At 43.4% G+C, this 143,202-nt stretch overlaps 1 protein-coding gene and 1 long non-coding RNA gene across 5 annotated transcripts in view; one reads left to right on the forward strand and one right to left on the reverse strand.

Moving 5' to 3' along the window:
• The window catches only part of CNR1 (cannabinoid receptor 1), an 18,481-nt gene extending 10,525 nt beyond the window's left edge, over positions 1-7,956 (reverse strand). The window contains exons 1-2 of one of the 4 annotated variants that reach the window (XM_062608367.1): positions 7,764-7,899; positions 6,804-6,930 (exon numbers count right to left, since the gene is read on the reverse strand). In XM_062608367.1, the coding sequence (XP_062464351.1) occupies positions 6,804-6,808 (5 nt within the window). In that variant the 5' untranslated portion in view covers positions 6,809-6,930; positions 7,764-7,899. Of the gene's footprint in view, positions 549-4,333; positions 6,778-6,803; positions 6,931-7,763 lie in introns of those variants that run through there. The other 3 variants (XM_062608370.1, XM_062608369.1, XM_062608368.1) reach the window with 3 other exon arrangements.
• Positions 7,957-39,004: 31,048 nt separating this feature from the next.
• LOC134158337 (uncharacterized) lies at positions 39,005-121,337 on the forward strand. The gene is made up of 2 exons (XR_009962726.1): positions 39,005-39,220; positions 120,001-121,337. It is a non-coding gene; the product is annotated as an uncharacterized LOC134158337 (long non-coding RNA).
• The last annotated feature ends 21,865 nt before the right edge of the window (positions 121,338-143,202 follow it).

Consider the following 143,202-nt stretch of genomic DNA (forward strand, 5'->3'; position numbering starts at 1 on the left):
CACTGCTTCGAGGACAGAACAAGGTTTCTAAGCCTTGGATAAAGAAACGCACAGTCTGAGAAATGACACTTTCAGACTCAGTGACACCAAGCAAGGAAAAAACATGTGTTGACAATGATGTGAAAGCAATGTTACCCCTATCCTATTTACTGATGGTTTACTGTTCCATCTCAAACGCTGTGGTACTCCTAGGCTATAAATGGCAAATATGCCGTTTACTCCTAAATCAGGAAAACCTGCATTCACTTCAGTGGGAATTTTCTCTGTGTGAGGGATTGGGAAGGAGCACAGATACTAGGAAAGAAGCAAATGACGGATGCTATCTTCAAGTTACAAGGCACTACCAGCTGCGGGGTAAACTAGGGCATGCAAGTACTGACCCAAACGCTGTTCTTATGTATCATGATGGTATCTTTGGGAAGTTGAACCCTAATTAGCAATAAACCACAGCTACATAGTTATTTATGTTAATTAACATACCATTTGCACATTAGCAGGATAGGGGCTGGACAGTTCTAAACTGGGGACAAAATTACCCCTGCGTGACACCCCCCCGCATCCAGCAGCTGAAGATCTGGATGACAAAAACAGAACAAAGAGTTAATCAGCAGCCAACAATGTTTTTTTAAAAGCAGTATCATTATTTCCTCCCCCGCAGAGTTTCGTTGGGGAAGTGGATGTGTGCACCGGTTTTAGCACAGGTGACTTGCAGGCACAGGTCAAAAGGAGCTGTGCCTTACCTCCCGGACAGGCAGGGCATATATGTGTGTTTAACATCAGAGAGGTTCAAAGGTGAGGTTGAATTCCTGCTCTGTTTGGCACAGGTGAAGGACCCAAACTTTGCTCTCCCGTGAGCCAGGCAAGCATTCTGGCAGCCCCTCCATTCTGCTTCCAGCCTCTAAATTGCTCAAGCTGTTCCATGTTGGATCGGGAGTTAAACATCCAGAAATAAAGGCACTAACTAATACTCCAGCAAGCAGGGTGCACACCTAGCAAGTGAGAGGCTTAGTTTGAAGCCCTGTCTCTGAATCAAGCAAATGAAGGATGTGTCTTTCGCAAGCCACCCAACCGCAGGGGTAAAAGCAGGGACAGCTGCCCCACCTGCCTCTGAACAACCGCCAAAGCTCCCGAATTTACTCAAAAGCTCTCAGCTTGTGAAATACAAGCCCCTACGCACACATTTCCTACCAAGTCGGAGACAAGATGAAGTATTGGAGTCACAAACCAGCAAGGGGAGCGTCAGGGTCACGTTAATGGGAAACTACAGCTACCTGGTCTGCCTGGCTTTTGTGAGAAAGGAGGGAAAGCGGAGGTGGCTATCTTAAAACAATGTGGGATTTTAAGGTCTTTCACAGATTACTTTGTATATCTTAATTTCATCTAAAGACAGACTTTGAAGGGAGAATGAAGAGGCTTTCTTAAGTATGAAAGGCTCAGAGGAAAGCAAGAGTGAGCTTGTATTTGCTTAAAATCAGCTCCAGTTTAGGGACCTATTTCCCAATAAAGCTGAGTAAGCAGGTAGTATGAAAAGTTTGATTCAATGCTTTGGTATTTACATTTTAAAGAAAAATGAAGAGAACTCATTAAACTTTTAACTCTCAAACTTTTTCTTTTTCACAAAAGTAAAAAAGGATTTATCTTGGATTTCAATATTCCAACAGAAACTGCTTCATTTCCAGCCTCTTTATTCTAGACATTCTCTAATGTCAAAAGGTGCAAGCACTTATTACTGCTGAGCAGAACTGACATAAATACTAAATGGAGACAGAGAAGCCCAGCTGGGTGCAAAAGAGATGGGGTCTGAACACTCAGTCTCCTGGAAGTACCTAGAACAGACAGCAGCTTAACACACAACGTGTAGTTGAAGGGAGAGAAGTCATTTGAAAGAGCAGAGCAGGACATGAAAGACCCAGGCTCCACTGGATGCCAAATGCTAAAGGTCCCCAGAAGAATGTATCGCCTAGAGAATGGAAATGGGGGAAAAAATACATTTATTAGGAAAAAAAAATATACAGAGAAAACAGCTTCCATGTAATGGCCAGAGGAGAACAGAAAAGATCAAGAATTTGGTGCAGCAGAAAATATTAGTGAACTTTTTAAGAAGAGTCAGGATTAGAGACAGAAAGGTAGCAAAACCATTAGGCTCCAGGGACAATGCTCGTACACTGCACAGAGTGCATTGTCTGCCGCATCCTAACCTCTGCAATAAACTATGGTCATAACAAGTTTTAATCCAAGACTTTCTGAGGTAACAAGGAGATGCTGAGAGCAAAGGTAATGCTGGTTAAGTCACTGGTGTGATGGGGACTGGCAAGAGAAATAACCACTGTCCTCATACAGGGAACAGCACATCTCCAGGTGAGATGGGAGCAAACAAGGAAAGAGAGGGAGACACAAGTAGACGGAGCCCCTGGGAGGTAGGGATGCAGATTTTAAGGAGAGAGAACTGCCTTTGTGATCAGCTTGGGGAAAGCAGATCAGGTGAAGGAGAAAACTCACAGGAGAAAAACCTCCCTCGTCTTCCAAGCTACGCGAACTTCAGAGACAGCTCTGTAATCTGAAGGATATAGCTAGTGGGATTTTCAGATCTCACCATAAAGACAGAATAGACCCACTGCTCTGCAGGCACCAGTGTGCTCTTTTGAAAGTCCATTTCTGATCTTATTCAAACGGTGAAGGAAAATGCAAAGGGCTCAGAGAAGCCATCCTCAGTAAGGTCAGAGGAAAGGACGGTGCTGTGCATGCTGACACATGGGACCAAGCTGGGGACACTCAGGTGAGATCAGTTGAGCAAATCTGGCCAGGGACATTAATAAAAATGAAACTGCTTAAGCACAAAAGTAGCACACAGACCTCAGAAGTGGAAAGGAAGAGAGAATGCTCAAATACAGCCAGTGACCCATATGGCAGGTAAACACACCAGAACGGAAAAAGGTGCTTACAGGCAATGACAGAAAGTTAGTACACAGAAGGCCAACAACACACTGCAAAGCAACATCCCTTCTACCTCAGTCCTCACGAGTCTGCTTCTCCTGAAAACTGCTATCAGGCCACCAAGTACTGGCCATGTTCATAAGCTAGAAGAGTAAGGCTTATGGCAAATGCAATGTCCCATGCCATCAGCATTAGCGAAGGACAAAAATATGCATTCCAATTAAAAAATGTAAAGCATTTTTTCATTTCTGGAGCTGTCTGGCCTTTCATAAAATTTAAATAAGCTCAGAGATTATAATGATATTCAAATATACTGCCTTCACACACACAAACAACTTGTGAAATTATTTGCCAGCATATTAAGCCACTACACCAGATTGCTTGGCAATGGTGCATGTCTTCGAAATATGCAGATACTTCTTTTTTTTTACAAAATAAAAGGAAAGAGGGAGAGAAGAGGAGAAGTGAGAAAGAATTACAGCAGAATCTGATATCTGAGTAGCCAGAGCAACAAATGGCAGACACTCAAACAAAAAAGTATTACACCAGATTTAGAAAAACAGTTAAAAGATACTGAGCAATGAGTTATGACTTTTTATGTGAGTGCATGTGTATCTTTTCTATGCATAAGCTTACAGACATAGACAAACCCATACACATGCCTAGAAGAACAAGTAAAATCTCACAAATGCTGCAGTAGAGTTTGTCATGCATAAATTCAAATTCCCAGTGCCAGGGGACAAAAAAGCTAGCTAGAAGTGTAAGTACAAAAAATATAGGCAAGATGACCACTTAGTATCTTTCTTATATCCTGTACGCACAGTGTTCCTGGGGAAAAGCAGGAATCTAAACTGAGTACACCTATCACTGAGAACCTGTAAAAAAGACTTTGCATGTATACACACATATAGGTATTTAGATACACACTCCAAACCTATGCTGCCTAATTTGCCAGGTACATGCACAGTTTGGACTCTGGTACTGCATTGCTTAAAACAGAGGCAGAATTGGCTAAACCCAGTGACTTCCAAAAGCACATTTCACATAGTCACCACAATGGGAATGTGGGAGCTCCCCAAGCCCCTAAGCACAAACTTTAAGAGGCTTCCTAAAATTCATTAAGATGAAAATGACTCCTCCAGGGCTGAAAGGGAACTAACAGCATCCCTTGTGAAACTGCTCCTGCTCAGTACTTTGTAGAGAGTTAACACACCTTTTCTGAGAATATACAACTGCCATAAAACAGGTTAACGCAGGATGAGGTATTATTTGATGCCATCTAGCCTCAATCTACACAAACAAGACAACATCTGAAATGTGTTAAAACACCCAGTTTCACAAACAGTTCAGCCAAAGTATGAGGAGTGACGTTATACTAACACACAGAATAGTGAAGTACCTATTTTATCTGTAATTTGGATGTGGGTAGCTTTATGAAATAAGGATGTTTCTACTGCAGAGAGGCAGAACTGGGCTTGGTGTTCATCACCATAATGCCCCTGCATGAGGCACAAATGGCAGAATAAAATGTGCTCCAACCTTATGTTGCAAACCCAATCATTTTTCATGGGCAACAATGGCACCTTCGGGAAAAAGGAAAAAAAAAAAAAAGAAGTTCTAACGAGAAATTGATTTATAAGTCATTATAACCATTTCAAAAGGACAGGTTGTGGCTGGTTTCAGCGATCATTAACAGAGCCATGCACTTTCAAAGAGCCTGAGTTCTGGGGAGGGGGGATTCTCACCCCACCAACAGTGATCGGATGTGCACTTTTTGCAGCAGTACAGTCTAGATATGGAGACATAAAGAGCACTACTGAGAAGATGGGCTGTCACATTTTCAACTTTGCATTAATAACAAATGCCGTTGCTGTCTATTCTGGCACATTTGCAGCTTGCTTTTAAGTACAAGGGTCTGGCATGCATTTCCACTAAAGATAGGAAAATAAGAGCAGCCTTGTTATGATTAAAAGGGTCTATTTCCCTCTGCCTTCTGTGTCCATCTGCACAGCTGCTTTGAACTTGGGCAAATCCCAGCGTTAGGGTCGCCCACAGTACATATTTTAAATCAGCATCAGAGTGTGCAAATTTGCTATTAGAGAAGAGAAAAACCTCCAGATTCTCACTTAAATGGTCGATGAGTGGTTTTGTAGAACACTCATCCTAAAATACTTGTGAAACACGCCTAAAATCATTTACTGTTTCAGGAGGCTCAGATAAAGCCAACAGAGACATCTGCAGAGAAATGAAGAGCAACTGCCACTGAGAAAAATGAATTCTGCAGATGCCTGGGTAGCCAACTGCATGACCAGAGAGGTCACAAAGTTTGCATTGGAGAAGTTACAGTAATTTTTCTTGGAACATGCAGAGAAACTAGGTGAGTGGAAGATAGTGGACAAGACCTACAGAACCATGAATGGCGATGTATTGGTAAAAATCTTGGGCAATACTAAATGAATATCTGGGTTTGGGCTCTTCCTTGCCTCTTAACTTCCTCACTTGCCTCTACTCAGTATAAATGAAAGCCATCCCAGCTCTCACTTGAGCACGTAACACCTTCATTACCAAAACTCCCAATGGGATAAGTCTCCAAGCATTTTGGAATGGCCACACTACAGGCTGAAAGTCAGAAATTACTAAAAAAAAAAAGTTATTTAATTTCTAAACTTCCACTGCCCAATCAGAGACCTGTGAAGGGAGAGAGGAACAGGCAGGCTTGCATTGGCTCAGACCTGCCATTACTTCAGCAGAGCATGAAAGCCTTTAATGGGGTCCTTTATGCCACTGAGCTAACATAATTCACCAAAGAACAACAGCCAGGATCAAAGGCGCCCACCAGCTCATCCTCACCACACTATAACCTGCTTCCACCTTCACCTTGAGTTTTATAGGTATTTTGATTTGATTACTGTGGGTTTAGGTGTTATCAAATGGTCAACGATTTAAATTCACAGCAAACAGCTGATTTCTCTGTGTAGCCAACTTTTTCTTTTTTTCCTCCTGGCAATAGATGCCTGCTGGCTCAGTCAGAGAATAATTGCTTTTATCAATTCTGCTTTAAAATGTTTTTATTCAAATGGTTCTGCCTCTCATTCCAAAGACCAACAGATAATAAAGCAAAGCTGCTCCTGGTTGCTACAAAACTAATTTTAACCTCAAGCAAATCAGGAATTACACATTCATCTTCTAAACTGTTAAAGATGTTGCGTTCATTTCTTTTATGGCTGATTTAATAAACTCTGCCTGCATAATAAATATTCCTACTATAGTCGCACGTTTTTCTTCCTTTCTTGAGAAGGGAAAACCTGTGCTGGCAGCTTGTATGAGGTGTAATTCGAGAGCATTAAGCACACCCAAGTAATTTTTGCAATGTTGCACATATTGTTACTAAATATCATGCTAAATATCAGCCTCTGATCCTTTGCATGATTTTTGGTACATATGAACAGCAAGGCTACCCCAGCAGCAAACGCTATGTTCCTTTAAGAAAAGGTGAACAATAACAATGAAAACAAGATGATACACCTAAGGGAAAAAAAAACCAACCCAGAAAAAAAACATTACTACACCTTTAACAGGTAAAAGAAGCCACACTATGGGTAATTTTAAAAACAGCCAAACTTGTAGATACTCAAGAAGGAGTATTTTGATATCTGGCTTTATGTTATATATACCCCTTTATTTTCTGAAAGAAGAAAACATAACAAACAAAACTGTTCATATGATGAGTTGCTGCCATACAGAAAATAACACTGATGGTAATTTTAGAGAAAGAAGAAAACTATGGACTTCATCTTCTGACACCATTTTACTTAATCAGACTGAAAACGCAGTCAAGAGCTCTCTCCTACCAAAGGCTTGGTACGTACCTCATCCAGGGGTGCTCTCAATGGAGATTTGCAGACGTCTTTGAGACAAAAAGATGCCCATTTAAAATAAGCCCATCTGGTTACTCTTAATTATTTCTCAGCAGCTGAAGATTTCGCATGACAAACACTGAGTTAAGTTTAAAAAGCTCACTCTTTTTCGGCTGTTTTCCCCCCAGACCTCCGAATTTCAGACAAAAAAAAAAAACAAAAAACAACAACAAAAAACAAAACACAAACCCAGCCAACCAACCAGAAACCCTACTGGGGTATTCTGAAGATGCCGGATGCCTAAAGTGACATCTTCTAACAGAACATCACTGCGCACAAAAATCACGAACCGCCTTTTATTCCGGTTCCAGCCTCCACGGCAGAGTTTTGGGAGGAGAAGTGCACAGGAAAACCGGGGTGAATGCCACCCTCTGTACATCACCGGTGGGTGAGGACGACAGGAGAAACTCCCGATGTCAGATGAGGTCCTGTGGGAACCCGGGAGGCCGCCGGCCCCGCACACAGAATAGACGCGCGTTAACCACGGCGGCACTCGCCCCCCGCCCACCGCGGGCTCCCCTCGAGGGGCAGCGGGGTCCCCCCGTCCTCCGCCCGGGATCGCGAACTCAAACAGCGCGCTCCGGGCCACCGGCTTCTCCCGAGCGGCCCCGAGGCACCCGCCAACTCTCCCCAGCTGCCCGGGGCCATGCCCGGGGCACAGCTGAGAGCCGCGCTCCCCCCGGCCCCTCCGCAAGGCGAGAGGCGGCGGCTCCCGGGAGGGATGCGCCCGCAGGCAGACGCCTCTCCTCCGGCCGCTCCGCCGTCGGGGCGGGCGGTGTCGCGGGCAGCGTCACCCCCGGCACCCCACTACCCACGCCGCCAACAAACTTTGAGGGGGACGACGGCTACCTGGCCCCCGGACGGTGGGCACCCGCCGCCTGCTCCCGCCCACCCACCCCGCGCCCTCCTTACCCTCCGCACGGCAGCGGCCGCGTCCCCCGCCTGCTCCGGCCGCGCCGACCCCCGGCAGGGAGCGGGAGCGCCGCCCCGCCCGGGCACCCCGGCACTGGGGAGCGCCGAGGAGGCGGTGCCGGCGAGGGGAAGGAGGAGGTGGGAGACTTCTCGCCGCGGCTGCCTCCCCTCCGCGCCTTCTCTCCGACCACCGCCGCCCTCGCTAGCCCTGCTCAGGCAGCGCGCCGCGCTCCGCCGCCCTGCCGCTCCATGTGCCGCCCGCCCGCCCCCCCCAGGCCGCCGCCCCCGGCCCTCCTCCGCCGCCTCCGCCCGCCGCCGCCTCGGCGCGGGGAGGCAGCGCGGGAGCCACGGGGCGCCCGGCGCGGCTCCGGCACACGCCGCCGCCGCCGCGTACCCCCCCCCCGCCTGCCGCCCCGCTCCGGTCCCATTTATGAAGCCTGTCTCCCATCACGTGTCCGTGTGCCTTTTGTCCCGGCCCTGGCAGCGGCGGAGGCGCCCCGCACGCGCGGGCAGCGCCGGGGGACACGGGCGGCCGCACCGGCTAAACTTCGCTCCGGGGGAGGGACGCGGGGACAGCGCGGGGGCGGGCGGCGGCGGAGAGCGGGACCCGACCGCCCCGTCCTGCCCGGGCCGTGCCCTCGCGCCGCCGCCCGCCCGCCCCCCCCCGCTATCCCGGCGGTGGGGCCGTGGGCGACTAATAGCGATGAGCCCTGTCGTGCCGGCGCCCCACCGAGCGGGGAGCGCGGCCTCCAGCCGGTGTGGCCAGCCGGCAGCACCTCCTCCGCGCCGCGGGACCGGACGGCGCCTCCTTGCCGCGGAGGCAGCGCTGCCCAGTCGCAGGCCCCGGCACGGCACGGCCGCTGCCCGCCGGTGCTAAGGCGAACGGTCCCGGGGCCCCCACGTTGGTGCACCCGGGGGACTGCGAGGGCTGGCGGCTGGTGGCCTCGGTCTGTGATAGCGCCTGGAGGCGACCCTCAAGGCTGAACCCTTTCTCTGTGGAACGCCGGAGTTTTACCGTCGTTCATTTCCCTTTTCCTCACGATTCTTGAGTCCTGCTTTGGGTTATTCTGGGGCTTACGCGACTTCCCTCGGAAGTACTGGGGAATCCCTCTTCTCTGAGGGATGAAATGGCTCCAAAGGCCGTGGGCAATGGGCAAATCCATAAAAGCTGGGCTTTAACCAGCAGCTGATTCTTAAAGGCTGTAATATCCAGCTGGCTTTGCTCTGCATGCTTCTGCCTCTGCAGTGCCATAAATATGTATTTGCCTTCACACATATTAATACAGAATCGTGATAAATATTTACCATTTGATATAGTGTTGAATGAAATCAACTAGTCCATCCACCACATCCAGCCATGGAGGAGGAACAGGCTGTGTTCCTCATTTCTCAGGAAGAAAAGCACCCAACTCTTCATGAGTGAGTGTTAAAGATTTCAGGTGGCTGTATTTTCAGGGGTACCCAACCGAAGGTGTGTCTGCCATCTGACAGCGTGTATTCTTCTTGAAGGTCTCTTGAACTGGGCCCCCAAGGCCTGAGGCACCCAAAATCTCAGGGCTCCATGCAGGGAAGTACATCTGCCAAGGAGCACCGACCCATTCTCACAATCCATTGTTTTCCATGCATCTAGTCCCACAGTGAGCCTGCAAGATCATAATTACTGCCTATATTTTTTCCGCCGCTGGCTCTTTCTGATGGTAATCGTTAAATTAACAGGAAGGAGATTATTTCAAAAGGCATTCCTGTGAGAAAAGTGGAAAAGAAAAAAAGGCTAACTCATTTGTGCCCAGCTCGAGTTTCTGATATTTGTCGGTCTGTCTGGTCATTCGGAAGTGGTTGGTGGTATATAAAAAGAACTTTATTTAACACTGCAGTAAATCAGAACAGATTTCTCTTTGGCTATGTATTTCAGAAAGTACTGGCTTCTCAGAGGGCTAAGGCTACTTAATTCTTTGAAAGAGTCGGGTTCTTTTGCTTTTAGGGTGAACCTACCAGGTTAAACTTCTCTTCCACATGGAGGGGCACATCCCCATGGCAAAGGCAAATCACACCCAGTGGACATCACCGGATTAAAATCAGCTCACAGAGAGAATTTAAGGGCATGTGTTACTGCACATCCCACCTCCACATTCATGTCTTGCTGAAGATCCCCATCCCAAACTGGGCGTTACTCCAATCTTGGGGTAATCCTTCCTTCTTACTCAGATGGTAAAGAGGGAAATTGCAGTGTTGAGCATGTAGCCATGCCCACACACAGAGGCTTTATTTTTTTCCCCCTAAAATCCTCCACAGTTGCTACTGCCAGTTCAGCCCACAAGCATAGCAGTTCCACAGGAGACAAGACGCCTGGGTGGCCAGAGGCGATTCAAGCATCAGGTTCTCAACCTGCTCCATGGCGGAGCACCCTCTGACCCCTCCTGCCTTGCACACCCCAGACACTTCTCCAGGATACTGCTTTTAATTTAGGGATCTGGCAAAGGGAAGGTTGCTGCAATCCTTTGACACCTGTTCCTGGTGGAGCTGGTTGGAAAACCTCTTAAAGAACAGCTTTCCACTGGAAAATGCAACCCTGTCAAAATCGAAGCGCTTTGCAAACTTGTGTCAGTTGCACTGAAAATGTCATTTTAAAAAAGAGTAAGTGGTGGAGGGATGTTCCAACAGTGTGGGAACATCTCATTTTGACATTTCCAAGCTACATGTTTCAATTTCTTCCTTCAAAATGGGTTTTGGTTTCAAAATATTTCCTTTTATATTATATATTATGAAATAATACCAAATTTGAAAAGCTGAATCACATGTTTTCATTGATCTGAAATTAATGTTCTCCAGAGCTTTCTCTAGGTAAAGAATTCTGCTATTCTGATTTGGAGCAAAATTTTAAATGCCAGACACCTAAGGAAACTAGAATATCTGAATTTTGTTGGGCTCTCAGCCCCGTGATGGAATTCCAGCACACATCCACGGCCGCCTTTCTAAGATGCATGATTGCGAAATACTTAAAACAGTGGAGGGCTACTTACAGCCTTGTCTTTACTCACACTTTAAGCCTTGCTACCAGTCAAGAGAAAACTATTTAACAGCAAAGCTGAGGTCTGAAGGAAAAGCTGGGGGCGGACATAGACCCTGAGAGCAGAAGTTCTCCCTTTCCTTTTGATAGCTCTCAGTTAATGTATCTCAAAGTAATGCATCAGTCAGTTGGCCACCCCCAGTACTATTATGTCCTGGTTTCACCTGGGATAGAGTTAATTTTCTTCCTAGTAGCTGGTACAGTGCTGGGGTTTGGATTTAGAATGAGAATAATGCTCATAACACAATGACGCTTTAGCTGTTGCTAAGCAGTGTTTACTCTAAGTTGGGAACTTTTGTGCCTCTCACACCACCTCACCAGTGGGTAGGCTGGGAGTACACAAGAAGCTGGGAGGGAACACAGCCATGACAGCTGACCTCCACTGACCAGAGGGATATTTCATACCATATGGCATCATGCTCAGTATATAAATGGTGGGGAAGGCAGGGGCTGCTGCTCAGGAATGGCGTTGTCTATCACTTGTTCTGTATATTCAAACTCTAATTATTATTATTATTATTACCCTTTTGTTTTCTGTCCTATTAAACTGCCTTCATCTCAACCCACAAATTTTACTTTTATTTGTCCAGTTCTCTCCCATCTCCTTGCAGGGGGAGCATGAGTGAGCGGCTGTGTGGCTGGCTGGGGTTAAATCACAACATAGGGCAACTGGAATTTCCTTTGGTTCTTGTTTCAGGAAGAGAAGGAAAGGGGGTAAGAGATGAGACAATACAGGTGATCCTGTGCTCTTTCTAAATCACAAATTCCGCCAATTCTTGGCCTCTCAGTCAGATATTTTTTTTTCAAATACCTGTGTTTTGTATTTTAATGAAAAATAAATTTAGTGTGTCACTTATCAAAAATCTGTACAACAGAAAGTGTTTCCTTCTGCTGCCTCATATGGGCTTGGAAGTTTTGCTCACTTTTATGCCTTTTTCCATAGGTAGATACAGCTATCAAACAAGACATAATTGATCTCCCAAGAGGCATTTGGAAGCACACTGCCTTCTAATACTCTTACCGTGTGTCCTGTCCACAGGCAGATGGGTTTTCACAATGTTTGTGTGGCAGTTTCTTAAATCATTTTTAAGTGAGAGACACGATTTGGTCTTATATCTAGTTTCTACATCAGAAGACTGCCTGCTTGTCTCAAAGACTGTCCCGTTTAGAAGACTTTGCTGCTAGGATAGCAATGAGCAGCATGGGTGAACACAGCCCTTCCACCATTTCACAGGCATTAAATCTCTGGAAAAAGCTGAAGAGAATCTTCACCGTAAATACAGTTCTGCCCCTGCATATCTTGAGGGCCAGAATAGAAATTCCATTGAACAAAGAAGACAAAAGGTTGAGAACCAAGACCTTAAACCTTGACCTCCTGCACTAGCCTTCTTTTCCTCAGACACAGAACCTGAGGACCTGAAATGTTCTGGTGCCGCTGCAGCACAGACAAGTACTCTTAAGGCAACAAGATTTTTCAGCTTTTCTGTTTTCTCCTCAAGCTATTAAACAAGCAAGATCAGGTTGGGACCCGCTTGTTACGTGATGTTTTCCCTCTTTTTTTCAGTAGTGAAAACTGCAAGTTTCAGTGAGTTCAGCAAGTGCTCCATGAGCGCAGCACCTTAGGACATCATGCTGTTTGCCTTTCTCTGCTGGTGCTCCCCAGCTGTAAAATAAGGATAATAGCATCTTTTTTCTTTCACCCCTCTCAGGCATTTCTGTTTAAACTCTAAGGTCATCAAATCGAGAACTGTCTCTTACTAGGAGTTTGTGAGCACCTATCACAACAAAGTCATAATCCTGTCTGTGACCTCCAGGCACTAACACATTGCAAATAATAACAATAAAAACTCAATCAGAAACGTTATTGTCCAGCAGTAAGTTTACTGCCATCCAGCAAATGGAAAAAAGCACAGCCCAGGGAATGACAGAACCCATGAAAGTGAGAGGGTTACCCGTGGGCTTTGCTAATTATCCAGCTCCATATTTAGTCAAGTGTTGGTCTCTTGTGAAAGGGTTGAGCTGCCAGTGGGCAGCCACTGGTTCATATCGCTGGCGAGGCATGGCAATGTCCTCATTTTGGTCTGTCCCTGCAGCACATTTCAGGCTGTTGCGCAGGTGTTTTTTCCACTGGCTGAGAGTGGGAGATGTGCTGCTCCTGTTATAGTGCGGATGCCCACCAGCTAGGAATGGACTGAGACCACCAACTCATCTCATGCAGGAAAACAGCTCTCATACAGTAATGACTTTTTGTCACTATTGCCCTTGAACCAAATTAAAACCAGTGATCCAGGCATTCAAGTCTCTCTATCTCATCATTAGCTATCCCCTGAAGCTATCCTCTTCCCCAGATATTATTCTGTTCAGCTTCTTGCTTTGTCTTTCCTTTTAAATAGGAGTTGAGCAGTGATGAACCAAGTTAGCCACTGTTCTATGTAATTTAGGTTATGAACTCAATGAATTAAGAAGGGGACATGTATCACAGTTAACAATACATATGTTTTAAAAAAAATCTCAGTCTACTACTGATGATGTTAGCAGCCATACCAGGCAGAATGCGTTTGAGCTTCATCTTCTGCTGTATTGATTTTTGGTAATGTTTTGCCTGTTCTGTTGTGGGTGGCACTGCAGGGTACTAACAAGGTTTCTTTGTTTGCTCTGATGGCAGCAATGCTGTGCTGTATCACGTTCCTTCCACCAACTTCCTGACAAAGATGACAGAAAAGGAGAACCAGAAGACTGGTGAACACTTGCTACAGAGAAACCTACGTTTCAAAAACAAAGGCTTTCCCAGATTCAGAGGCGGGGAATTGCTTATCTGACATCTGTTGCCCGTCACACATTTGCTGATGCCTGGGGAAGGACTATTAGAAATGTTCCTTTGGGCTGAAGTCCACAGTCCCCTCCTCCTTCCGTTCTCAGTCTCCCTCTGATGCTCAGGTCTCAGCTCTGGCACACTGGTAGGAAGCTGCTGTGTTCAGAGTGTGCCCATGACATGGTGCTCCCTTTCAGAGCAGTGCCTTCTGGCTTCAGCAGCTCTAATTGGCTCTGTGCTTTGAACCATTCAGCACTTTGTGCTCTGCTCGGTGTGGCTTGGTATTGACTCACTCTTCATCTCAAGTCTCCAGAGCAAATGGCAGTAATCTCTTGAGCTTAGCGATCATGACTTTGGAGTCTCTTTTTCTGCAGAGTTTGAATCTGTGGCTGCAGAACTAGGTAAGGGTTCATGAGCTGCTCCATTAATGTTATATGCAGCTTCAAGCACCTGCTTTGTCATTTCTGCATGTTCCTTCAGAGCTAAAAGATATCTGAGGCACAGCAGTTTCTTTTCCACCATCGTAAAATCACAAAATGCTGGTCCAGGTGGAAAAAGGTTGTCAGAGAAGAGAGTGAGTAACTGTGTTAGAGAGGATGGGCCTCTTTGACCTTGGGGATGCTGCTTTTGAACCTTATTTTTTATATTTTCTAGCACAAAGGAAATTGCTGCCGCTCCTAAGCGATCTTTCAATACAGAGAAACACCCTCATTAGTTTTTTTTTCACCTTCTCACCTTCTTTCATTAAACCGTACTCTTTACAGTCCCAGTTGAACAGCAGAGAACATTATGAGCTGACTGAAAAGCATTTTCCTTTGTTAACATGTTTTTTCCTCATCAAGCAATAGAGCAGTAATGAGGACACAGATCATCTTTTCATTACAAATATGCATAGCAAGGTATAAAAAAAGTGGGTTCCTCAAATAAATAAATAAGCAAACCAACTGTGTCGTGAAAGGAAGGAATTAAGAAAAACAAGATGACAAAGCTTTTTCCTGATGCTCTACCTTTGCTAATGTTCAGAGGCATCAAAGTCAGGAAAGTCTCCAAGTGATGGGTGCTCTGAATGTTGCATTTAATGGAAATAGGCATAGAATTGTATCCGCAACTTCTGTGGGATGCAAATCGATATCATTCATCAGTATGGCAAAATAAACCAACAAGTAAACAAACAAAACCCAACTGAAAACACAGCCTAAGATGACTCTTAAATAGATTGGTTCTTTCATGGAAATATACAGATTTGTTTTCTCTCTTGACTTTTGTTCGCATTTTCCTTGTTCCTACTAGATAGAAAAACAACCCATCATCTCCATTTTAAAATAGGGGCCGTATATATCAGTCTGTGTGGCGTATATCTTCAGTTCCAGAAAAGAGAAACAGTTATGAGTTTGGATGAGAACTACACATTTTTCTAGCTTAAGTTCATTCGTAGATGCAGCTGTGTGAAGGAGGCACTCTTTCTGTATGTGTGTTTGTATGGCACTTAATAAATGAGGCCATTACTGGAGGGTGAGGGAGAGAGCTCAGCTGCTATTGTAATGACTGTAAAACCCAGCTATGATGAAAAGCACTGAAAGTATCAGTGCGTAAGTGCTATCCCAGGGAAAGGTACACTACTCTCTCACTGCTGCAGAAGGGAAAGGGACTTGGTAGCTCATAATCTACTCTTCTTGTCTCTCCTAACAGGATGCACAGGACTGCAGTGGGTCTTCTCCCTAACAGCACACACTCTGTTTGGAGCACTGGTGCAGCTGTGCTCCTGGGGTGTGCGTACTTAAGGCTCCACTCAGGCTCGCCTTCCTCCCCAGTCTGGATCTTCCCATCAGTTTGCCCAGCAAGGGGAAGCGTAGTGAGTCTGGAGAGCTTGCTTCCCCTTGCATTTTGTGAGAGACAAACAGTGACTCCAAAGTAGAAAGAAACACAAACTTCCCTCTCTTCTTTTGTGCCAGCCCTCAGACTGTATCAGAGTCTGGTCCTCAAGAGACAGTCTGGCTACTTCTTTTGCCTCTGCCAGCTTTTTTATGCCTTTTCCACAATTATTACAGTTATTGTGGCTACATTTGTTCATATGGTCAAAGATTGCTAATGCCATCCCTTCCTGCCCCACAAATTATTCATTATAGTGTCATGCCATACTCAGCAGAAAATGTACGCTTATGTGCTTGTTTTCATTTAATCAAACAATTTGGTCACGGAAGCACTGTCAGCTCAGGTTTTGTTATTTCAGAATACTCACCTTAAATCTTGTGCCACTTGTGTGATGGAGAGGTCACCTGGCGTTTTCTGCTCTGTAAAGCAGAGGGAGTGTGTGGGTGTGCTTTGCAACTGCGGGTTTAAACAACAAAGCAAATCACAAAGCTCAAGCCCACTCAACATTTTCTCTACTAGGGCAAGGGGGAACTGGATGCTAAGAGCTGATCACTTCACAGGCCCACACCAACCCGGAATCCACTGGAAAACAAATCCATAGTAATGGCAGTGAGGTTCTGGACGCGGATCAGCCTGGGATCAGCCCGTCCAGCTCACCTTGCAGAATTAACATAAAGAAGAGAACAGGACAAACAGCTGGTGGGACTGGCATTTAGAAGAAGAAGCCCGCCTGTCATTCTGTTTTGGTATAACCCCCTGCTGAGACGAGTTAGAGTTTCTCACATCATTTTGTGGTTGAGAAGGGGGTTTTGGCATCCAGAATGAATGCACTTTATGAAGAAAACACTAAAAAAAAAAAAAAAAGAAATCAGGGCCAGAAGATGTGTTCTATCTCAAGGAAAATCAACAACATTATGTCTTCCTGAGAGAGCACTGTCTTGGAAGCATCCTCAATGGGGAAAGCTGACTTCTGAACTCCAGCCTTGGAAGGAGATTCAGAAATAAAGTGTGCCTTTTCATAGCTACAGAATATTTAGATTCACAGCTCATTTTGCAGAATATTAAAAAAAAACCAACAGGATCATTTAAGGACTGGAAGATTGACTAGGTTATTTTATTATCTACTTTCCAATGCCCTTTTCCTGTTTCTGAGGCCTGAGCTTATCCTCTGCTCATCTTTATTGGCTCCAGCTCAAAGGGTCATATAACCGGCTGCATCAATAGCAGAGCTTTTAGCACCAGCACCAAGAGCCATCTTGGACAAATGGAATTGTGGATAAAGTCTTCAATTTCCCCCCTCCCCCAGCCATTTATAAAACCTATTTTTATTAGAACCTTCTTGGGTACTTCTCCTGCTGCAGCTGGGAGACCATGTGATGATCATTTTCTATTAAACCATAGAAAAAAGAGGCAGAAGTGCTTTGTTTACTTCAGTGTTGGCTTTCATTTGTTTCTGCAATGCTTGTTTCCTTTAGGGTGACCAAGAATACTAGAATGCAGCAGAAAAGCCCTGACAGATGCTGCAGCAGCAGAATTTCTCTGTTCAGAAGATATTTTTAGATGAAAAGGTGTAAGACGCACTTAGCCTGTTTGCCAGGGAATTGTTACTTGGTTAACTCTTTTTAAGAGCAACACAGAGACACCATCTATTTTAGACCATTAGGTTAGTTAGAAGGCTAGCCTGCCGGACCACCCTTGTCTATTGTACTGAGTAAGAAATGAAATAGCATTGTGAGGTGTACTATTCTGTCACCACAAAATAGAGATATCTTCTCACTTCAGCAGTGGTGCAGTTGTGGTTATTAAAGACAGAAGAGTCACAAAACGCACAAAGCTTTCCCACATATTTACATTGTCTAAAATGTGAAAGCATCTTAGCCTGCATACTTGCCCAAGTCAGTTTTCTGCTGGATCCAGTGCAATAAGTTGACCTTAGAAGAGGAATTTCTATAGCAAGGATCACAGAATCAAATTCTGTTTTGTCTGATTTTTGTCATTTATGCAAGTTGATGTAACTGTGCCTCCCACTTGCTTTGTACTCTCCCCCCAACACACACACCTTCACCCCTTTGGAATGGGTATTACTATGGAAACAATTGTGTCCTTGCTATTGTCAAGGGCAGCTGAGTGACATCCAGAAATCCCATATACCCTCAGAAAATTGTAATAGTAAATCATCTGACCAGCTATTCTTAGCCATTCTCTTTCTCATGTTAGAGAAAGATGATATATAAAGGGAGATTATATGAAGGAGCTTTTTTGCTCGTGGAAATTTATGACCGCTCAGCTGAAGCATAAGAGTAAAGGTAAAAAACCAAAAGCATTTCATGAGCTGTGGAACTAATGAAGCCTAGTTCCCTATGGATTTGTATCCCATGGCTGGATTCTCTGATGACTAATACAACGCTAGCCGTCTGATCACATCTTTCTTTTAGCTGGGGCATTCAGAATGCCTTTGTGCCATGTGGATTCTCAGGTATCTAATAAAAATTGAAGCTTTCTGTCAATGAGGGTACTGACAATGGTCTGTCTCATCTACCCACACAATGGTTTTCATCAAACTTGTAGAAATCTGACATCTGAGATTGCTATACTTCCATCATACTTGGATGAAACAAACTATCAGCTTCAGAAAGTATTAGTGGGGAACAGACAGACACAAAGACATCGAATATGTGATCTTGTGAACTGCTTTTCCTTGGGAAATCAGCCTAAAATTTTGTTTGAATTCTTGTTCCTTGTAATAATGTTCCTTTGCCCAGGTTCTTTAGACTAGCAGGTGGATAATCCTCCTAAGAGATGATGTGAAGACTTTTCGGTCTTTTTTAACGCATGGTTAAAAAAGGCAAAGTTACAGCAAGGGAAATTAAATATTAGGTTTGGATTTTGTTGTTTTTTTTTTCTTTTCACAAAGTCAGGCTGCCCAGAAAGCATATAGAGTCTCTGCCCTTGAAAATACTTGGAAGTCACCTAGGGGAAGCCCGGAGCTACTTTCTGTAACTTCTGCTTTGAATGGGGACTGGAACAGGTGACCTCCAGAGATCCCTTCTGATCTAGAGTTTCCATGCTTCTGTGTTACTTTAGATTTCATTTCTGTAGGCCTCTGTAACCCAAGGAGAACTACAGTCAAGGTCAAATCCTTCAGGAACATGAAGTTCTGGTAAACAGTGTGTGCATGCTGGCATGAGCAAACCCTCTGTGAGAAAAATCATATTTTGACCGTCTGAAACAAACTAGAGCTTTTCTAGTAAGTCTTCAGCATTTTCTGAATATTAATCTCCTCATTGTTTCCTTTAAACTGCGTGTAGTCACTGTGAAGCTTCAAATTCTATAAAATACTCCAGCTTTTGCACCTCCCTCTCTGATAAACCGGAGAATGCAATGCAGGCAGTAAGACCACTGGAGTCAGTGTCTTCTGCAGATACTTGTAAAGTCATTCTTTTTCTTCTATAATTTTGGATAGTATGCTCTGGAAAACTTGGCTGAAGTGGAAGAGAAAATGGGAGTATTATTTTTAGGGAACACAACGTTTTATAATGTCATTGCCTGTTTCAAGTGCAGTCATTGAGCTGGCAGTGTTTAGAAGCAGATGAAAGTCTCTACAGATCTGAAGACCCAAATGTTATAGACTCCCTTATTGGGAATATATGGACACAGGAACTTTAAAAAAAAAAAATCATCATAAATGTATTTTTTCTCATTATTTATTTTAATTTCCATTGACATTAGTGCAGTGAAAGGTGATGAAGTTGTACGTTACTAGTGAGCCCAATGGCCATAATAAAACATGTCCAGTGACAAATCTTTCCACCAGAAATCCACCTTTGCTTAGCATAAACCTTCTTACCAGCTCCTGCAGCACTGTTCCTGAAATAATGTATGCTTCACTATATTTTGCTCACCTTGTGACAGCACATGGCGGTCCATCTTGGAGGGCTGGGGAGAGCACTCTGGGAAGCAACAGACCTTGCTTTCACAACACAGGGTTTAGGAGCTCAGACCAGAGGCAACAGGTGGATACAACAAACAGCCAGAGGCAGTGCAGGGTATCAATGGGGCAATTATGAATGGTGTGATAAGCAGCTGTCACAGCACACCAGCTGCCTAGCACCCCCATGTCTCTCACTGAAGAGAGGAAAGAAAGAAACCAAGCCACCAATAACTGACAACCCTCCCTGAGCCTCACTGACAAAGATGAGTCTGACTGGAGGTGCTATATCGTTGGGGTTTGGTTACTCATGTATTTTTTCACCCCTGCCCACTTCCCAGTGGATGTTGTACCCTTATTGCCTGTCATCTTTCGTACTTAGGGCTAGGCTGTTCCATATGAGGACATGAAACAAAACTTCCCTGACCTCATCAGGAAGAAAGGGCAAATTGTAGATGTTGGCTGGTGGCGGCAGGACATAATGTGTTAAAGACAGGAATAGGGGAGTAATTTTTTCTGTAGTACAGCCTAAAACTAAGTGAGCATTTGCAGAGGTGAGGTTGGTAAAGATCTTGGGCACCTGAGAGGTGAAGGAAGGGAAAAGAGTGAAGGTCCCTTATTTGTGTACTCAGACACTGCTGAGCACCAGAATGGGAAGACACTGTGGTCTGGTCCCTCAGTACAGGCTGAAGCCTACATCTATCCTTTAGGGTCATCACAGCAGCAAACTTGCTCCTCCGTATGATGTACTCCAAAATCACACACCAGGAGTGATAGCCGCCTTCATATTAAGACAGCTAAGCATACATGACTACTTGTAGGTGTCTGCATGTGGGGTGTCTGAGAACCCATGGTAGCCTGTGAAGACCCAGCCAATATAGTCAAGAGATCATGGCAGGTAACTCAGGGGGCGCACTACTGAACATGCATAACAGCACAGCTCAGGTGCAATCCAGTCCTCTTCAGAGCATCGCATTTTGCTTACAGCCAGCCTTTCAGAAGTGCAAGATCTTCTGCAGGTCCTGATCATACCTGCTGCTACAGGGAAAACCTCTCAGATATTGAGCTCACCCAATTTCGGAAACCTGGTCAAGCTCTAGGTTTGCAAGTTTGAGCTAATTGAATTAGTCTACAAATTCCACTGACTGCACTGACTACCTCTCTGCTGACTTACCTTGGGGGTTTGGACAGCTATGGTTAACACCTAAATACGTGTACGCATGTACCAAAATGTGGGTGTCTTAGTCTGGTCATGATTCCACTTTGGCCTCTATTATAGTGAGACTCCAGACAACAAGGGATAAAAGTCATAGCAATTACTGCAAGGACGCAGCTGTTAATTTAGAAGAAACTTAAATTAGCACATGTAGAGAGCTTTGTGCCACTGCACTAAATCAGCTTCCAGTACCTGAGCTAATGTGTTTGAACTTTGATATCCTCATGCTTGCAATGGATGTGCACTTGAAATCTGCTGGTCTTTAGGCTAATGTTGCTATTGAACCACCTTCTCCAGGATCATGAGGTTACTGCACTTTGCAGGAGAATTGCGGGTTAAGTTGGTGATGTAACCTTGCGGTTTTTAAACTGGTACTGACTTACATTAGCCACATAAGTCAGGATTCAAACCCAAATGTTCTGTATTTTTCCTGCAATTTCTCTTGGGAAGAAGGAAGTTAAAAAAGAAAAAAAGGAGAAGTGCCAACTCAGTAATCTTAGCAATCACTGCTATTACCATGGAAGGTGTCGATACCAGCTTTAAGATTAGCTTCAAGCTTAAACTAGCTTCAAAAGTATGCATCAAAAGGAAAGAAAAATGAACACTTGATGATGCTGGGGGAGAGGTTAGTTCAGAACTGAAGAGCTGGGGGAAGGTAGAAACCAAAGTCTTTAGTGTCGTGCTTTTCAATAAGACTTATGGTTCTTTGGCTTTTTTCTTGAAGCAGAAATAAGGTAGCAAATCTTTTAACTGCCTGTAGGTTAATGAAGGACAAGCCTACCCTGCAAAGGAGTGTGGTATGGTCTGCCCGTACTAATATTTGCACTGGATCCAGAAGAAATACAGTATATCAATAAAGCATGGAGCCAGAACCCAGTGCACATGGGCTTTATTAGGCATAGTGATGAACAGTGTGGCTACTTCGTGTTTTTGACCCCAGCTGGTGTCTTTGCTGTGTAGGAAGAACTTTTTCAGGTATTTTCATCACAATTTTGAAGGAGTCTCTGCAGTAGGATCCAATGTAGACATAGCCAAAACTCTTACCTGTGAATAATAATTAATATGTGGCATGAATTCACACCAGCAGCAATATATCATGCTTTCTTGATGTATCTCAAAGTGCATACCCAACACACAATCAATCATACAGAGACCAGAGTAAATGTGGTTTTGCAAGAGGAAAGAGTAGTGATTGCAGGCTATTAGGGCATTTGCAAATTACTTGCAAATGTCAGCCAGCCTTTATTTGCATCAACTAATTTTCAAATCAGAAATAAATGGATTTTTGATGGGATAAATTAAACAAGTCTAGAGAAAAGAATAAAAGAAAGGAGAAACATTTGAAAAATGTAGTTGCGCACTACCAAATCCGTGAACATTATGTAAGGATTTACAAGTCAGCCTTGAATTACTGGATAGCGAAGACAAGCATTTTGAGTTGTTTTGCTGAAACCCTCATAGATCTTGAAAATAATTTAAGAAGGATAAAGGTGGTCTCAACAATGATGTTAGAAATGCGCCTTCATATTTCAGTTTATAAGAAGCCTTTTAAAAATAATTCCCCATCCTTATTATTATTTGAAGTAGGGGGAACAGAAAGAAGTCTCTCTTAGAATTCAGGCAGGTGAAATTAGAAGCAGAACTTTACAGTTTGAAGGTCAGGCTCTCAAAATGGCTCTCTTAGCCACTGAAATTTCATCAACACTCCTACTACCTGCTGAAGGATGTTTAGTTGATTGAAAACAAACCACCCAACTCTGGGAAATTTCTGTTTTGTAGCTAAAGGTCCAGATTACCTTCTGATTGCCTGAAATAGCTGCTGTCTCAAAAATTATACTCTTTTGTTAAGCAGTGGATCTTTTACTTTGAAACACAGGCTCTTTGTATTCAGTTCATAGCTTTCCTTTGGCTGCCTCCTCTGTTCTCTTTTTGTACATATTGCATTGAAATCTCCCTTCTTGTAACTGGATGTAATCCCAGTCCCAGTTCATAATAATAGTGGTCACTGGTGGTGAGCAGTTTTCCAGGGGAACCATTATCTGAGGCATTGATAACTGGGCTGGATTAAACACTTAAAAATGCCTAGGAAGGAGAGAGAACAATTCTGCAGTGTGAGGGTTCACACGGATGACCAAAGGGGTCTATTCTGTCTTGGATTTCTATGCTGATCATGGAAGCGCACAGTCTAATGAGCCAGATATTCAAATATCTTCAGGCAAACCATTTTGGCCAGGAAGAATGTATGTTGGATGCTCAACTTGATGCATCTGAAAGAAAATCAATAGTTTTCCAAAGGCCATAATATGACAGAAATAGTCCTGGCAGTTCTGGATGTTTCACTGTGAAAATTTGTACCATCAGTTATATAAGCAACCAAGTATTTTTGCATTATCAAAGGCTGTAGTGAGCAATTTTAGTTACTCTTCCCTTCGTAACTTAGACTTTCGGTTTTTATGTGGATGTCATTAGCGTATCAGCTAAAGTCAGACGATTTTTCACCCAGTGGATTGCACTATGACTTCCCTGGTTTACAGAATGCCAAACAAAGGACCCCTGGTACTGGATAAAAGCATTGGTGTATATGGGAAATGAGGAATAGTTTGTTTGATGACCCAGCTTCTTTTACGATACCTAGCTTCATACAGCATTAAATATCCTGGCTGAAGAGCAGTCTTGGGGAAAATTCTGCCCTATCTGCAGGGAGACATGATGTTCAGATGATAGTTCAGGAGGGGATGTTTCAAAGCAGGATAACAACACTCATGCCCAGGAGGTGTGCAAGTCGATACTGTTGGGGTTGGGTTTTTAGCAGGACCAGCTCAGTCACAGAGCTGATTCCTTTGCCACGTCAATCTGCATATGCCAAGTCATTTTAATGAGAGGAGACCCCTCACCCATTGCCCCTGTAAACTCACCCTTTGGGGTGACATTCTTCAGAGGCAGCTATTCTGATGCCACTGGGGATGTGAGTGACATAAGTGGATACAAAACTGCCTACATAGGTGTACCTGCAGAGATGCTTCACCTTGCTGTTACCCCACAGAGACAGCAGGCATGTGACAGGCCAGCTCTTTAGCAGGTGTGGGTGTTGATGCCACAGGGTGGTACACTTAAACCCGTCAAAAATCCTCCAAGAGAATACTTATTTAGTGGAAAATAACTATTTGCTGAAATTGAAACTTTGGAAGGATCTTGTTGATGTCCCCAAATTTCCATTTTTAAAGATAAGTCCTGAAAATGAAACATTTTTCTTAAAATTAAGCATTTTAATGTGAGTTTGTTGTTTTTTTTTTTTTGAAACATTTAATTGTCTGTTTGCTAAACTGGCTTTAATTTCAAAATGTATGTATTTTATATTATTAATAAATGAGTCTGTTTGGATCACTTTATTTGTACTCTCCACAATGCTGATTGCTAAATCAATTACCAAACCAATTATCTATTACAAATGACCACTTTGCTCTGTTACCAATGAGGAAACCAAATATGAATTACCAAACCAATTGGAATACCAATTAACAATTTCCATTGTAATTACCAGTCACTAGTAAGAATTACCCCAATGGCCATTTGGAACAGCAATTGCCAATTAAAATACCAATTACCAAAGCAAATACCAGTTACAGTAACACTTAACAATTAGAATACTAATGAATTATTGCATTACCATATCTGATATTGTTTATAATTAAAATAATTATTATGCTCTATTCATATATAAAAAATTACTAAACTGAAAAAGCTTTCCAAATCAAAACAGAAGCAAAAGCTTTCAGCTGACAGCAATTATATTTCCTTGCAATATGGGAAGTATAAACCTGGGGGCTTTTTATGCCAATGATGAATGAAAAATGTTGGAATTCCCTATAGAATGTAAATTTGAGGGTACCATTGGTAGTAGCAAACTCCGTATCCATTGGAAAGCCTGCTTGCTCCTAGGTGCCAGCTATGGCATCAATGCTTGGCCTTTCTAGTCCTGAATCCCTGGGGAAGGAACCAGGGCTACAACCATGGGAGATCTGGACAGTTGGGTCACATCTGTCACAGCCGTCACAGCTACCATTCTGTCCGTGTGTGATGCAGAGGTACGTCTTGTCCTCAGCACGAGCAGTTGCTTGCAGAGAAACCCTCCCCCTCTAGAAAAACAGCTGATGAAGACATTGCTGCTCCCTGCCCCTGCTTTTCTGTACCCACATGGGGCTGCAGACCAGGGTTAGGCCATATACACTTAGTGCTGTGTGTATTTGAGCCCATACATACCCAGTTCCAGAAGAATTCTGTGGCCATAGGGGTGTTAGCAAGGTGAGGCAAAGCTTTCAGTTGTTGGTGCAGTGGGGCTGAGCAGGGAGGCACAGATAGGGATGGAGAAGTTCTAGAGCTGAGCTGGTACTCCCAGCATTGGACCTACATGTGTTGAATGCCAGATGCATAAACTGGAGTAATTAAATCCTTTCTCCTCACGGTGCCCAGCCACGAGAGCACTTTGGCCTGTGGCAGTCACTGGAAGAACACTATTTGATACACATCAAAACCCTTCCAGAGACCGTATTAACCATCTGACAGTGCCAGGAAGAGCGTGCAACTGCTTGTGCCTTTGCCCTGGGCCTGTTTCACTGGAGGGGATATACTCTATGACAGTTTTTGGTTAGGCAGCCTGTAGAGCTGAAGCAATGCACTCAGGGACTTGATGCACATACACCTAAGAGTGGTGGCTTCCTTCACATTTCAGGTGCATTTCTGACCAGTCTTGCATCCAGCAGCATCCCTGCAGGGCTGAGGCTGCTTCCCTGTCTTTGTGGGGACATGTAAGCTGAGGGGCTGCCACATCACACTATATGAATGTATAACCTGCTCCCCAAGATGCACGAGATCCCAGCAGTACACAGGCTATAGCTTGTTAGTTATCTGCAAGTCTGTATGTTCAAATGATGTGTGATGCATTAATCACCTTTGCAGTTACTTTATAATTAAACATATTTGACTTGCTGGGGCATGTAAGAACTCCTAGGCACCAGCCAGTGTGTTGGAGGCTTCTCTGAAAAATCCACAACATTGCAGATTAGTGGGTTTTTATGTAGATGACCTGCTGAACATAAGCCCTGGCAAAAGCCTCTTGGTGCCCCTGTCTCATGGGGACTTGCTTCTTGGCACGTGCCAGAACTGACAGTTGAACTATCTATGGCAGAGCTTAGGAAGTTCCAGACAAGTCTGTCTGTCTGGCTTTAGTATTCAGGCATTCAAAACATGCCCAAGTGTAACATCACTTTGGGTGATCATAGCAAATCACAGCAGGGTGTGTGTGGCAGGTGAGGGGTGGTGTGGAAGGGAAGGGACCAATATGGTTACGGATCATGTTTGTGCCCTCTGGGCCCTTGGCTGCTCCAGAGAGAGTTAAGGTGTTGGCAGTGTTTTAGCACTTCTGAGGTGCAATGTGGGATCTCTTCCAGGCTCTGCTGTGCCCTCGGCCCTGCACTGCATGCCCACAGCATCTCAGCTCAGGCCTTCAGTGCTTGGCATAGGCACCTTCTGGTGGTCTCTACAGTGCTTGAACTGCTCCAAGAGGAGGGTAAGGGACTACTGGAGCCCTGTAGTACCTCTAAAAGGTAGGAGCAGAGCAGACACTTTCCCTCAAAGTATCACAACGTTTGGTGACTCCTGAGACAAAAACACCTGAGAAGGAAAATATTTGGATAAGGAGTGAACATGTGACACCAAAAAAAAAACCCAAATTTTCTGTCTTCTGCTGCAGTTTAAATGATCTTTGTCTCTTCTCAATGTGCAAGTGTTTGTTATTCTCTTTTGGGTTTTTTACATTTCCTCCTAGAAAGTCTGAAGTTTAAGACTAACCACTGGGAGTCCTGAAGTTCAGCAGAACTTTGTTTTCACCTGTGCAAGTTCTATTTGTGGCCAGCAAGGCAGAGAAGGATTTTCTTGTAAGCATTCAACGAGGCAGAAACATACCAACACATTTTGCTCCCACAGCCTAACTTGCATCCAGCACTGATGACTTACAGCACTAAGCTGGCAATATTATCCACCTCTTCATTGCCAAAGACAGATATTAACTGTCTGGTCCAAACTCTCATTAAAGATTAGAATGTATCCCTATGCAATAGCTCTTCAACAGAGCTAAACCAGAATGAACTTACCATGCAGTCCTTGAATTGAGCGATGAATGATCATATTTTACCTTTGCAGTATCAGAGCAGAGTCAATTAATAGAGGTGTTTGCCGTGCTCTATTATTTCCTCTCAAGTTTATGAAAAGATGGATTTGGGAACTACAAAGCCATTGGCCAGCTCAACAAAGTCATTCTACAGGATTCTTTGGTGCCTATTGGTCTGCTTCCACTCTCAGTCCTTTTGGAAATATGTAGGCAAGTATAATGGGTTCGTGCTGCTAATGGGTCCATTCTGGTCTGCTCGCTGTTACTGCCTCTCTAAAAGACTGATCTCTTTGTCACATTTGCAACTATAGTGCTGCCTGAGTTCTTTCTGAGGTCTGTAATTAAGCACCTTTTTTTTCATAGGAGAACCAAAAATGCCCCCTTTGCCCATTTCTTGTTTGAGGAAATACAGGATTGCACTCTATAGACTCCCAGATGAGTTATCAGTGTGAAAAGAAAATGTTCTGCTCTTGGAAGGACCATACACTGTGGTCTTACCAGCTTACAACATAAGTAGTCATTATTCTATAGCGGCTTTGGAGGCAAAATTTAATTTAGCAACTTCATGAGACTTAATAAAATGTGGTGGAACCCCATTACTGTACTATGAATAGGGTAAGGCTCAAGTCTGGAAAAGGATATGGGCAAAATTGTGGTAATCCAGTACAGGAGTAAGAGCCTGTATACCTGTGCTTTCCCTGTAGACCTTTAATCCTCATTCCTGGCCTGTAGCTGTATTTCTGACAGCTATGTTTTCTAGGACCTTTAAGTACCTGGGTCACAGCTTAGCAATGCAGGCCTTATTGCATGCTTAAGCTCAATGATATCCACAGACTGTATTTTCTGGGTGGTCCAGACTGGAAAATGGGTTCTTAGCACAAAGTGGGGACAGACAAAATACGGACATATCAGTGTGGTGAAGGCATTCACCCTAGCTGTGGCAAATACGAGTTCAGTTTACTCTCCTGCCTGGAGAAGTTTAAGTCCACATTTCCCCACCTTTCTGTGGACTACCCTGCTCTTGGCTGTAAAAAGAGCATCTTGAAGCAAGGACTGGCACCCACATGGTCCCCATGTTAGGAGAAAGTAAAATTAAGGAAAAAAAATCATATTTGGTTTTGAAGAATGACAAAATTGAAGAGGAGGGAGTGGAGATTCAGAGAAAAGGGATTTTTGCTTGGCATCTCCACCATCCCAAGTGCTTGTCACAAGGATACTGTGCAAAAGGGGAGGAAGTAGGAAGAAGTGAAGCCCAAATGCATTCAGCTCTGTAAGCATCAATTCCAGATAATCTCTTTCGTGCAGCATGCGTGCATCTGTGTCTTATCAGGGCAAGGGAAGTGGTGCCATTATGTTCTACAGCCAGTATCAGCTTTTCATATGCGGTAACCTACACTGAGCTGCATTCTCAGCCCACTGGCTTTTCTGCCTTTTATTTGGAAATGCAGGGAACTCAGCAGCTCTGGACTCCACCCCAAGGTCCAGGCACCTCAAAATACAGCATCAGGTTTCATAAATCTTTTCAGCTCTAAACCCTTTCCCTATACAGAGTCATAGAATCAGCCAGGTTGGAAAGGACATTTAAGATCATCAAGTCCAACCATTCCCCAGCACTGCCAAGTTCACCATTAACCCATGTCACTGAGGGCCTCTATATCTAGCAGAGCACACAGCCTTTTAATCAGCATCTAGGTTCACGCCTGTCAGGGTCTTTGGCTTGTAAGAGTCACAACAGAAGAGAAACTAAACATGGTACCCAGCCCTAGCACCTCCAGGACCTGAACTGTCCCTTATATTTCTCTCCCCAGCTCCTAGCACCTGGTTCTCCTTCTAGATAATGAATTCTGCTTCCCCAGCTACCCAGGGAGAGGATTTAACAAGCTGAACCTGGAGCAGCTGCTGGCAGGGTTTGAACCTGTGCTAAGAATATGGGTCAGCAGAAAATCATGATTGCACAAATGCTGTTTCAGGGGTTTCACTAAAATGAAAAGGCCATGGAAGAAAGGGAAGGAGTTTGGTGGGTCAGTTCAAGAGTACATGCCATGTGTTCATCCGTGGAACAAAATATTCTGTTAAGGGTTAGCAGCTGGTGTCACTATCCAACAGGTGAGGTGCTGGGTGGCAGTGGTGTGTGTATGGTGCTGGGTGGGTCTGAGCTCTTCCCAGGAGGTGGCAAGAGCTGTCAGCACCTGCGAGCTCCTGCGATGCTTCGCAGGTTTGGGAGTAGGGTGCCTGGTGCTATAAACTCCCACTGATGGCAGCTGCAGTTGTGAAGCTGTGAAGTGCAGGACTGGCTGTGCTGCACATCCACCCCTTCATTTCGCCACTACCCATCAGGCACCCTGCACCCAAATCTGCGGAGCACTGTGGGATTGCAGGCAGGACTGCCAGGATCAGTCCCTGCATCGTCAGGCTGCTTCTCCCTCTGCCTGCTTTTGCCTGCATGGCTGATGGCCTTTCGGAACAACAAATGGCACTAATTTTGTACTGATTTCTTATGGGTACCCTGCCAAGGTCAACAGGCCTAAAATTTCACACATGTGTGCTACCCTAACAACATTTAATTTGCTGTTGGTTCTTTTTTCTCACATCTCTATTATTAAGGAGAAAAAATACCACTTTCCAAAAGGCGGGATGCAGCCGTATTAAAATCCCAGCTGTGTGAACGGCTCACAACAGATTCAGCAGATGCGGGCATGCTGATGGCAGGGTTTTGCATGCCAGCTGTGCCCTCTCTTGCTTCTCTGTGTCAGCTCTGTCGCTGATAGCTGGCAAGGGATGTGGGCCGTTAGGACCCTGTGTGGAGAGTTCAAGAGACTCATCTCCAGGCAAGTTTCTGCTGGCTTGCATTGGGTGCCAGGGAGGAGAGGAGGACTGTACTATCAAGGCTTGTCAGCAGCATAACTGTGCTAAATGAAACCCCCATGTGCTGAGTTAACTCTTCCGCGCCAAGCTGAGGAGCTGGGTTTTTTTTTCCTCTGCAGCCTCAGTCTTGCTTCATCCTTCAGCCAAAAGGGGATTCATTCTCCTGCTGCCTCAGCACACACTTAAAAAAAAACAGCAGGCTGAAGAAAGATTAAATTTTGGTCTTGTCAACCTTGAAAATGTTCCTTTAGCTTCTCACCGCCCACATGTGCTGCATGTATTCAGACACATATGCAAATAGGCAAATATAGTCATATGTGAGTGCATACACACAGAAAGACATACACTTGCACCTACATAGGTTTTGCATAGTAAGCATAACATTAAAGTATAAAGGACCAGAATGATGTATAAAATAAGAAAATCTCTCAGCTCACTGCAGGTTTAAGCCCACCAGACTGCTTTTTTGTCATCTTAATTCTCCAAATCTTGACAGAAACTGTGCTGCCATCTTCATTCTTTTTTTTTTTTTTTCCCCAAAAGTCCTACAGTTACCTGTGGGATGGACAGATAATTACAAATATTGACTGACTTTAAGGCAGAGAACAGTAAAACATTGCCTAGGGGATAAAAAATACCTGCTCCTCAAGTTGTCATGCATTGCCTGAAGGCAAAGAGACAGCAAAAAATACACAATCAAAAGGACCTATTTATATCTAAAGACAATTTCATTTCCCACTCTTATCCTCAGAGGCAGTCACTCTTTGTTGTTATTACCTGTAGGTCTGGTGTGCCCAAAAGGCCCAGTCAGATCAGGGATACTCTGTGCAAGATACTGCACAAAATACAGTAATGCTGTTTATTTTCTTTTTTCCGAAAATTACCTCCTAGAGCAGACTCCAGGGATGAGAGCAAGCCACAAGGTCTTATCCACTGCCAGGAACATCCCAGGAGGAGGAGAGGAATAGCTTCATTTATCTAACGCTGGCCTCTCACTCCTCTCCCATGTGGATGAAGAGTGTTTAAGGGTGCAAGTTTCCCTAAAGAAGATTGGGTCAGAGTTTTTGGATCAGTCTCAGAAGAGGCAGCTCCATCATTCCCACTGCTGTGGATCTGTACTCTGACTCCAGGGTGAAGAGCACTAGGGGAGCTGATGAGATAGCAAAGAAAACATGTCTTCAGTCATCAGCAGCTCTTTCTCTACCCAGTTCTGGTCTCCCCAGACAGCTGATACTTTGCAGTCCCAGAGAGCTGGTATTTCTTAGCAGCATCTTGCTGCTGGCATCTACACTTTATGTTCTGAGTCAGACATCCATGCTATATTGGCACACACAGTACCATTCTCTATGGCCAATAAAAATGTGTTTGTGCCTGTGTTCTTGGAAGTGAGTCCCCGTCTCTTCTCGACAGCATTTTGCTTCTGAGTTAGTGTTCAGATGGGAGGTAATTAGGTCCTACCAGGGGTCTGAATTTACCGCTAGCTCTGAAACCAAACAAATGCATGACACAACTCGTGTTCTCCATTCCTGAAAGTTGTCTCCAGCATTTACCTCTTTGGTCCTGGCTCTTTTCCCCTTGGAGCAGGTACCACCAGCCTTTGTGTCTCAGCAGCTGTAGTTAAGGCACCTGGGAGAGTGAGCGAGGAGGATGTTGGCATAGATGTAACATATGTTGTTAGCACAACACACAAGCATATCCCTCAGGCTACTTCGCTGCCATCTCTAATGCACACAGTGAAGTCTTTTATAACAGAAACATCATGCTTGTTCCCTTAGCCAGACAGAAAGAGTACGGATGCATTAGCAAGGTTTGTGCTTTCATCTCCCTGTACAGATTAAACAGAGACCCCACCATATGCTGTGATCCCAGAGCATGGTAAAATATTATGGTTAACATTCGGGGGCTGTAAACCATACTACTGAGATACCGGTGGATGCCCTCCACGAGTTCCCAGGCAACCTCAATGGTGAGTTTAAATAGTGTGAGTACTTGATAGATAGAGATCACCATCCAGCCAGTGCAACAATTAAAATCAAATGCAGAGTTATTACTGTGAGCATGTAAGAACATTATCAGGAGTATCAGATATAAAAGGGCACTCTGGCGCACTTTAATTCCTCTTACCCTTGTGGTACGTGCCTGTCTTAATTCCTGCAATAAATTCTCATCAGTTGGTGCTCAGGAGGTTGCGCTGCCCCAGCGATGCCCATTAACATTTTTTAACCTTTATGATTCTGCTTTTGTAATTAACCCAGCTTTTTGAAGCCTCATTTGCCAATTCTGTGTGATATGTTGGTTAAGTAGATCTCAGGGCTTCCAGTATGCATCCAGAGAACATGGCAACCAGAACAAAAACAATTTCAGCTCCATATACAGAGATATTGTCTTAAATTGTCATAACGTATAATTACAAATATTCACATCTTTATTTGTACACATTTATGCACACACCCATGTTTACATACATGTGTACATTTCTTACAGTGAATGACAACAGATAGATAGACAGATACTTGGCATGTACAGAACCTGTGAGTCTAAGAAGCCCAACAAGGATATTAGTTTCCTTGCTGGGGGAGACAGCTTATCAAGACCTATGTTTTTTGAAGTACAAAAACTCCTGGCTGCATAACAAGACTATAATCTCCCTGTTTGCCCACTGAAAGAGAAATGCTAGTGCTTTGACATAAATACACAGAAGCAGAAAAATTTGAACTTAAAGCTTCCTTTTGCTGAATGTGTGCTATATATCATACTTTAACCTAAAGATTGCTACAGTACCTGGAGGTGACTAACAGAATTAAGGTCAGAACAGAAGACGAATCCTCAGAGGATTTTTATGCTGGGCTTAAGACAAAGAATATTACTGACTTTCCAAAAGCAGAACTAGTGGGAAGAGATATTTCTATGCAGGTGTCAAAGAGATGCCTTTGGTTCATAGCTGCTTGCATATGTGCACAGACATATACTCACAAATGCAGACATAAGCACACATTTGATTACACACTTCTAAGAGAGAACATATATCTGTATATTTTAGCCTGTTTATATCTGGGGGTCTTAGTACTATTGTGAATGCATTGAAAATTTGCTAGCCTATTTTTTAACCTCTATAGGCTAAAAAAATATTTGTATCTGTAATTTGCATTGCTATTGTGCATGCACTGAAAATGTGTTCTTAGTGGTCATTCATATTCCTCCCATTTCCCCCTACCATTCAAATGCATCTACTTCTGAATTTTTTCCTATGAGGATACTAGTTTCTATCACAAAATTATTACTTGCATGGTATGTTCCAGTATTATACTTTAGTGTTCAGTTTGATGTCAGAATATTTAAGAACAGGGGAGGCATGATGATAAAAGATTGACTCCCTGTACCCGAATTCTCTCATAGAGATTTCATGGGAACAATACAGCCCCATACATTTTTAAATGTAGCATTTCTAATTAATTTTGATCATTTCACCTTTCACCAGTTGATAATGATAGTTAATATCACATTCAAGTCATTAACCAGCTAACCAAGAATGAAGATAAACATCTTGGGCCACATCATTTAGTTTTGGAAAACTGGCCACATTTCAAGAATGAGAGAGAGATTCTCATTTGACTGACTGTTCAGCTAGTACAGTGTTGACAAATTGCATGACTAGTGCTGAAAAAAATTCTCTAGAATCTCCATCTTGCTAAAAATGCAAATATCTTGATGCTTTTTTTTAAACAAACAAACAAAAAAGCAATGAAACAGAAAGTTTCCCCTGGAATATGTTGATTGAGCAATATTAAAGGTTAACCTTCCCATGCTGCAGAAGGTCAAATGTACCCCCTTCCTGGGGATTAGCTCTCTGGTAATTCAAGCTACAACAAAACATATGCCTTTGCCTCGCTTCTCCCCCAACCCTGGCTCTTCTTAGGGTTTCCTGCAGGACTCCCATCTGTTAGACCAGTCATTTTCCTGGTGTGTATATAGCAAGAGCTATAATTATCTAGGTATAGATATGTAAAAGATAGATGATACACATAAATGATACAGATGCGTATATCCATACACACGTACCTACACATTTGTAAATCTGGACTCTCTGAAGCCTCTGCTAGAATTACTGCTGATGTCAACAGAGCCCAGGTGTGTGAGCTTATATGCAGGTGCAGTCGAGTAGTGCATTAACAGTAACATCAATCAGAAACTTCCTAACAGAGTATTTTCCTGTTAGAAAATGCGAGTTTGTCCAGAGGGAAATATTTCATGAAAATGTACTAATTATGCTGACATTTCTTTTGCAGACAGAAATAATAGAAAGCATATCGATTGGGTCGAGATATCACCCATTTTAGACATGTTTGGAATGGAACATACTGGTACTTTTTCCAAACTCTTTTGCGTTCAGGAAAGTTTATCTATTAAATTAAAATTAAATTCAAATAGCAGATGAAAAAAATATTTTATTTTATAAAAATGGAACTCCTTAGTCAACATAATTTTTTTTTTTTTTTTGGTGGAGAAATGGTTTCGCCAGAAATTTGAGAGAGATTTTTGGGTTTTGCTGCAGCTTCAGAGATTTTTCTCTTTTTTTATTTTTTAATGGTGCAATTCCCAGTGAAACTCAGTCCTAAAGAAACTAGTTCAATCACAACCACATTTTGTGCATATTTTCCATGGGGGCAAGCTTAAAAGGTCTGAAATGGAAAGCTGAAGAGAGCACCATGGCCATGTTTTCATTAGTCCAGACCAGGGCTCTATAGAGGCACCCTGGCTTTACACTCTATACAACCTCTGGATGCTCTGGGAGCTATCTCAAGAGGACCGCTGAAACCAAAGGGAGCTCTCTTAGGGTCTCACACCTAAACATATGGGCTCAGAGTTCCTCTCCACCTGTGAATTATAAAACCTCAGCATCTTTTCAGTGCTCAACCAATAACAATATCATATCAACAAGGGAGAAAGAAACTTGCTTGTAGTGCCTTTTAAAAAATGACATAATAAAGCAATGGTCTTCTTATCTGAGACACTTACCAGTAAGAGGCTATTATAATTTTTTCCTCTATCCTTTAGAAACCTTGTGAATAGATTTATTAAATCTCATTTGCTGTTAAATGTGCTACATAGCACTTTGTAAGTGGGTTGTGTTCGGTGTTGAATAAAAGAACAGGATGTCACAAACCCCTCGTTATTTTAATTTTGATATCTATAGTCATCGTTTCAAGTTGATGAAAGACATGTACCGTTCACAGCAAAATGGTATTGTTTTACTTCATTCTGAAACATTTTTGCAATGAGAAAAATGACCATAGCTGAGTCCTCAATTTTCCATCAGAGATAGATAATTTTATCGTCAGGCTGATAGTTACGGGATTATGTCTGTTCTGGAAACGTTGAAAAACCTGTCACACTGTAGATAAATTGCAACCTCAGTAGCACTGGAAATTCCAAAATACAATTCAGGTGATACTATTATGAACATCAGAATCAATCCCGTAGTTCTGAAGGAACCAGGATTAGGGAAAAAGTTAAAAAAAAACCCAACCCAGCACTGTTCACATATCGAAATTAAAACAGTCACTGATGACTCCACAAAGAGACAGCTCAAATTATCCTCACAATTATCAGGTAGAAGACTGCAAATTATACTCCCAGTTCACAAAGAAAAAGCAATCTAGAGGAGAACTGCTGATTTACATAATCAATATAATACAAATTCAGGGAGGCCACTTTTCAGCACACACAAAAAAGAAAGCAGAGCAGGAGATGGGATTTGCACTAGGCAGATAATGGAAGTAGAACCCTGCTGAGAGAAAACTGAGATAAAAGAAAAAGGACTTTAGAGGGAGGAGGCAGGACAGCACCACCTTGCCTGTGTGCCAACCCAAGTGCTGGCTCTAAGAAAGCTGCAGTGGGGGAGATGATTTAAGGTATCTTTTCATAATGTCATCTGAAATGGAGAGTAAGCCGCTGGACTGGCTTCTTGCAGTCTAAAATGTTCTTTGCTGGAAGTCGCAAGTATCTGATGGTTTCCAGGAGACAGAGGCAGATCCTTACTTCTTTTAATTGCAATATTCAAATTCTAAATTACAGTGTTCAATTTTAATTATAACATTCAATTACAATTAAAATATTCCAAGTACCTTTGGACTGTGATGATCCAATGAATCGAACCTGTTCATTCCCCACCCCACCTCTTTTTATGGTGTACATGCTCCAGGAGATGGCTTAACAGCTCAAGAATCTGAGAAGTATGCCACAAAGTCAGTCACACTGAAAGAGTCCTTCCCCTAAGCATCAGATAGCTGTGAAGGACCAAATGTCTTACAGTTATTCTTATATGGGTATTTCTACCTGCAGCATCTCACTGCTGGAGGGAAGCTGCTCATTCCCAGGCATCACTGCAGGAGACATCCATTTTGTAGATGTGGCCTAAAAAGTTGATGAACGTGTTCATTTGGGCTTGTAGCTGAAACTGCAAACTTGTAAATAAGAACAGACTCAATTATAAGAGTCCCAATTACAACTGGCTCGGTCCAAAGGTAGGAGGTGATTCCCATGGGATTGTGAGCACTGATTATCAGGGAGCTGGTCCTGCAAGATTGGTTTTGGTCTCTGGCCACGGTCTAAAAAGGGCTTAGACACATTTGTAACTTTAAGCATATTTCTGTGTGGAGTCACTGGGACTCTGGGAGCTCAACACTGGACCCAGCCCAGATGAACTTGTGGAAAGCAGCAGTGATGAGAACGGGTATGTGTGCGGCTGGCCAGGCTTTAGCCCTTGCGTGGTCCTCCCCAAGAAAATGTCTCAGGACACGAGCTGCAGTGAGTGCAAGTGTGTGCGTGTGTAAACAGGCCACAGCAAATACAGCATGCAAAAGTAAGTGGCCAAGCATGGGTCATCAGGTCTGTGCAACTGCAAAGCCATTATTCTCGTTAGGCTTCTTCCTTTGCTCAAAAGCAGCTGAAATGCAGTGCTGGAGCCAACAGACCGAGCTGTGAAAACATATTTCGGTGCCATGGCAGAAACTCCCTCCTGCTTGTATTGGCAAAACTCCCTCTGACTCCCATCAGGGGGGTCCCAGCCCAAGCGTGGCATGGTTCATCCTCTGGATTGCTGAACCGGGACCAAGGCAGGCCGAAATGAGCTGCCAGAAAGCTGATCGCAGCACTCTGCTGCTCTGGACCATGGCGAGTGATGCAAGATTCAAAACCTTGGAAGGAAACTAAAAATACATTTACTGGGAAATAATACATTCTTTCTAATCTGAGTCAAACCTAAAAATTAAACAGCTATAATTATCAAACCTAATTTAATTAAAACTAGCTACTCACCATCTGGTGTTATTTGTATAAATTTGGAAATCTACTATTTCATATTAAATTCCTCCATTTAACAAATTATGTTAGAGAATATATTTCTCCACTATAATCATTATGTAATTGATAATTTTACAAATTATATTTCCTTCCACTTGATAGAAATATATTTTGTATAATAGCAGGGCAGATGATCTGCTACTTTTTTCATCAAAACTGAATTTAAAATTAGGACTTGCACCATCAATAAAAAATAATTCACTGAAGTAGAAAAATGTATGATGAGGCAGGATTTTTTTATTTCTCAGCTTGGTCATTGAGAGTATAAATGGGAACTCCACGGGATTTTTTCTGCAGATGTAATTGTATATGCAGATATATAGTACTGTATGTCTACTCTGTGTATGCTATGTTCTGTAATAGCAAGTGAAGAACAGGAGTTTGATTTGAAGAGCTCTGTACTTTCTTTCCTGATCAGTGTGGAAAAGTATGGTTTTAGACATTTTAAAATGTATTGTCAAAAATCTATTTCTCTCCAAAGACATATAATGAACATTTATACAGTGATATGTAAAACTAATGCCAAAATAACAGAGAACATCGCAAGAAGACTACGAATTGATTAACAGCTAAATATGAATATTTGACACAGCGAGCATGGGAGTCGTGGGTTTCTCAGTGACTTCTTTAAAGACTTTTTGACACGTAGGTATTTCTACAAGAAAGGAGAGCAACCTGTAAGTATCATTAAATCCATTGCAATGAGCTCAACTGGATGTGTTGACAGAAGGATACACACAGTGGGCATGCACAGGAGGCTGCAGGATGAAGAGAAATCACAGTGAAGTGTTGAGATAGCAGAATGGGTGCAGTTTAGGACACAAGCTACCTAACTCAGGTTTGGAGACATGGAGTTTATCCCAACTTGCCTGCTGATCTGCAACATGAATTTGAATTAATCTGTTCACGTGTTCCCAATTGATGCAGATTGTGAGGACTTCTGGGCAGTGGATGTTCTCCAGCTGTACTTGGGTCAAGACAGAGGAGCTCTTAGTGGTGACCTTAAGGCAGCACTGTAAAAATAAGTAACAGCAAAATGCAACAGACTAAATGCATCATTCAGACCGGATGCTGAGAAAAAGGAAAGGAAACAGGGGAAAGAAAGAGGAGGAAAAAAATGCTTCCTCAATCATAAAAAGACACATTTTCAAAAATATATTTGCACTGAAGGTTTTGTCATGCCATCTCCTGTGACTGCAAAAAACATGAGTTAGTAAGCCACCTATTTGCAATTCCCTAAGAATAAATGCAGGGAATTCCCTAAAATATAAATGCAGGGACACTCCTAAGCCATGCACAGTGACTCGAGATCTTCCTCAGAGTGAAGTATTCATTAGTAACAATAGCATATAGAAATGATAAAGGAAAGAGTGCTCATGTTTAGCTTATTTGATGAACAATTATCTTCTATGTAGGAACCTTGGCTGGTCTGAGTTTCCTGGGTCTCCCCAGCAAGCAAGTTGCTTCCACCCCTTTTTCCCTTATGTGGCACCCAGGCTTTTTCATGGCTTTTCCCTGGCCCTGCCCTGGAGCTCCCTCCTTGCAGTGGGCCACTGCATTATACAATAGCTCTGTTTTACTGATGAACGACTTGCAAAGTTTCACCCCCTTTTTACTCATCAGTATTTATAGCACGCAGCAGCAGCAGCCAGTGCATCATGTTTGGTACTTTGCTATTTAACAGGCAAATGAATCCATCACAGATGAGTTTTGTTGTTCAGCTACTGTTGGACTCTGCCCTTATAGGACCCTAAACCCGATGATGTTTTTTGGGCATGAGCTGCTTTACAGCACAAGGGGCCAAGCAGAAGAGCACGAAGGAGCCCAAACGCAAGATGCTCAGATGTGTGCAGAGAATGCAACATGACAAACTGCTAGGTTTGGTTAAATCGGGACTGTTAATTATAGCAGTTTAAATTGGGTTCTGACTCAGATTTTGAATTCATAGTGGCAAGATGACAGCCTGGAGAAGGTGTTTGCAAATGGCTGACTCAGAGGATGATGATCAGCACAACGGTGCCTTCTGCCTGTGCTAGTACTATGTGTTTATAGGAGCGATGTTATAAGGTGACAGTTGCCAGTTCAGCTCCACCCCTTGATCTGTTCACCAGAGATTATGAAGCCTGGAAAGACAAAATGAGCAAATGGAGGAAGGAGCATATTAATTGGGTGAGTACAAAATGGCAATCCGCCATCTCTTTTAGTGCTCTGTCCTCTTCTTTCCACACGTAATGTCAGGTTTCCAGATTTTTCTGTAGGCATGCAGCTGCTTTTGACTTGAGTTGATGAAGTGGCTTCTGAGAGAAGAATGACTAGTTCCTAAATACTCTCTCTGAGACAGAGCTACAGAATGCCGGTTCTCCAAACCCGGTTCTAAAAATTATGAGGCTGCAGACAAGGGAGGCCACAGCTCCTGGTCCCTACTGAGAGACCCCAGGAATCCAGTGCCCTTGGTGGGGCTGCAGGAGCCAGGGGCTCCCAGGACCCCTCCGGCATCTGGGGGTGCCAGAACCTGGGAGTCCAGCACTTCCCTGCAGGGATAGACCCTGGGGAAAAGCTGCCTGATAGGAGGGCTGCAAAACCTGCCTTAATTTCTGACCAAATTCCACCAGAATTGAGCACTGGTGCTGGAAATACCAGATCTAACAGATCTCCAGTGTTGTCTCTCCTCTCCCAAAAATGATTTTGTTTTTTTTTCTACCAGTTTGCCTTGAAGTCATTTCATTCATGCTTTCATGCAAAATGAAAATATCCAAGATTTCCTTCCATGTGTACTCACGGTACAGATGCTTGACTCTTCAAATGGTTGCTGAAATTCATTTGTAAGCATTGTAGGTGACTAAGTTTTGTAACTGTACTTTGTGAGTTACAAGCAAGGGTCAAAAATCTAATACCACATGAATAATGTAGCTAACCCTCGCTTTGATCTTAGAAATCTTTATATCTGTGCTTGGCTGGGTACACTGTCAGTCAGCCACTGAACGACAAGGGGAAAGGATTTGTTACAAACTACTTGTGACTGAGACAGAAGCCAAGAAGTAACATCACTTATCAGTTGCTTGTAGAAATAATGTATAGCTCCTGAAATTATTGTTTTCAAATCTCTAACTCTGCTCTAATAATTACTAGAATTGAGACACTAATATATTCTATGAATTACTGGTTTTCATCCATTGAATAGCTGAGAACAGATTGTGATTCCCCAGTCTATTTGTTATTCAAATGAATTCAACAGATACCTTTTCTAATATTTAACTCTGTGGATTGAAAGCAAATATCCACAGTATGTAGTTGCTGATGCTTTGATAAATCACATGGATCGTTTCTGTTTCTTGACAGGAACACTGTGCAGATACCTAAGCTGAATCCTTGTTTATGCAAATGTATGCCTGGGTTTTCACAAGAACTTACAGATGTGGCTTTAAAACCTGTTTCTTTGTGCCTTTTTGTTTTGTTTTGTTACCAAAGGTCTGTTTCCCAAATTTTCACAGAAAAATGAACGCAAAGGAAATTTTACTGGGGCTAAAGCAAACTTACTTACTCATTTTTTATTTTATATATTTTTTTTTCATGGAATATCTATGAACAGACTGTGATCGAGGCCGTGATGCAGAAAGGTGATTTATGATAGGCTTAGCTTTAAATGTGCTGTCCTGCTCCCATTGAATTCAATGTGATTGAGCAAGCATAAAATGAAGTATGAGCATTGTCTTGGGAAGATCAGAACCTAAACTAAGATTATCTGAAAACTTTCTGAATTATTCGGCTCTAATAATCACTGTTTGGTCACTGCTCCTCAAAGAACTAGGTCTGCCTTCACTGCTTGCCTGTCCTCTAGATGACTGGAACCGTGGAATATTGATACTGTTCCCCTGTGCAAATAAAAGCAACAAAGATAACAGTGAGCATCCTCAAACGTGCATTCATAAAGGAGCAAACCCTGGACAAATGAACAGTCATTGTGGATTTTCTAGGGGTGGCCAACAATATTTTTCACAATGTAACTTATTTCATCAACAAATTCTTTTTTTTTTTTTCTTTCAGAGTAGATTTTTGGAAGTAAGCAAGAACATTTCTCAAGGGCTTCCAGCAGGATTTCACAGAGTTTAGGCTGCGTGTAGCTGACGGGAGGAGGATGGGCAGAGGCATACCTATCAAAGATCATGTAATCCTATTTATTAATCCACTGCAGAAATCCTGCAGGCAACATCAGGGAGCCTGATCACTGGCAGAGAAGAAACTGATATTCATGTGTTAACTGAACTGTAATTATAATCTCCACAGCAAAACCACACAGTTCCCTGGAAACTACTCTTCTGTTGGGAGGATTCTTCCGGGTAGCTTTTGTGCTACTGCTTTCCAGTTTGGGAGGCCATCCTTACAACTACACTAACAGTACACTGCTTTCAGGTTTGTGTGCCTGTTCTATAGAGGAGCCATATAAATCCATCGCACAAACTGAACCTGATTTGCGGTCCCTGCTGTGCAATAGATGCTCTGAAGGTGGAGAGACATCCTCTAGCAAAAGCATAAAATCAGAGTGGAGCATCTTTCCCCAGCTACAAATTTACGCTTAGCCATATCAGAAATGTTCTAACCTACATTTGTGCCTGAAACAACTCAGTTGGAGGAATGAACAAAGCATAGTTATGGAGATTTTCAGGTTTTTATGTTCTCCAGTGATACATTTACCAGTCAAGAAAAAGGCTGAGAGAGAAGGGAAGACAAAGCATCTCCAGATCAGCTTGCAGTTTGGATGAGCAGCTCTGTTACTGCTTATGACTGTCTCTATTCATCCAGCTATGATATATCCCACTGGTATGTTGTAGGTATGTCACCTCTGCCTTTCCCCTCACTCCTCTGAAAACATTTGTGGCTGTGTTTGCACCACAGATGATTCTCATAAGGTGTTTAAATAGAGGATAGCCAAGCCCTTCCTTTGGCAAGGTACTATCAATGCTGCCAAACTCCAAAATGAGATGCTGCCACCAGTCAGTCATTTGAACTTTGAATGGCCCTGGGAATAGTTTCTCGTACAGGAACCATTCCCAGCAGGACTGCTCCTGCCCAACCACTTACTGCAGTGAAGAGGGCCCACATAGTGGGCCAGTTTCTGACGCCTCATTGTGGAGAGGTGCAGTGGATGAAGGAGGCAGAGTGGCTCCCAGAACCACTGCTGCTCTAATGCTGCTCTAAAGAACACAAAAAGGCAGGTGGGCAGGGAGAAAATTAAAAAATGAATAAAATAAATAAAAAGGCAGGTGGGTAGGAACAAATGGGGAGCAAGTGGTGAGACAGGCTGGCAGGTGCTGGGGATGGTGGGAGGATGCTGGAGGGCACAAGCTCAGCTCTGTGCGTGTTGCCCCTTCTCAGGGCTGATGGCCTGCAGCAAAGCAGTGGTAAAAGCAGGCATTGTTTCAAAGCATTTACCCAGTCATTCTTAAAGGGTTTGTACAGGTTTGTTAGAGGTTGGAAGCAAAAGCGTGAGCAAAAACATAAGGCAAGCCCTCAGGATAGATGTACTCTGTGAGACAGTGTAATCTGGTCCTGCTGCTTACCAGCTTTCACCTGGTTAACTCTAGGTCACAATGAAGCTATATAGTCAGAACTGATTATTCATGACCCCAGACAAGAACGTAACCTTTCTATCTTTAGACTCCATTGAAATGGCAATACCCTGATTATGGAATATTTTTCCGCTAATTAGGAATGCAGGCTCTACAGGTCACTGGGAGTTCATGCTATTCCCTTGGCATAAGCAGATGTCTTCAAGATAAACCTGTACTAAACACATCAACAGCTCTGCGCTATCTTTTATGCGTTGAGGGGGAGGAGAGGGGGAAAGAAAGAAAAGGAAAGAAAAAGAGAGACAGCAGCTTGCTGAAGACTGAAGAGACAGATGACTCCAGGAGCTGAGTATTAATTTATGAACATCAAGCAAATAATTGCCTTTCAGGTACTGGCTCCTGGGCTCTGCAGCACATAGTTACCAATCTGCAAGCAGGCCTCATTGGGCAAGTACAAATCTGAGGCAAGGAGCATGAGCTGCTCAGCCTGCAGGTCCTGCGGGGCTGTGCTGGCTTCATGCAGGGCCATGGCAGGCATCTGTACCGTGCTCACAGCATGGAGATGGTGGGGAGTACAGCACGTAGGCACCTGGGTAACCATCATCACAAGACTCTGTACAAACTTGGTTCAGCAGCATCTTCTCTCCTGTTTCTTTCTGCCCTCTATTTTTCTCCTTTTTCTTTACTTTATCCCCCTGCCCCACCACAGTCTTCTTCTCTGCTTTCTAGCTGCTAGCCACATTCTCCATTCACATTCAGATCTCCTTCACCTTTCCTTGCCCACCTTAAGCAAACCCTCACATCTCTAAACTTTGTTCCTTCCTGATCTGATCTTTTCCTGATTTACTTTCCCATTTCTCATTCAGAGGTATGCCTTATTCCAACTGCAGTCTATCCAGGATCCTCTTCTACTCGTTGTTCTTGCTATGATTTTCTTTTCTACAGCAAAGGTCTCCCTCCCAGAGACAACCGGCCATGTTTCCTGGTGAAGTTACCTCCATCTGCCTTCCCATCAATCTTCTCTGTACCAACTGCTGTGATTCAGCTGGCAAGCACCATGCTCTCCTTGAAGCCCATGACCCTCCTGAAATACTTGCTCACTGGAGGAGGGAGTTGCTGGCATTGCGGTGCCAGCAGAGAAGTGGGGTGACAGGCTCTATTTCTCTGAGCAGGCATGATGGCTGTACCAGTCCAGAACTACACTCATACTTTCCAAACAAATAGCAAGTATTTTATTTTGTTGGCCAAGTGGGAGAGCTGAATTGTTTGCATCCTTGTGGCTTATAAATCTTCATGTGACAGGTCATGATGGTGAAGGCATCTGCCATGCTTTGCTCTTTGGGAAGCAACTGGCTGAATTTCAACTGCTATAAATACAGAGTGCTGTTTAACATGAAGATAGACTCTCTCCTGGTTGTTTTCTGGAAGGGTGATGCACTGCTTAGCTATGTCTAGCCTGTGCAATGAACACTATAAGCATGCCCCTGTATGGTTTATCCTGCAGAATACTCAAGCATTTGCAGTTGATACAGATGCAGGACAGCGTCAGCTATCCCTCAGGTTCTGAGCTAGGATTTTGACTGCACTGCTGCACAGCCATTTTCACATGAAAAGAAGTGATAAATAACAACGCATTATATGTCTCTTCCTGGAGATTCATAGGTGGATCATCCCCAGATGTCTGTGGCATGGGTAAGTCTTAGATACACAGGAGGATACATGAGAAGCCCCCAAAGAGTAAGAGATCTACCCAAAGTCAGCATTAATTGTGTATGGTGGGCAGTGTGCCTGTGAAGGAAAAGGAATTGCCAGAATGTTGGAATTAACATTTTGCTGGAGCCATAAATAAGTCAGGGGCGTATCTTTGTGTGCTATAGGAATGCTAATGCTCCTGGTGGGGCCGCAGGAGCCATCAGCAGAGAGGAGGGGGCTGCAGGGAGCCCCACACTGCTGCTGGAGCCAAGCTCAAGCAGGTTTGTATGGGCTGCTCACCCCAGGATGGATGCACGCACTGTCCTTTCTCTTTTTCATGTAGAAAGGTGGCTCCTATGTCACAGTGCCTATCCCTCAGCCCAGGAGAAACATCTGCACACAGCTCAAGAGGAGACAGGAGGGCCAGACTTGCTGAGCTACCTGTATTTTTCTTTTCATTAACAGAAGCATCATCTCCGGTTCCTCCTTTATCACATCAATTTCTTAGTACCATTTCTTGCATGACTGATAACACTGTAATGCCAGCAGTATTGAAGCACTGCTGTAAATAGGGGCATTTTTAATTCTGAGCCATTTTTTTGTCTTCAGTAGGAGAGTTTATGTATTGTTCACAACAGGAAAAGAAAAAACAAGGCAGGAAACCTATTTCTCAATGGCACCTGTGATGTCTGCTATAAATTGGTGTTATTGAAGGGGAAACTTCTTCTCATCTGCCATGTAAAAGAAATTAAGAGATAACATCTGCTGAGAAATATGACCCAGGCAGTGAACACTCTTATTCCATATCCGCAGACATTTACAGGATACAGTGTACTGGCAGGGCTTTTTTTCACGTGTTATATCTATATTTGCTATCTCTTTAAACACAGACAAATCCCTTTCCACCAAATGTGACTGTGCCTCTCCCTCTTTACTGTTAACAAGCCCAGCTCCCTTAGCACATCGTCATGGGGCTAGAGTCCCCAGTCATCTTGCTGGCCCTCCACTGAATTTGTTCCTATTTACCAGTGCCTTTGCTGTGTATCAGGGAGCTCAAAACTGGACGCAGTATCTTATGTTGTCTACTACCTCCATCAGCTGCCTCCCCCACAGCAGGGAGTCACCCACCACCATTATCCATACAGGGAAATATATTTCCACAATATGTGCAAGCAGCAAGAAGTTAGAAAGTGACATTCCAGTGATTTGTTTGTTCCAGTTGGGCCCTAAATAGATTCCCACTTCTCAGGGCCTCTGTGTATTTTGGTGGAAAGCACAAATCCTAGGATCATAGAATAGTTTGGGTTGGAAGGGACCTTCAAAGTTCATCTAGTCCAATCCCCCTGCAATGAGGAGGGACATCTTCAACTAGATCAGGTTGCCTAGATCCACATCCAGCCTGGCCTTTAATGCTTTTTCCACTGTTACATTGGTCTTCTAAAGGCTGACATCACTGTCTGCTCTTCTTCTGCCACAAAAGGAAACTGCATATAAAATTTCCCTCTTTTTCCCTTTGATACTTAAATAGCCTCTGGTATCACATACTAGAGTAGGTTACAATATTTAATATAATTTAACTTTCATAGTGGTCCTGTGAGACGGGAAACTAATTTCATTCTGAATTTATGAATATGTAAATGAGGCACATAGAAACTAATAGACTCACCCAGAGAAAGATTGTCACAGAACAGGAGCCTGAACTCGTACCTGCTCAGCTAACACGCTCTGTGTTACGGCTATTTGCTCTTTCCCGCTTCTATGGTGGTGTCCTGTAGCATTCAGTGATGAGCTGACTTGTATCACTGCATTCTGTTGAGATGTGCTGCAAGCTGCAATCTGATCCCACACACCTATGGAAGTGGGAAAGGGCTTGGGCTAATCTGTCAGCCCATCAAAACTGACAGCCGCAAGGGATGCTGAACTTTGGCATCTCCTATCTTTCTTACGCTGCATCAAACTGAGCTGATTTCTCATGTTATAACACAACAATACAAAGCATTGAAGAAAGCTAATTCTTCGAATGCTGAACAAGGAATACTAGTGGAATGAACATGAACTTCCTTATGTCTAGTCTGATTTTCTGCTTGGTTTAGGTGTCAAACTTTCTCTGTCCCACTTTGGTTTGTTTCAGTGCATAAATCATGCATGAATATCTCCAGCCTCCACTCCCCATTTCATCAAAAAAACAGAGTATGAAAGGCCTTCAGAAGCCCTGGAGCAAAAAGTGACACAATGCCAGATGTTGTAGGATCTATGTCCCAGCTGCAAGGAACCTGCAGGTGGCAGCTGGTTTTGCAGAGCCATCAACAATAGCAGCTGGAGGGGCTCTGCTGTTAGTAGCTCATCCCCCAGGAAGGAACTAGCATAAGGAAAAGCAGCAAGCATTGTATACAAGGTATCACTGCCACATTTTACATTTCCTTTTGTTATAAGACAAGCAAGAAAGCAGTGAAAAGGAAAGCAAAATCAGACCTGTTCCCTTGCATTCCCCCTGCCCTAGAAGTACCATGAGATAATGCCTCCCCCTCTCCCCAGTCATGCTCTTCCCTTTTTCCCTTTCTGATAGAGTCAATCAATCAGGTTTTTGTTATTGTGTGACCTATTCTAAATACCCTTCTTAAGGTGGGGGAAAATAAAGATGGCCTATAAGCAAAATAAAAACAAGAAAAGAATCACAACCTCTGGAGCCTGTCCAGTGAATGCATGTTCCTAGTGGGCTTTTTCCTCATCACCTGAGAAAAAAGTCATACACTGGGAGAAATAAAACAAAATAGACGTTTACATCCTCACTAGAGAAAAAGCAGTTTCTATGTTCATTGTCACTATGTTTTGATATATGCTTAGCTGTGTTATGTCGCAGCATCATCTAATTTCCATATAAAGTGTAGCTACTTTCAGTTTTACTATATAGTGTTTCAGGGGAGACTTTGATTTGTGTGCCCCAGGGTAGATCTGAGAAATGCATAATTTTCTTTAAGTCCTTTCTGTCATGCACCATCAGTAAATTCCTGTACAGATTACAACATGGATGTTTAGTCAGAGGTCTGCACTCCCACGGAGTGGGAGGCAGTAATAAATGTGTGGACCAAAGTGGAAGAAAAAAAAGAGTAAAAGAAAAGAGAGGAAGAGAAGGAGAAATTCCATTAAGAAAGGTTACTGAATCAAAAAGAATTTATCAAAAGTAGACTGGTGAGAGTGGTTCTTGAATTTTTATGAATCTGTGGGCCATACAAGTCAGTCTGCTTTAGACTGTAATTTTAGGTAATAGCAGAACTGGGACTGCTGGGGCGTACTCTGTCACTGTTTCTAATCTCCAATGCTCTGGAACATCAGTTACACATCAATTCAATTAATCACCTGTGATAACAAAATTTGTTTTTTTCCCACTTCAGAAATGTTGTTGTTTTTTTTGGGGTTATTTTTTTTTTTTAGTGCAGAACTTTATCAGGCACAAATTCTTTTTCCTTTATGAAGAAAAGCTTATGAAATTCATTTATACAGACAGCATAAATCCTATCTCCTACTGTTTCCCCCTGTAACCTAACATGAAATATGGCTTATAGCTCTGCTAATTCTCAACATTTAGTCCAGCTGATGAAAGTAGTTCATCACTCACAAGGATGCACCACGCTCACTGCAGCACATATGGAACAGGAGGCACACGTGTGTCAGACCAGGGAAGATACATGCAGTAGTATCATGACATAAGACATACAATCTCAGATATACCACAGCAGCCAGGTTTCTTAATACTGCTCTTCGGGGATACACTGCATTAAAAAATGTGTACTTCTCATTGTACAGCAAACCCCTCTCTCTTTCTTGTCACTCTTCCCCCTCCACAGATTTATCTCCTGTTAACAACTCCCTTTTTTCAATTTGCGTCTCTCTCTGACTGATAATACTTTGCCTCCCGGTTCTCCTGGCTTGGTGTGCCTCTTGCCTTGTTTGCTGCTCATTATTTGCTGCTCATTATTTGCAGGATGTAGATACAAGGACTTGCCCATAATCAGTTCAATTATTCCACTTCAAATCCAGCCGTTCTGCTGCCACATATAATCCTGACAACTCATTATCCACCAGCTCAGATAGGTCTGGCTCTCGCATATTAGCTATGCTGCCACCTCAACCCCCTTCTCTAGCCTTCTACACTTCAATTCACTATTAAACCCCCCTTGCTGTGTTTTACTCCCAGTTGCATCGATGCAATAGGAAGGAAAGGAGTGCAGCAATGTGGCAGAGATGCCTGACTCTTCCTAACTCCCTGAATGCCACTTTTCCTGGTGGGAACACGTGAAAGTGTATTTCCAGCTTGTGACATATAAGTGATTAGAGCTGACATTTACAACATCTCCCGTCTGAAGCCTTGAAGATAACATTTGCCAGCCTGTAAGGCAGGTAGGTGCAATCATCACCAGAGGAAGTCAGCCCTGGGCTTTAGACCATTATTTGCAGCTCCAAGACCAGGTGGCATTACAGTGAGCCTCACCTCAGTTGAGACAAGGGTGCACCCCCAGAGACAGCTGGCAGGTCTAACAGGGCTGGCAGAGGGTTGTTTTGCACTGTTAGGGCTGTCCTGGAGCACTGGCTGGGAGCAGAGCAGAGCGATGGCTCCAGGAACCCCCAGGCACAAACTAGGTTGGAAAGTTTCCTTGCTGCAGCATGCAGGAGGATCTCGACTTGATAGATGAGACAGGGGATGGTCTCCATGGCAAACAGGATTCTCTTGCCACATTTCTTGGCAAGAGATGGGGAAGTCAGACTTTTAATAAGCTGGGCAAGGACCTAACCACAGCCTTCACAGTGAGGCATGAGCATACCCGTGCAGTTATTGTGTCAGTGTAGAAGGAAATGTTGAATGTGAAGTTTACCAAGCAGCAAATAAGTCTGTCTTGAATCTTACTCTCTCCTTCAGTCAAGAAAGAGCAAGTCTATTTCTAATCGTGAAGACCCTATATATAACTAAGCACAACATTTCTTCTTGTGCAGCAAAGGACAAGCAAAATTTCACAGCCTGATTGTTTTGAGATGGTTTGTGTAAGTCTCAATCATGAGCTTGAAGCTGAGCATTCACATACAGATCAGAAGATAAATCAGGGTTTTGGCTCTAGTTCCTCTTTAGAGACAGCAGCCCTAGTGATGACCAAAGTGGTGGCTCTTACATCAGCTCTTCTAAGTGAGAAATGCCTCTGACTCAGTGTTTGTGCCAGGCCACATAGCACCACCTGGCTCAGGCATTCAAGTATTGTCATGGCACAAATAGTGTAAAGAGGCAGTAAGCTCTGAAGTATCCCTTGGACACTTAGTGGAGTAGTTGGGAAACTCAGCTACCACCACCCTGAGATGGCTGTGGAGGTCACAACCAGGTGTGCACTCCAGCACCATAAACTTTCTGTGCACAGCAAACTGCTCCCTTTTGTAGCACTGATCTACGTCCCCTCCACAACAGTCATTCTCTATCCTGCCCTGTATAAAGGATGAGCTGTTTGACAAACACCATTCCTCTCCATTCCCATAAATGCAGCCCACACAAACAGAAGCAGGGGTTAAGCCATCATTTCCAGTGCCTCACTGATAAGTGACCCCTGCAACATTTCTCAGGATGACATGAAACCTAAATGCTTCTGGACACGTCAGTTCTGTGCAATCCTGGGCAAGGCAGGGCTAAAGCTAGACATGCTCCAGCCCATCCCTTAGCACAGGCATCTCCTGTTGTGTGGAGCCCAGCACAGGCAAGCTGCAGGTCTCTGGGAAAGTAGGAAATAGCTACCCTCTCAGTAAAACTAACCTTTGGTGGGTCACAAGTCTCATCATGAGCTGAACATACACATAATTATGATGCTTTTTTCTAAAAGGGCCCTGCAGGGATTGGCCAAGTCAAGAAGAAGCTGTAGTTATCCAGCTCCAGAGCAGTCACTACATCAACATTTAGTAGTCTGCACGTATCTCCTTGTGCCTTCAAAAGCTCTTCAAGCACTGACAGCCCACATCACGTGGGGCCCGGCTGTTAAAGAGAAGCTGCAAGAGCCTGCTCCAGAAAGTGTCCTGGACAGATGGGTCCCAGGGTTGATATTTGCCCTGCAGCCCTTATTTTTAAGGGCTAGAACTGACAACCACCTTTAGAAGTGAACTACCACACTGGTGATTGAAGCCATTGAGGCAGCAATTATCTTGTGGCTACGTCTCTGCCAGGACAGTGCTGGCTCTTCACTTTGGGAGTGGAGGCAGCTGGCTTTAGGAGACTGGAGGGTAGGAAGGGGCTGTTCACACCTTTTTTTATACCCTAACGTTTTGCTTGCCAGGAACTTTGGGCTGGATTTGGTGTGAATGCTTAAGTCAGAGAAGACCTGCTGTCATGTAGATCCACCCATTCTTGTGCTCCTTCCTTGTATGATGCCCTCAGATTCAAGAGTTTCTCAGCTCTCTTGCAGTGATTCAGTTCCCAGTGATGACCCTATGATAGGAGGGTCTGAGGGTGCAAAACTGGGCATGGCTGTGTGTGCACTCAAAATGCTCTCAGAGGACAGTAATGTGTCTCCATGCTTTGCTGCTTCTTTTCTATCTTAATCTTTTCGTATTGTGGGGCTTTTATTCTTTATTTGGCCACTTTCCTAAGCACATGTACCAAGCTGACTGCAGTTTTCTCTGTGTCTTCCCTCAAATTCATAACCTGTGTTTTCCTGGGTCTTTCTTGTGGTTGGTCTTGCATGATCCTCACAGAAAAATTGTGTAGCAAGAAAGGAAAACACTTTACACAGTAGAAGAGCAGAGCTGCTCACAGCAAAGGGCAGTAAGTCAGAGCAAGCTGCAGCGTGGCCTCGGGAGAAGGCTATGAGCCTGACAACCTCTTTGAGCACCATTCTGACTGGAAAAAAAAAAGAGGTTTCAAATTTGGGGTAAAGGAAATGTTTTCTGTGTTCACAGCACCTGGATGAAAAGGGTTGCTTCAGAGAAATCTCTGGTCATTTGGGTGGATGGTGGCAGTGGGGGCTGCAGCTGTGGCTGAGCATCAGGCAGGCTGAAAGCACCTCTCTGTGAGCAGCCATCAGAGCTTGCTGGCCCAGCATGTCTTCCTCTCCTGTGGGAGCGCTGCTTTGTACCACCCTCCCCTTCTTCTGGGGTGAGCCTGCCTGTGTCCCCACCCTGGAGAGACAGGGTTCAAGGGCTCATCACACCATCAAGATGCATGTCTGACACTGTGGTTAGTACCTGCTGGCACCATGCAGCTCCAAAGCTGACCAGACCTACCTTTCACAAACAGAAGCTCTTTCAACATTTTTGCTCTTGTCAAGCCGAAGAAGTATATGCTAATGGAAGGGTCAGGATAATGCTGATGAACAATGTTTCCCATCCATTTCCTTATGCAGCCTGCTGTATCTCTTGCTGATATGTCCTTTTGTCTCTTCTTTCCTACCTCTGTGAAAGTGGTTTCGCTAACCCATACATCTGATTGCATTACACACTTAACATCTCTGACCTCTTACCATTGCTTACCCTCCTCTGCCTTCCCCACATCCCATCCCCACCTAAGGGCTAGGCTCTCCAGGCATCTCTCAGAGGCCTGGTGTTTCTTAATACATTTTTTAAGAGAAATCTGCAAGAAGGAAGGGGAGAAATATTAATACAGAGATGACCCAACACTTAGGGATAGTAACTAATAAACTAGGAGCTACTGCAGTGACCTGAATGAGTTAGAGGAGCTGTCGGGAAGGAATAGAATGTAATGAGTATAGGCACAGTACAGTTAGGAGAATTACAAATGCAAATACAAAACAAGCTATTGATGACTGGACCAGAGTAGTTCAGGGAAAGAACCTGGGGCAATCATTCATGAAGAAATTAGGATGAGTAGTTAATGAAAAGCCGTAATTAAGAAAAGGCAAATACAGTCTTGGGATATATGAGAGGGAAAATCGTATGAAAAATATCACTCGGAGTGTTTTGCCACAGCAGCTACCATCAACTAAGATGCAGCTACCAGCAGTGCTGTGCTTGTATCTCTGGAAGGTAAGGACAGGAATCCATGGCTGAGAAACTGTACTCAAGAGCTCCCTTCCCTCCCCTCCCTGGGCTAGCGAAGCCTCTGTTAACTTTCCCACACACTGCAAGGCCAATTGATTTTCAGGCTGTTTCAGGAGCTAAAAGATCAGAGAGAGATTAAACCTTCTTTTCCAGATCAGATGGGAGTTTTCACATCTTTATATTTCATGTCCGTTTTTTAAATCTCTTGGTAGTACACAGAGGAGTGAGTCCTAAAGCTATAGCAAACATGTACAGGGACGAAGAGTTTATCTCTTGCTCACAGCCTGCTCTTGTACACACTGTAGAAATTACACATAATGGTGGGCAATGCAAAAAAGAGATGTGACATTGCTGACTCATGGGTGGGAGTCAGCTGAGCTGCAGCCAGGCAATATCTAATGTCTGACTATACCCATGCTGTATGACCAGAAGGTTGAGGAGAGACAAGAGGAAAGCCAGTGTCAGGCAAGGTGATGAGTCTCTGAAGGAAGCTAATGACAGGAGGAATTGCAAGATTAAAAAGTGGGATGCCCAAAGCCTATAGCAGGCTCATTTCAATTGCTTGCCTGCTTCAGCTCTTTTGGAAATCCTTGCCACCCATAAGAAGAGTTACCCAGTTGGGCTACCCAAGCCACCACCCTAGGGATGGGGGGGGGCTGGCCCATAGTGTGCATAAAAAGGTGAGTCAAAGAGGAGACAGCTGCTAAACAAAAAAATAGTGGTTTTCTCGTGAAATACGAATGACTTGAAGTGAAGTAAAAGCAATATGTGTAATGGAGAATGAGTAGCTGTCAACAGAGGCACTGACCAGGTCCCAGACATGAATAGACAATGTAGTTTAAGAATGCAACAGAAATGGAAACGCCAGCAAATGCAATGAATGGAGCAGGAGTTTGCCATTGCTTTTAATAATGTCAATGGAAAGCTCCTGTTGCCATCAGATTCGGAGGTAAGGTGCATATTTCCAAAGCATAACCATTTTCAGCCATGCATCCCACTCTTTTCCATCATGGTGAGAAGATGGACTCTCTCAGCCCTGTTCCCTGGAAACACAACCCTGCTTTGACAGCAGCTTGACCGCATATCCATCATTTGCTCAGAAGCTGTGGGGGCACTGCAACACGGTGATAAAACATGCCCCAGGCCATATCGGATGGGGCTGATTTTGCTTGATTTCTTCCTTCCCCCTGTGTTTGCCGTGTCAATGGACCATCCTCTGAGGCTACTGATAGATGGTGTAATGGGATATGAGCTGAAATTAGGAGAAAAACAGTGCTCAGGGGAAGATGATAATGATGAGGGAGACAAAATGGTTATCTACATACCCAACCTCCTTAATCCTATAGAGGTAAGAAGCTACTTTAAACGTCAATGTTCCCTCTGTTTCCTCACCTACCTGTCTTTGAAGTGAGCTCTTGACTGAGTTCTTTAAATTCTGAAAGGAAGCAGAAGGGAAAAGGTGTTGTCTTACCTCAGGAAAAACATCCATGCTGATAACTGCTCTACCCTTTGATGTAGTGAAACTTGAGTATCTAAGCACCAACACAATAAAACTGAACATGTTGAGCCCTGTGACCGTTTTAATGCCTTGGGAATTCAGCCATGGAGAGACTCCTACAACGAGATCTTACTGCTAATAGACAGGAGGTCAGTCCTGTCCTTCCACTCTCAGCTGGGCTGCAGCAGCTGACATTGCCATCCTAGGAATGGCTTTTTGCTCTTTGGTTGTAGTGAGTCCCTATCCCCTCTAATACACAGGAGAGAAAACTCAGACAAGTGTTTTCCGTCTGCAAAGCAAATGTGATTCATTATTCATACAGCCCTGTTAAGAGTGCATTGCACTTTAGGTACATTAACTGATTGACAGGTCCCTGACCTAAGGAGATTTCTTTCTGTGTTTAAGCATCACAGGACACATAAACATGGCAAACAAAGGAAGGGTTGGATGGAAGAGGTGGAAGGGTTACAAAAATAATACTACATACTAGTGGGGTTTGTTATGCACAAATCTTACACATGCGTAACGTCACTGACACCAAGACCTCTGTAAGGTCCAGGAAAGGATGTGGTATTTTACTGTTATGAGGAAGTCTGAGTGGTTTATAGTGAGCCTGTCTGACCCAAAAATCTCGCTGAAACCACTGCAGAGAGCAATAGCTTTCCTTGAGATCTAAAAGAGGTGGTGGTTAAATGCCTTTTTACTCAATGGTAGCTGACCAAATTGTAGGGTAATTTGATGGTCAAGGCACATAGTGTGGTGGTCTTAATGGTTAACGGCATACTCTAGGGCTGTGAGTTAGAGGGAAAAAGCTGACAAGAAATCCTTCAAGAATCTGGAGTCTGGAAACGACAAATGGAGCAAGCTGCAGCATGGCCTCAGGAGAAGGCTATGAGCCAGACAACCTCTTTGGGCAGAATTCTGGCTGAAAACCAGATTTGGGTAAGGCAAACGTTCCCTGTGTTCATGGCACCTGAATGAAAAGGGTTGCTTCTGAGAAGTATCTGATCATACACAGATAAAAGACACAGTGAGGCAGATCACCTTCAGCAAATACAAGTACAGAAGCTGCAGGAATTAATCATGGGGATATCCAGCTAGCAAGGTAGTAAAGTCTGTCTGAAGTTATCTCCATCCTGCAGCCTCACCTAGGGCTTTTAATTATCCTTTAGCCCCACACTGCTTATTATTCATGTACAAAATCATTAGAAACATGACTTGACCTCTTCGGCTCTCCATGGCTGAAGATATGACTTAAAGCTGTTGGGCTGCCTCAACCCTTTGAAACTGAGGAAACATTGCCTGTCCGTATAACAGACTGTGAAATGATCAGTGGAGAGAAGCAGGTAATATTGACTGTGATTCATCTAAGGTCTCAGACTTCTACATTGGGATGCATGAATCAGCCTCTGGAAGGACTTGTTCCTTTCTCCTCTTCATACCGTTGTCCTCAGATGCTCAGCTCCAGTGTACAACTAACCGTTGCCAACACGCAGACCTCTTGGTCAGCAAAGAAAATCCCACTAGAGCTTGACTGGCAGCAGCCAGGAGACCACTGTCTGCTGGAGAGGGTGCAACACAGAGGGCTGTTCTCTCCTTCTCATGGGCAGCTTTCACCCCCTCCTGTACATGTTCTGCTCTCTGCTTATCTAGTCTTCTGAGACATACACAGGCATGTTTGTTTTCATAAATACAAACCACTTTTATTTCAAAACAAATCTACCTTTTATTTATAGGAATGTGAAGGGAATTGCACTAGATAAATGGGTCTTAACTGCCCTCGTGGGCAGTACAAATGTTTATTCTTTGCTTGTTTTGTTTCATTTTGATGGTTTTTGGTGGTGGTTTGTGTTTTTTTTTTTCATATAGCTATATTAAGGAGGAATATTAAGCCTACACAATGTATGCAAACACATTTTGCTGTTTGAGCAAGGGGAATCAGATTTGGGTGACACACTGCAATTCATCAAAAGGTCTGACACTGTGCTTTGAAAGGATATTTTCCTGTATTTTGAAAAACCTTTTTCCCAGCAAACATTCAAGTGCATTGTTTGATCAAGCAATAACACTTTAATCTACCTTGTGTACTTTCTTCAAAGGAGGAGGTCAGAGAACAATTTCTCTGTTTTTGAAAGGAATCCTTTTAGAAATGCTTTCAGAAGCAAAGATCTGGTGCAAGGTTTTTTCTTACTTGGAGAACTTAGCATTTTGCTGGGATAGAAACCATGTCCTTGAAGTCCAAGATGACAGATAATGGGGCTCATTCTTTTGGTGTCACAGATATGCATCCCACACAAATGTCTTTCCCTAGTCCATCAGCAGAATCAGACAATCTTAGTCCTGAATCAAGGTCTGCTGAAGTTACTCTGAGCTTTCTGCTGTTATCAGTCAGCTCTGGATTAGGCCTCCAGAGGATAAAGGACTATGTATCTGACCCTGACTTTGCATCCTCATCCCCCATATACTCAGTGTCAAGCAAAGGAGACATGGCATATGGTGCCAGGAGCTCAGCACCCTATAAAGAGTGAATGAAATAAGCTGGAAGATTGGAAAGACACAAGTGCAGAGCAGCTCAGGCAGTGTGGAGTTTACCAAATTCTCTTTAGCCTTACTCACAGCTGAAGGACAACACATGTGCATGAGGAGACCTTAATCAAGCTGGTATGGGATTTTCCTATTCCTCACCTACGTGTGCAGCTCCTGAGTATAATTGCCACAGAATATTACTGATCTCAAGCACTGATTTAGAAACATGTAAAAGACCTGAAAACTTTTCTATCAATAGAAAACAACCATGATCCTACATTCCTTTTTTATAAAAATCCAATTAACACTGGGATTAATTTCTCCCAGATTTAGCCACTGAAATGTGCCTGTTCTAACCTAGTTCCCTTGGGCCCCTTCTATTGCTCCTAGGCAACAATGGGTACCTCCACAGGCTAGTCCATCTTTCGTAACTCCCTCCCAGGAATGTAAAATACTAGTTAAAGCTCTTAGATAGGCAACACTGGGTAATATAAATGCCTCCTACAGTGACATGGGTATTGCACTGTGGTTGATCAGGATTTCATTTACTGCAGGCTGTTAGCCTCAAAACTACATAGCATAATTCTTTTTCCCCTTCGCTATTCCTTTAAAATAGATTAGGTGTCTGGCAAGTTTTCATATTCTTTTAAAAATTTAGAATGCAGCCAGATAGCACAGCAGTCAATCATGACTGGTTTTATCAGGACCTCATCTGTTTCAGGATGCCAGTGGATGTCCTGCTTAACCAAGCAGGGCAGAAGTCTCCCTACACGTTTCCCCCCTCCCTCTGGCTATTACTCTTCTTTGTCAAAAGTTCCTGTATTTCATCTATAGTTTTAGGAACAACATTTGCTGGAAGTTAGAAAAGTGAAAGCTGAAATTGGAAAGTTAAATTCAAGAGTAAGTTGATAATTAGGCAATGGTGTAGATAGGACACCATTTGTCTGAATAAAAAGCTCTGTCTATATCTATGTATGGCCATGTTAGATAAGGTACCAGTGGAAATGATATAATAAGGAACTGTGTAAAGGCAAGGGGTCAAAGTAGAGAGCCGAGATGATCTTTTCTACCTGGGATTTTTAAGTATGCCAACAACACAGGATTTTTAAAGGAGATGAGGGAAAAAGGTTCTTTCAAGTTTGCCCATTTGGCAGACATTAATTCAGCTGAGCTAAGCAACCTGTAAATGGAACTGACAAATGCTATTATCCCAGGTGCTAAGTTTTTTCTCTTCTATTTTTAATGAACACAAGAAGGACCCGAGATTTTTTCCACAGAAGACACACCTGGGGATTTGCTGGAGAACTGAGGGTCACTGATTTGATTAAGCCAGAGGAAAAAAATAGATCTACCTTCATTTTTAATAAGAAAGTAAAACCTGCACAGACAGCAGCCCCAGCATACCATGCAGAGCTGCTGCATGCTTCTTGAGGGTCTGCAGCCATGTGTTTAGACGTGTATGAGGCTGCAGGACTCAGAGGTACAGGCACACCAGGATCATCAAACATTGGCCTTGTCTAATCCCAAAACTATTCTCACCCAGAAAGTTGGTCTTTAGAATGAAACCTAACTCTACAAAATTGTTTTTCTCTTTGTATCTTTTAATAGAGATGAGCAGCATCCTTTATTTTTTTTTTTTCAAACAGAAGACCATAATTCTGAATTCTATGAGGCATTTTAGGCAAATTTCCATCCCTTCCTTTCTATGGGATATAGTGGAGATAATATAATTATAAATAAGTACCATAAATAATTTTATGAAGCCAAAGGTGTTTAAAACGCAAGTTCCAGGGCAAAGCACCAATGCACTCAAATGTTTGTGAACCCCAAACTAATTTGGTCCTTGTTGATGCTGATCCTGCACATTGTTGAGATGGCCTCACATGTTTTCTTGGTGTTATTGATTGAAGAAGGTGCAGAGATGAGAACTGGGCTCAGCATTTCATATTTTAAGGTCGCTTTTAACAAGTGAACTCATATCTACCATACCAAGCTAGCCTTGAGCATCTTACTGTAACAAACAAGCACTCTTGAGTGACTTTCAAGCATGGAGCAGTTGACATTTTACTACAGGGTGGGAAGAGTTTGGTTATGCAGGATCTCCAATCTCCCTGCTAGTACATGCTGGCACATCCCCGAGGGTCTGTCATGGCCAGCTCTGCCACCAGCCCTGCTGAGAAACCTGCCTCTTCTCTGCAGATTGTGCTACTTGGAGCTGCAGCCCCTTCTTGCCGGGCATCCCGAGGGTTTCAGGAAAAGGATAGCACTCAGCTTGCATCCAGAGCTGATCTCAGAGCTCATAAAGCTTCTCCACATGTGCAGGGTCTGGGTAATCACACTTAACCCTTTACACAGATAGCACAAAGCAGCAGTTGGTAAAGCTCTGTAGCATTCCAGGAAAAACAGTTTATTTCTATTTCAATTAGTTTAGAAGAGCATTTACATTTTTGAAACTTCATAAATGATGAAGTAATTTGCCTTTAATTCAGTTATTATGCTGTGGGATCTGCAGAGCTCTTCAATTCAGGTTACAAACTGTATTTTCCAAAACAGCCAGGACAGGCTGCATATTAGTCACCAGTCTATCTCAAGGGCTGGACCTGGCCAGAAAAGGAGGGGGATCTGCACAGCAGCCCCAGCTCACAGGCTCCATCAGGCAGCTCCTTGGGACCATCAGGAACTACAAACTCTGTCAAGTCAATGAGGTGAATTGAAGACTGGCGGAACAAGCAGGCCATTTGTGGGGAAGTGACCAGCAGCGTACCCCAAGCACTAGGGCCAGTACTGTTTTACATCTTCATTAGTGACCTGGATGATGACAAAGAGCACGCCCTCAGCAAGTTCACAGAAAATATGGAACTAATAGGAGTGGCTAATACATCCCAGGGGTGCGGTGACATTCAGAGGAACCTGCACAGGCTGCAGAAATGGGCTAACAGGAACTTTATGAAGCTCAAGAAGGGGAAAAGGATGTTCATCTTGGGGACGAACAACCCCAGGCTGGAAAGGAGCTTTTCTGAGAAAGACCTGGGGTTCCTGGTAGACACCAAGCTGAGCATGAGGCAGCGATGTGCCTTATGTCAAAAAAAAACAAACGGTATCCTGGGCTGCATTGCGAAGAGCATTGACTGAGGGAAGTCATCTTTCCCCTCTGCTTAGCCCTCTTGAGATGTCTGGAGTGCTAGGTCCATGTTTGGGTTCCCCAGTACACAAGAGACATGGTCATACTGCAGTGAGTCTGGGAATCATCTTTCGTCCCTTTTCTGGACTCACTCCAGTAAAACCTGGAGAAAGGAAAACGTCTCACCAGCTGGGGAATCCAAGTAGTGCTAGAGGGAGCCGATGACATAACTTGAACTTCTACACAGTTTTCCAGACAGCATGGACCTTTGAAAGTTGTTTAGCATAAAGAACACAGTTCCCACATCCCAGAGAGATGTAAAGAAAGAAAAATGACTGTCACTCAAGGAACTAGATTTTTCAGAGCTGGTGTGCTATTTCTGTTGGGAGAAATCTACCCCACCATGCTCAGCTCCTAGCACTGTCCCAGCTTGCTCAGGAGACCCTGGCTGGCAGCAAGAGCCCAGCTGTCTCTGCATCACCCTGAGATGAGGACCTGCTTCCAGTACTGAGATGTCCCCAGGTTAGCAGGCATTTGGCTGGGCCTTCCCAGCAAAGCATCATCTTTAGGGTATCCCAAAGTTGCAATGGCTGCAGCAAACATTCAGACAAAACCTTCTGGGTGCCAGCAAAGGACAGGGGAATATCCATAAAGTGCTATGACAAATTCAGTTTTTCCACATGATAGTCATTTTCCACTTCCATTAGTAATTTCCATAACCCATAACTGCAGGTATAGTGGGATGACAGAATCACTGTCAGTTCTGGGTAGTACTGTGTAATTTGAACACATGAGGAGACAAATGTTATCGTGTTTTGTCTTTACCTAAAAACTGTGATGATCTCTGTATTTTCTGTACTATGTTGACCGTGTGTCCTAGTTTCCACTTCCACTTAAAAAGATGGTTGTTACCTTGCGGTTACCTACAAGCTGCCAGTCATCTCTAGCTTAAGAAGTTTCACTGCTACAATTACTACTCCCTTGTCTTCTTTTATTAGAGGTTCTGTTATTTATTTATATTTTTTTAAGATTTCATTTTTCTTATCATGGGAATTATTCTAAAAACCTTAAGTGTATTTGGTATTCTCTAGTTTGGTAATATTAGATTATAGTTGTGGAACATATATAACCTCTTTTTATAAACCCAGAATCGTGCTTCAAGGCGATGTATCATCCAACATTTATTTTGTTTTCCAGTGATGAATCACTTTCTTCACACGACTCTACTCTAACCTCATAATGACATTCATTATAACAACATATTCAAAGCCTCTGTTTATGAATGTACTAAGGAGCGGTTGTTATAATAAGGATAACCTGGATGGGAAATCTGATACTTAGGGCTGAGCTGAGTTATGATTGCTTTTCAGAATAAGAGTTCTTCATTCATCTGCCCATTGGAGGGTAATACAGAGCTTGGATTAAAACCAAATGTTAACATCTGGGCTTCCCCAACTCTCTTCTGAAAGGCTGTCATAGAATCTTAGGATCACAGAACCACAGATTAGTTTGAGTTGGAAAGTACCTTTAAAGGTCATCTGGTCCACTAAATGCAATGAGAAGAATCACTTTCCACTAGGCCAGGTTGCTCAAAGCCCCGTCCAACCTGGCCTTGACCACTGCCAGGAATGGGGCAGCCACAGCTTTTCTGGGCAGCTTGTGCCAGGGTCTCACGACCCTCACAGTAAAGAATTTCTTCCTTATATCTAATCTAAATCTACCCTTTCCAAGTTTAAAGCAACTCCCCCTTGTCCTGTCACCACATGCCCTTGTAAAAAGTCACTCTCCAGATTTCTTATAGGCCCCCTTTAGGTACTGGAAACTGCTCTAAGATCTTCTCTGAACCTTCTCTTCTCCAGGCTGAACAAGCCCAAGTCTCTCAGCCTGTCTCCATAGGAGAGGTGCTCCAGCCCTTTGATGATCTTTGCAGCCCTCCTCTGGATTCGCTCCAAGAGGTCCACATCCCTGTTGTGCTGGGGGCCCCAGAGCTGAATGCAGTACTCCAGGTGGGGGATCACCAGAGCGAGGGGCAGGATCACCTCCTTCTACCTGCTGGTCATGCTTTTTTTTGACACAGGCCAGGATACGGTTGGCTTTCTGGGCACAAGTGCTCACTGCTGGCTCATGTTGAGTTTCTTATCAACCAACACCATCAAGTCCTTCTCCCAATCCATTCTTCACCCATCTTGTATTTGTGCTTGGAATTTCCTGACCCACTTGACCCAAGCGCAAGGCCTTGCACTTGGCCTTGTTGGACTTCACAAGGTTAACGCTGGCCCACCTGTCAAGCCTGTCAGTGTCCCTCCAGATCCCTTCCCTCCAGTGTGTTGACTGCACCACACAGCTTTGTGTCACTGGCAAACTTGCTGAAGGTGTACTCAATGCCACTGTCCATGTAGCTGACAAACATATCGAACAGTGCCAGTCCCAACACCAACCCCTGAGGGACACCACTTGCCACTGTCTCCACTTGGACATCTAGCTGTTGACCACAACCCTCTGAGTGTGACCATCTAGCCAAATCCTTATCCTTCTTATTGCAGAGGCTGGCATGTCTTCCCTGCTACAGATATCAACAATCTCATTATTTTATCAATGTAGTAATGCAAATGAAGGCTTCAGAGAGGTTGGTTGAGGTAAGGAACTGGCTTACAGAATCATAGAATCATTTAGAATTGGAAAAGACCTTTAAGATCATCAAGTCCCACTGTTAACCTAGCACTGCCAAGTTCATCATTAAACCATGCACCTAAGTGCCACGTCTACACATCTTTTAAATACCTCCAGGGACAGTGACTCTGGCAAATTCCCTGTTCCAGTGCTTGATAATCCTTTCAGTGAAGGCATTTTTCCTAATATCCAGTCTAAACCTCCCTTGGTGCAACTTGGCGCCATTTCCTCTTGTCCTGTTGCTTGTTATTTAGGAGAAGAGACCAACACCCAGCATGCTACAGCCTCCTTTCAGTAGTCGTAGGTACCAATAAGGTCTCGCCTGAGCCTCCTTTTCTCCAGGATGATCAACCCCAGTTCCCTCAGCTGTTCCTCATAAGGCTTGTGCTTTAAACCATTGACCAGCTTTGTTGCCCTTCTTTGGACATGCTCCATAGTGAAGATAATACATGGAGTAATTTGCTTTCTATCCATAAAGGACCAACATCTTTATATTAGCAGAGATGTTCAAGCCAACTTTGTTTTAACTGGGAAACAGATCATAAAAGATATCAATGTTTAGCAGTTTGGAACATATACAAAATAAGTTGTGGGATCATTTTTCTTCAGGAAATTTTGGTAAGACATCCACAATAGTATTATAGCAACACATACATACTATAATGATGATAACCATGAGTAACCATGGAAATGGTAAAACAGAACTGATTCCAACATACACATGTAAGTCATAGAAGAAAGATCCATGAACATGCACAGTTTAAGAAAGTTAATATGTCAAGTACACATGCTGAGATCTAAAAGACACTTTTAGAAAGGGTAGCTGTCTTCTTGATTCTTTTACTTGATAGACCAGAGAAATGACGGACCTATAGGGGATAATAGACTGTTAGTTAGGCTTATGAGGGTGCTATCTTTATTTTAGCAGTAGTGTGAGTTAATGCTGTGTTTGGCTTCTGAACCAGCCATGCAAATATCACAGTAGTAATTTCCATGTGATTGGAAAGGTAAAGCAAGTACAGGACAAAATGTCTCAGCATTTCTACTTTTATCTGAGAGTAGACCTAAAGTCAGTCTCAGGCTTGCTTTAAAACTTAAGGGCAGTAGTTTGTGCCTAGGAAGCCTGTATTAGTACTAGAAGTTGACCATAAAGCAGCAGGCCTGGGGATGAAGCTGATGGTAGAGATGTGTGCTGTGCTGGCCAAGCTCAGGCACATGCAGAGCTTTCTACTTGCACGGCCACAGGAGTCAGTCAGGCTTTGCAGCTCCATTGCTGAGTCTCAGTCTTTCTCAGTCATACACACTGCAGACCATAATCCAGCTACCACAGTGATCTCAGAAAAATAAAGAAGAGAAGCTGGTGAAGAATAGGAGTACATGAGAGAGGGTCTTTAGGGATGAAGAACCACAGTTCTTTAACCACTAAGCTTGTACACCTAATGTAGACAAAACCTCCCTTGATTTTACCAGGGGTTTTCCCATGTTGGACTTAACAATATTCAGCCCACTGCAGTGTATTTCATAAGCTTTTGACTGCAAAAATAGCCCACATGTCCAACAGGCTTGGATTAGCATTGTTAAAGACACTGATGTTTCTACTCCTCCATGTTTCAGGCTTGCAGCCTCATGGCAGTATCAACTATTGCTGCTTTTTCCCTCTTTGAAATAGAAAGGCAAAATACAAATTTGCAGCATTACAAATCTGGTTTGTCCTTGGGGCAAAGCCATCTCTGATGTAACTCTGTTGCCTTGAGCCATATATATTTTCTTCCTGCATTTCACTCCAGAGATGCAGTCACTGCAGGCAATAAGATGATTTGGTGAGAATGATTGCAGAGATTATCACAAACAGATCCTGATATCTAATCTAATCAAAATCTCTGTCTAATACCCAGCACATTAAGTCCAAATTCAAAGTGCTGTACACTAAATGATGTACTTGGCATCTCTTGGACCAGGCAGCAGAAGCAGGAGATGAATACCTAAGACAGGAAATGGATCGTGGCCAATTAGTGGTACAGAAACCATGGTGGGTCATTGGCAAAATAAGGAATGAGCTTGGCAGGTTGGCATGTTTGTGCAGTGACCTGAGTCAGCCAAATATTGAACACCTTATTCCAGAGCCACTGGTGGCTGTGCAGCCCAGTCTGCAAGGGCTGCTTTTGGTGCTGTAAAACAGTCTTAGGAGGCCGGGCTAGTCTGTAGGCACAGCACAGCTGGGTGAGTGGAAGAACAAGAGAAACTTGAGATATAAGTCAAATTTATCACTGCAAGACATTTACAAATCACCTGAATGGTGGTCCCCATTACTCTGAGCCTGTGTCTCTCTGAGAAGAATATCTATCCAGCACAGAGAAGGGGGGAAAAGGCAAAGCTCAGATTTGGTCCAGTTCCCTCCCCTAATCTTTCTCCTCAGTTATCAAGAGGAAAAAAAAAAGGATATAAGGACCTGGGAACATCTAGCCAGGTCCATGAACCCAGCTGAGCTCAGAGATCACCAGGTCAGGCAAAATGCAAACAAAACATAAAAGATGCTCCCTGCCACAGCAGGACTGCAGCATAAAGCAAAAGGGCAGAAGAGGAACCAGAGGAAGAGCAAGATGATGGAGTTTGCCTTCTTTTGCTCTTGACCACAGTGATGGAGTCCACAGGACGACCTCTCCCAGGAGGAGAATGGTGAAACAACATGACACCTCCAGCTCACGGCTCTCCTTATGGGTACCCACAGGTCCATAAGGGTGGACATCCTGACATACAGAGAGGAGAATCTGTTCTCATGTAAAAAATCCCAGTAACAGTAATACTAGGGTTTTAATGTTTAAAGATGTCACTGTTAAACGAGGATGATCAAATTAGTCCATTGTAACTTTAAGTCAATGTGAAATAAAATAAAAGATGAAGGGACCAGAATCTCATTTTTGTGACACAAGAGGGCACATAGGAGAGACAAAATGTGTAAAAGAGAAAAAGGAATAAAGACACTTGTAAAGCTTTTCCTCACAGCTTTTGTTTAAAAGAGAGCTATGTGTTTGTATTTAATCTCTCTTCTTTTTGAGGCAAGAAACAGGTGGAAACTCAAAAAAACATGGCTATTTAAGTCCCACTGTATTTGTTTTCTATTTTGAAACTTTCCCAGTTTTGTTATGTGCCACAACAGCATTTAAAAACCCTTTCAAGGACTTTTGCATTGGTTGTGCTTTAGATTTCTTTCCATCATCAAGGCCTTCAGCAAATAGTTTCCTCCATGGAAATACCTGGGGGCTGGGAATTCAAAACTTTGCTTTCTAGAAGCTGATGTATGAATTGATGAGCTATAGGTGGAAGTGAAGACTAAGGCAACCTTCTTGCAAAATATGGGGGATGGAACCACAGCCTGGAATTAGGCTGTAAAACATGCATTCCTGACATCAGACCAGTTTTACTCATTCTTCTTTCTGTGCTTGTTATTGAGGTTATTACAGATAAACATGTTGACAGCTCATCTTAGGAAAAGAAACATCTCAGCTTTGCAGAAAACCACCCTCAGAATGGGGTGTGTGGATGCATAATCTATACTAATCCTAGGGCAAAAAACTGCATCTGCTTAGACAGACAGGCAGAAAAATCTTTAATATCATTCCTTATTTCTTTAGGTCTTCAGTAAGAAACCACACCAGGACTTGCTATGGTGGGTTGTGCTGAGCGTTTTTGTGTTAAGATCAAATTGTGCAGAGAATAGAAATTCTGTTTAATGTAAATTTCCAAGGTACTGATGTCAATTTTCACCGTTGGTTATACATGAAACCCTTAAGCTTCAAAATTCTCTAAGAAAAGTTTTTGAAGATTCATTTTACGTTGCTCAAAATACATTTCAGCAATGATGCTTCAGTTTGATTTTATTTCTCAGGAATGTTGTTGCAATATAAAATAGAATATGAAATTAAACAATTCAAAGGAAGACAATGCTTTCAGAACAAGAAAACCTGGTGTTTAATTTCAAAAATGTCAAAACAGGGTAGGCTGATGTCAGAACTACTTTTGCCATTCAGACTGAAATTTGGCAATATCAGCGTGCTTATATAATAGAAAATGGTACCACTAACATTTTCTTGCCCAGCTACTAAAAGGGGTATAAACAATAACTATTTATCAGTATTGACATTTTCCTTGTCTTGGAACAATGTTTATCAAATAAGTAATGTAACAGGCTCAATTCTATACTTTTAAGGGAAAACAGCACCTCTTTTAAACAAAATTTTATCTTGCTTACAAGAGAATTTCTTTTATAGACACACCTTTTAAAAGCTGTGCTAAAAGCCACAAAAGATAGGGGAAGGACACAAAAATATCTGGTTGTATCAAATAATCAAACTATTTCTTTAAAACCCACACATGTTCTATGGGAGATTTTATTATTCTATAATAGGATGATAATGTTATTTGAGCGTATGGCACAATAGCGAAGTGACACTGTAACGTTTAGACTACCATCCTCTGACATGATAGCTGTGTAGATGGGGTGAATGGAAGTTTTAGGAATCAAAAAGTCGTGAAAGTTCAGAAAATGTGTGCACAAGACCAAAATGTTGCCCTAAGTAGACCCAAGATATTGTTGCTTATGACCTGTGAACTTGTAGCTACAAAGGAATTCTGAGATCTGTAGTAAAAGGAGCTGTCTGAATTTGAGATGGTCATGAAGTGGAGCTATACAAAGGCGTTGGACTCCAGAATAATACAAGCACTGGGGAAAACAGGAAATGCAGTAAGTCAAGAGCAACAAGAGGGAAGTTGGGAGGCATCCCCCTAGGAGTGAGGAGTGGGGCAGCGTTACAAAGGAGTGGGTTGAAGGAAGGGCTATGTTAACTCATAGGCTAGATGAACAGAACAAGAAGAGGTTTGATAGTGCAAAATGTGGGGTTTATCACTTAGGAAAAAAAAAACAAACAGATGTGAGTTTAAGCTTCCTAACTGGAAATAAGAGAGAAGAAAGAGCTCAAGGGCTCATTTAACCATAGCTATGATGTTACCACAGGCAATTGCCACAGGATAGGTCAGCTGAGCTACTTCCATTCATGGTGCATGAAAGCATTAATAGCACAGTACAAACCCTGTTGTGGGGACTTCATCTGGACTTTTGCACACAAATGTAATTATTCGTGTTCCAGAAGGCTTAAAACTAGACCAAGCAAAGGAAGGGTTGTTAGGATGATCCAAGCAATGGAAACAGCTATGTAAGTGAAGTCTAAACCAAGATATGTTTATGCTGTAATGAACCATAAACTCAGATACAGTTACGAAAATATGGTGTTTTCCTAAAGAGATTATCCTGCAAGGAAGAGGCATAAATCAGCCCATGCAAAACCCCAGCCCCGGGACAGTTTGCTAAAAGCTAATCCAGCTGGTTTTACACTGCCCTTTGTGTGCCAGTTTATGGAAGAGTTTGGCACGTGTAAGCTCGGAAAGCAAAAGCTGAGATGGGATCTGATTGCCATCCATAAATATACTGAAAGAGATAAAGGGGAAGCAAAAGAGAAAAAACAGCTAACAAAGCTCAAGGACTACGTTGGCACCTGGACAAGTGGTAAAAACTGGCCACGAGCAAATTCAGGCAGAATTCTGAAGAAAGATTTTAACCACTGAAGCACGATAACTGGAGAATAGCATTCTTGTAGACAAAGCAGGAGCAGAAAACTTAATTGATTTTACAGTTTCATCAAATGGGAGCTCAATTAATATTTTAAAGGGATTTCATGGCACAGCTGTTTGAAATAATAGAGATCTGGATTCAGTGATCCAGAAGATTGCTTCTAATTCCATCTTACTAAAATACAGCTGTAAATACTCCCAGAAAACATGACAGTCCAAAAAAAAGGAAAATCCTCTCAAAAAAAGATAATGAGTAAAATAAAATATAGGTGCAAAGGTCAACATCATTGTCCCAGGAGAAAGGGCAATCTGAACTGGAAAACAAAAGGTGCATAAGGAAGGGAGAAAGCATTAGGCAACACACTAGAGTCATATAGTAAAAAAAACCCCATTGTTCATGTCAGAAATGTTGTGATTTAGTATCCTTATTAATAATCTGTAGGAAATGTGATCTGCACGGAAGAGGCTCTCACAGATAACCCTGGCTTGGGAGGAACTGAAAGGTAAATCATGAAAATTACACTAAGTAACCTGCTGAGACTAGGGGTATCGCTAGAGAAAATAATAGGATGAGTTCCCACTTGTAAGCATAAAACCATACCTGAGGCAAAATCCTCTAAAACACTTGTAGTCAGTGGCAAACTGCTAGCAGGAATACTGAAGCACTTTGCAATGAGAGCGGATGACCAATTGAACATAACTGTATATTACAGTTTGGCTGCAAAAATGCTGATGCAATTTTAGGGTGCCGTTCCCTTGATATTTGAATCAAAGGCAATAGAGATGTATTTTCTACATCATTTTAATGCAAATGTACTTGGAATAATACGCTCAGTTGGTGGAGTTGTTGTGCATGGACAATTGGAACAAGGAGGGTGGAAACCAATAAAAATTATCAGGAATCTAGGCAGGTTACTTTGTAAAGTAGATTTAAAAGCTCTCTGTGTATGAAGAGTAAAGGTCCTTTCAGCCCTGTTTTTCTATGACTCCATGCTAAGCAGATAGAGAGTCAGAAGAAGTAAATGCAAAACTGGAGGAAACAATTTAGACTGCTACATAGACACAGAAGTGCTAAATGGTGACATTAGCAATGTGAAACCACAGGCTGACTAGCAAGAAAATCTTTCAAGATGCATCCAGCTGTAGAAGAGCTGCTGGGGACCTGGTGTAAGCCTGGTCACTCGGATTTTTACAACATGGCTGGACAAAACGCTAGAAAATGTACCAGAGGGAACAATTCTCTGCTGGCAAAGAGCGGTGGAGCAGATGATCTAATAGGCTTCTTGCATCTCTAACCTCTATAGTTCCATGATTTCTTACTGTAAAACACAATATTTCAAGAGGAAAAAGGAATAAATTGAAGGTAAAATATTTAATGGGTAAAAAAAACCGCAGAAAAGCTGGAGAATGAATTCTGTCCTGTTGCCTTTCTGTATTTAAAGAAGTTGCTTCTGGCATGTTGTTTTCTTGACAGAGGCACTTCATTTTCTCTTTCTCTCACCATTTTCTCTCTCGCTACAAAAGCAGAAATGGCCACTTGGGACTGATGATGTCTTTCTGAGGAAGGATGTTGCTATCATGCTGTGGAACAGCATCAAGGCTTCGGTCATCCAAAACATAAAAAACCTCATTGTTTTCTTTAGGAATGGAATTCTTTTCAAAGCAAGCCCAAGCAAGTACATGCATCACAATATATGCACTGGCATATTATCCCTGCTCCCTTCCTGCATTGCCTCAGCCCCCATTGCAGCACAGACTCCCATTTTATCCATTTGTTCACCCGCTTCTCACGTAGCCACCCTGCACTTTGGCACATGCTACCTCCTGCAGCCAAAGCATCTTTCCCGCTGGTCAAGTGGCCTTGGACTGTTTCTTGAAAATCTACTTTTTTCCTATCAAGGGACTGATTAACTAAGTAAGGTCAGGCCCCTTGTAGAATTGCAGGGTGCTGTAGATTGGAAGGGACCTTTGTATACCCTCTGGTCCAAACCCTTTACAGACCAATATCAAAGCTGGAGCAGGTTGCTCAGGACCTTGTGAAGCTGGAATAAATTTTTGACCAAAATTTTAGCTGCATCTTAAGGATGGGGATGCACAGTTTCTCCGGGCAGCCTGTTCCAGGGCTTTGCCATTCTTATGAAGAAAATATTTTTCCTCTAATCATATAATAATGTCCCTCACTGTGGTAAGGCCTCCCCATTCTTTTTATTTTCTGCACTAGGCAAACCAGCTCTATCAGACTCTCCTTGTACATCGTGTGCTGCAACCCCTCACCATTGTCATGGTCCTCCACTGGATTCCCACTAGCTTGTCTACATAAAATAATAGAATGAGTTTGAATGCTTGGGAAACAGTTGCCAGCTGATTTCCCTCCCTCCCCCACCCCTCCTTTAACCGTCTGATCGATTATTTATTGTAAGTTCTAGGAAGTTTACTTTGAAAAACAAAATGGGCATTGTGGGACCTCCAGTAACTTTGAAATCTTGATCAGTTTATGTGTCCCGATGACAGGCAAATGCGCTTTCAAAGGGAATAATATACTGCTTTTCACAAGTCACTGCAGCTTTGACATACAAAAATGTCAGATAGATATGTAACATAAGAATATGTGCTGCTGCCGGTTACCTCCTCTGCCCTAGGGTGCTTTTACACAGTACATTGTCCCCTTCAAACACCAGGGCACCATCCTTATAAGATCAACAGGGATAGTGAAACCTTCAGGCATTGTTTCAAAGTGCTGTCTGAGCAAGGGCCTTCTTTGCAGAGGTTTGGTTGTTGTGGCTTTTTGGAGAGGAGCAGGAGGGATGGTAACTATAAGGTAGTGGTTTGTAATCACATATGGCAGAAAAGGTTTCCTGAAGTGGAAGATTTAGCAATATTTCCTGGAGACAGACTAATAATATTACCCCCTCAAAAATCACTTTGAGATACTGATAACCATCTAACTGTGGTTTTAGTCATGACAATATCTTTAAAGTGAGTGGACCTTTTATACAGGAGAATACTTTTCCTTGTGCAAATCACACTTAAAGACATGAACTACTTTATCTGTCAACAAACTGCAGCCAGTTTCATCTGAGTAACTGTGATTTACCATAGAGCAAGGCTGCGCTTGCACAGTGAGAAGTTGCTACTCAGCCTAGCGACATTGTTAGAGCTTCTGCCTTAAATTGCCAAGCACATGCTGGGATAGTTATCCTGTCGCGACCAGCCAGCTCCTGGAAAAATGTCCTCCAGTACATAGCTAATTTGTAGAAGATAAGCAAACCCAGCAGAGATGCTGTTAAGTAGAGGGAGGTCTGAGACTGCCTTGGGCACCAGTTTTGTTCTTCTTCCCTTTGCTGTGGGCCAGTCCTTCCTGACCCATTTCAATCCTTTAACAGCCCAACATCTGGAGCTGATGCCAGAACCGCTTCTGCTCAGTACATGATAAAAAAAAGATTAAAATCCAGCTGAATCTTGAAGTTGTCTACAGAAGCACCGAGCACAGGCTGTGGAAGAGTGAAGTGTCAAGTCTGTGGTCAGAGAGCTAGCTGTCTGTAGTGCCTTAGGGAAGGGGATCTGCCTGAAATGGCTGTTCTCCAAGACGTGAGGGAAAAGAGATTCCTGTTTACCTCACAAAACTACTGGCAGCACATACAGATTTATCGCAGTGTGTGATATTAATGAGAACAATGGGATGTGGGAATTCTAGAATTTACATCTGAGCTTCCCATTAGCACCTTGCTGATTGCTCACTGCTCACAGAGCAACTGGTTCCATTCCAGTTCTGGTTCAGGCAATCTTCTCATCTATTTTTTACCTAAAGGTTTGGTGTATGGTTTGAGCTTGTCATTTGCCTTCCCTTTAGAGTCAGTGGAGAAAGACATGACTGGTGAGTTATTCTAGCCTGTGCTTGGGCTTGGACTCTGGGCTTGACTGGGGGTGTCACACTGGGGACAGCAATGCCTATTGATCTAAAAGCAAAGGTGGCAGATGCTTGAAATGGGCTGTGAAAGTGGCTTTGTTCAGGCAATTTGGGCGTCTGCTTTTGTGCTTAGACAAAGCGCTGTATGTCAGTGAGGAAAGATACGAACCCTGTCTTCACCCTCGGGTTTGCCTACTACCTTTAGAAATTACAACGGGATACCTGGTAATTTTTATCTAGGTATGCCAGTGCATGAATACCCTTGTTTGCACAGAATAGCCACAGGGATATAAAAAATCAATATGAGGTAGGAAGTTAGAATCACTTACTTGGAAGCACCTCTTCGGTCTAAATGAAAAAAAAAGAAATGTACTGAGCTCCATCTGACTTTTAAAAGCTTTGTTCCCCTCAGCAGGTAATTCCTGACAGGTGTGAATAGGGCACTGTCATGTTTAGTCACTATCCTGTAAAGCAAACTATAATGCATGCAGTAAATGAACTCTGATTTTAAGAATTACATGTATGGAAACCATCAGGCTTGCAATGCAGTTCCAGCCTCGCTCTTTACAAAACTAAGGCTCAGCCTTTTTGTGTTCCTCCGCACACCATCCTGTGGTTCTCCACAGACTATGTGACCCTTCCATTCCTACAGACTCTGGATAAAAGTACAAATTTAAAACAAAGGAAAACAGCCCAAAATTCTAATATATCATTCAGGAGATAAAAAGGAATATGCTGGAGACTCATTATTCCACACACAGTGCCCATTACTTTTGTTGACTTCAAGGCTGCAGTCACTCACAGAGAACAGGACGATAGTATTTACATGGGGATTTCAAGGAAGACTGCTCTTATAAATTAGTAAAAGGCATGAGTCATCTCAGTGCAGTGTTTGATCCAAGAGATGCAGTTATCAGCCCAGCATAACACTCCAGCATCTGTCCAAAACACCACACACCCTCATTAGCACGCTATTCCTGGGAGCTAAGCAGGCTGAAGGTTGCAAAGAGGTGCTACTGTAGTAGCAGGAGTAATTCTTATGTTTTGTTGATACCCAATAAATTGTGTGCTAGCCTGAAAGCAGAGAGAGACAGAGGGAGCGGGCTGGTGGAGGTATCTGTTCTATAATACTGGAAAACAGGGAGTGGAATTGGCCAAATCCTGTTCAATTACTTTTTTTTCAATAAGCATCAGGTTTGGGGAGGAGGACCATCTGAGTGATTTAATAATTAATAAGAACTTATTCAACCCGCTGTACAGCTGGACACATCACCTATGAATAAATCCCCCAGATAATATATTTATAGATCTTCATCATAATTTTTTCATTCCACTTTTATCACTGATTTTTTTTTTTTTCATTTCAATCTAGTCCCAATTGCTCTAGGGTTTTCCCAGAAATCAACCAGAGAGATAACCACTTGGGGGACAAGGAATGAGCTCAGACCTTAGGCCCTTGCCTGTAGAGGAGCAGAAGTGGTGTTTGCAATGATTAGAGCTGCTGGCAATGCAGGCAACCTGACTAGTGAGCCACAGAGATTAGGTGATGTTACAGGACTCTGTGAAAGACAGACAAATATGGGTGCTGTGCACAAGCTGGGAATTACTGTGGGTGTCAATTAACCTCACAGATCACAGGGTTTATTAGGCTGAATTATTTATCCCAAAGATAAAACACTGAAAGATAGGAAGGCTTCATTAAACAGCACAGCCTTGCAGAGTTTAGGCAGTGAACCAAGTTTCTGAACAATTTAATTTATTATGGACCTAAATTGTACTAGATTATCAAATCAAGTGGAATAGAGGGAGGCAATGCATTTTATGTTCAGTGCCCAGAATGTAATAAGAGTGTTATTCCATTCATGCCATGTCTCAGCCTGAGTTATGAAGAGAAGGGGATGTTTCCTCTGTAGGGTAATTTTCCATTTTTTATCCATTTTCAAAAGCTGTCAAACAGTTGTCATGAAGGAAAAACGTTGCTAGTTTATCACTGAAGCTTGAAACCTGTTAAATGTGAATGTTTAAGTGGAGCACTATATATAGTCCCAATACAATGGGAAGAAGCTTAACTGTTTGAAGTCTGCCTTTGTGGAGATTACACCCCAGCAGAAAAGGACAATAGGAGAGTTTTGCCTTGGGAAAAGAGAGACTGACAGGTCTGCATGTTTTTATGCAATCAATAGTGTAGACAGAGCTCTTCTTACACAGCGGGGTTCAATTAAAGAAAAAAACACGAGAATTTGGGGGAATTCCCCAAAGAGTTCAAATCCTTCCCAAGAGGAGGGAATGTTTTTTCCAAGATGAGCTTGCATGAAAAATTCATGCAGTAGATGGATACAACCACACAAAAAGAAATTTGATAAATAAGTAATTGTCTTAATTCTTACTGCCTCAGATAGCAATTGCACATCCATATTGGCCACTATAGTCTGCAAAACTAGTCCTTAGTGTAAACATGTGTAGAATTAAATCACCCAGGAAAACAAAATAAGGCAAAAGGTCACACATGCTAACTGAAACAAGTAGCTCATACTGAAGTCTACCACAACATGCAGGAAATAAGAAACTGCCACATGCAGCCAAGAGGCTGGTACAGGGATGAACACAAAGAGACAGACAAAACACAGCATGAAAATGGGTGATAAGCAGAGATTTGCAGCCATCAGGAAGGAGAGAAGAGGAGGCAGCTGCAAAGACAGGAGGCCGGAAAAGATAGAGGAGTTGAGCTGGAAATACATACAGTTATGATAACAGCTATGAAAGCGATTACATGAAGCTGCAATTAGCTAGCTGTACTTGACTGCTATTCAGTCATACTTGCATCTCTCTTCTCCTTTTTCCCAGTATTGACTGCATGGGCAGGACTGCTGCCTTTGTTGGAGAAGAGTTATGATGTATGCAACACTTATGTTGGGCAAATAAAATGTCAGCCTAGTCTATGGTCTCTGCATCTCCAGGTCATGGAGAAATGCAAGAGGACAGAATCTCAGGAGAGTTCATCACTCAGCATAACCTGCCTCTCCACTGCACTCCTCCACTAGGAAAACAAAATCAAAGAGGAATAAATGCAATGCTCCCTATTCTTCAGATTTAATGACATTTTGGGGGGGGCATTTATCTGTCTTTGGTCCAGTCAGTTCCTCTCCCTCACATTTTCCCCTCTTCTGTGTGGTTGTTTTCTGTGTTATCTCACATCATTTTCTTTCTGCAGCCAAGGAAAGCTCAGGAAAGCCCTAAGAAACAAGGTTGAAATGGCCTTTTCAGCATCTGATGAGAACAGTGTCTCTGGTGCTGGCACAATCCGCAGTGGGGTGCCCTAGTGCGGTGCGCAGGGGGTTACTGAATTGGGAGAGCCTCAAGGGGTAGCAGAGAGAGCTGCAGGGGCCATGGCCTCTCCAAGCTCTGCACCCACCACAAGGGACACAGCTGCCAGAACAGAGCTCCGGTGGGAAAACGCTGCCACCCAGGTGTCGGCTGCGGGTTGTGCCCTGCTCTTACACCAGTACTGGAGGGCAGCAGCGAGCAGACCTGTGGGTGGTGCGCCAGGTAGAGGTGTACTTAGCGACAATGCTCTGTGAGGGAGTAGCGTGAGGAGTATCAGGGAGTCAAAGAGAGAGATGGATTACTGGAATCACACCCTACCTTCTCTGAGACAGGACCAGTAGGCAGACAGGATATAGAATCATAGAATAGTTAGGGTTGGAAAGGACCTTAAGATCATTTAATTCCAACCCCCCTGCCATGGGCAGGGACACCTCACACTAGACCATGCCACCCAAGGCTCTGTCCAACCTGGCTTTGAACACTGCCAGGGATGGAGCATTCACAGCTTCCCTGGGAAACCCATTCCAGGGCCTCACCACTCTAACAGGAAAGAATTTCTTCCTTATACTCAATCTAAACTTCCCCTGTTTAAGTTTTAACCCATTACCCCTTGCCCTGTCACTACAGTCCCTAATGAGGAGTCCCTCCCCAGCATCCCTATAGGCCCCCTTCAGATACTGGAAGGCTGCTATGAGGTCTCCATGCAGCCTTCTCTTCTCCAGGCTGAACAGCCCCAACTTCCTCAGCCTATCTTCATACAGGAGGTGTCCTAACCCCCCGATCATCCTCGTGGCCCTTCTCTGGACTTTTTCCAACAGTTCCATGTCCTTTTTGTATTGAGGACACCAGAACTGTACACAATACTCCAAGTGACGTCTCACAAGAATGGCACCTTGTCGCTCCAGGAGGGATGGGGAGGAGAATCAAAAGAATGCAGCTCCCACGGGTTGAGATAAGAACAGTTTAGTAACTAAGGTATAACACAAATGACTACTGCTACCACCAATGATAATAATGATAAAGGAAATAACAAGGGGAGGGAATACGATACCAGCCGCCAAAAACAAGCCCGACCAAGCAGAGAGTGCCCTTCCAGGTAACTCCCAGTTACATCCTGGGCATGACGTGCTGTGGTATGGAATACCTCTTTGGCTAGCTTGGGTCAGGTGTCCTGTCTCTGCTTCTTCCTGGCTTCCCCTCCTCCCTGGCAGAGCATGAGACTCACAAAGTCCTTGGTCAGGGTAAACATCATTGTTATCAGCTCTGTTCCCACGCTGAAAGTCAAAACACAGCGCTGCACCAGCTACTAAGGAGAAAAATGACTGCTACTGCTGAACCCAGGACACACCTTTGCTCTAGTCTCTGGAGAGTTCTGAGAAATTTGTTTACAACATCTCCTAAATGTCACAGGTAACTCCTGGTGCAAAGCATTTTCCTGTAATTTGTTTTTTGGGGTGCACAACAACTGCTCCCTGGTGCAGTGTCCACCCTGAGCGCCTCTCAGTGTGATTCATGTTAGTTAATATAAGTATTTCTAATAAGCCGCTATGAAATGTGTGGCTTTGGCTTTGTCCCTTGAAAACGTAGAAAGCAAACCGTATGGACACTGGAAGTATCATTTTCAAGGGGTAGATACCAGGATCAAAAATTGTATATATGCAGAATATGAGAGAAGGCTTTTGCACCTAGTGCAGCTTCAGTAGCATGATCAGTGGAATAAAAGCTGCTTAACCTGCAGCCAGTGATACCATGAAATGTCAATGTTTGGTGATGCTCAAGTTAGTAAACTTCCATTTATCATCTGAAGTTAAAGAATAGAGGATAATGACTTTTCTTCTACATGAATGGTATGGCAGTTGGAAAACTCTTGATTGTTTGATAAATGTACCTAAATGCTTTCTTTCCTGTTCCTTCACCCTCTTGCAGCAACAGAAACATTTATTCCACACAATGGAGCAGAATATGACCCCACGAAAACTTATCAGTAACTAGACTTAGGTGAAACCACAGCATTACCTTCTAAAAATCTAAAACAATTCTTCCACTTCTCCAAAATATAAGGGCATTTTAAAAACTGATATTTATACTTGTAAACCGTTCAGGGGATAAGGTTTTTCATGATAGAGAGGATTCCCTATTCTTTCTCTGCCTAGCTGAACACAGTGAGTCAGGGGATCGGGAGCAGTGACAACAAGTTCCTGTCCAGGGTGGCAGGCGCATCTCCTGTGTGACTACCCCACCTTCCCGGGTGCCCTCGAGTAATAGGTATGAGGCTCTGCAAGTGGAACTGAACAATAAAGAGAATGATGGTTCATCCAGCATGGAGATAACACTATGCCCTGTGTCAAAAGTGCTACCTTGGACTTTGCAGAGTAGACTTTGGCCTGTTTAGGAGCCCGGTTGACAAAGCCTCTTGGAGGCAGTCCTGAAGGGCAAAGGAGTCCAGGAGGGCTGGGCATTCTTCAGGAAGGAAATCTTAAAAGGACTGGAGCAAGCTGTCCCTGTGTGCCAAAAGGCAAACCAGTGGGGAAGAAGCCTGGCAAACAGAGAGCTTTGGCTGGAACTCAGGAGTAAAAGGAGAGTTTATGATCTCTGGAGGAAGGGGCAGGTAACTCAGGAGGACTACAAGGATTGTAGTGAGCTTGTGAGGTTACACAGGGAGAAAATTAGAAGGGCCAAAGCCCGACTAGAACTTAATCTGGCTACTACTAAAAGACAATAAAAAAAATATTTCTGTAAATACATTAGCAACAAAAGGAGGGCTAAGGAGGATCTCCCATTGTCTAGTGGATGCAGGGGGAAACACAACGACAAAGGATGAGGAAAAGGCTGAGGTACCTTATGCCTCCTTAGCCTCAGGCTTTAATAGTAAGACCAGCTGTTTTCCAGGTACTCAGCCCACTGAGCTGGAAGACAGGGATGGGGAGCAGAATGAAGTCCCCCTAATCCAAGAGGAAATGTTTAGCAACCTGCTACACCCCTTAGACACACACAATCCATGGGAATGGATGGGATCCACCCAAAGGTACTGAGGGAGTTGGTGATAGTGCCTTACCAAGGCACTTCCCATCATTTATCAGCGTTCCCAGCTAACCGGGGAGGTCCCAGTTGACTGGAGGTTAGCAAATGTGATGCCCATCTACAAGAAGGGCTGGAAGAAGGATCTGAAAAACTACAGGCTTGTCAGTCTGTCCTCACTGCCAGGGAAGGCTGTGGAGCAGATGATCTTGAGTACTATCACATGACACATACATGATAACCAGACAATGCAGCCCAGTCAGCATGGGTTCATGAAAGGCAGGTCCTGCTTGACCAACTTGATCACCTTCTATGACAAGGTGACCTGCTTAGTTGGATGAAGGAAAGGCTGTGGGAGTTGTCAACCTAGGCTTTGACACCATTTCCCACAGCATTTTCCTGGAGAAGCTGGCTGCTCATGGCTTGGAAGGGTGTCTTACTGGCTGAGAAACAAACTGGCAGGGTGGCCAGGCCCAAAGAGGGGTGGTGGATGGAGTTAACTCCAGTTGGTGGCCAGTCACCAGTGGTATTCCCCAGGGCTCAGTACTGGGGCCAGTTCTGCTTAGTGTCTTTGTAAGTGATCTGGATGGGGGGGATTGAGCGCACCCTCAGTAAGTTTGCAAAGGACACCAAGTTGGGTAGGAGTGTTGATCTGCTGGAGGGCAGGAAGGCTCTACAGAGCATCCAACAGCACCCTGGCTTGTTGCCAGCAGGACTAGGAAGGTGATTCTCCCCTCGCACTTGGCACTGGTGAGGTCGCACCTCAAATACTGTGTTGAGTTTTGGGCCCCTAACTACAGCAAAGACATTGAGGTGCTGGAGCATGTCCAAAGAAGGGGAATGAAGTTGGTGAGGGGCCTGGAGCACAAGTGTGATGGGGAGCAGCTGAGGGAACTGAGAGTGTTTAGCCTGGAGAAAAGGAGGCTTGGGGGAGATCTTCTCTTTCTCTGCAACTACCTGAAAGAAAGCTGTAGCATGGTGGGTGTTGATCTCTTCTCCAAGTAACAAGTGATAGGACAAGAGAAAATAGCCTCAAGTTGCACCAAGGGAGGTTTAGACTGGATATTAGGAAAAATGTCTTTACTGAAAGGTTATCAAGCACTGGAACAGGCTGCCCAGGGAAGTCACAATCCCTAGAGGTATTTAAAAGATGTGTAGGTATGGCACTTAAGGGCATGGTTTAATGGTGGACTTGTCAGTGTAAAGTTAATGGTTGGACTTCATGATCTTAAAGGTCTTTTCCAACCTAAACAGTTCTATGGTTCTATGATTCTATAATTCATCCTCTATTCCCTTACTCCGAAGAGGTCTCCCAGACACTTGCTGTGAGCATTCCTCTTGAACTGTTTGCCAAGCTTGGCTTCCTAAGCAGACCAAATAGATGTGAGGAAGATCATGCACTCCCTTCCCCCCCCCCCCCCCCCCCCCGGAACAGGAATCATCTTAGGAATGCTTTTCTGTAGGTACTTTTTTAAAGACAAAAAAATAGGTCAACTCCCCTTCAGCCTATGGTGCTACATAAACCCATATTCTGGTTTGGCTCATGACGGGGTTAGTCACCCTCAAGTGAGGTAATATCAATGTGTAGTAGAAAATACTCATTTTTAGACAGTAATCTAAAACCTAGATGCTGATGGTTGTGGTTAGTAAAAGGATACATTCAAACTGCATTGCTTTATCTCAAACCACAGCTCTCACTATACTGCATGTTTCACAACCAGAGAGCCCCTCTTTGAAGAAGTCTGGTGGGTAGGAGAGCTGCATGGTCACTACAGTAGTGAAGACAGGTTTTGACAAGTAGTGCTTGGGCAAACAGGTTTATGTGAAATGTCCTGTGTCTCTGGTTTATAAATTTGTGAAATTCAGGCTTGCAGTAAAAAGGAAACTGAGGTGCCTGTGTGTTTTTTAAAGTCTTGTCCAAAAGACCCTACTACAGAAAACCCATTTAATCTACCTTATAGGGATGAAGGGCTGAGTCAACCCTGCTAGGATTTGAACCTATCACTCCAGGGAGCCTAATTATTGCAAATGTGGTGCTTATATCACTAAAGCCTTCCCTCCTGCTCTAATCACCTCTCAAAGAGTCCTTTTTGATCCTAGAAGGTTATGTAGCACATGTGATAAAGGCAAAGTATTTAACAAAGTCTCTAAGTGGAGTATATCATTATTCATATTACAGCAGGTTTAAAAGAGCTGGGCAAGGATGAGAACATTGTGCTGTAACAAAGATTACAGTAGCAGCACTGTGAATTGCTTCTCAGCTCCAGTCTCTGTTTTCCTTCTGCTACACAAGTGAAAAATGGAGCAAAAGGAGAGCTGAGCTAAACTGTGTTTGCCTCCACCATGTTGTACCCCTAATTGCATGTTTACTTGAAGGACGTTTCATTTCATGTAGCTCAGCCACAGGGTAGTGGGCTGCATGGCTGGAAGGTGATGGCTGAGGGAGGCTTGTCTTCCTCTGTACTCATGCCAAATGTCTCCAGAAGCCACGCAGTTGGAAATGTTCCTGCTATGGGCTTATACTTGCATGTCCATGCTGCAGGATAATGGGGAGGGCATAGGTGCTTGCCCAGCTGCAGGGTAGCAGCTGGAAAAATATCTGTAACAGGGACTGCTAATGGCAGCTCCTTGAGTTTCTTTGCTTATCTCAGGATGTTGCTAGTACTTCTGCACAGTTTAGAGGGCAGAAGCGAAAGCTGATGAGACTCTCTTGTCTTATTCGAACAAGGCTCCTGGTTGGAGGTGGAAGGAAAAGCAGGGCTGAAGAATAAAAACAAGCCTTTTTTTTTTTTTTTTTTCAAACTCTGAGCTTTAAAGAAAACACATCCCATGCTCTTCCCTTGAAATAACATTGCAACTAATAGTTTTGCCTTTTATTCCCTGGGAGAAAAGGGAATTTTTGACCCTCCCTTCCTTCTTCCATTACCTGAAGGGGATGCATGCCTTCTACTGACGTACAGATAGACTAAATCTGAAATGCTAATGGACTGGCAGTGTTTGCAGTGGGGTGAACAGTTTTCTGCTGGAAGGCTGGTTGGCAGGATACCGCCCTGCAGTCATTGAATCATTGCACTGAATCACAGCCATGTTGGCAGGATCCCATTCTGAGGAAGTTCACAGTACTGTCAAACACCTGCTGTTGCCATTGAATGATATTATGCAAGATCTGGAATTCTATTTATCGAGATCCCTATTTGATTTCTTTTTTCTTTTTTTTTTTTTCCCCATCCTCTTCAGTCACTAGAGTCTCAAATGACTGCATTAAAACCTGTTCCCAAGAGCATTATACAATGGTCAGCCTGGTGCCAAAATACCAGTTCTTATAAGGTGAAAATCCTCTCTTCTGAATCTGCACTGATACATAGATGCCAAGGTAGCATAGGATACAAAGACATACAAGCATTTTTGCAGTATGCACCCTGGAGGGTTCCTCAGGTAAGAAGACCAAACAGGCTTTGACTCGCAGAAGCCCAGCCACCTTTTTTTCCCTTGAAAACCTTGATTGTACAGCCTGGTGGAAAAGGGTGCTACTATAAATAGGCTTTATCTCCTAGCCTTCTTGAATAGTGATTGTTTCAAGATAAGAGACTTCTTGAGTCACAACAATGGGAAGCTTATCTTGCACACACCTAAGAAGTGAACAATACAGAGTTATGAGAGTTAAAGAGCAAGTATATTCTTCCCTGTGACCGATAGATAGTAAGTTAAAGTGGAACATCCTTGGCTTGCTCCATACCTTCTGTCTTACCATATAGTCCATGTCACCTTGATTTTTTGGGGGGTTCTTTCTCAAAAGCAGTAGTTCATGTCTTACCATCCTGAGCTCCAGCCTGTCTCTTTGGCTTTACTTCCAACCCAGCTGGTGTCAGGCATCGCTGGCACATCTCTGCCCCAGGGCAGCCACAGCCCTTCTGGCTCTCCAGCCACTTGCATCATGACCAGATCTGCTCATTCTCTTTACTTGGATGTATCTGCCCTCCTCTTTCTTGCAGTCCTCTAACTCTGGATATTCTGCTCTCTGGCTGACCCTTTCCTCAGCTGATGTATCTGCTCTCTGCAACAGGAAAGGTCTATTCCTGTCCAAACTAAAATATCTGTTTGGTTGGCAATTTGGGATGTCAGCAAGTAATACCAGGCTGCAACAGAGCCCTCTGTATCGAAGCCCAGCCTTTCCTACTTATTTTTCTTAATGAATTGGGTTACACTGTTACCTTGCATCAAGCTCACAGTCCAAGTGTGAGCTTCTCTTTGGCTTCTCACCTCCAGCCCCAGCTCAAAATCTCACCTGTTTTTAAAATTAAAGTAAAATATCCAGTTACACAAATCAAATCTCAAAGAGGAGCTCATTATCTTGGGTCACAATTCTTGCATCGTCCTTTTCTTTAGCATGAACACTCTTTTGCCTTGCCATTATTCCTCTAGAACACCACTGCAAAGATCCTTTTTGTAACCTGTCTGTCTGCCCATGCCAGCTCTCATGGTGAAGTCCTCCACTGGCTGCCCTTTGTCTTTTGTTTAAAGACCTTCCTTGCCCCTGTGCTGTCACCTTTTTAGCACTTAAAAGGTGATTTCTGTCTCCTGTTTATCCATGATTCTAGTCTCTGCTGCCCCTTTTGAATCCCAAACAAGTCCATTGTCCTTTCATAGCTTGTTCTCCATGACACCTCTTGGAGTTCCAGACATCTCCCCAAACAGGTATAAAAAAACACCTTATTATTTCCCTTGAAATCTTTCCTCTACCTTGTACAGGAGAGTTGCAAAAGTCTTCCTAATAGTTAGGCTGCGAGCATGTTCTTCATGATGACCAAGTTCCTTTCCAGCTTTTCATTTCCTCTTTCCTTCCTTCTTCTCACAAGAAGCTAGCACTTCTTCAAGCAGACAGTGACACAGTAAGATTTAACAACAAAAAAATATTTCACAGAAATGTCTTTAAAAAAAAATAATCAAACTAACCAACAAAAAAAGCCCTGACCAACCCTATGGAAGACTACAAGCCATATAATATCTTTGCACATGTATTTTTGAACAAAGCCCAGCAAGTAGGAAGAGCTAGTGGTGGCCTTTCAATACTTAAAGGGGGTCTACAAGAAATCTAGAGATGGATTTTTTACAAGGGCATGGGACAAGGGAGAACAGCTTCAAGCTGAAAGAAGGTAGATTTAGGTTATTTATTATGAAAAAAGTTCTTCCTCGTGAGGGTGCTGAGGCACTGACACAGGTTGCCCAGAGAAGCTGTGGCTGCCTCATCCCTGGCAGTGTTCAAGGCCAGGTTGGACGGGGCTTGGCTTTGGGCAACCTGGTCTAGTGGAAGGTGTCCCTGCCGTAGCAGGGGGTTTGGAACTGGAAGATCTTTAAGATCAATTTCAACCAAAACCATTCTGTGATTTGGTGGCTTTATGAATGTGACTGAACCTGCAACCTGGGTATAAGATATCAGTTCCTGGGATATCAGCAACCAGGATATTAGCAATGTTGGACTGTGCCCAAAGCCACTTTCTCTCCTCAGCCATGTGTGAAGCCTGTGGCAGGTCAAGGGCTTGGACCTGTCTCACAGATCTTCAGTTTGTGCCAAGCACTTGGCCATTAATCATCTGCAAACTTGCTATGCTGTCTTCAAGCTAATACAAGCTATTCACGTCTAAGCTAAGAGCTGAGAAACAATGGCTTTTAAAACCAGGAAGCAAGATGGTAATTAACATGACCTGTCTATCACCCAGATTATTAAATTGCATTATAAGTGTTTTGTTGCTGCAGATTAATTATATAAATCTTCACAGGAGTCTTACACAACTGAAGGAAATATTAAGGTTCATCAGCTCTGAGTTCTTCTCTCAGCTACTGCCTAAAGGTTTCTTGAGTTCTAGTCTGCTATCAACGTCACTCAATTGCCTTTAGCAATAGTCACAATGATTTTTGCTGCAAGTACGTAACAACTCTGTGTGCATGTGGTTGACTACAGCTTGTAATGGTGTTTCAGGCAAACAGTCTGGATCTACAGAGTTGGAAGGTCAGGAGCTGCAGCTCTGGCTGAGGTCTCATCAACTATGACCCACTCATCATTCTATGATCATGAGTTGACTGGCGATTAATGGAAAATATTGCTTTGTGAGGAATAAAAGACCTCGAATCTTTAAGGCCACTGGAACCTTGCAATGTTTTTTGAACTACTTTTTCACTGTGTAATATAGATGCTATTTAGAAAACCAACTTTTAACTCTAGCATGTACTTCTTACAGCTTAAAGGATCCGATTTGTCTCTGAAGGCTTTAGGGTGAGATGAAATGTCTACTCCAGACTATTAACCCTAAAGGAAATGGAGGTGTGTAGTTCAGATGTAGATATTTATATTTGGTTAGAGCAGCCAGGCTGTCCCAGTCAGGGACTGTCAGGAGAATGCCAGTGTTCTCAATGACCATAAAGCCTATATTTATACTCGCCTTCCAGCTGAGGCCTCTCTGTCAATAGCAAAGCGCTAACATGAACCCGTGTTTTGGGAACTTGGTGCATTTTAAGTTACAAGAGTGGGTGAGCGTAGCTGGCCACACAGTTTCACAGGTTCAGAATTTCTCTTTGTGTTCCAGACCTCACCATCATATGACAGTCTATCTTTGCTGCAGAATTGAGATTTTTTTCTAAAAATTCAAAAAATCTCTAAAACACAGGAAACAAGTATGAGAAATCTGTGTCTTCTTGATCCCAGATGTCTCAGTACATGAAACATAGAGACAGAAATACACCATTGATTTTCAGCCCTTCCGCAATGATCATGTTAACAGAGAACCCCACCTGCCTTGTTTGCTTTATATAATACCCAAGCACCTCTGTGGTTCCTCAGGTTCCAAACCCGGCACTCATTAACACCCCGTTTCTGCGGGCTCCTTGTGGAACACTTCATTGCTGCTGCTACCGGCTTCAAGCGTAACTGCACAAAAAACAAGCGTGTTAAAAAAAAAACCAAGCATGCAAAATGCAAAATTAACATGTGAACAAACAACAGGGGCCACGATACTGATTATATTTTCACTGTCATGTTGTATTAATTAAAGCTTCCCATCCCTTAATTAAAAGGAAGCAGCCAGAGAATCTCCACCATGGTACACTGAAGGGTGACTGAATCAAAGGATCTCTCTGAGGGGTTTGCAATTGCACTGCCAGGTAACACCCAGGGCTCTGAGTGGAGAGATTATCCTAGTCAATGGTATTCAGAGCTTGGATCCAAATTTCCACAAGGTATAAGCTTGTGACCCAAGGTTTTGGTCTTGCCCCATCTTTAATTAGAACCTGCTTTGGCTTTCCCTAACTCAGCTGCAATACTTGGCATGGACTTCCTGCATATTTAGATGACAACTAATGAGGATTTTTATTAAACCTGAGCCTCTGCTGGCTGGGAGGAGGGAACAGCTTTTTAGCATCAGATGGAAAAGACTTTTGCCTCTGGAATATTTCTCAGCACGGAGCAAAGAACTGGGGGAGGAGAAGGTGATAGGAACACTGTCAGTGCTGCCACTAATGGGGCCTGCCTGGGGCACGCAGTTTGGTATCCCATGGAAGGTGACCTTGACTGCTAACATTTACATTTTAGCAGCCATTTGACATATTTGATTGTGTCTACAGCAAAAAATGCACAGTTCTGGGAGAGACATGTAGCTCAGATCAATGTCTTCAATGTCACTGTCTGCTCTTGTCCTGACATACTCTGATGTTTGCTATTTAGTCTGAAAGCGCATGCTACAAGAACACCAAGGCACTGCCCTTTCTTATTAATGCCAGTAATCAGTCTCATCAGGCACCATCCATATGGGCTAACTCAAGGTACAGTTTGCAAATTAAAGGCCTTCTCAAAGCAATTAAGTCATTCAAATTGGTAAGAATGGTGCTTGTTGTCCAATGAACCAAGCAGCTGGCCATTATTATTTGCCTTTGGTGTAATTTATCAGCCTTGGACATTTGGGAGAGTCTGTAGATGTCTGCCAGAGGTATTACTGGGTCAGATCTCAGAAAGCTTTGCGACTGCAGCTCCTGTCATTTCCTTAACCCACAGGATCTGCCTTGCAGAAGGTGGAGATTTGACAATAGCTCCCAGTCCTTACTGCCACATGTTTCAGAAGCTCAGCAGATGGCTGTGTGCTCCTACCACCTGGCCAAAGGGTGTTGTTGCCCTTCCAAACAAATGGCATTAGCACCTCTGAGGGACAGGCCAGCCCACCGATGCTGATGTGCTTTAGCTCATGGTATAAGGATGGCTAAGGGCACACATGGGGCTACAGATACGATGGCTTACCAGATGGGTGGTAATTTGTTATGCTTCTATAATGGAAAAGCTTTCAATTGAGTATTCATACACTAAAATCTTCAGCCAACATAAGAGTCATTTGATTTGCTTTTTATATAATTGGAAAAGATAGGAAATTAAATTTTTAGGCAATACAGTGTGCCAATCCCTTTATTTGCTTTGACAAAAAAAATTCTCCTTTCCTCTCTGGTACTGAAAGTTCAATCTCTTGTCAAAATAGTGATGCCCTTTGTCTTGACACATCAATACTAAAACATATGTTATATTAAATATTAACCAATCACTAATTGGTGCATCATTTGGCCAAAGAAAGAGGTGGCTTCATATTGTCAGGGGCCTGTTCACTCTTCTGATGTCTCAGCACTTTGTTCTTTCGTTAGCTTAGCTTGTTACTCTGCCTCTGTCAGTCATGAGCTTGAGGAGCATTTTGGCATCTCCTGAAACCAGGTTTGTACTCTTTTTTTCATCCCAGTTTATGTACATCAGGACACTTCATTGTGGGTGATATTGCCTGGGGTGTGAGCTAGTGGATTGAGCTTCGGAGTCTAATTCAGTTGAGCAACTGTCCTCCCAGGTGAACATAGGAAAATAACTTAATCTACCTTGTGCTTCGGTTTCCCAACTGCGGGAGGAGAAACACTGATGTTTAAATTACTAGGGTTGTCCCCTCACTTCAGGACACAGGAAAAAAAAAACAAAGGCTGTAAATCCCATGTTGGAAAATCTTTGTCAAAATAATTGCTCCCAGTTCTACTGTTGGCAAATTCTTATGAGATCAGTTCATTCAATGTACCTAGAGATGATGAGTGGCACACAGGCTACAATTACACTGTGAGATGAGTAACTGGCTGATTAATTGAATGGTAGTGATTTTTCAGAACAAGATGTGTAACACTACCTTCATTTGCATGCCAGAATTCTCAAGCCTTAAAATAGTTTCCAGGCTCCTGAGAAAAACAGGCTTCTCACTGAGGGCTGCAGCTGGGGCAGCTGCAGGAAAGGAGCAGTGGGAGGATCTGCATAGTGTAAGGGATGACAGAAGTCCAGCCTGCTAGGGAAAAGGATGGTGTTTGCTAGAAACTATGACCATACTGAAGCCTGGTCACTCTTTATCCTTCCTGATGCCAACAGGGAAAAGTTCACAGTCGGATTCATAATCAATATTCTGCAAGCTTCTTGACTGGGATCCTGTCCTTGCAGCTCCATATGTACCCAAACTGGGCAATCTCTAGTCTCATGGAGCTGGCCCCATGGCCCATGTTTCCCCAAAATCCTCATAATGCTAGTAAAAGCTCTGAGGCTTCAGAGCAGAAGCCAATCATTGGCAACTCCAAGGGTTGGAAAGAAATCCTCTTAATAAACAGTTTATCCCCAGACTGGGAGCTCACCTTGAAGCACTAGATATCCACCCCACTGAGATAACTGAGCAGGGTGGTGAGGGTTCTGTGTCCCATGGTGTGCAAAGTCTTCTGACCCTGAATTAGAAAGAATGGGAATAAGCTGAGCCTGTTCGTCTTCAGTTCCCTCCATGTTGCTCTAAAGCACGGATGAGAAAAAACACTGAGGCACAAAGCTGGGGGCAGGATCGTGGGCTGACCATCCTGGTCATGCAACTGGCTTGGCTGTTAGGTTCAGAGCCGAGCTAAGGAAAAGTGCTGATGGCTGTAGTCAGGAGCAAGTCAAGCAATATGGTCTGAAGAGACATCCCATAATTAGAGTCTCTGAGGAGCAACCCACCCCACTCCTGGGTGGACAGACCTGCTATAAGTACACCTCTGGATTAGCTAATTTTCATTGGAAGGTGAACTTAAATGGTAGCCTGGACATTTCAATGTCTGGAGGATCTGGGGTTTGTTTCTCCTCCTCCCCCCCCCCCTCCCCCCCCCCCCCATTTTAAAGAACTCGAAAGTCCTAAAAGTCTTGTTCTGTTTCTGCCAAGAGTTAATTCTGTTGAGAAAAATAATGCAGTAAAAACGCCTTTCCATTGTGCAGGCTCCAGACTTTTGAGATGCTTCAATGGGCTACTACAAAATCTCTTTAGGGTAGAGTCTGTCTGAGCTGTCATATTGACTGCTAGAGGTGCAGCTGAGTTTCAAATGGACGTGCAAGATGCAGCCCTAAAAAGGAATATGTTTGACAAGTGAAGTGTTTTTATTTTGTGATGGAAAACGAGCAGGAACATCAGACAGGTAAATCAGCCTGCCAAGCATGAGAGCTCCTGACTGACAGGCTCATGCCTGCCCTGCCTGCTCAAGGGGATCCAGCATTTATTTCTACTGAAAAGCAACTGTTTAAATTGCCAGTTGCTGACTTTTTGGTACTGATGATAATTGCAATGTGCAGGTTAAGAAGAGCAAAGGGAGGCCTTTGCTTTCCAGGTGGAGGAAAATAGGAGGCAACTTTTCTTGAACCAAACAGAGATAAAGGAAGTTGGAAGGAGTAAAAGAAAGCCTGAAAATAATTAGAAATCAAAACCTAACAGCCTGAGGGAGACAAGAAGGGCTAACACTGATATGTATCAAAGTTTAGCAATTAAAATCACAATATACCAACTAGAATATATGTCAGAAATTGACTCCCACTAATATGCTCTAGGGATGAGAGTATCTTACATCAGAAATTTTGAAAACATAATACTGTAATTTGAGGTCATTTACTACCATTCTATGATACAAGCACATCTGATTAAGTATTTTGGCTGAATGCTATGATAAAAAGGTCCAAATAAACAAACAGACTAAAAAAGAGCATAAGGACATCAGATCGTGTGATATGAAGTTATTTACCCAGCTGAACATGAGATGCCTTCTTTAATCGCAAGAGCAAAAGCCACCAGCAAATGTGTCCTTTCATCCCTAAATGAATGAAAAAACCCTGTTATAGTGCAACATCATGTATTTTGTATGTACTGTATTCAGCAAGTGTTTAAACATGTGCTTCAATCTATTACTATTCAGCAGATAAGTCCTTAACTTCTACTAAAATTCAGGAGAAGATAAAGATGCACTGAATCAGAGAATATACACTGCATATTTTACAGCAGAACTATTTTGGCAGTGCTTGAAAAGACTTAAAAATGTTTTGGGGACCATTTTGAGATGTCTGTACTTCTCAAACCTTAGTTACGTTAAGCTGAACTGCACACAACTCAGAAGGAAAGTTTATATTAATCAACACAAAGTGATGCAGAAGTTGTCCAGAATACCTTTGCTGCACATAGGAAAACTCTCAGCTTTGAGGTCCGCTATATGGAGAATACTCAGTGCTAAAGTCTCAATATCTCAGCACAATGCTTTGAAGCTCCCCTTTCCACCACCAATACTAAATTCACATTTCCAGTCAGAAAAATTATAAGGTGTCTGATCCTCAGCCAAGGCTTGGCACAAGACAGAGCCCTGCATGCAGTGGCAGTCAAGACAGAGTAACCCCAGGGGGGAGAGCAGGGAAGATCTTTGGAAAGAAATAAATAGGCAGGATATCCAAAACGGCAGCAGCTGGAAGCTGCTCGCAGGTGGGATGTCAGGATTAACCCCTTGGGAGATGCGATACTGCACACAGGGCAGGGGAGGAGGTCAAATGTGCAAGGCCCTGCAATTTGTCAGACATCTAACACCATCATTACCTGTGTGTGCGTGCATGTGGGCATGCTTGCCTATAAATTACACTCACAAATTTCCAGCTAAATGTTCTCTTATTGGCAGCACAGAACACAGCACCCCCCCATTAGAAGATATTGTTTTATAATGAGCAATAAAAGCTAAGCTCTCATAGTGTGAGGCTGCAGATGAGTCACTGCTGAAATCAGCAGCAATGTCAATAGTTTTGTTTTTTCTGCATATTACACATTTTCTCTTTTTTCTGACATCACTGGATAGAAGAGCAAGGGCTTGAAAAAGGATCTAGAAACAGAGAAGGGAGCTGAGGCTGGGACAAAGGAGAAAGACAGGGAAAAAGAATGTGTCCATCTTACTATTGCTTTCCAATGTCTGGTTCAGAAGTGAGATGTTCAGGAGCCAAATGCTTCTTGAGAGTCCTTGGCAGACAAACTTCTGTACTGCCTGCACTCATGCTGGACCTCTCCACTGTTGTTATACTTGGAGAGAGCCCTGCTACTAGAGAGGAGCAAGCTCTCCATGCATTATGGGCATAGGCACACCAGCCTCAAACAGTGGCATCACTGGCAAGAAAGGAGGTGAGAGGAGATAAAAGAGGGAAAATTAGCGTCTTCCCATTCCCAGTATAGACAGGATCAGGCCCAGACGGAAGGAAAACCAGCAGACACTTCTACAAGGTGGCTGCAGAAAGGTCTCTCCCATTGCCCTGCTGGGTCCGAGAGCAGTGTGTGACTTGTGGCTGCGTTGCCCTGATGCTCCCACAGCCATGCTGGGCTAGGGATGAAGGCACCTTCTGACAGCTGCCATTCTCAATGCCTTAGAGACCTTTCAGGACTGGGAACCAAGGAACTGAGAGCTTCCAGGACTTGGAACCAAGAAACTGCAGTAGATGCCACTTGTCTAATAAAGCCAGAAGCCTTGGCAGAGGCATTGCTCCTTATGCACGCTGTTGTGCCTCAGTCACAGTGAGCCTGCGAGGAGTGGGAATAGGAGAGGGAGGTAAACACAGGAAAAAGTCAACATTGTGAAATGTAAATATCTTTAAAATTTCCTACATAATATGCACCTAGTGCTTTCCTAAGACTCTGGTGTGTCCATTTCTCTGGGCCTCTCCCTTGTTACTCTCAAAATGGCCATTTCTTCATATCCTGTTGAAAACATCAGCTGCTGCACTGGCACCTCCTCTGAAAAACAATGAGAAGAGTTGGCATTGAGAAGGCAGATAACAAATGCAAGGTAATGCACACTGAGAGAAACCATTTGAACTACATGGATGCATTACTGGGTTCTGAATAACTGTAACCACTCAGAAAAAAAAAGGCCCACGCAGCTGACTGAAAACTTCTACTTTATGCTGTTCATTGTCTCAGACTCTATGGGGGAGATTTTTTTGCATTATTTTTGTGCCATTATATAAATTTAAGGCCTTTGTTCCAATCTGGTCGTTTCAAATCCAAAAAGAGATATGGCAAAAATAGCAGGGGCTTGGGGACAGGTGACAAGGAGGATTAGAGAGATGGGAAAGCCAGTGTGTAAAAGAGATTGAGACATAGGATTTGTCACAGTTCCAGGGTTAGCTGCTCCTCTGACCTCTTTGTAGCATAGAGGCAGGCTCCACTTCTTCAGGCCCCTGGTGGGAGTTTGTCTACCTGCCTGTCTCTTCCCTGCAAACAGCTCCCTGACAGCTCTGTGAACCTCTTTCAAGGAACTCACTTTTTAATATCCAGTATCCTTGGGATCTTTTGACTCCTGGCCTTGGCAAAAGAAAACTGCAGCTGGACTCTAGAAATAGCATGCTCCCAGCTCTGGCTGTCTTGTCATGACCCCTGCCATGCCAATTGCTAGTCTGGAGGCACTCTGCAGCCTTCCAGCTAGTTCTCTAATAGCCCTGTTATTAAACTAAAACAACATTTACATAATCTCCACTGCCACCCCATCCCATACCCTATTCCTAGAGACTTACAAAGCAGCCCTGCATCCTCCACAAGGTGGTTCAGTGACCCCCATTTGAAGGCCATAAGAGTTGGTTCCTATTTTCAGCTACATCACTGCCTCCCTGTGTGACCCTGCATTCTTGAAGTGGGATTCACCTCATCTAGCATTGGCCTGAGATCTCTTCAAGGCATTATGCCCCCTAAGGTCACAGAATCACAGACTCATAGAACATTTTAGGTCAGAAGGTACCTTAAATACAATACAGTTTCAGACCCCTGGCATGGGTAGGGACACCTTCCACTAAACCGGGTTTATTGAAGCCTCATCAAACCTGGCCTTGAGCACTGCCAGGGGTGGGGCAGACACAGCTTCTCTGGGCAACCTGTGCCAGTGCCTCACCACCCTCATAGTAAAGAATTTCTTCCTTACCTCTAATCTCAATCTACCCTCTTTCAGGTTTAAGCCTTTCTCCCTTGTCCTGCCACTACAAGTTCTTGTAAAAAGTCCCTCTCCAGCTTTGCTGTAGACAACTGGAAGGCTGCTGTAAGGTCTCCCCTGAGCCTTCTCTTCTCTGGGCTGAACCACCCCAACTGTCTCTGCTTGTCTTCATAGGAGAGGTTCTAGTCTCCTCCTCAGAAGATACCTCTGATCATCTTCATATTATCCCATGCTACTCTACCAAGGAGAACTTGAAGAGGCCAAATTCTGCAATCCTGAAGTCCAGGGTAGTAATATTGCTGTGTGCCCTCCTTGCTGCACTAAGCATAGTCACTGCAGTCAAGGCTACCCTTGAGCTTCACATTCCCCACCAGCCCCTCCTTGTTGGTGAGAACAATGTCCAACACAGTACCTGTCCTTGTTGGCTCCTCTATGACTTGGAGAAGGAAGTTATCATTTGTGCATTCCAGGAACTTTCTGGTTTGCTTATGCCCTGCTGTGTTGTCCTTCCAACAGATATCAGGATATAGTTATGGGGGAGAAATAGCTGCAATGGTTGATTTATCTTCAGCCCATATCTCAGAATTAGACAAACTGCATCTGTCTTTTCATGGGTGCGGGGGGAGGCCAGATGAGTAGTTAAGGTCAGGCACAACGTTTTTATAAAGTAAGGTTTATGTATAGCTGAATTTGTGTACAGGTATCTGCAGGTGACACCAGTTCATTCCCATCTCCTAGAGCCCACAGCAGGGAGAGGGCAAAGTTTTGTACAGCTCACAGCTGCCTAGACATCTGCATTAGCAGGCTGTGGGGTTCCCAGCCAGCCACTTCCACTGTTTTGAGAACTGGACTGTCAAACCTTGAGGGCTAGACTTGAAGATGTAGGAAGTTGCTGACACAACCATGAAAAGCCTGGGTGGGTAACCACATGTTCTCTGCTCCTCCTGTGTAGCAGGACAGGTGTTGGCAAGCAGGCTAGGCAAATTTCTTCACTCTTCCCCACTCAAAGCTGCAGGGCTGAGCAAGGAGGACCAGCAGAAGCACACCTGAGGCTGTTCTGTGCTATAGGAAAGGTGGACTAAGTACTCCAGAGCCACTGAGAGAAAGCCACTAAGCTTATTTCAAGGAATCATAGAATAGTTATGGTTGGAAAGGACCTTAAGATCATCTAGTTCCAGCCCCCCTGCCATGGGCAGGGACACCTCACACTAAATTGTATCACCCAAGGCCTCGTCCAATCTGGTCTTGAACACTGCCAGGGATGGAGCATTCACAACCTCCTTGGGCAACCTATTCCAGTCCTCACCACCCTAACAGGAAAAAAATTTCCTCCTTATAACCAATCTAAACTTCCCCTGTTTAAGTTTTAACCCATTACCCCTTGTCCTGTCACTACAGTCCCTAATGAAGAGTCCTTCCCCAGCATCCCTATAGCTCCCCTTCAGATACTGGAAGGCTGCTATGAGGTCTCCACGCAGCCTTCTCTTCTCCAGGCTGAACAGCCCCAACTTTCTCAGCCTATCTTCATACAGGAGGTGTTCCAGTCCCCTGATCATCCTCGTGGCCCTTCTCTGGACTTATTCCAACAGTTCCATGTCCTTTTTATGTTGAGGACACCAGAACTGCACACAATACTCCAGGTGAGGTCTCACGAGAGCAGAGTAGAGGGGCAGGATCACCTCCTTCGACCTGCTGGTCACGCTCCTTTTGATGCAGCCCAGGATAAGGTTGGCTTTCTGGGCTGCAAGCGCACACTGAAGCCGGCTCATGTTCATTTTCTCATCAGCCAACACCCCCAAGTCCTTCTCTGCAGGGCTACTCTGAATCTCTCGTCCACCCAACCTGTAGCTGTGCCTGGGATTGCTCCGACCCAGGTGTAGGACCTTGCACTTGGCATGGTTAAACCTCATGAAGTTGGCATCAGCCCACCTCACAAGCGTGTTGAGGTCCCTCTGGATGGCATTCCTTCCCTCCAGGGTATCAACCGAACCACACAGCTTGGTGTCATCGGCAAACTTGCTGAGGGCGCACTCAATCCCACTGTCCATGTCAGCGATGGAGATGTTAAACAAGACTGGTCCCAGCACCGATCCCTGAGGGACACTACTCGTTACTGGTCTCCAGAAAGGAAACCTAGAAGCCTGAATCCAGAATCAGCTCTTACTCCTCAGGCTGTTCCAGGTTAGCTTACTGCCATCACAGGAAAAGCAGGCACTGAAGCATGAAGAAATGGTCAGTATTTTTATCACTATATAAACCTTCTGGCTCTAAACACCCTGGTCTGGGAATGATTTTGTACCCTGACTTGATGTCAGTTCATCTTTCAACCAGCCCAAGAGAAAAAGCAAAGTGGCACAGGGCTATTTTTGGCTGCCAATTGCTGACACCTGTCAAACATTAAGCTGATGGCACTGAGGAGTGAGTGGCTCTCTTCCCAGGAAAGCAACCAAGAATAAAATCAGAAGAGATCTTCTCGGAGGGACAGTCAAATCCTTGTGAAGGGTTAATGTGGGAAGGTGTTACTGGAAAAAATAAAGAATGAGTTCTGCTTTCTAGCCTCTTCAACTATGGAAATGTAAAAATCGCCTCATTTTTCATATAAACCTGTTTTGCAGAACTGCCCTTCCTTTATACAAACATTTACCATGGAACCTACCCTTCCTTCCTTCGATGTCATAAATTATCATCTTGAGCATGCTCCCTGTTAAGTTGCTAAATGTACTTTTGTTATTAACCTCAGCTCTACATTTTTCTAGAGTATACCTCCTTGCCAATCCATCCTAGGCAAGAAAGACAGTATTTTGGTCAGGGTTCTGCTCCTCTCAAAGGAGCATCGCTCTTGTTAGCTGTAAAATGTCCATAACAATGCACCTTTTAATGATGCTTCTCTTTGGCTTTTACCTGACTCATTTGTATTCCATTTTCCTGCAATAACTCAGCTGCCATCAGGTTGGTGCTCCTGACAGTTACTTCCTTACCAAGACGTTCCTGACTTGCCGCAGCTGGAGCAGGGAGATGCAAAGTGACTGCCATGCCCTGGGGAAGTGATAAGGGTTCACCTCTTCAGTGACCTGGAGTATTTCCACTGGGGATATGATCAGCAGCAGGCAGCAGAAGAGCACATGAATTAATGCTCCCTGTAACTCCCTGGGGTGGTGTTATTCATCATTTTCCTACCCATCTTTCTGCAGACCTGGGTTCATGGTTTGTGCCATGTTTACCACCTTAACCTCTTCCTCTAGTTGTCTGTGTCAACCTAAAGTGAAAGAAAATTTGTTCCCTATACTAGATGCTAAGATAAATAGGAGAACCCTTCAGCTGAGTGATTTCAGATGGCAAAATAATTGGTGTAACTCTACATGGGATAAACATATTCATGCAGAATGCAGTGAAAACATTTATGCCCTTTACCTCCAAAGCGCACATCTCCACCCAATAATCTACAAGAGCATATTTGCAGGCTCAGCCAGTGGAAAGAATTGATAAACACTTGAGTGGCCCTCATGTATATTTCATCTGGTAGGCAAGGGTGATGGGTGCGTGTGCGCACACACATATGCACTACTTGATACCTAAAAATCTTCCATCGCTACGTAATAACTCTGCTATCTTTTTAAATATTACAGACCATACAAGCACCTCCCTACCTTACATACTAGAAAGGAGAGGGAAGGGCAGTGATGGCAAGGAATTGCAGCATGACAAGGCAAAGACCATGTGTAAAAAGGTAATACATGAGATCCTCCTTTATTTCTACAGGTCAGTACCTGATTTTGGTAAAATATGTTAGGAAGCTGGTGTTCTCACAAACCCAGGTGGACTCAGGCTTGTTTGTTACAAAGATGAAGGTAACGCCTGCAGGGAGCAATGGAATTCAACAGCAGTGACATCAGGAATAGAAACCAGTATTTTGTTAAGAACAGAGCAAAACAAAACTGAACATTCTTCTCTGAACAACAGGGCACAGAAACGTGAGAACACAGGATGTTCCTGGGAACATTCAGGTTTTATGAGTCCAGGACTCTTGTCCTCAGTCTGAAAATTCCTGAATCCGCCAGTCTAAAAAAAGTAATCTTTCTTTCTTCTTTTCCTCTCTGAATTGCTCTGTGCAACAATTAATCACCTATAATGAAGGGCACGTTACACCTGCAAAATGATATTTTATATATTGATAAAGCAGACAAGATCATGTAGGTACTCCACACTTTCCTATTTCCTTAAGCAAGAATACCTTGAATATTAAAGTGGTGTGCTGAGACTGAAGGAGCACCATACCTGGCTTGGAAGTCCTGTGGCTGACCAAATCAAGTCCCTTCCTTTGGACATTGTTGATGGAGGAATGACCCTGATGAGGCCACCTTCACTGGCCTATTCCCTGATGACTTTGTCAACCCATGTTATGCAGGGAACGGCAATAGTATTCATTGAATTGTGAGTGGTTACAATTCTTCTCAAGTTTTATAAACCTTAGGGCAAATTTTTCGACTAATAACAAGTAAGTGCATGCAAAGCTGGTAGCCTTAAAACCTGGGGTTTTATGCCTCCTACAAAGACACAGCTGGCAGGTGCAGATGCAAGGAACGTATTTTAAGGAACTTCTCTCCAGAAAACCTTGGAAAACTGTAGTGCACTTTCTCATGTTTGAAGAGTTGAATCCATTGAAAACAAAATTATTGCTGATAAGGAATATTCTTACTAAAGGGAAGAAAACCTCCACTCTAACAAGGTAGAATAGCAATTCCTAATTGTTAAAATATATTTTATCTTGAAGAATTGCAGTCTTCTGGAGGAGGTTAGTGGGTTGCTTTTCCCATCATGCTGTAATCTTCCCTCTCAGTCTGAGACTATCAATTTTTGACAAGTTGCAAGGCCTGATTTAGACCAATCTGATCTGATGGAGTGACCTATTTCTATTACGTGCTCCCGCACTCCTCCTGCTGCTCACCTCTCTGATGGCCACCCTGGATAACTCCCACAGCTCTGCTAACAGCTTTTGTTATTTCAGCTCTTGGAAGAGTATCCGTAATGGTGAGAACTGAACACAGTTTCTCAGCTCATGGGAATTTTTGAAACCATTTCTCCTGTCTCACATGCCTCACAGGGAACACACAAAATCTTCTCTTTTCCCCTAGGCTCTAGCCTTCACACCCTCAGTGCTGGGCAGTATTGCTGTTGACCTGATGGACCCAGGCACGTTTAGGTAGAGTTATCTGGACTACATTTCTGTATGCTATTTCACATGCTGGTTTTAATCCACTTAAATGTTATCACTCCCATTGCAGCAGAAATGCCCCTCAAGCATATGCAAGACAATCAGACTGCTGGCTAGTCCACCAATTCTCAGCATTTCTCCTCCCTTCCCTCCACCTTGAGACAGCTGAGGGTTGCCTCTGCTGTGGGATTCCTACCCTGGAAACACAGAGGGGCCATGGAAAGCAGAATGGGATGGAGATTGTCTTCACTCTTGACTTGGACTACAGGAGGCTGGACATATCTGAGTAGGGATTTTTCCAGAACAAGTGTGCAGCATCTTTCCAGGCTGTGAGGCTGTCATGATCTGTCCGTTCTTGGACATCTGTTATAGCTCACTGTACGAAACAAACCAAAAGCTCCAGAATTTCAAAGATTGTGCAAGTCCCCCTTCTTTTTTGCCTGGTAGTTAATCTTCTTCTCTTATTGTTCGTTGGGTTTTTGTGTTTGTTTTGTTTTCCTCTACTGCAAGATATTGCCCTTTTCAAACTGCTTGACGGAACACTGCTGTGTTGCAATGGCAACAAGTAAAATACTGAATGGTTAAATCCTATTTTCTAAAACAATATGGGACAGCTCACCACCAGGAAATGAACCATGGCCAGAGATGGTGGGAAAAAGACCATCACCATCTCAAGTCAATGCTGACACTTGGTATAACATTCGGATTAAGTGTCTTAAAACAGGATTCCGAGTCCTAAGAGATATAATGGAAAGGTTCAGATTTTTTTACATCTACCCTTTACACCAGGAGAAGCTGAAAAAACTTTGAGTTTTATTATTGATTCTGACTTTATGTGCTATTGATATGAATTTTAAATGCTGTGTGTAGATAAAAAGGGTGCAATGTTCAGACCAAATACAGTCTATTAATGCTAGTCCATGCAATTTTGTATTGTATAATGTGATAAAAATTGGACAAGACCTTATTTAGTTCCTGTATGTGAAGCTTTAGCTGGTATGTGCTTTTTTATGTTCTCATGTCTAATCAATATATCTTGTTTTTTTTTGTATTGGTCACAGAGTCATTGCCTAAGGACTGATGAAGCTTAAATGCTGGGACTTTACTTCATACTGCTTCTTTCTCCTCCATTTCTGTATAATCGCTGTCATTCTGGAGAGATTAGGTATTGTATATTGAGGAACATATTCACAGGCCTTTTGTGTTTGCCTTCATAATAATAACAATAACAAAAGTACTGGTGATAGCAGTAGTACAAGCAGTAATAAAAAATTAAATACTTGTCCTGAATAGCATCCTGTTGTATCTGCACTCTAATCTCTGTAAATGCTGATCTTCTTTTGTCTTCCTAGAGCTAGAAGATGCTTTACTCTTTCAATTTTTTCTTCACAGAAACTCCTTTCAAGGTTCAGGCATTGTTGCTAGCTAACAACAGTGGCTTTGAAATACATCATTTAATCTAGAGAGTGACAAACACCCTACCCTGCTCCTGGGAGAGTAGCTGTGCATTCACTTAATGAGGTAGCTGAAGACATCTCTGGTCCTTTTCCCACTTTGAGCCCAAATGCCAGAGGCAAAATGGTGAGCTTTCCTTGCATGTGTGTGAAGATTTCTCTCCATGCACAGGCTGTTGTCACCTTTCTGGAAGGGTCAATCTGACTTGCATAGTTATTAAATCCCGTCTCCTTTGTTCTACCCAGATCAATCCTAGGCCAATGCATTGAAGGAGCAATGTCTGCTGAGAAACACTTCTTTGTAAAATGGAGTATGACAGTGAATGCTGTTGGCAGGAAAGGGCAATACAAGCTTGACTATATTCTGCTCCCTTTTGAATGCATGACATCTCTTGGTGAGAGGGTAGCTGGGTCTCTGTGACAATCACTCCTGTTACTACTCTTGCCAGGTGCCAATAAGAGCACAAGTGTACCAAGTACAATAATGGCCTGGTTCAGTGGCACTGAACAGGAACAGTGAGAGAATTATCACTTAGTGATCCTTGCCTGCAAGCTACTGCAGACAAATGTGTGGGAACAGGGAACTCTTCATCTACCCCAAAAGATGCCTTGACCTGAACAGCTCGTTTGCTTCATAACCATGGCTGTGTCTTATGCACTACTTTCTTTACAGTACACACCTCAAATATTTACTCCAAAAAGGTTCCCGGAAAAGAGAACCTATGTAACATGTCTGTATGTTACATTTGAAGCATATGCTCAAAGAGAAATCTTATAAACTCTTCTTCGTGAAGCACTTGGATAATGAGTATGTCTGAAATTCTAAATATAGGGTAAATGTCGCATGCACAGGGGAGAATTCATCCATGACATATGTTACAGATTTATGATGCACAGCTCATTAGATTTTGTTATCTGATTCACCAAAGTTTCAATGAAGACAGATTGCCAAACAGGAAAAGAGGCAAAGAAAATCCAGTCAGTTTATTTTGAAGGATCCATTCTTTTCATATGGCATTGGGCTGGGGCAAGCCTGCTTTAAATCAAGGTGTATGTAATTGGTTTATGCCACAGTTTGCTTTGATGGTGCTTAGCTGTCTTCATCAAATTGTATTTATGTCATCAAAACAAAGGAAACAGAAACTTGTCCAGAAATTGGAAGCCCTACTCATTAATCTAATCAGAGTTGTTCTGTCTTCCCATTTCATTTTCATGCCTGTTGGGGACACGAAAGCTCTTCGTTTTATCATCGTTACCCATACAGCTATCCCAAACTGCAGAATCCATGATGACTGCATTTTTGAAAGAGTATCTCCCCAGGGACTGTAATTATTCATCTTTCAGGAGACACAAGATCCATAATACACAAGTGCTGCAGACAAGAACTAGTTTACAGGTTTATCTCATGACTGAAAGTATAATCCATCTTTTGTGGCATGATTTAGGAGGTGCCACATAAGAAAAGAAAGAAAGTGGGTCAACCCCATTTCAACTTGTAGTCCCTTGTTCATGTAGGTCCTATTCTTAATTTCTCCTTGAAGGGAATTAACACTTGAGTGAGCAGGAGAAATGGGCCCTATTTCATGTATCCTGCAACACACCTTGTAGCCATTAGGATTATGCCTGCACCAGGTTTGAACTCCCTGCGAGATTTCTTTCCGCAGCAGTGACCCAGCCTGACATCACCTCTGCTATGAACAAGCAGAACAAGGAAGCCCTGCTTCTGATGGAGATAGTGGCTTGAGCTCTAAAAATCTTTACACTTCCATGAGTTAAGAATCAAGCTATCATTAGAGAACTTGACTTTATTAATGGGATTTTCCTAAGGATTACATTTCCTAAGCCCCTGAACAGGGATTCCCAAGCTATCCATGCTTCATCTAGTGAGCAATGCCTCAAGACACTTCCTGGTGACTCATCCTTCTTCTATTCCTGACAAGTCAGCCATCACTCACTGTCATCACAGAATAGCCCTGTAGATACCTCTGCAACTCCTTCCCCAGAAAGGTTTATTCTGAAGATGGGACTTTAGGTAGTTTATGCTTCTTGAAGTGTAATTCAGTGCGTAAAGATACTGAAGACATATATTGCCATCTCTCCATGCATCTTGGTTTGAAAGTCCAGGTTGGGTGTTTAAAAGACTATCTGAATGAACATGAGAGAGTTTGTTTGGATAATAATATGACATGTGTGACCATATTGGCTCCTAAGCACTTAATGTTTTTTCACCTTCATCCCCACATATTTCTAATCTTCATGTATGCTAAAAATCCCCATTGTAAACACCCCATTCCTCTGTGTTTGCTCTCCCCACACTCTACAATAACCATCTGTGTTTCCTAAAGTATACATATAGCTTGTCTTTTTCATTATGAGACATAAAATGTTACTCAACAACCCAAAAAGATGTGCATTTTTATACAAACCTTGCTCAAATCTATTTTCTGTGGTCTTACATACAGCCTTGCCTGCTTAAATGACACCAAGTACTATCCAAAAAAAGCTAATAAAGGATTAGTAACATAGAGAGCACAGGGTCTCTAACATCAGCTACATTAGGATGCATGCCTCAGTCCTGGGTACTCACATTGCAAAGTATTGCAAATAACCAGAGTCAGACAGGCAGGAACAGCTAAACTGTACTCTAGACATCTAAATTTAAGGATCTGATGCAGTAGCTGACATTACTGATTCTGAAAGCAACAGAAGGAGCATACCTCTCTGTCTTGCTTTTGCCATGACAGATTAAATCAGCTCTCCTGGGTCTTCACAGGTAAAAGAGACCAAAAAGCTCTTAATATACCAGTTCAAAATTACAAGCAGCAGACTTAAATGGCCTAAATTCAACCACTGCAACTTTAGCTACTGAAGCTGTAGCTTGTAAATACCCCTAAAATATAATAATATGGACGAAACCCCTAAATTTAGGCTTGCTTGAACACGCAAATACATATATCATTGTTGCTCCCTGAGGCAGTCTCTGATTTGGAGCCTGTTCCCCGATTAAAGGCATTTCAGGTACACAGTGGTGGTACATCAAGCCATGAGTCATTTATTAGGCAGAATTACTGATTTTAGTAGGGAAACACCCATTGAAATCAATCTCATGATCTGGCAATTTTTTAGGAAAAATAACCTCATCTCCAATATTTATAACTCATTGCATTTATACCATCTAAAGTGAACTAAGTTCAAAAGAAATCTTATTTCTTTTTCACCATTTCACATAGGTGAGTGAGCTGTGTGATTTATACGATTACCATACTGTATAAATTTATATCACCATAGGGTCTCAGAGAACTTACTCTTTCCTGGCTCTTGTGGACTACCAAGCAATTGGAGCTTACAGACACTGCAAGGAAAAAATAATGGATAAAAATAAATACAAATTAATTAGATAATTTTCCTGAGTCCCAAGTCTTGCAACCCACAAGAAAGATTTTGGGTCTCACCTACTCAGACCACATCCCTTAAATGATACCGTTCTTCCAAAAATCAAACTAAACTCATTTATTTATTCTAAAAGCCTTTCAGGTTTTCAGCTAACCTTCATTTTAATGCAGTTGTAGGATTGTAAATTGTAGGAGGAATTGATCTGTCTGGACTCATACATTGCTAGTTTTCTGTATCTGCCTCCCATGTTACTATAGTTTCTCCCTGACACCTACCCGTCTTTGACATTTCTCTGGGAAGCTGACCACTGTGCTTCAATTTGTGAAGTCCTCCCTATGAAGATATCAATAGCCTCCTGGCAACAGGAACATTATATATCTTTGGGGGACAGGCATTTTCAAGAAAGTTTTCTGAGTGAGATACACTGCTTGCTGTTAGTGCTTTAGAAAGGAGGTCACTATTTACCCTTTCTTTTATCAAAATTATTCAAAGGCAGTAATACTGTCTTTTCTGTCAAAATGGTCACTCACAGAGAGGTGAAGAGCCAGTTTTAGAACAGACATGTACAATAGTTGTGTCCTGGATTTTCAAAGCAAACAAAAAATCTCTTAAAGAGGAAAAATATACATGACCGTGCCTCTGATACTTCACAGTTTTTGTCGTGGTATTTCCTTGAAGCCCTAATGCAGCCAGGAGGCCCAGACACCGGCGTCATGCTCACTGTTTTTTACATACTATCCCCTGTTTGAATGGAGGGAAACAACAAACATAGTCTTGCCAATGATTTCAAAGTACTGAACTGGGGTATTCTGGACATTATTAAAGGATTAGACACTAATTCATAGATGAACGTGTTCTTGATTCGAATCTGTTAGTGACAAGAGATTGCAATCATTGCAGTGCTGAGCATTTGCATTCACATGACTGCGTGAATTTCAAAAATAATTTTTAAAGAATACATATTGGAAAACTGAAACTAACTCAACACCAGGTCATAGAATGAGGAGTTACTGGGCAGAAAGGAAACAGAGATCAGTAACAAGACAAAATGATGTGACACTGCATCTGGAGAAATTGTAAACCAGTTCTGGAGTCATATAAATGCTTAAATGTAAAGAGTGAAAGCCGAGACAGAAAATCCCTTGTCAAACATTAGTTTGTGAAGCCACAAGCCTGTTTGTGCCAACACCACAGGTCCCATTCCTCTATGACCATTTGCACTCAAAACCTACCTCACAGCTGACTCCATCTTCCCCTTACTGCCCTGATCTCTTGTGAGGACATCTCCAGGATGTCTGGCAGAGCAGCTCCTTGCCTGTGCAAGGTGTCACTGAGCTGCAGGTTTCCCTACTCCTGTGCAGCTTGCAGTCTAATTTAAAAAGAAATTGAAGTTGTTACAATGAATGTCAGTGGGGAGAGAGCAAAGGTAAATTGTAATAAACCCAGTGCTTTTAGTGACAGATAAAGCTCTTCTTACCTAAAGAGCATGTTGCTTGATTCTACAGTATTGAGCAGGATGGTTCCCAGATTAAGGACAAGATATTTTGCTAAGGAGTCTGTGACAGTGGACAGCAGCATAAAGGGAGCTGTCAAGTGAGGTGAAACCCCTGGAGAAGCAAGAAAAGGGAGGCACTGCTCCTTCCCAGCAGCAATGTGGCACAGCAGAGCCCCTGGGCTCAGAGTGCGCAGTGCTACAGCGCAGATGAACTGTCCGGGGGGATAATAAGGTCTACCTGTAGCAGGAATCGAAGTCTAAATCAGAGTTATAGGAATCTACGGAGGACCGTAAGGAATTCCTAGATCTTGAGAAGTAACTGAAAGTAGGTGGACAGGAGAGAAGAATGAACACCTTTCTGGCAAGCAGGTTCACTTTCAAGCCTTTTATTTAGAGTCTCAACCATCTGCATCCCGGCTTGCTCTGCTGTACTTTTGTTCCTGTTGTGGTTTAATTTGTTGTAGGTTTGTTGTTTTTTGTTTGTTTGTTTTATTTAGTTGTGCACATTTGTGTAATAAAGAACAGCTTTGGACCTCAGATACCTTTCCTCTCTTTTAATATGCTCACTTCAAAGAAAATGAGAGGTGGATCCTTCTGAAAGTGACAGCTAATTTGTTAGGCCAGCCTAATGATACAACTAATGGAACCAAAAATAAAGCCAAATCAGACAGACTTTGCAAGGCTGTACATCAAAGAGCATATAGCAACTGATGTGTAAGGCTTTTCAGTAGCTTGCCACTGTGAGTTAACCAGGTGATCTACTAAATGTGGAAATACCTTCCATTTCAAAGCACGCTGTTGGATCTGCTTTGAATGGCAGAGAACTGGGAAAAAGTAAGAAAGATAGGATGAGGTGTCCATTAATGAATTCTTGGAAGAGACCGTCTCTGGGTATTAAGTCAAAGGCCCTGTGTGGGGTGATGATACAGTGGAAGTGACTTCTTAAGACAAAATGTGGTCTTAGATACCTTGCTGACCACCCATTTGTGGTTAGGTGAAAGGACATACATCACTGGAAAATATTAATAGCTAGTCTTCAGGGAAAAACAGTGGAATACAGTCAGCATTAATCACATCCCTGACTCTATCTCAGGAGCCAAGAAGAGGTCGTTTTTTTTTCCATCAGGAACATCTTGGTACTTAGGGGAAAAAAATGCATTCACACTTAAAGGTTTCTGTGGTGTAACCATAGAGATGTGTTAATGTAATAATCACACACAGCCATGTAGGGGCTTGTGCTGTTTTGTGCAAAGGGACATACCAAAGTCCAACCTTTCTCTACATAAATGTATCCTTTTAAAAGCAAAGATAAGCAAATATGTAAGTATTACAAACACAGAGTTTTTATTTAAAGGTTAATAAGCTTAGTTCCAATAAGAATTGTTTGCTTTGTGGTCTAACTCTGTGCCAGCATCTCCACATGGTGCAAATCAGTGCACCCAGGGCAGCTCTGGGGATTTGCACCTACTAAAGGAACCAGTCCATCACTTCCTTAGGGCTCTGACATTTTGAGGGCTGTGCTATGACACACGCAGCAATTCTGAAATGCCAGAGCGATCCCACTTTATCACTACCTGAACCTGCTGAGCACAATAACAAAGCTCGGTTTCTCCTTGCACATGCAGCGCACATTTCAGCACACATTTCAGCTTATTTTCCTGTAACAATAGTTTGGCTCCTTCTCTAATTTTGACAGAAATTACAATGGGCCTTGATGCATACTCATGAGGTGATGCTGGCTCAGCAAACTGGTTTGTTACAGCTTCTGGACAGGATCAAAATTTGCTAGACACTAGTCATCTCTTCTGATAATTCTAGAGACTACTGCTCTCAGGCACAATGTGGAACCACAAATACAAATATTCTTAGTGCCCTATAGCTTTACACTGTAGTGAGGTATCTTGATTGACGGTTTCTTTGCTGGTGTGTACATACGTACTGTTAACATTGTACTGAGCCGTACTGAGCAGGCATGGCAAAACCCAGAAGAATGTACTGTTTTCCATATGTATAAGAAGCGAGCCCACCTCTGTGGGAACCCACCCCCAGCACAGCACAGAGACATCTGGTAGTTACCAGCAAAGCCACAAATCATCTCTATACTCACCTAAACAAAGCCACAGCTGATCTAATCTATTGCTGGTGACAGTCGTGATTTGAGTTGATCTAGGTGGCCCCTAGCAGTTCTCCAGCAACCAGCAGGAAAAAGAAATCCTTCTGGATTTGAAATGAACAGGAGGTATCTGGGGAGAAGGGTTGAGAGGGAGTTAAAGATTGGAAAAAAACGACACAAACATTTCCAATTAACCCAGGAATCTGTCCCCTTAAATCTTGAAAGCATTTCATTTTCAGCTCTCTGACATGTTAAAAAGCATTATTTTCCAAAAAGTGAGAGGATAATTACCTGCCTGGGCATGATAAAGTGCTATGATACTTTTGTCTGGTTTCCATTCTGTACATCCACCTAACTGCTGTGAGTTTGTGAATGCTGATAAGTAAGCTGTACAGCAACAGTATGTTAATGTGTTTTTCTGCTCCTAAAATGGTTGTTCAGGTTTTTTTCTTCCTGAACTGTAACACCACAAAATATTTATTGGACTCACTGGCAGGCAGTTCTCTGCTCTTCCACTGCTTCCAGCTTACAGTAGCACCATTGGCTTATATCTATATTTCAACACTGAATATACACTCACGGATGAGTACTGAGCCCTACTGTGTACAAGACTGCACTTCTACAGGGCTCGAACTTCCTTGCCCTGGCTCTGACGTTTTCTTGGGCTGTGCTCAGCCTGTCAGGGATACAGAATAAGAAAAATGTGGACAATTTTTCGAAGACCAAGAACATGCCCTACACAGGGGTCTGCCCGGGTAAGCCTCGCTACCATAGATTAGTATGTCCCCTCCAGGAACATCATTTATCCAGAAGACCTGGCATAAAAGGTTGGGAACAGTCAGATCTGTACATTCCACCAGCAGTTAAAAGCAATAAGGAAAATCCCATTGATTTTCCCTGCACAAGCAGGGAAGTAACTTTTTCCTATCTTTATTTCCACAAAGGTGTTTGGGCTTTTAATAGTGGCACCTGGAGGACTGAAAAGCAGAGAACTTGCTTCGAACATGAACATCTTTGGGAACTTTGTACAGTCACATTATTTCAAGAGAACTGTTTGACAAATGAAGAGTGCGGCGGTTGCTAAACAAAGGTGATCTGTTCAAATAATGTCACAGCCTGAAAGAAAATACCACTATCAGAACTAGTCAAGTGTGCATCCGTCACAACTAATGGCTCGTGTCAATCCTCCCTGAGTGACAAGCCTTGTGCTCTGGGGCCGGTGGAGTGGCGCACCAGCCTCGCAGCAGCTGTGATGCTCTGCACAACTGCAGCATACCAGCTGGGACCCTCCAGCTGGCCATGGGGCAGCCGCAGCCCCAGGGTTGCACACGCAGAGGCATGGGAGCGGGACCAGGCAGTCAGAGAGCTGGTAAGGAGGCTGATAAAGCATCCTTCAAAATACAGGTCAGAAGCCAGCACTAAACTAACATGAGGAACCAGTTCATTTATTACTTGACAGCTGTAATGGGTGGGGTTCAAGAACAGCACATCTAAGGGTCCCTGAAGAACTTGCACTCCTGCTGTCTGCAGTGGCATGGATGATATCAACAAACAAAAGTATTAATGGCGCTGCAACTCTGGCTATTTTCATTAAAAAAAAACCCAACCCAACCAACCAACCAAAACCCCCCAAAACATTAGCTGTAAAAGGTGCAGTGGGAGAACTATGAATTTCCTTCCCTTTCTTGGTTTAATCATGCCCAGTTCAATTTACATGAACACATGCATCTTGGATCTATAAAGGCTTTGTTGCGGTTACCAGGAAAATAGAAAGGAATGACTGCTGGTGATTTTTTTCTGCTTATGAAATAAAGGGTAAATGACTGTAATAGAGGAGTGACTTGTACAGAGAATATGTGATATTTGTTCTCCTTTTCTCCTTTTCCTGACTACTGCCCCTGTAATCATATAAGTAATTGAGCAGAGACTGCAGCAGCCCTTACAATCCCTCTTCAAGGTACTTAGAAGGGATGAGAACTCATTTTGTCTCATTTGCAGACAAACTTTGCAATTCTGAAGGTTCCTATCCCAGAAAATCAGGTTTATGAGATAAAACAACCATAGGGGGAATGTGAGTCTGATGGAGGAAGAAGGGAGTTAAGGCTGATTAGGTTAATGGTGTGTCCACAGCGTTAACCATGTTTAAACAGAGGCCAAGGAACAGGGCAATGTCCTTATCAGGCCTCCTTGATCACTAGCTGTAGAAAGTGGAAGGAAGAGCAAAACATAAATCAAAAGAAGAAACATGGTGGAAATAGTGCAGAGCAAAGTAGAAAGAGAAAGAAATACAGGAGCAGACCAGAGGAATAGAAAATGCTGTACTAAAAAGCAGGCAGTGAACTGCACAGTTTCCCATGTAATTCCATGGTCAGTCCAGCTCATGTTTGTTCTTCTGCCCTTCTTAATTGCACAGGGTAGCTGTTCAGTGCATTAAAAAATAAGATGTGTTTCTTTATTTTAAGTGGTTCCCCCCCCCCCGTTTTTTTTTCAATTCAAACCAGTTACAAAATGGTCCGTTATTAATGTTTTAACACCTGACAAAGAGGAAAGACCATCTATAGTTCTTCCTCCCCAATACAGCCAGTCTTCTGAGCCATACTCTCTGCCCCTAAAAATACATAGTAAGAAAGACACATCGTAATCTCTACGGACCACTGACTTCAATGGGTTTCGAATTGCTTGAGCCATTCACTTTTGTATTCTAAAGAAACCAAGAGAAAGCGCATGAAGATCAGAGGCAGCTGAACGTCTTTATGTGTAAAATAACTTGAAAGGCAGGGCTTAACCCAGCAAAAGGGAGAGAAAATTCACAGTCCACCTACTCTATCCAGCCATAGAGTTGTAATCGCGCCACTTGTGATAAAACTAAAGGAAAAAAGTTAAAATTACATGGGGAGGAGGGTCATGAGTCTGAACTAAAAGCCATGAAAAAATAATTTCAGGAGTTCAACTGTCCCTACTGAATTCCTTTTGAGACTGACAGCATGTGGCGTTATCGTACCCTAATTTTCTCCAAAGGAAAAATATGACACTGTATTAACACTAAATCAGTCAGAGGAGCCAAATATATCTGTATGCACAACATATTTGAATCTCTCTATCTCAGAAAACTTTCTACTGCAACTGAGCACCAGCTGGAAGAGAAATTCTTGCAATGGAGCCCTTTCTGCTTAATCCCTTAATCTTCTCAACATCCTCAAACAGTAGGGTTTCTCTCTTAAACCCGTCTGGAAAGTAACATCTGCACTGTTGAAAGAGAGGAAGCACCAGAAGGCAAGCCACAGAGGTCTCAGCTCCCTCTCTTTGACTCAATAGTTTTCACTTGAAAATGCCTGTTAAGGACTGTTTTTATTTAATGGCAATGACACAGACCTGGCAAAAAACAGGGGCTGAAATATTTTCTATCTCTGATGAGTTATGCTTCCCCATTTTTATGCTATGGGAAAGGCAGGGGAACCCTAAATGCCAACAAAACCACATAAGATGGATTAACTCATAAATGCTATCATGCCCTGAAAGTTACTATCTTTCTTCCCTTCAACCATCCCTTCCTATTATTCATGTTTAGCATTTTATCAGCTTAAACCAAAGTGATGCTCCTCCCTGTTACTTGTCCTAACTGTCCATCCAGAAGCTTTATTAGGGATTGCAGTGCCTCTTCTAGATCTGAGGTTAAGTGACACAGTAGCTGAGATTAGTTGAAGGGGTGCTTCCGAAATTCTAGGCCCCAATTTCGTGAGTGTGCTGGTTAATCCAGACTTACAAAATCCTGTGAGAAGTCAGGCATAGTACTCACAGTCTGACTATGTCTTTTTGCAGTCTAATAGAAAGAGGAAAATATCCTTTTCTTATTAGAATTAGATGCAGCATGTGTATTAATGTGTAGAATTCCTGTGTATTAATGTCTTCTAAATCCCAGATCACCCTAATCTCGGATGACCAGATGGGTCACCAATGTCACTCACTTGACTGTAGTCTCTCTTTGAGTATCTGACTTGTTTCCTCCCTGTCCCTTCCTTTCTCCCCCAGCCCCTGTTCTCAATTCTCATAATGCTGCAATACAAGTATCTGTGGCAAAAGGGGGAGGTGACTGTAGCTAGTCTAACACTGGCCTGTTTCTGAAACAGCACTTACAGCCAAGTAAGGCAAACTTTTTACCAATGCCCAGAAAAATTTCAGAGAAATTCTCCACAATTCCTCCTTTAATAACCCTCCAACTTTAATAACCCTTCAACAGTAATCACTTCCTTCAGAGAACAAAGCCTGACCCATGCAATACCTTAGGGTAAAGCTGGTTTCTGGAAGAAATATGAGATTGGTTGTCAAAATTGGGCATATGCTGAAAAGGGCAAGTGCACAGTGATAAGAATATACCTTTTTGGTTGTTGACACTTTCATTCTTCCATTTGAAGCCTGTAATTTATCACAGGATGTATGGGATGTACTGTGACTTCTGGTGAGGATTAAGCATAAAGAATGTTCTAGTTTACCTTTCTGGGCTCAGAATCTGTGACTTGTTTCATGGTTGCAGTAAAACTGGTGCACAGGAGCAAAGCTCCCTTCAGCCTCCACTGGAAAGCTTCTGGCTCCTCACCAGGGTGAGATCTGGCCAGAAAGCAGGGAGTCACCGAGCTGCAACACCAGAGTAAAGATGCCCAGGTGAGACATTTAGGCAGCACTGCAGAGGTGATCCAGAAGGATATTCAGAGGACTGGGGAGCTAAGTCTACAAACAGCCCTGGAGCCCTGTGAACATATGTAGGACAGAGTGCCTGCGCATATTCTTTTAATTCAAGGGATGCTTGATAATAGCAAACACCTCATCTAGAGAAACACAACCCACTTTCCAGGTTGTGTGTGGCCAAAACAGACCAGAGACTTGAGGCACACCTTCTGATCACCTCTCTTCCAACTGAATCCACTACACAGAAGACACTGGAGTATCTCAGGCTCTCGAATCAGGTCTTAATAAAACATACAAATAAAAACTCAAAGACCGGAAAATAATATCAATGGGTAAAATTCAGGTCAAGTGGGTGAAGTAGATTAATAAGACTAGTAAACAACCTTCCCTTTATCCACTGTGTCCTGGAAAGGTAGTCCTATTTCTCCAGCCCTTGTTCAGTGGCTTCCTGAGTCAAACAAATCCCACTAAGGTTTGGCATTAAGCCTGCTCCCCGTCACAACATGCCTCCTTCTCTCAAGTGTTTCTCAATCTGCTTCCTGCTTGCTGCCCCTTTTTCCCATTGCCTATCCCACCCTTCATTTGGTAAGGCTCTTATACCCACCTCTTCTTAGGGAAAAAGCAGTTGTCTTCCTTTCGTCTCCTCTCCTCATCCTTTTGTCTGGACTTAGAGGGCAGCAGTAAGGGAATTCTTACTCTCATGACCTCTGGAACATAATGTACAATACACAATAGTGGGCAACATATAAATTAGGCAACTAATACTTGTGTTCCAAGCCTGTGTTACGCTCTGCTGTTTTTATGTCTGCAGTGTTTCTAGTGGGGATCTTTAGAAAGCCAGAGTTAATGCAATGGTTCATGAGAAATGGAGTGCAATTAGTGAAGGCTCCTGGAAGCATGCAAGGCAGGAAAATTGATCTTTGTGAACCTTGGCCTTAGCCTGGAAAGGTGTTTTATGATCATGGTGCTTTTTGACCTGTCAGCGTCATGGTAGTATACAATACAGGCTGCTGCTGTTCCTCCCTGGATCCGCATTGGAAACAAGAGAGGGCTAAGGAGCAGAGGGCACTGTATTGCCCCCTCAGCTATCCAAATGCAAGAAGAGATGTACTGCATGGACAAGAAGAGTTTGTACAGTAGCAGCTTAGCACTGTTGTTGACACACCAGCCCAGTTAGAGCCCCTATGCTGTTGCATTCAAAAGGTCACGTGTCTTCCTTCACTGTACCTTAACCAGGAGGCTCTGTGGTGAACTCAGCTTTGTGGTCAGTGCCTTTTCATTTTTGTCCTGACCCAGGTCCTGACTCTTTGCTCCAAACTGGAATGAGATTCGGGCTACACATGAGGAAGAAATTCTTTACAATGAGGGTGGTATAATACTCTGGCATAGGCTGCGCAGAGAGGTGGTGGATGCACAACCCCTGGAGACATTCAAGGCCAGTCTGAACATGGTCACGGGCAACCTGATCTGGTTGAACACATCCCTGCTCATTGGAGGGAGGTGGATTAGATGACCCTTGAAAGTCCCTTCCAACCCAAACTATTCTATGATTCTCAATTCTACGAGATTGGAGGGATCAGAGGGCACTTTACCCTATTATTGACAGCTGGGTGGAAGACTGCCCAGGGAGAGGTGGGCTGTAGGTGTTGCAAAAAAGGTTGGACTCAAACATTTATGCATTTAATCGGGAAATCATAAAATGCCACTGTATAATCTGCCGCTGCGTAAGGTGCCAGGGACATGGAATACATTGCGCTTGGGAGCCTTCAGCTCTGCTCTGCTGAGAGCTTTAGGGGAATAACAGTTAGGCAATGGAGTAAACACAAGCACCTCTTGCTTCCATCAAGAGAAGCACAAGCTTCTCTTGACACCATTCTCTCTTTGATTTTCAGGTTCAGTATTTTGAGGCTGAGGATAGAAAAGAACAAGTTGTGAGAATATGTTTATCTTTCTTTGTTTCTTTCTCTCACTTTTTCTCTCTTTCTCTCTTTCATTCTCAAAATATCTGCAAGTGTGCTGAGAGTGGGGTTCTGCTGTAACATTATTACAGAGACCACTTTCTCATTAGCCTGTGTAATGGGAAGCCAATCTGCTGCTCGGGAAGCAGAGCTGCAAATGATTTTCAGCTACAGATGATGCAGCCTGGCTTTGAACTGCTTAGGCCTTGTTGTAACAGAAGCACCAGCAGTATTCATCTAATGTCATTGACCTTTCCCTGACCTGGGAGACAGAGACTGCTCCTGCTCTACGTTATCACCATGCCTTTTTCTGTAAAAGTTTCTGCTTGGCAGGAGAAAAATACTGAATTTTGTCTGCAAAAGATGCAAAGTTTGTTTGGCTTCAGCACGGCTGCGGGAGACAAGCAAACCTGTTTATTTTCCCCTTCCTGTATCCATGCTGAGGACACACATCAGCTTCTGAACAGTGATAGGAGCTGAAGGCAAACGAATAATCTGGACAATGGGTGCCCCTAGGGCATTCAAAATAACTAGTCCCCTGCCTTCTGTTGCTGCAGCAGGCTCACACCACTTGTCACTCACCAGGAGAACTCTGTTAGCCAGGATGAACCTGGGGATGACAGGAAGTTCCTGAATGCAGAGAAATCCATCAGATCTTACCCTTCGGGCGTGAAACTCTGAACCACCTCCTGCTCCTAAGCTGCTATCACTTGTATGTGCGGTTACAGAGCCACAAGTTTTAACTTCCATGTCTCATCACAGCAGAAGAGATACTGGAGAATGTGCCATGATATGGATTCCCTGACCCCAAAGAAGCCTGACATACCATATAGTAGTAGGCCAGCACTGTCATGGGACCCAGCACACCAAAATTTGAGCACCCACAACAAAGTCATAAATGAGGAGAAGGGAAAACATGAAACAGATATGAAGGGGCATAAAGAAAACATGTATTCCTTGCAAACCAACCAGAACTCAAGGGAAGAGATCATAAAGAAGCAGAACACAAGATAAAAAGTTACTGTTTGGCCAAAAGTGTAAGGCTTCTTACTTGGATAAGCCTTTGCTGATAATACTACACAGCCATCACAGTGCCTAGCTGGACCAACCACGTCTCAAGACCTGATGGTGTAGTTTTATCTCATTTGCTATTAGACAGTCATTTTTTCTCATTTCCTTCTTGGTTTCTTGCTTCTCTGGTTGATTAATTGCTGATGTACTCATTTGGATCTCTGCACTACATGTCAGGGCTTGAGAGAACTCATCTAAGGAGAAAATGTGTGGTTGTCAGAAATATCTATGCAAAGACAGAAGAAGGTAAAGCCAGTGATGTCTCGGAGAGCCTGCCCTGGATGAGGAAAGGTTGCATCACACTGAATTTCTCTGACATCAGTTTTCACCTTGGCTGATCATGCAAGAAACTGGTGCCAACTGCAGAGGAGCTGTCAAGAAAGGTTTCACTTTTCTAAAGTGCTGGCCGATTAGCTGCAGGACTGTGAACTCTTCCTCAAACATAATTGCCCAAACTGTGAGATTTAGAAGGGGTAAGGTTTTCATTCCAGCTATTTATCCTACGTACAATCAGAAATGTGTTTCTGGCAATAAATCAGTTTAAAGAGATTGCAGTCACAGGAAAAAGCCTTGCTGCACAAGAGGGCACAATACTAGAGTCAACTGCACCTACCTCCTAACCCTGGCATTTCTAAATCTCACCTTTCTGTGCTACTGCCGCCTGCTGGTTTTGACAGCAAGCTTGAATGTTTCTATAAAATTAATAAAAAACAAGTGTTAGTGCAATTAATTTCTGGTCTTGTTATTTCTGTCATTTCTGGGATTTCTTATCCAGCATGCAGAAAAGCCCCACTCTCAGTTCTGTAAAGGCTCCAAGTTTGATCAGCCCCATATAATCCCTGCCCTCTGTTCTGAGATCCCCTCATGGGTCCTTGCCCCAGATTGAGATCTGTCTGAACATATCCTCCGACAAAATGACTCTATCCAATCTCAGCATGCTCCTGCTCCACATTCTGCTAAGTTGATTACAGAGCTAATTGGACACAGGGAACAAAGCAATTTAACTTCCCTAGAAGATGACAGCACTGAAATGCCCAGAGCCATTGAGAGTAGTTCTATGCAGGAGCTACTTTTCCAGCTCACTTATCACAGGCAGCTTTCATGCACTGGAAGTTTTAGGGCAATACTTTTCATCAGAAGAAAAAAAAACCCCAAAGTGTTTGGAAGCACGCTGCACCAGCCCAGGACATTAATTTGCTCATTCTCTAATATATGTTGAGGTCTGCCCCAAACAGCCTTTTTCACCACTGGGAAACATAAGAGCCAGCAGCATTACAGAACAGTTACAGAGGATGCAGAGGATGGAGTGAGCCTACTGTTGTTCTCTAAAGACAACCGAGGTAAATGGAATGAGAATGGAAAAAAAATGAAAGACTGAGCATTTGGAGAAAACTAAGCAGACAAACAGAGGTAGAAAGATAGACAAGAGGAGAGTCCTCTCCTTCACTAGGTTATTCCTTCCTGAACACATACAGAAATGGCACTGAACAACTTTGGGAAGGGCTTTCTGCTCACCTGGCAAGAGGCTGCTGGGCATGGGGACAACTGAAAGCTGTTCCTGAAGTATATCCCCATAGTTTCTGAAGGCTTTCAAAGAACTTGTTTCCTCCTGCTACTCAACCATGTGTATTCCTCATGGGTGGGACAGGGAGGGGACCTCTCTTAAAAAAGTTTTAGACTCTTGAAGGTCACCTCAAACACTGAAGGCAATGACACAAGTAAATGTGGTTTTGGCCTCATCCAAAGGAACCAGCAGAGAGAGCAGCAAACCTCACTGCTTCCTGTGGTACCAAGGAAGTACTCCCTTGTGAAAACAGGAGACTCTGTATACCCAGAACATCTCAGCCCATAGTGTGACTTGAGCCCCACCGGATGCCTAAGTCCTTTTCATAGCTATCCTCCTGCAATGGATGCAGGGCTCTGGGGTGGGGGCAGGGGAAAGGCCACTCTTCCCAAGCACTGTCCTAGGAAATGCAACCTGTTGTGCATGAGCACGTCACCCCCTATCCCAAACAAAGAGCAGCTGGGAGAAAATCTCTACCCCTAAATGTAGATTTATTAACACTCAGCACCAGGAAAGTCAAGGTCAAGGGTTAAAGCTCGCCTTTATCCATCACCTCCTGATATGACCTTGGTGGGGCTTTTTGCAAAGGGCAGGGACAGTTGACGCCGTAATGAGCTGCTCTTCCCAGGAGACCCAGCATGATGAAAAAATACAGAACATCCACTTTCATGTACCAGTGCAAGAATACAGGTTTGATGGGTAATAAGTTTCCCATTAAAAATACATGGGAACTTACCTCAGAGACAGAGAGTAGACACCACAGGATAAAGTCTGCTCAGCCAGCTTTTAATGTAAGCAATTACATCCATGTATTTGAGGCTTTCCTTCCTCATTCTTCTCCAAAGAAAACAGGTTCATTTCATGGAGGAAAACTAGAATGAAAAATAAATTCACAACTGCTGTTCTTTAATATTGAGTCAATTACATTTTGATATTTGAATGACAGCATTTTTAATACCATATTAATACTAGCTTACGTGCAGGTATAGGAGCTACTTTTGGGAATGCAATGTTTTCTAAATTCTGAGGAAATTAAGAGTTTCTAAAAAAACAAGGAAAATGCAATTTGGGTGGTCACTGAGGCCATTAATTTTAATGAATTAGCCAATATATTGAATCATACAAGGAAGAAACGAATGCTGTTTTATCCTGAGGAACTACTGAGGTATTTATTCATCTCTCAATCAAGAGCAGATGTCACCAGTTTTGTTGTTTGTCTGAACTTAAGTTCAAAACACAGTAAACAATCTACTCTTCAGTGCTCTCCTCTTTTTCCTGTCCCCTCTCACTCCCTCAAACATACATGGAGAACCTGTAGCAGTTTTCTCAGTGGAGCTATGGAGTTTACTCAGGATCTGTAGTTCCGCACTTGAATGCCAATCCCATATTCATAACCGATGCAATATGAATCATGGATATTTGCAGCAGACAAAATGTTCTCTTCTGCTCCACTGTTGGTCCTCTGTTACTACTGATACTGACACAGAGCCTTTATATTTATGCAGGTAAGGACTGGGATGAGGCCAAGTCGGGGAACACTTCAAGCTGGAACACCGCCACGAGGGATGAGGGCACAAAGACTGCATGTATAAACCAGTTTACACCCCTGTTTCCTAACAGACTTCATCCAGCAGGATTACATTTTTCTCACGTGTGAACATCGCACATTTTACCTTCTGCACAGTGCAGCATCTTCTGAGGTGAAGTTAGGGATGCAGATAGAGTTCAAGGAAAGAGAGCTGCTTTGGAGTACCCAGCTCATCATATCTTTAAAGGTGCCCAACAAGTTCAAAGCAGACACTGTAAAAACCAGCTCTTTTAAAATTGTCTCCAGCTGGGGACCAAAAGACAAAGGAACCATAGTCACCACCATTTGTTAAAACTTTGCCCTTGGTTTAAAGAGCTGAACTGAGAACATGGTATTGTGTGAACCATAACAGCCTCAAACATGGAGCAGACCTGGACCTGCAGTACACCAAGCAAATGGACAGAGATGCAGGGCCAGACACTTCCCCACCTTCTTCCAGCAGCAGCACTGGTGAAAGCAAAGGCTCAAAACATCTGCCACAAGACGCACTCACTCCCATCCCAGGGACTACCACACCAGTTAGTATAAAAGAACATTAGACAACCTAGTCAAGAGCCCTGGGTCAACAGGGACTAAATCTCAGCTAGATCTAAAGCTGGGTAGATTTGGACAAACTGCTCTTTAGCTTTTGAGCCTTTTTGCTCACTCTGCCTTTCACTCTGTCCTTCTGGGAGGTAGCCACGGCAGGCTACTGTCATGGCACTGGGCTGTGTTCCCCACCACTCACAGAAGCTGCAGGGAACTGACACAGGGGTGCTCTTTTGGTAGCACTCACCAGTGCCGAGCCCTGCTAGGATAGGCTTTGGATTCAAATGACATTAGACTGCAAAATCCTTTGATGTCTCTCTGGGCACCTTCTGTATTGTTTAGGCAAAGTGCTTCCCTCAGAGCACTCTGTTCTTTCCCAATGTTGCATTTGTAAGAAGACTTTCTTTACCCAGAAGCAGCAGACACTCCCTCTGCTCCACCCTTCCCTGTCCTCCTCCCTGCCCCCATAAAACTCTTATTTAAAACCAGGAAAAATTACTCTGGCAAACAATCTTCCTCCACCCTCCCTGCTATCTGTTTAAATATCCTGGACTGCAAGACATTCAGTACAGTCATCAATTTTTAATTCATTTAATCTCTTGGTAGCAGTGTCCTCGTGAACTGAAGGGCCCCTAAGGAAGCTTCAGAGAAACCTCAGACTAGCATCTTTGCCTGGATCAGGGATGAGATTTTGTGGATAGACTGGGCTCCTTGTAACCTTATGGGTTAATGGGGTAAAAAATACTGAAACCTGGGTATCTTTCAACCCCAGCCAAATCAAAACACACTGTAAACCAGAGCTCTGTACCCTGATACAGCACACAGTGAAACAAGCACCAGGGAGAGAATTCCCTGCATCAGAGTTGTTCATGATTCAGCAAACTTGGGAAGGAGCCCTCTGAGTAAACATGTGGGTTGTCTGCACTCCTGGTCCCTCTACTGCTTCATTCTTGTTCCAAGAAGATCAGAGAACAACCTAATACACTGTCAGTAATTAAATTCTGCCTGCTTAAATGCCCTGGAAGTCTCAAGAGGGAATAGTTTTTCTTTTCAAGCCTGTAAGTGTGTGGGAAGATAATACTGTGTATATCGGCATTGCTTTCCAAAAGGGAGTGAGCAAAATGGTACCTGCATACAATGTGAATGTTAATGGGTTCTGCAGGAGCTTTAGGGCAGGGAGCAAGAGGATTCTTGGTTATATTCAATCATGTCATATAATGGTAGCACCCAAAGGCCCCTGTTGTACTGGAGTGTTGCATGAAAGAGCAAATCCCTGTCCCCAGCACCTTATAATCTAATGAAACAGGTTAAAAAAATGACCTATTGCTCCACTTCTGTGACAGCAAGAAATGATGCAATTTATCCGAACCTGAGCTTTCTCATCATTGGATGTGTAAGGACTACAGTTCTATGAAGAGGCTTTAGGAAGGGGAAACAGGTTTGATCACATTAGGTATGACAACGAACTTAATGCATAGGTACTGCCACATCACCTCTGTATCATTCAAGCAACACAAAGGGTGCATGCATGCATAGCTCTGGATATCCAAAGTGAGTGCTGTGTGCTGCTGGCTATCACAGACAAATGCAGTGCTAACAAGGGTGGCAAGAGAAAGAAGCCTAAAACCTTCAGCCTCTCTTCACACCCCTCTCATTCCTTCTGCCTAATAGAGATCCCTGTCCAGTATTTTGTTGCCTATAACACCTGGCAGGCTGCTCTTATGGATGTGCATGGCCCAGTCCTGCTTGGCTTCTGGAGGTCAACAATGAATAGTTAATACAAGCAGACTCAGTTCTAAAGAGACTGTGACTTGTTACACTAAATCACACAACATAACTTTCTGTCTTTCCACGTGTGCCTCAAGGTAACAGGCAGGCTCCTACTGTAATGACAGACAGCACAAGAAGAGGAGGCACTACGGCACAGAGCTGCTCAGTAAATGAATGTTTTTCTCAGACTCCTTAAGATCATGCAATACTTAGAACATTTAGGGGCCTATTTTTCCAAAAACAATGACTAGAAAGTCGTGATGCAGGACATGGCCTCAGTGTTTAGCACTAAAGCCCTTGTCATGACCCCCTCTGGTAGAGCTGCAGCTCAGAGAGACACATGGATGCTGGGACAATTTGCATAGTTACTATTTCTTGCAGAGACTTCCCCTAATTTTTGATGCCTTTTTCTAATCAGGTTATTTGTCATTTGCCAGCAGCAACCCCTGATTCTTTGCCTGTGAACCTCCTGCTCTGTTTCACACTATTAAGAACATTATTTTCCATTCTCCTGTCAGTGGAGAGTGCTGGTGATTAGCACTGCAATATCTGGTCCCCTTTATTGAAAATGTTAATCCTTCCTTTTGCAGGCTTTCTTTAGCCAGGGGTGTTAATACTTGGTTAATAGAATCAGGCTGCTTTTTTCTTCATCTTTTGTGTGCATGTGTGTTAGGGACGGATTTTTTTTTTTAATCTTTTGGTCAGAATTTATTACAGTCTCTCTTTTGATTCTTTATTTGTTTGTTTTTTTTTTCTCCAGAGGGGCTGCTTTGAATTTTCTTGGTTTTTTTTGCCATTGCTATCTTAATGTTTTTCTTACATTTAGCACCCAGAACACTCATTGTTCTGTGTCTTTTCTGGTTTCTGCAGTCTTTAAAGGGTGCTTAAGAGTGTGTCCTTGAAGGAGGAGTTATCTATGTTCATCAGCACCCATCCATACCTCAGTAGGAAGAGGACTGAGAACTGGGAGCCTTCCCTCACCTGCTGCATAGATAAGGCTTTCTTTGGCACTCCACAAGCCTTCCTTCAACCTGAAGACCCTTTCAGCATTTGGATGGTAAATGGCATCAAAGATCACCACCCACCACTCATAAGACATTCTTCCATGGTGAAAGCATAATGTGAAGCATGGGTCACCTCTTGTAACTTCAGGGATCATGGATTCTGTCCCAGGTGTAAAGGTGAGGCTGCCAAGGTCAAAATGCAGACAGCAGAAGGCTGTAGGATGAAGTGCAGGCAGTTTTGTGTCATGTTACAGTGGTATAGTCTTTTAATGCTAATCAGTTCAGTGAAAAATCCTCTTGTTTTGATGTGAATAGCACAGATCCTATCTCCAGCAAATTAGTGTTGTGATGACTTTCTCTAAAAGGAAAGTCATCACCTGGAGCAATGTAATCACCAAAGGAAGAAAAGTGCCAAGTCATCTGAAGCTTTGTCTCTCCTGATTGCAATCATATTTTATACTCAAGTAAAGAGAAACTGCTGTGACAATGGAGCAAGGAAGCAGTGGCTGTTCAACATCCATCTATTGTGGATATGGAACTGCGAAGCCATTTTCAAGGCAGCCTCTGTACACAGATGTTCACTCACTGGAGATAATTTCAGCAGGCACACCTAGAGCTTTATGGGACTGTGGGAACTGATTGATTCCCCTTCCTCCATCTAATCAGCCACCCAGTCAGGCAGCTGAGGCAGCCAGGAGCAATGGGAGGACGCTGCACGATTTCCTTCATCTTCTAAATGCAAAAGTATGAGGTTGTCAGAGTTGTCATGTTAGTCCTTCCTTCTAAATTCCCATTAATGTGTCTTAAAAATATGACATCCCCGCACATGGAAAGGTGGTAACGTGCTGCTCAGGTGCACAGCCCCTGGCCTCTGACCCACCTGGGAAGGCAACGAGCTGCTTAAGACCCCTACACCCCTTTGATGGCCCTCCAGGAGCCTGCAGAAGATGCCATCCAGTGGCAGCAAGGTAACATTACAAGAGCAGCCAATAAAACCGGCCCTTGACACCATCCTTGACAAAAAGTTGTATCTGGTCGTGACTTAACTGCATAATCAAAACTCCCAGGATGTCTGTGGGCTGTGGTGAAGACTTGAGTGACACCCATCTCTAATTATGTTAATTGGACGGCTTCTTTTTCCTCTGCAGAAACCCTTATGCTTTTGTTTGCAGGGAATAAATAAAGAGGGATTAGTTACATTTATCTGTGTTTTCCTAACTGTTATGTGTAATTAAATAATTTGACTGCCCTTGACCAATCTGATAGCAAATTACCAGACATTTCTTAGGAGGTTGCATTACCTTTCAAGAACAGATTATATGGATCTGGAATTTTTTTTTTTTATTTTTTTTTTGACAGGAACAACTAGAAATAATGGTCTTAAGGAGGTGAAAATTCGGTGTACTTTGACAAGCTGTCTTTGCCTAGCAGCATTGCTTGGCTATATGTCTGTTTTCTCCACAAAGGCTCTGCACTGAGCCAGCTGCATAGCGAGTCTTTTCGCTCGTAGCTTTCCCTTGCTCAGTGTCAAACATGCGCTGGTAGGATATATCAGGTAGTCTTTGTTAAGCAATATCGTCCTGGATTTTCTCTCTGTGATCCAGTTCACTGATATGTAAATAATTCACACTCTTCAAGGATCCAGCTTAACTGCTTCCCCTGTGCTTTGCTGACTCTCAAATCACTAATCCATACACCCTCTTCCTAGAATCTGCTTCCAGAGAGGTTTCCCATATAATTGTCACCACAGATTGATGAGTTTCTCTTCAGGAGCCATGAAGCATTGATGTGCGGAGAAAACGTAATACCTTCCTGTCTTAAAATAGATTCCTTTATCCAAGATACAGATACCATTTAAATACTTAGAATGCACTTTATAGAGCATGCTAGACCCTTAAAGATCCCCAGGGAATACCTTCTCCCTGAAACAGAGACCAGATACTCCACCTTAAAATTTGCTAATCTTATTCCACCTTTGTTTTTTAGGTATATGTTAATTTAATATAATCACATAACCGTGCTTCATATGAAATAAACACACCACTCTGTCAACAGGTTTGGAAGTACATCTGCAGCTCCTGAAAAATGGCAAAGGAAAAAATCTTCCAAAGAAACACTGCATTGATGCATTTGCCAAGAGGCCTGGCCAGAATTGGTTACAGCTCTAGAAAGTGTGGTATCTAGGCTAGGCCATCAAAACTGAAAGGCAGCAAGTAATAAAGGGTGGGTGTTAATGTCTTCCCCTGGGAACTAGCGCATGGGGTGGAAAGTGAAACTCTTTCACTAAGCCCCACTGTGTAGCTTTGTCTTCCAAACACACTGGGGAAAATAAGGGGAGGAGATTCAATAAGTGCATCTAGGAGAAACTTGGGATACAGCCATGAGTCGTGATCTGGACAGTGCCAAGATAACAGGCAGCAGAGAGAGGAGGGGTTGCTTCCAACATAAGTTTTGTGAGATGCTATCCCTGCCAAATCCTCCTCCCAACCCTGTAAGTAAGCCATAATTGGCTACATCTTTTTTAGTACATGCAAAACCTTTGTTCCCAGAAATTTGAATAGTTGTGATATTTTTGTTCCTTGAGGAAACCTAAGTGGATTTCCTCAGAGAAGTAAGCTGCAGTCAGGCTCAGGTGCCAGTGCACAGACATTTTGGGTATTCTTGGTCAAGGTGGGCATGGGGCACCTGCAGGTACATGAAGCAAACTGGTCTAGCTTCCTGGGACATGGTATTTCAGGGTTTGTTTCTCTGCTGACCTGGCCTAGCACACAGGCAGCAGAATATGCCCCAGGGAAGGCAGCTTCTTTCAACAGGAGAAGTGGGAGAAGGTGGGGGTCCCCCAGCCCAGTCTGGGGTAGCCTCAGCAGCAATCTGAGCTGAAGCACTGGTTACCCAATGCTTTGGGTGAGGTTTACCATGGGAGGGTGATCTGACCCTTCCTTCTCTCTGGCATGGTTGAAGGGCAGTCCTCCCCACTCCTCTCCTCCTCCTCCTGCTTGCACTTGGACCTGTGTCTGGCTGCTTCCTTCAAGCCAGCTCTGACTCAATCTGCCCTTGGTGAACTGATGCAGCTCACTAAACTGGCTGAAAGATAAATATGTCTGTGAGGAAAACGGGCAGGACACACTCTCAGGGACAGGGAGAGGCATTTCTTCAGGCTGTGAGAGTGGCCAGCCTTGACCAATCCTTCAGGTAAAAGGAGGGACAAGCAAACAGGGCTCTTGCACAGACTAACTTCATTGAGGTTACATGCCCTGCGCCCTACCTGCATCCAGGTTGGCAGCTAGAAGCCACCAGGGACCTTCAGCTGCCCCGCACACAGCAGACCACCTTCAGCATGAAGGCACCTCGTCTCCTCTCTTCCATATCCCACATGCAGCATCACAAGTCCTTACAGCTTGCCAGAAGTCCACCAACAGCAACTGTAATTGTGCCACCTCAGCTTGAAGAGAAATACCCAAGTTTACTGCCACTGAGATGTATGCAAGGGTTTCATACATGCCCCTGGGGGAGGATGTAAGTTATTTGGTTTATTTCAGGAGTTTCTGTAGTACTGGCCTAGCCTTTGTCAGAACCACAAACCCCATAGATCGCAATATTAGATACATTGTCCTTTTTCATCAAAGGGAGCTCAAACTCAGTTCAGTTTCTTTCTTCTCTGCCATGGGGAGATGCAAAACTTGTTTCTTTGGTAGCCCAGTCACTACATCTTTGTTCTGTTTGAACAAAGCAAAATACGAAGAATCCTGAAGAAGCAAACAACCACATTTAAACTATTTTCATATTCTTGTGACAAAGAACAAGCATGTCAGAAATCTTTTGCTTTTTTTTCCCTTGGAACCTGCCGTTTTATTATGTAGTCACTTCTTAAAACAGCATAAAAAAAATAAAAAGCTGTCACTTCATTTCTCTTTTAAATTGGAATATGGCGGGGAGAATCATACAACAGAAAAGTTCATTTCCCTAAATGGTCTTTTACAACCATCAGCATGGCCATTTAGAGCGGACACTGCCCTTTCAGGTCTTTGGGTCTTGGCCAGTTCACTGTAGAGAAAGAAATCCCAGCATGTCTGGATTCCTTGCAACAGTTTTTCTGAATGGCTGCTCCTGATGTTTTGTGGCTGCTGCCCCACGGTTCACTGGTGAGCACTGGTATTCCATGAGTTGCTCAGCTGCTCCTAAGCTCTGCATGCTCAGCTTGGGCAGCCTGGCAGTCTTTCATGAGCACTGTGCAATGCTCTGGTCTCCTGTGTGCACGCTTGCCCTGACATCAGACATTGACTGCATCCCCAGCATGCAAGCTGGTGCGGCAACGGCATCAGCCGTGGATCCCCTGTGCGTTGCTCCTCTCATCTCTGAACCCAGCCAGTTGTTCTCCTCAGCCAGCAGTCCCTCTTACAGTGACAGGCATAGGGTGTCACTGCACCCCAGGTTCTCGTCATTGCTTGGCCTGGCCACTTCTCCCCAGGCAGTATTTCACAAAGATGCCAAACCTTGCATGATCCCACTGTGTGGGCTTCATCCTCTGCTCCCCTCACAGTGGGAAAGGTTGACCATCACTGAAGCACAGCTCTGCTAGGAGCTTGAGTATAAACATAGCTTACACTAGTCAAAAACATTCACTGTGCTTCTCATCCTTATCACACAGACTTTCTTTCCTCGGCTGCCTGAGAGCCTCATGGAGCACAGCAGTTAAGCTTTACTTAGTCCCTGTGTCTCCACACTTCCACTGAAAAGTTCCCAAGCTGGAAAGATGCTGTGGAGCAGCTCTTTCTCTCCAGACACCTAACGTGGGTCTCTTGACCTCATTATAGTGGAATAGAGGCCATCTACAACAGATTTTTCTTGGACTGATTGATGACTCTGAGGAAACTCTTGCTGTAACACTTTTTTCACATTGAATTTTTAACAGATTTAGAAACAATTCTATGTTATTCAGAGATGTATCCTCATTCCTTCTGAAATCCTGGAGTGCTTGAGGACAGCTTCTAATCTGGAGGGCTGCAGAGAGCGCAGCCACTCTCCTGGTTTTGAGTTTTCAGCTGGTGCAAGGATCAGGAACAAACAAAATGGATAAACACTGAGTTGTGTGCTTGCTGACTGAGCCTCTCTCCTATTTACAGACAGTTCTATCTTTGCAAGGGTTTTGCCCTTGAAATAGGTGCTTCACTCTAGTATTTTTAATGAGTATTTATTACAATAGTTGTATTTGTCGGTCCCTTGTATGTACTGGGCACTGTGGAGACTCAACATAGAGAAAGGAGGTGACTGGCTGAATTCCTGGTGAAAGATCAAATACTGGTCTCCTAAACCCAGAACACCTCATTTAGTTCTTCAGCTTTTCTTACATGGCAGCACCTATTTTATTTTACATGGTGCCAACAAGACACTTAGAAATTTCCTGGACTTAATAACCCCTTCTTACGTTGGCAGCTTGGCAAGAACAGCTTTCTCTGAAATCTCCCAAATCAATTGACTTTGCCAAGTCTTTTGCTTAACAAATCCTTTAGTTCCTTCCAGCGTTTTCCCACAAGTGATACAGAATTAATGGTTTTGTAGTCCCCTGGTGGGTCTCTTGGCCTTGTGTTGTCTTATTAGACACACCCTGGCCTGCTGGGAGACATGTACTGCATTGAAAAAGATGCTGGATGAGTTTCATTTCATGTCCCGCTTTCTTATTGCATTCTGGGGCTGGTGAATGTCAGAATGTTACAACAAATCTGGATAAGATTCAGACGCTCAAAGTCCCTCAGCATAGGCGTCTTACTTCGTGATTAATCCAGTGTCCTACATGTCCTATGAAGTCAACGCATGCTATTCCAAATCTGCCTTGTGTTTAAGATCTTGGCCCAAATTCAAAAGAGTGTACCCTTAAAATATATTTGGTGCTTAATTGTACATGCAAAAATGTCCAAAAGAGCAATTTAAGGACCCAGCAAATCTAACTTTATGCCTCTGTCAAATGATCCAAAGCAGTATATGAAATCATTATATTTTTAAGCAATGGTATTTTGAGCACACAGCTGCTTTCCGAATGCTGTTTTCTCTGTCATATGTTTACAGTAACTGTCCTTAAACAACAGACTTTTCTTAGAAAGAACAGCAACAAGCAGGGTTTTGTTCTTTTTCTAAACAGTTTCAGCTCAATTTCTGCCTTGTATTAGAAACTGTTTCCTTTCCAGGTATCTCAGTAAATCCCATAAATAGCTAATGGTCACACCCCCCCCGCACATGAAAACGCTCACACTTCACTTTCCACACCCTTCTTTGGCCACCAGGTCATGCTGTACTTATGCAGCCTACATCTCTTCTTCAGAGAGATGCCTTGATGAATTAAAACACCAGGAAAACCTCCTATTCTAAGCTTCAGATAGAAGTTTCTTTCAGAGAACCTGTGTTCAGACTGCTAATAATTTCCAGTTCACTTAATTTAGGTGCTTAACTTAGCTGCTCCCCTAGACTGACCCTGGGCTTCCCTCAAGAACAGATATTAATAGTTGGGCTGGAGAGGTGCTTTAGGACTTGAGAGTTCTGAAACCACTATCTTCAGCATCCTTGGACTGGTATCCCACCACCAACCCTTTGCACACCCCAGGCTGGAAAGCTCCCCAGACCTTCTAATGGCACTGAGCCATTGCACAACCAGGAATACAGCCACAACAGAATGAAAAAGAAGGGCAGACAGAAGATACTTCGGTCAGACTAGCTGCTGAGATACCAACCTGGGAGGGGAGAGATACAAATGTCCTGGATTGTTTCTGTTTTATTTCTTTCCGACAATAATCCAATATATACACAGGAACACAGCAATAAGCACTCTAGTTCTTGTCCTTGGTGTGGATGTCACCTGCTAAAGACAGTCTTGGCTAAATCATGATGTATGTTTGCCTTTGCATGCCACTCTGATTTTAACTGACAGTACTTTTGAAAATGCCTCTGTGCCCCTAGCAGCACCTCTGGCAGCCCATGCTCCTGTTCACAGCAGGCTAGCTAGGACCTACCTAGTGCAGTGCTTGGTTTCAGGTCAGCCCAGCCAGCATCTCCTCCATCACTCTTAAAAAGAACACCTCTGAGCAAATGGACCTGACACAGTTCTCTGGTGACATCATTGACGTTCACTCTTGGGCAGTGACAGTGTCAGGCAATCACCATCACGTTCAGAACAATGGCTGGCACCACTGCAGAGCAGCATCAACCCAGGCAACTCCTACAGTCACTGCGAATTCAAAGGGATGCAACCAGGACAAGGAATGCCCATCTGTCCCTCTAACAAGGTATCTGTCTCCATCCCATTGCATTTCACCATGCAGGATACAGGGGTTTGCTTCTGGCACGAGGGCAAAAGAAAACAGGCTCACTAGAAAGTTCTCCCTCACGTATGTGAATGAGAAAGGAAAGGGTAGAACAAAAAAGGACCTCATGGAATGCATCAAAGTGCTTCCCGTTATCACTGCTGCTGATGCCTGAATGCTCTCACAAGACAGGAAAATCATTTCAGCTCTGGGGTATTTCTTTTCAGTCACTGGCTATTATGATGGCTTGGGGTTTTTCTGTGCTTCAGGCAGTTCCATGATCTGTTTTTATGGTCTCTGAGTTTGTGACTTGCTTTCTTCTTTTCTGCCTCCAGACTTTCTCCCTAAGATATTTCACATTCCCTATAAGTCAATATTATGGGAGTATTAACGCTTGCCCTAAGGTTCAATATGAGCAAGTCAGCTGCCCTATAAGCAAGAAGATTTTGTTTTGTTGCCAAGGGTTAATTAGCTCCACAGTAGTGCTCCTTTGTCTCCCACGCTCACTGTCTTGGACATTTAAGGTTGGGGGTTTTGTGGGGTTTCAGTTTTGGTGGTTTGTTCTTGGTTTGGTTTTTGTTTCATTACAGATCACAGCCTGCTGTTTTGCCAGCTCTGAAATTGCAAGATTGACTCAGAAACCTTAGATCAATCACAGACTATGTTAGGTCTCCATCTTTTCTTTACACTACCAGTTTAAAAACATACCGCTCGTTTCAAGGGGAGTGCAACACTTTTCAAACACCTATAACAGTTCCATAGGTAACAATGTCTGAGTGGGTAGGAAATGATTAAAAACATCTCCAGGATCACCTACTGTCAAAAATAAAGCTGTCTGCTGTCTAAAGCTGTCTGCTGTCATCTTTTCCTTTTGCAGAGGTGACCTAAAGCTGACTTTGTAATTTCTTCAGATACCTACCATTTTCCTAGGAAACTCAGCACTGGCAGTGCTTCTCTCTGCCTTGTAATTTAGAGTGCTGGCCTTGTACTGCTTACCCACCATGCTGTGTGCTGTCTGGCCAGCACTCAGAGCCACTGAGTGTCCCAGAGACAGGCTCCCTCTGTCATCTCAAGCTTTAGCTGATCAGCATGAGATTAGCCTGGGAGTCTGAAACACATCACAGCTTGCCCCAGCTGGTTCTTGACAGACTCTCTCAAAACTATCATCGCTTTTTGCCTTTTGGGAACATTTGCTGGTCAGATCCATCATGTGCTGCTACATCCAGGCATGCTTTTCTGGTATCGGCCTCCAGGCCAGCTCCCAAGTATTAGGATTCACAATTATATCAGTGTAAGGGAAGTCAGCTCTCTGGTGAAGCAAGCTGGCTGATCCATGGCACTGGAGGAGATTGTGATAATGGAGATCTTCCTGCAGAAGATTCTCAGCCCCCGTGGGTCTGTTGTCTGTGTCATTCCAAATCATGTTCCAAAGACATGACTGTCTTCCTGCATCTGAGTTTTACTGTAAAAGATGCCCTGGTATATTTTTTGACCTGGCCATACTCTTTGATCCAAGCGATAGACTGTATATATGTTTGTTCACTGACCCCAGCTTCAATCACATTTTCAGCTTGGCTACAAGTGTTTATGAAATGGAAAACCTGAGCAGACATCTGTGGATATACCAAATGTAAACCTCAACTGGATTTTCCCCAGCACATTTCCCTTAGTGCAAAGTGACGTTCTCCTCTATAGCAGTTGACACGCTGCTCAACCAGATGCAGAAAACCATAAGTGGAAGTTACTACCAGTGGAAAAACTTGAGACCACGTAGCTCATTACCAGTTAGTAGTACATACATTTCACAGTGCTGAATGCTCTGTCACCAACAGAGACAGGACTGAGATAATATTAGCAAGCTGGGGAGAACCAAACAGAAGGTTTGAAGCATAGGAGCAGCCTTACTGAGTAAGAATCAGACTTTCACGTGTCAGCTTCCCCCCTGCTCAAAACATCAAAATGTTTGGTCTTGAAATAGGCAGCAACTACTCTGGGTCATATAGTGTCCTGGAAGTTTGCTTCTGAACAGTCCTCTGCTAGCTGTTAAGCTCACCACCAGCAAGGTTCTGCCATAGGATCTTTTCTGTTCTTGATCCCAAGTGCCACCTGAGGCTGGTCAATAAATCACCAAGGAGGCTGATCTAATGAACAATGTCACAGAGCAGTGATAAGCCTCAGTTTCCAGCTGCAAATGAATGAGAAGCAGGTCTGCCTACCATCCAGCATGGAATAGCTTAAGATTTGCCACATTGCTGAGAGAAGTGGTAGACCAGTTCTATAGACTTCTGAAGAGAAGAACCAAAAGCACGTGGGTTAGATCAACTCAAGTCAGTTGTAGCAGGACTTCTACACAAAACACTCACTGAAGCATCTAGTGAGAATGGTTGTGTACTTGGCTTATAGCCTAGATTTCTGAATATGCCTTTCCATGCCTTCATAGCTGTTCCAGGGAGATGCAGCAACAGAGAGTTTTTATGCAAGTGTCCGTCAGATTTAAAATTCTTCTCCAAGTCCCAGCTCTTGAAGAGGTCAGAGAACTTCCAAATGCAATTACCTATCCAGTTCAACTGCCAGGAAGGCAAATGAATAAATCCCAACCCCCACATACTCTTTACTAAGCACTCTAATATCACCTCCTCCTGTAAATTTATGATGTTGCCAAGACTCACCTATAGGGAAAGTATAGTTGGAAAAGTACCACAGCTTCTTCTGATAGGTTACTATTGTGGTTATTGTGAACTCCAGTATCAGGAAGCATTTTTCAAGTGTGTGCAAGAAAATGAATTTCTTGCAATATTCCCTAATTGGATTTCATTTTAATTGACCATTTAACCAATAGTGCAAGGCATTTATATTTTTGGGATTTTCTGTCTCAAAACCAACTCCTCCTCACAGATCCCACTTTTTCATAGCCACGAATAATGGCATCACAGCCATTTCCATAGAAAGACACTTACCTCACAGTCTTTGTTGCGTTATCAAACAGAAACAGCTGGGTAATGTGGGTGAATAATCCTGTTCTGTATATTCAGCAATAGCAAAATGAATACTGAAAATTACTAGCAAACTAAATAGCTACTTCTATAAATACTCCCTTTTCAAAAGTTCACCCTATTTTAAAAGCCACTTGTTAAACACTATTTAGTATATATATAAAGACTGATGGATGCAGACCAAAGTCCTTGAAGCAGACACAGGAAAAATACCTCATAGCTAAGAGTAAGTAAACTTCCCTATCAGTTTGCCTTATCTATATGATTTTTTTTGCCGTCAGCCATGAACAGGCATTTTGCTTTCTATCACTGCCAACTGCTCAGGCACTTTAATTTGGTTGAAGAAAAGAAAACAAGTGCTCTGTACATCAGTTACTGTAGCACTTTCTACCACTGCCATTTATTCCTCTCAATGCTGGGAGGTGACATTAAGCCCTTCCTTGGATTTAAACCCCCCCATTTTCTCCACAATAAATTGAGATAAGTAGATAAGCAGTGAGGGATGAGCACAAAAATCTTTTCTGGAGAGTCAAAGAACTCTGTTTAATCAGTATCAGTGGAAAAGCGTGAGCTACTGTGGGAAAATACCTCAGCAGTTTCAAATCAAACTGACTAGGGCCAAATGCAAAGCTGATGCCACTGAGCACAATATTGTGAAAGGAAACAAATGCTTTTCTGAACACCATGATCTGAATTGCTTGGGTACTCAACATGATGAACCATGTTGGTATGACTGACAATAGCACTGTTACCAAAAGAAGGGAGCCCAACAGCATCTGGGCACAACGATACCATTCATTGCTAGAAAAGGTATCCTGCCCCTGCAAGGGGAAAAACTTTGTGCTACTGAGACATGTCCTGTTTTTGTGCTTAGATTATGAGGTAATTCATTCCAGGAATTAAGGCATACTGTGCATATTGATTGTGAAGTAATTCATTCCAGGAATTAAGGTACTGTGCATATTGGATGCAAAATCCAAGATATAGCCAAATGATTTGTCACTGAAGGCAAATCTGATGACATGTAGAGAAAAACTGTGCACCAAGGAGCTCTGAAAGCTCTGGAGGAGATTTGGGATATTAGAGCTATTCTGCTTCCTTCACACTGAACCAAGTGAATGGAATCTTTTTTCCTTCTTGAAAATATTAGAAATCATTACCAAAGCTTGGCTACTAAATTGCCCATGCTTAAAAGCCCCTGGTTTTTTCTTAATGTGAAAAGAATGTTGAACGCATCACATTTGCCGCTGAGCAAACGCATTTGCCAGTTGTCTTAAATGCCAGCACAATTGCTTTAGCAGAATTAATAAGGGGGGTGGCAATCTGAACAGCCTTATTTTTGTCCTTAGAGCCCCAAAAGGAAATGTGTTTCTTACTAATAATAGTGTATGTGACAGAAAATACCAAGTACACGCAACTGTTCCCATTCACTTGCCAAAATGGATAATTCACATCAGAGCTTAAAAAAGTAAACCAAAACAAACAGAAAACCACCCCAAGTAAACAAATTAACCCTTCCCCTCCTACCAGCAAGTCCTCTAAACCTGAAGCTTGAATCCAAACTATTTTGCCAGTGACCAGAAGGTGGGTTAAAGGGAAGAAGAACAGAGCTCATGTTTCAATCTCTGAGGACCCTGTCAGAAACCACCCTGTCTGTCACATTTCTTTCCTCTAGTCAATCGTTAAGTGCACCCTGCCAGCATAAACCAGATCTGTGGAGGAAACAGCTTATTCACACCCAAATTTATTTCTAGCTGTCCATGACTTGTAGTGCCCAGCACAATTCTGACAGGTTCAAACATTCAACTGTCCACTTTCTTCCTCCTTCTCATCTGAGCAATTGTGTGTCTGGGCTTGAAGGCAGGGAGACTTAATTGAAACCTATTAATAAACACTGCAGGTTGGTTTTTTTTTGTTTGGTTCCTGATTTGTGAAGCTAAATCACACTTCAGTATGAACACACTTCCAGTGTTTTCTGTAACCACAATGACAAGGGATGATGTTCTTTACACTCCCCCTATTTCCAGTGGCTGAATCTGTAGAGGGAAAACGGAAGTGATTCAGCATCACACAACTCCAGATGAAACAGATTTGGCAATGCTGCTGCCCTCGTAGCTCAAACCCAGTATGCTTAAACCACAAAACCCCAGCATACAGCCTCCCAGGGTGCTGGAAGTGAATCCCCCAACTAATTCAAGGGAGCAAAACAGTCTGAGACAGTTGGATGATGGTATATGCCTGCATCTCATTGACAACTTCTCTCTAATTTGTCAACCAACTCTCAGAGAAAAGTCTTCTGCCGAAAGTTTAACAGATGATACCATTCCTTCTGTTACCTCACCTGGTATTTCTTCCCCTGAGTAGGGAGACTTCACCCCACCAGGGCAACTGTACCAACAGAAAGTAGCAGGGGGACCCTGCATGGTACACCACTGGTTGCAATGCTGACCAAGAGGCTGTCCCCTCAGGCCGGAATCTGGACCCGCAGGTGGGCCCAACTTGGGGTCATGGTCACGGCATGGTCTGGCAGCAGGACTTTTCTCCAACAAAGACTCTTTTGCCTTCAGGAGGAAGAGAACATTTTAGTGCGCACACATGTATCTGGAGATACATAAAGCCTTTCCCCTGAGCAACTACAAATGCTCCTGAGCAAAAGATAAATCACTTCCTAAATAAACCCTGTGTTTAAAGGGTGATAAGAAGCAACCAGTACATCAAGTTCCCACTGTTTGCTACAGGAAACTCACTCAGGAAACATCCTTCTGGCCACAGTGTCACAATGGGAAAGTGAGTCCCATACAGTATTTTCCACCATGCAAGAAATGCTGTCTAAACCCTCATGAACCTCTGCTTGAATCCACTTAATATCAAGCAGTAGCTTCTCAGTCAGGTCCTGAAAATCAATTTTTGACTGCCCAAGTACTGAGAACAGATTCTCCCTTTTCTCCCTGTTTATTCTCTTTGGAGGCCAGCACGCCCCCTGAGATCAGGCATCCCTCACTACAGGAACTTATCGGCACTGAGCATCAGTGAGGCATCTACCTACCCACCTTTGGTAGGTAGGAACTTTGGTATGAGTGGTTCACAGTCAGGCGCTGGCCCACTTCTCAGCTTCTCTCTGGCAGCTGGACACCAAATCCGCACTGTTTCTCTCAAAGGCTCATTTTATTTGTGCAGTAGGACCCCAAAAGCTGACCACACCTGAGGTCCAAAGACTTTCTAGTCTCCAGTTCCTATGATATATTTATTCTCTGTATGAACACTGCTTTTTATCAAACAGTTTAATCTGGAAGTTTAATCCAGATTTTTATTTTAAAAATAAAGTAAGAAGTAAAAGCTTACTGAATTTAACCTTGTCACATTAATCTTAAATAGTAGAAAGCAGTATCAACCAGTGGTGGGAAAATTGCCGATCTGAATCTTTCCTCTTCTTCCCTTCCCTGCTTGGATGGGGTCATTCCAGGCAGCATTCAAGCCTTCTCTCCAGGCCACTTCAGAAACACTTGGCTGTGATTTACTGAAGACAGTTTTAAAAGGAACTTGCTCTACATCATGTTCTACATCTGCCTTGCAAAGCAAGTATTTTAGGCTCTCTTAGCTTGGCAGACATGGATCTACTTTGCTACAAGGTTGGAAAGGCCACTAGTGAACATTCAAAAGAAATGACCCGTGATGGCCTGTCGCTCTGAGACCTGTTTGGGGCATCCCACACCTCAGTTTGAGTATACAATGAACAGAATAAACTGACACCATCTAGACCGGCTTAAAACGTAGACAAAGGCAGGCCTGCAAAGCGAGCATTGCTACCAAAATGGCATTCATTGTCCAGCAGAGAAGTATCTCCCATCTGTCACAAGCAGACTGTTCTATTTATTCACCCTTCGGTGAGCTCCAAGCATTAGCAAAAAAACCAGGCTGATCTTCACAGCTGACTAGATTTTGGAGGAGGTGGTGAGGATCTAGGATCTACAAAGATAGAGATATGCCGATGGGCATCTGAGCAATGTTAACAGCCCTTCTACCAAGAAGCATGGGGCACCAAAATTCTGTAGTGAAAAATAATGGCCTTTTCTCATATGTGTTTGGAATGAGAAGCCAACACAACTGTCAGCTTTCTGCATGCCCATCTTACACCAGACCTGGTGCATGGATCATTTCCCATGGTTGGGTAGCCATGAGGCAAGCTTACAGTCTATGTGGTAGGAGAAGTGGTCTCTTTTTTAAGTCACTCTTAAAAAAAAGAGGCACAGGAAAAAACCTAACTACTAGGGCCGTTCCTGGTCTTGTTAGGCTTATGGTCATTCCTAGCTCATGTATAATGCTAATTAGTTTAACAATTTTCATTGCCAAGTGTAAAAATGCAGTATTCAAAGCCACCTTCCTAGTTAAGACCGAGAGTTTGAAATGGGGGAAGCACTAAGAAAAACAAAACAGAAAAAAAAACCAAACAGAAACAAAGTTAAAGCTCTGATGGCTTTTTTTTTTTAACTTTCCCTCAGTTGCTGAGGGTTTTTAGGTCTCTTTCATCTTCTTTCTCCTTCAAAATCTAGTTTATCTTTTTTTACATTTTGAAGACATTTACTCAATGTGAACTCCCTGGGTGGAGAGTTGTCAGCAAACCCAAAGAGCTGCCATGCAAACCAAGCCCCATATAACAGATTGCCACATGTCCTGGGGAGCTGTTCCAGGAGGCAGCCATTTTCTGAGAGGAATCTTTCCACTTTTCCCCATTTCTTTCACCGTCCGTATTTTTATGGGAGCCCTTTCAGCACAGTAGTTATTTCTGACTCATACAAATCAGCTCCAAAGCTTGGGTAATGCCAAAAATGGGCTATTCATATTCATTCATGCTCTTGTACGCATCTCTGCTCTCATAAAATGGAACATGTGTCTGATGAGCTTATTTACTTTCTAAATGTGTGGCTAGGAAGGATAGAGAACGTGCAAGATATAATGGTAGTAGCACTGGAATAACATCAATAAGGCATCTGCAGATAGAAACTTCCCAGTTTGCCTGACCTCTGCCAAGCTGTTTGCAATCTGGTTATAGTGGTGTATAACAAACTCTTTGGTGTAAATTTTATTGTTATGCCCTTTAAAATTCACAGACACGTGCTCCATTGGTTAATTCCCAAAATAACGATGCTGCTTGGTACAGAGATGACTCATTCCTAAGATGCCACTTGACGGGTTGCTGTTCACTTGCACAGGGAAGAAAATGGTTACGGTCGTCACCTCTGCTGTCAGGTAGAGTCCCTTAGGGTCCCAGAGTGATTGAGTACACCTATCTGCAGAGGGCTGAGTGTGCTGTGACTCATCCTGCACACAATACTCACAGTCAGCTCCCATACCGCAGCCCTGCTGGGTAATGCAATACAGAAAATGCTTGGAGAGCAATCTCTCCACTCCCCGGTGTGACATACAACACCTTGCATCACTGGCAGATTATCCCAGTGTACAGGGAGAGTGCTCATGGTGCTGGGCTGCCACCAGGAAATAGTCCCATTAGTAAAACCCTGTACTTAAAGGGAGGTGCTCCCCACGTAGCCATTGTATCTGAGAACCCCATACCTCAGCAGTGTCCGCTCTCCTGTCTTCTGCTCTGCCTGTCCGTGTGACAGTCTACAGCTCTTTGAACTGCTACAGATGCCCAAGAAGGTGGCCCCTGGAAGGTTTGTCTAGCTACCTTGGTCTGTCAGTGGCATACAACTTCCTTTGCAGGGCTATGAATAGCTGCATGCATTAGATCTCACCACAAAACAGCAAACTGTCTTTACTCTGTTCCTTTTATCTCTTCGCTTTTCCTTTTCCCACTGAAGTGACAGCTTATATAAAATTCTGCTTCGTTTCTCCTTTTTTGGAGAAAAAAAAAGAAGTTAGGCTAATTTTCCACCCTCATCCCTTCACTTCCCTTCATTTTCCTTCCTGTTTTTAATTCCCTTCTCTTTCCCTGGACAAAGAGATTAAAAAATTTTGCTCAATCCCAGTTGAAAATTAGGAGCATAGGAGAAACCTGGACAAGGACAAGCTGCTTTCTCTATCACCATGGCCTGGCAGGAAGTTGATGCTCCAGCACATCTCCCAGACAGCACAGCCTTGAATAGGAAATCAGCCATGGGCCAACCTTATCCCCATGCTTGCAGAGCATGAGAGCAGTGCAGAGAGAACAGTGTCACAGGGCCTGGGAAATGGCATCGGAACCTGCCAGTGTCTCTACTCTGGTTTCTTTCATATTCCTCAGACAACAAGGTGTAAATGTTCCCAGCATCCTGCTAACACACTGCAACATGATTGTTAAAGTCAAGCAGTATATAATATACAGCACCTTTTGTCAGGATACTTACTGTATGTTGCACCTTCTGTCTCTTTCATGTCTCATAAAACTTCTCAGTATTAGTCACATTTTTTTAAATAGCCTTCAAGTTTATTTCTACATACGAGGAGAAACACTGGTATTTACCAAAGCTGTGATTTCTAATATTGCTTTTATGTAAGTCAACGTTTCCTTGCTTAAGCTGGTAAGGAGCCCAGAACATCAGGTAACACTGCAGACCTCCCTTCATGCAGTATAATATTAAAATGTGCAAGAGACAGCGGTTAACTGATCTCTCTCAGATCTCTCTTCAGAATAAGCATCCTAAGTAAACCAATGGCTACCGAGATATCACAGCAGAAAATTACATCTCTCTCCTTTTCTCCAAAGTAAGGAACATTATTCCAGGTTTTGCAGTTGTGTTCTTTCCCTGCATTTCTGATATGGTGTCCCCTGCGTCACAGGGATACTTATATTTGTGCTAAAAGTATAATGGAATTAAAGAGCACGATTCTGGAATATCCTTAGGGAAATGCTTTGTAAATATGCACTCAGTGTTATGAGTCCACTTCAAAAGTAAAAATGAGACAAAAAAAAGAAAAGAAAGGAAATGGAAAAAAATAATCAGCTCTTCAGAAGTATTTTTATGAACCTCAGGGATGAGTCATCTCTGGCAGAGGAGATTTAACAGGATGCAAAGAGGGGCTGACTACACACTGAAGCAGGGAAATCACCATTCCTCCAGTTTCATGGCTGATTTTTTTAACTAAGGCTCCCCTTACCATCCCAAAACCACACCACACCACCACCACCAAGCCCCCCCCCCCATGTGTGAATGTCAGTCCTCTTACTTCCACATGGTGCCTGGTCAACCTTGCTCACAAAACGGGCTGGGAGTGTGCAATAACAGTGACAGGAATCCCCTGTTCCCTTGACAAGGACCCAGAAAGGCTGTTTCCTTTTTTTATATTTTTCCCCCAGAAAAATGCAGCTTTTATAATAAATAAGCTCACCTTTCTTCATCAGCATGGGAATTCAGGATCAGCCAGAACCACCTCTAATCTCCCAAGTGCTTTTCAATCTGCTTGCTACTAGGGCACTAAGATTCCTCTCTATCTCTGGCAGACAAAACGAGCTCAAAGTTACATTTTCTGGGGTGGAGGTCAGTTCCCTGATATATCTAGATGGAAGTCTGTAATCACTTGAGGTTTTGTTCAAGTGATAGTCGAGCACACACTACATTTCTTAAATCTACTTATTAACACAATAACTAATCTAACGGATGCCTTCAGATGCTTAAAAGCTGAAGGCAGAAGCAAGCGTGCATACACATCAGCTTCTATATTTTAAGCCAATTTGCTGCTTGCCTGGAATTAAAAAGAGGATGATATGTCAAAATCTGCAAAGAGTTTAATGGAAGCAAACTCTAACTATGGCTGACAGAGCAGAGGGGGGTGACATATTCCCTACCGCACATAGGATTTTCTGTCATGCTCTTAAATCTTTTCAGTCTAAATTTTAGATAATGTATTACAGCCTGCCATTTTACTGTCTGCATACAGATTTGCTGTGACAGAGCTGCGAGAATCTATTCCAGTTCATTTTTCAACCAACAGGTAAAAGGAAAGGGAAAGTGTTCCCAGCTGCTCTTTCAATGCATCTAGTATTTGCAACAGCAGAAAGCCCTGGTACTGATGTGGACTCAACAGACTCTTCCAACATCTCACTCAAGACAAACTGGTAAACGAGTTTGCTGAGAGAAGAGCAGAACACTTGGTGGAAGGGCCCTTTCCAAATGTGAGTAGGGAAGAGCTTTTCTGTTGTTCTCAGCCCTGAATGTCAGTAATCCTCTTGGCTTCCCAAAAGTCCTTGGCTAGAGTTGACACTGGAGTGTTACCTGCATAACATGCTTAATTCAGCAAGGAGGGAAGGGCAAAGCTCCTTCCAAACACCAATACAACGCACACTTTTAAACAAACAGGTAGGTTTAGTTGCTAACTCCACACCTGGAGTGTGAAGGAAGGTTCTCAGAGGCCCTTCAATCTTCTCAGGTTTAGACCAAATTGCTACATCTGGAGGTCGAAGAAGTGTCTTTTCTGCCCCAGGCACAGCTATATGGTGCCATATGAATAAACAATAAAGCAAGGCAAGAGATCAGAGAAATATAACATCACTCAGACACCTCAAGTTTGACTTACTTACAAACTGCATCAATTCCCAGCAAGGCTGACCTAACTCATGATCCCGAGAGCTCAATAAATTGAGTTCCGCAAAGTTCACCACGTATTGGTTTTCTGATGAAAAAAAAACTAGGGTCTTTCTGCTCTCCACAGTGCAGTTGTAACAGTGTTATATAAGCATCACAATTTCTTTTGCTGCTTTGACTCAAGTTTCTTTCCATGCCCCCACTATACTATACACTGAGCTTTCCTTGGTTTTGTTTTCCACCGCAGAGGTAGCTGTGCTTCCATGATGTATTATTAAAGTGTGTATCTTGTTTGTGAGCTACCCTGGTCCCCTTCAGCAGGGAGACACAATCTAAATGTAAAATAGCATTATTGTGATAAAAAAGAATTAAAAAGTCTGCAAGCTTTACTGTATGCGTGATGTTAAAAGCTACCCTCTTTCACATGTAAAACACTAGCACCTTGCAACTTCTTCGATGACATATCTGAAGTACAGAATCAAAGTCTGACTTCTAAACAGCTAATACATGTGACTGCACTGCAGGCCTGAGCAGCTCAGTCTTCACTCACCAGAAAACAACTGACTGGTTCAAAGTAAACAGTATTTAATAATGAGAAGAAATACCTGAACTGGAAAATGATCCTAGCCCATCAGCTCACAGAAAGATTATGAGGTGTTTTGTTGATTCATAGCACACAGAATGTAAGAAATAGGGGACACCTAAAATGCTTCACTGGCATTAGCCAGTGTCACGTCATGATGGGCGTAATTCCCTCCCTGGAAGAGCTCTTTGGGGACTGCATATGAGAGCTGCCAAAAGTGAGGCAGCAATGACCCCCTCTGCGGCACTCTTCTGACTTAATAGGAACAGCTGGTCAGTGAAGTGCTCCCTGGAAATTTAACAGGGCTCAAGCAGTGAGAAGCATCTGTCAATAAATCAAAAGGGAGCACCCAGCAAAATGAGGTCTACTTTAAATTCATACCTAGGGCTGGTAGATGAGAACTTCATTGCTGCTCTGTATTGCATTAGCACATTGCAAGTCTGTGCCCACATCATCAGCCACCCTGAGAAGGTGTGAGTGGCAGCAGGGTCTTGGGTTAAGCCCACAGTGAGGGTGCAGAATGTGCATCAAGGGGGCTTAGTGGGGAGAGGCAATAGAGAAGTAATTTCACCCTAATGGCACATTTTCCAAGCCATTTGAACATGATGAAAGACACCTTGGCCAAAAACGTTTTCACCTCCGCCATGCCCCATTGCTGCTGCCAGCTTGGTTCTGCTGCTCCCTGGCAGAGCAAGTTGCCACATTAGAAAAGGCTGGGGTTGTAAAGTGAATGTCCCTGCAATGGCAGTTGGGGATAGCCAGGGGAGGGAAGTCATCTAATGTTTCTGTTTCCTTGCCTGAGGAATCCCACTCTACCTTTTATGAAAGGCCAGCTTCACTGGACCCTCTGGGATATGGCAGTTGTGAGTGGAAGCCTCTAGAAAGTCACCTCCTGTATGAAGATGATAGGCTGAGGAAGTTGGGGCTGTTCAGCCTGGAGAAGAGAAGGCTGCGTGGAGACCTCATAGCAGCCTTCCAGTATCTGAAGGGGGCCTATAGGGATGCTGGGGAGGGACTCTTCATTAGGGACTGTAGTGATAGGACAAGGGCTAACGGGTTAAAACTTAGACAGGGGAAGTTTAGATTGGATATAAGGAAGAAATTCTTTACTGTGAGGGTGGTGAGGCCCTGGAATGGGTTGCCCAGGGAAGCTGTGAATGCTCCATCCCTGGCAGCGTTCAAGGCCAGGTTGGAGGGAGCCTTGGGTGACATGGTTTAGTGTGAGGTGTCCCTGCCCATGGCAGGGGGGGTGGAACTAGATGATCTTAAGGTCCTTTCCAACCCTAACGATTCTATGATTCTGAACACAGTGCCTTTAGTTTCCTGGCATTGCATGGCTGCAAATTGCATGAGTTGGGGAAAAAGTTCAGCTTTCTTTTTCAGATTAAGTTAGAGATATCCAAGGGGTGACACATCCTACAAAGCATACGGGAAGGTATTTCTGGTGTATGCACAAATCCAAACAAATACATTTGTAAGGAAAGCTGCTCTGTAAGAACTGTGACCATTGCCTCACATATGCAGCATCCCCCTGACTGGGACAAACCTCACGAGACTTCTCATTTGTAACATTTTCCAGAAGTTTCAAATCGAAGAGACTGAAAATAGTGCACAAAATGCAAGAAGAAAGAGGAAATAGGGAATAACTAAATTATTACAGATATCCTGTGTGCACTGACATTCCAGTTAGCTTTTTATATACAAAAACACACTTGCACGCATGCACACAGACATATGCACACATAAAATGGATTAGATTTATTCTGAAGCTTCTGAAGCTACTCTTTCTACAAGTCACCGGCAGCTTCAGAAATCAGCTGGTAGAAAAATACCAAAAGCAGAATGTGCAGGCTTTTAAAGAAATGTGTAGGAGCAAAAGAAGCTTATTTCTGCTTTAATGCAAACTGAATCATATGTCTTGTGTCAAAGCTATAAAAAACAAGGAAGGTAAAAGAGGTAATTCATGTACTCCAAACTTTTTTAAAAAATTCTGTATTAAATTATTTCCTTCTCTTCACACAAAAGAAACCAAAAAAGAAAAAAAAAGCATCAATTCCAGCAAAATAACATCACCTCTCTCCTAGTATTGTGAAGAAACTAAGAAGACACATCCTCTTCTGGCGCAGTCTGATACAGATCCTCAGCATTCAAAGGAACTAGGACAGTCTTCAATAACGGAAGACATGATCTTTACATCTTTAGTAAGTGGAAAAGCATCCTGTCTGAAACTGTCTGGGAGAGGAAGCTTCCCCACGGGTAGCTAACAAAACACTTTCAGTGCTCTGTAAAGGAGAAGGGTTGATCCCAAGTGTGAGGCCGCTGCTGTTCAGTGCCCAGCAGGAGCAGTGTGGCAGCCCTGGCCTGTTTCCCAAGCCGCAGCGGAGCAGTGTGTGGGTCGGATGAGTTTTTCGGCTGGCAGCAGTCACCATCTGTCCCGTTGGCCACTTCTGCTATTACATCATGGCCCAGATCAGGTCAACTGACCGGGAGGCCCTGGAGAAGGAGGGCTCCCAGATGGCAGTCCGCTACCACCACAGGTACCTATTACACTGCTCCCTCCTTGGGTCTGGGGAGCTTGGGGGAAGGACAGTGCCCAGACCCATGAAGTCTCCTGGCTGCCTGGTGCCTGCTTCCTCCCTCCATTTTTCAGAGGGTTCTCAGGTTCTGCCAGAGCATGGGCTGCACCCTAGACTTTGCTCTGCAAAAGGATGGTGAGCCAGGTGGTTCTGGGAAGTACAACATACTCTGCATGCATATACTATCTGCATGGGCTCAACACGTATCACACAGCAGGGCAGGTGATGCTCCCTGCTTTTCCCTGACACCAAAAAGACGCGTGGTGTCTGCCTAGCTGAGACAGTCAGAAACTACACAACTGAGTGTGAGACTGAGCTGGGACACAAGGAGGATAAAAGACCTACAAATCTTTAAGCAAGCTGCAAAGCATCTGGTAGCCTTGGAGCCATATTCAGATAAATGACCTTAGACACAGATGCGCCTAAAGGACGATGTCTGGTTCAGAGAGGATTTAGAGTGTGTAAATTAGGATCCTGTAGGACACATACCTCCCACTGATATTACAGACAACTTCAGAGCACGCACAGGAGGCTGGAGGCTCCAGCAGGGAGCTGCATCCATGCGAACAATAGTAGCCTCCTGGCACTCCCTGATGCCTGTTCAGTAGTTGCATTGGCGCATGAGACAGGACCTGCAATCTCACCCTCCACTGCTGCAAATCAGGATGAATACACTCATTACTCTTGACACAGTGGGACAGAAGATGAGAACAACTGCCAAAGAGGCAGGTAATGTCATTTCAATGGCACCAGTGGTTTTTACCTAGCCCCCTTTCCTCCACAGAGCAGACTGAGAGCTCTTTGCAGCATGGCTTCTGTCCATGGGTCCTGGGCTGTGATGTGGGCTCCTAGATACAAGATCAGAAATCAATACAATAATAAAAAAACAACAGCACTTGCAATTACCTTCTTCAGCTTCTTGCTTACTTTCCCCCCTCACTTTTGGGCTCTGCAGCAATAACAGCAGTAGCAGAATTGAAGAGTGAACAGAATAACACTTCAAAGTTCAGGTTATCTCTAGAAAAATCTTCCTAGTGCAGCCTGAAGTGCCCAGAACAGCCACGTGATTATAGAGAAAATGGGAGGATGTCACCTTCACCCCAAG

This window comes from Pezoporus occidentalis, unplaced genomic scaffold (assembly GCF_034315485.1).
Source record: "Pezoporus occidentalis ecotype Australia unplaced genomic scaffold, CSIRO_AGI_Poc_V1 ctg13, whole genome shotgun sequence".
Classification (NCBI taxonomy): Eukaryota; Metazoa; Chordata; class Aves; order Psittaciformes; family Psittacidae; genus Pezoporus; species Pezoporus occidentalis.